This window comes from Cuculus canorus, chromosome 36 (genome assembly GCF_017976375.1).
Source record: "Cuculus canorus isolate bCucCan1 chromosome 36, bCucCan1.pri, whole genome shotgun sequence".
In the NCBI taxonomy this organism is placed as follows: domain Eukaryota; kingdom Metazoa; phylum Chordata; class Aves; order Cuculiformes; family Cuculidae; genus Cuculus; species Cuculus canorus.
Window position 1 is genome coordinate 929,934 of NC_071436.1, and position 134,985 is coordinate 1,064,918.

Sequence of the window (134,985 nt, forward strand, 5' to 3'; positions counted from 1 at the left end):
AAACCCCCTCAGGATCCTCAAAACCCCCCTCAGATGCCCTCAGGACCCTCAAAACCCCCTCAGGACCCTCAAAACCCTTCTCAGATGCCCTCAGGACCCTCAAACACCCCCTGAGATGCCCTCAGGATCCTCAAAACCCCTCTCAGACGCCCTCAAAACCCCCCTCAGATGCCCTCAGGACCCTCAAAACCCCTCTCAGATGCCCTCAGGACCCTCAAAACCCCCCTCAGATGCCCTCAAAACCCCTCTGAGATGCCCTCAGGACCCTCAAAACCCCCCTCAGATGCCCTCAAAACCCCCCTCAGATGCCCTCAGGACCCTCAAAACCCCCTCAGGACCCTCAAAACCCCCCCCCAGATACCCTCAGGACCCTCAAAACCCCCCTCAGAACCCTCAAACCCCCGTCAGATGCCCTCAGGACCCTCAAAACCCCCTCAGGATCCTCAAAACCCCTCTCAGATGCCCTCAGGACCCTCAAAACCCCCCTCAGATGCCCTCAAAACCCCTGTCAGATGCCCTCAGAACCCTCAAAACCCCTCAGATACCCTCAAAACCCCCCTCAGATGCCCTCAAAACCCCTCTCAGATGCCCTCAGGACCCTCAAAACCCCCTCAGGACCCTCAAACTCCCCCTGAGATGCCCTCAAACCCCCCTGAGATGCCCTCAAACCCCTCTGAGACGCCCTGAGGACCCCCAAAGCCCCCCGAGATGCCCTCAAAACCCCCCTCAGAAGCCCTCAGGACCCCCAAAGCCCCCGAGACGCCCTCACCGGCGTTGATCTTCTCGGCGATCTGCTCCATGGTGAGCTTGCGGTCGGTCATGTGCTTGCGGTCGAGCTCGACGCGCAGCAGCCACGGGGAGATGCGGCTGACGTCGAAGTCGGGCATTTCGTAGTAGACGTTGACCCACTCCTGGTCCTCGGCCACCACCGTGCTCTGCGGGTTGGGGTCGTAGTAGATGGCGGTGTTGGCCGTCACCTTCCGCAGGGTCGTGTGCTCCAGGCGGCACAGGATGTCCTGCGGGGAGAGGACAACCGCCGGGCCGTGAGCACACCGGGCCGTGGGGACACCACCAGGGGATGGAGACACCGCGAGGGGAAGGAGACACCACGAAGAGATGGAGACACCATGAGAAGATGAAGCTGTGGGGCCACCATGAAGCCATAGGGCCACCACGAGGAGATGGAGACACCATGGGGAGATGAAGACGTGAGGCCACCATGAGAACATGGAGCCACCATGAGAAGATGGAGACACCACGAGGAGACAAAGCCACAGGGCCACCACGAGGAGAAGGAGACACCATGAGAAGATGAAGCTGTGGGGCCACCATGAAGCCATAGAGCCACCATGAGGAGATGGAGACACCAAGAGAAGATGAAGCCATGGGGCCACCACGAGGAGATGGAGACACCATGAGAAGGCGAAGCTGTGGAGCCACCATGAAGCCATAGAGCCACCACAAGGAGATGGAGACACCATGAGGAGATGAAGACACCACAAGAAGACAAAGCCATGGGGCCACCATGAGGACATGGAGACACCACGAAGAGATGGAGACACCATGGGGAGATGGAGCCATGGGGACACCACGAGGACATGGAGACACCATGGGGAGATGGAGCCACAGGACCACCACGAGGACACGGAGACACCACGAGGAGATGGAGACACCATGAGAAGATGAAGCTGTGGGGCCACCATGAGAAGATGAAGCCATAGGGCCACCACGAGGACAAGGAGACACCACGAAAAGATGGAGACACCACAAAGAGATGAGGACATGGGGCCACCCTGAGGAGATGGAGATACCATGAGAAGGTGAAGCTATGGGGTCACCACAAGGACATGGAGACACTGCGAGGAGATGGGGCCACCACGAAGAGACAAAGACACCATGAGAAGACAAAGCCGTGGGGCCACCATGAGGACATGGAGACACCACGAGGAGATGAAGCCATGCGGCCACTGTAAGGACACAAAGCCACCACGAGGACCCAAAGCCACCATGAGGACATGGAGATACCATGAGAAGACAAAGCCATGGGGCCACCATGAAGACATGGAGACACCACAAGCAGATGAAACTGTGGGGCCACCATGAGGACATGGGGCCACCATGAGGACACAAAGACACCACGAGGACACAGAGCCACCATGAGGAGATGAAGCCATGGGGCCACCATGAGGAGATGAAGGTATGGAGCCACTATGAGGAGACAAAGCCATGGGGCCACCATGAGAACATGGAGACACCACGAGGAGATGAAGCCATGGGCCCACTATGAGGACATGGAGCCACCATGAGGAGATGACAACACCACAGGAAGACAAAGCCACGGGGCCACCACGAGGACATGGAGACACTGTGAGGACACAAAGACACCACGAGGACATGGAGCCACCATGAGAAGATGAAGCCATGGGGCCACCACGAGGACACAGAGACACCATGAGGACATGGAGCCCCCATGAGGAGATGGAGCTCTGGGGCCACCGTAAGGACACAAAGCCACCACGAGAACATGGAGACAGCATGGGGAAACGAAGCTGTGGGGCCACCACGAGAACATGGAGCCACCATGAGGACACAAAGACACCACGAGGACACAGAGCCACCACGAGAAGATGAAGCTGTGGGGCCACCATGAGAACATGGAGACACGAGGACACAAAGACACCACGAGGACACAGAGCCACCACGAGAAGATGGAGCTGTGGGGCCACCATGAGAACATGGAGACACCATGAGGAGCTGAAGCTGTGGGGTCACCATGAGGACACAAAGCCACCATGAGGAGCTGAAGCCATGGGGCCACCACGAGGACACGGAGCCACCATGAGGAGCTGAAGCCATGGGGCCACCACGAGGACACAAAGACACCATGAGGAGCTGAAGCCATGGGGCCACCGTGAGGACACGGAGCCACCATGAGAAGATGAAGCTGTGGGGCAACCATGAGAACATGGAGACACCACAAGGAGATGAAGCTATGGAGCCACCATGGGGAGAAGAAGCCATGGAGCCACTATGAGGACATGGAGCCACCATGAGGAGATGATGACACCACAGGAAGACAAAGCCACGGGGCCACCTCGAGGAGATGGAGACACTGCGAGGACACAAAGCCACCATGAGGACATGGAGACACCATGGGGAAACGAAGCTGTGGGGCCACCACGAGGACATGGGGCCACCATGAGGACACAAAGACACCATGAGGACACAGAGCCACCACGAGAAGATGAAGCCATGGGGCCACCACGAGACCACGGCTCCCCCCGAGCGTGGCCGCCGGCGCCCACCTTGGCCCTCTCGGCGTCGCGGGCGCTTTGGCCGAGGAGGAAGACGGTGAGCGACGGCGTTTTGGGCTTCTTGGAGATGTTGATGAGCTCCTTGAGGCGGGGGACGCCCAGCGTGACGTTCTTGGCCGAGACGCCCGCGTAGTGGAAGGTGTTGAGGGTCATCTGCGTGGCCGGCTCGCCCAGCGACTGCGCCGCCAGCGCCCCCACCATCTCGCCCGGGTGCGCCTGCGGGGACACCGACACAGCTCCACCGCGGCCCAACGCCACCACACGGGGGGGACACAAAGCCACCACACGGGTGGACACCAAACCCACAGCTCCACCAGGGACCAACGCCACCACCGGGGACACAAAGCCACCACCGGGGACACCAACCCCACAGCTCCACCGGGGACCCCAAAGCCACCACCGGGGACACCAAACCCACAGCTCCACCGGGGACCAACGCCACCACACGGGGGGGACACCAAAGCCACCACCGGGGACCCCAACCCCACAGCTCCAGTGGGGACCCCAAAGCCACCACCGGGGACCCCAAAGCCACCACCGGGGCCCAACGCCACCACCGGGGACCCCAACCCCACAGCTCCACCGCGGCCCAACGCCACCACCGGGGACACCAAAGCCACCACCGGGGACCCCAACGCCACCACCGGGGACCCCAAACCCACAGCTCCACCGGGGACCCCAAAGCCACCACACGGGGGGGACACCAAACCCACAGCTCCACCGGGGGGACCAACGCCACCACCGGGGACCCCAAAGCCACCACACGGGGGGGACCCCAACCCCACAGCTCCACCGGGGACCCCAAAGCCACCACCGGGGACCCCAAAGCCACCACACAGGGGGGCACCGAACCCCTCTGAGATGTGGCTCCAGGAATAATGTGATTCTGATCCCAAGAAGGGCCCAAAGGTGGTCCTAAACCTCTCGAGGTGACTCCAAACCCACCCCGGGGTGGGACCTGAACCCCTCGGAGATGTGGCTCCAGGAATGGTGGGAATCCAACACTAAGAAGGGCCCAAATGTGCTCCTAAACCTTCTGAGGTGACTCCAAACCCACCCCTGGACGGGATCTGCACCCCTCTGAGATGTGGCTCCAGGATTGGCCCCAGTTTGGCCTCAACGCCACCTCCAGACCCGCCCAGATTTGGCCCCAACCCTTGGGATGATGGTCCTCAACCCCCGGGATGGTTCCTCAACCCCCTGGGATGGTCCCTCAACCCCCTGAGATGGTCCTTCAAACCCCTGAGATGGTCCCTCAACCCCCTGAGATGGTCCCTCAGCCCCCTGAGATGGTCCCTCAGCCCCCTGGGATGGTCCCTCAACCCCCTGGGATGGTCCCTCAACCCCCTGAGATGGTCCCTCAGCCCCCCGAGATGGTCCCTCAACCCCCTGAGATGGTCCCTCAACCCCCTGAGATGGTCCCTCAACCCCCTGAGATGGTCCCTCAACCCCTGGGATGGTCCCTCAACCCCCTGAGATGGTCCCTCAACCCCCCGGGTGGTCCTCACGATGGCCTGGTTGAACTTGGACTCGATCTCGCCCAGGAGCCAATCGAAGGCCTCTCCGCTGAGGCGGAACTCCTCCACCATGCGGCGGCTGCAGAGGGTGGACCTCAGGTGGATGTTGAAGAGCAGTGTTGCGTTCTCCTGCGCCTGACGGCTCAGAGGGTCCTCCCCGTTGACGATCACCAACTTCCGGCTCAGCTCCTTCACCCCTGAGGGACGCGAGAAGGCTCAGAGGCGCCCAGAAGGTCCTCGGGGGCCTCCAGAACCTTCTCGGTGGTCAATGAGGTTCTCAGGGTCCCTCAGAACCTTCCTGGTGGCCATCAGGGCTCTCATGTCCCTCAGGACCTCCTTGGTGGTCAATGAGGTTCTCAGGGTCCCTCAGAACCTTCCTGGTGGCCATCAGGGTTCTTGGGTTCCTCCAGAACCTTCCTGGTGGCCATCAGGGCTCTCATGTTCCTCAGGACCTTCCTGGAGGTCAATGAGGTTCTCCTGTCCCTCAGAACCTTCTTGGTGGTTATTGAGGTCTTCAGGGCCTCCAGAACCTTCTTGGTGGCCACCAGAGTTCTCAGGTTCCCCCAGAACCATCTTGGTGGCCATCAGGGCTCTCATGTCCCCTCAGAACCTTCTCGGTGGCCATCAGGGCTCTCGTGTTCCTCAGGACCTCCTTGGTGGTCAATGAGGTTCTCATGTCCCTCAGGACCTTCTCAGTGGCCATCAGGGCTCTCCGGTTCCTCCAGAACCTTCCTGATGGTCAATGAGGTTCTCCTGTCCCTCAGAACCTTCTTGGAGGTCCTGCCCATCCTTCAGTGGTCACTGAGGTCCTCAAGGCCTCCAGAACCTTCTTGGGAGTCAAGAAGGTCCTCAGGTTCCCCCCCAGAACCTACTTGGAGGTCCTGCAGGACCCTCAGTGCTTTCAGTGGTCACTGAGGTCTTCAGGGCCTCCAGAACCTTCTTGGTGGCCACCAGAGTCCTCAGGTTCCCTCAGAACCTTCTTAGAGACCCTACAATGACCCTCAAGTCCTCCCAGAACCTTCCAGAGGTCCTCCAAGTCCCCTGTGACCCCCCTGGAGGATCCCGGTGTCCTCCATGACCCCCTGGAACCTTCTTGGAGACCAAGTGGGTCCCTCACAACCCCTCCAGGAACCTTCCTGGAGACTACGGAGGTCCTCAAAGCCCCAAAAGACCTTCTGATGGAGCCCTCAAACCCCAAAAGACCTTCTGATGGAGCCCTCAAAGCCCCAAAGACCTTCTGATGGAGTCCTCAAAGCCCCAAAAGACCTTCTGATGGAGCCCTCAAACCCCAAAAGACCTTCTGATGGAGCCCTCAAACCCCAAAGACCTTCTGATGGAGCCCTCAAAGCCCCAAAGACCTTCTGATGGAGCCCTCAAAGCCCAAAGACCTTCTGATGGAGCCCTCAAACCCCAAAGACCTTCTGATGGAGTCCTCAAACCCCAAAGACCTTCTGATGGAGCCCTCAAAGCCCAAAGACCTTCTGATGGAGCCCTCAAAGCCCCAAAGACCTTCTGATGGAGTCCTCAAACCCCAAAGACCTTCTGATGGAGCCCTCAAACCCCAAAAGACCTTCTGATGGAGTCCTCAAAGCCCCAAAGACCTTCTGATGGAGCCCTCAAACCCCAAAGACCTTCTGATGGAGCCCTCAAAGCCCCAAAGACCTTCTGATGGAGTCCTCAAAGCCCAAAAGACCTTCTGATGGAGCCCTCAAAGCTCTGGAGAAGGTTCCATGAGTTCCTCAGCGGTTTCCCGGAGACGCCGATGTCCCTCAGGTCCCCCCGAGACCTTTGGGGCGACGCTGAGGTTCCTCAGAGCCCCCCGAGGTCCTCCCCCACTCACCCTCGACCACCTTCACCGGGTGGAGGTCCGACGGGAGGCGGGAGTTGATGTGGAAGATCTTCTGAGCGTTCCAGATCATCCGCAGGAGGTTACAGGGGAGCACCACCTGCCGGGACCCCAAAACCGGCGCTCAGGAACCCCGAAACGGGGACCCCAAAACGGCGCTCAGGAACCCCGGAAACGGGGACCCCAAAACCGGCGCTCAGGAACCCTGGAAACGGGGACGGGGACCCCAAAATGGGGGTCAGGAACCCCGGAAACGGGGACGGGGACCCCAAAACGGCGCTCAGGAACCCCGGAAACGGGGACGGGGACCCCAAAAATGGGGGTCAGAACCCCAAAAACGGGGACGGAGACCCCAAAACCGGCGCTCAGGAACCCCGGGGATGGGGACCCCAAAACGGCGCTCAGGAACCCCAGAAACGGGGATGGGGACCCAAAAATGGGGGTCAGGACCCCAAAAATGGGGACAGGGACCCCTAAAATGGGGACGGGGACCCAAAAATGGGGGTCAGGACCCCAAAAACGGGGATGGGGACCCCAAAAATGGGGATGAGGACCCAGAAATAGGGACAGGGACCCCTAAAATGGGGATCAGGACCCCAAAAACGGGGGATGGGAACCCGAAAAATGGGGACAGGGACCCAAAAATGGGGGTCAGGACCCCAAAAATGGGGACAGGGACCCCAAAAATGGGAGTCAGGACCCAAAAAATGGGGGTCAGGACCCCAAAAATGGGGGTCAGGACGCCAAAAACGGGGATGGGGACCCCAAAAATGGGGACAGGGACCCCAAAAACAAGGACGGGGACCCCAAAAATGGGGGTCAGGACGCCTAAAATGGGGACGGGGACCCCTAAAATGGGGATGGGGACCCCTAAAATGGGGGTCAGGATGCAAAAAGAGGGGGTGAGAACCCCAAAAATGGGGCTCAGGATGCAAAAAATAGTGGTCAGAAACCAAAAAATTGGGTCAAAACACAAAAATGGGGGTCAGAACCTCAAAAATGGGGGTCAGGACCCCAAAAAAAGGGGGTGAAACCCCTAAAAATGGAGGTTTAAACCCCCAAAATGAAGATCAGGACCTCAACATTGATGGTCACCACCTAAAAAATGGGGGGCAACACCCTAAAACGGGCCTCGAAAGCCCCGAAAGGAGGGATCAACCCCCAAAAATGAGGGTCAACTCCATAAAATGGAGCTCAAGAGCCCCAAAATGGAGCAAAACCCCCCAAAAATGAGGGTCAACGCCCCTAAACTGGTGGTGAACCCCCAAAACTGGTGGTGAACCCCCAAAACCGGTGGTAGCTCCACCAAGGATGTCCCCATGGGCGTTGAGAGCCCGGATGGAGATGTTCCTCAAGGCCCGGAGACGCTCCTCAAGGCCCCGGAGACGCTCCTCAAGGCCCGGAGACGCTCCTCAAGGCCCCGGAGACGCTCCTCAAGGCCCGGAGACGCCCCCCAAGGCCCGGAGACGCTCCTCAAGGCCCGGAGACGCTCCCCAAGGCCCGGAGACGCTCCCCAAGGCCCCGGAGACGCTCCTCAAGGCCCGGAGACGCTCCTCAAGGCCCGGAGACGCTCCTCAAGGCCCGGAGACGCTCCCCAAGGCCCCGGAGACGCTCCTCAAGGCCCGGAGACGCTCCTCAAGGCCCGGAGACGCTCCTCAAGGCCCGGAGACGCTCCCCAAGGCCCGGAGACGCTCCCCAAGGCCCCGGAGACGCTCCCCAAGGCCCCGGAGACGCTCCTCAAGGCCCGGAGACGCTCCTCAAGGCCCGGAGACGCTCCTCAAGGCCCGGAGACGCTCCTCAAGGCCCCGGAGACGCTCCTCAAGGCCCCGGAGACGCTCCTCAAGGCCCCGGAGACGCTCCTCAAGGCCCCGAGACGCTCCTCAAGGCCCCGAGACGCTCCTCAAGGCCCCGAGACGCTCCTCAAGGCCCCGAGACGCTCCCCAAGGCCCCGAGACGCTCCTCAAGGCCCCGAGACGCTCCTCAAGGCCCGGAGAAGCTCCTCAAGGCCCGGAGACGCTCCTCAAGGCCCGGAGACGTTCCTCAAGGCCCCGGAGACGCTCCTCAAGGCCCGGAGACGCTCCTCAAGGCCCGGAGACGCTCCTCAAGGCCCGGAGACGCTCCTCAAGGCCCGGAGACGCTCCTCAAGGCCCGGAGACGCTCCTCAAGGCCCGGAGACGCTCCTCAAGGCCTGGAGAAGCTCCTCAAGGCCTGGAGATGTTCCTCAAGGCCTGGAGACGCTCCTCAAGGCCCGAAGACGCTCGGCGAGGTCTCACCTTGCTGTCCCCGGTGGGGAAGATGACCCTGAGGACCTCGCGGTCCTCTCGCATCTTCTCAAACTCGCGTTCGAGCTCGTTCTGGATGTGGGCGTTGGAGAGGATGTCCTTAACGAGTTCCTCCTGCAGCGTCCGCCGCAGCGCCCGCTCGTTGGTGTAATCGAACTTGAACCTGCGCGGAGGAGACGGAGATGGTGACGGTGGGTGGAGAAGACAACGGGGGGGGGAAAGCGCTTGGGGAGGGTCCAACCCGGAGGAGAAGCAGTTGATGGACACCAAGAGGGGTCCAACCCGGAGGAGAAGCAGCTGATGGACACCAAGAGGGGTCCAACCCAGAGGAGAAGCAGCTGATGGACACCAAGAGGGGTCCAACCCGGAGGAGAAGCAGCTGATGGACACCAAGAGGGGTCCAAACCAGAAGAGAAGCAGCTGATGGACACCAAGAGGGGTCCAACCCAGAGGAGAAGCAGCTGATGGGCACCAAGAGGGGTCCAACCCGGAGGAGAAGCAGCTGATGGACACCAAGAGGGGTCCAACCCAGAGGAGAAGCAGCAGCTGATGGACACCAAGAGGGGTCCAACCCGGAGGAGAAGCAGCTGATGGACACCAAGAGGGGTCCAACTCGGAGGAGAAGCAGCTGATGGACACCAAGAGGGGTCCAACCCAGAGGAGAAGCAGCTGATGGACACCAAGAGGGGTCCAACCCAGAGGAGAAGCAGCTGATGGGCACCAAGAGGGGTCCAACCCAGAGGAGAAGCAGCTGATGGACACCAAGAGGGGTCCAACCCAGAGGAGAAGCAGCAGCTGATGGGCCCAAAGATGGTCTCAGCTCCGTAGGCCGAAGCTCTGGAGGTCCTCCAAGGCCCACAGCTGGCTATGGGCCACCCCACCGCCCCCCTGGAGATGGAGAGGGCTCCTCACTTCTTCTCGAAGGCCTTGTTGGAGGGCTTGAGGGTGGCGAGGTTCTGGAACTCGACGCTCTCGCCCGCCAGCCCGTCCTCGCCGTAGCGCAGCTGCACCACTTGGTTGATGGAATTGCGGACGGTGGCGTCGTATTTCACCATCACCGACTCCATGGATTTGATCAAACGCCGCTGGATGTACCCTACGAGGAGGACAACGCCGTCACACCCCGAGGCGGGGAGGGGGCGCGGGGGGCATCGCGGGAGGGTCGGAGGGGCATTGGGGGCCACCGGGAGGCATCTAAGGAGGGTTTGAGGGGTCTGAGGGGCATTGGGGGTCACCAGGAGGCATCTCAGGAGGGTTTGAGGGGTCTGAGGGGCATTGGGGGTCACCAGGAGGCATCTCAGGAGGGTTTGAGGGGTCTGAGGGGCATTGGGGGTCACCAGGAGGCATCTCAGGAGGGTTTGAGGAGCCTCAAGGGCATTAGGGGTTACCAGGAGGCATCTAAGGGGGGTTTGGAGGAATCTGGGGAGGGTTTGAGGGGCCTGAAGAGCACTGGGGGTCACCAGGAGGCATCTAAGGGGGGTTTGAGGAGCCTCAAGGGCATTGGGGGCCACCGGGAGACATCTAAGGGGGGTTTGGAGGCATCTCGGGAGGGTTTGAGGGGCCTGAAGGGCATTGGGGGCCACCGGGAGGCATCTAAGGGGGGTTTGAGGGGCATTGGGGGCCACCGGGAGGCATCTAAGGGGGGTTTGAGGGGCATTGGGGGCCACCAGGAGGCATCTAAAGGGGGTTTGGAGGCATCTCGGGAGGGTTTGAGGGGCCTGAAGAGCACTGGGGGTCACCAGGAGGCATCTACGGGGGGGTTTCAGGCATCTGGGGAGGGTTTGAGTGGCCTGAAGGGCATTGGGGGCCACCAGAAGGCATCTAAGGGGGGTTTGAGGAGCCCCAAGGGCATTGGGGGCCACCGGGAGACATCTAAGGGGGGGTTTGGAGGCATCTCGGGAGGGTTTGAGGGGCCTGAAGGGCATTGGGGGTCACCAGAAGGCATCTAAGGAGGGTTTGAGGGGTCTGAGGGGCATTGGGGGTCACCAGGAGGCATCTCGGGAGGGTTTGGAGGCATGTGGGGAGGGTTTGAGGGGCCTGAAGAGCACTGGGGGTCACCAGGAGGCATCTAAGGGGGGTTTGGAGGCATCTTGGGAGGGTTTGAGGGGCCTGAAGGGCATTGGGGGTCATCTAAGGAGGGTTCCTGGTGGCATCTAAGGAGGGTTCCTGGAGGCATCTAAGGAGGGTTCCTGGAGGCATCTAAGGAGGGTTCCTGGAGGCATCTAAGGAGGGTTCCTGGAGGCATCTAAGGAGGGTTCCTGGAGGCATCTAAGGAGGGTTCGTGGAGGCATCTAAGGAGGGTTCGTGGAGGCATCTAAGGAGGGTTCGTGGAGGCATCTAAGGAGGGTTCGTGGAGGCATCTAAGGAGGGTTCGTGGTGGCATCTAAGGGGGGTTCCTGGAGGCATCTAAGGGGGGTTCGTGGAGGCATCTAATGGGGGTTCGTGGTGGCATCTAAGGGGGGTTCGTGGAGGCATCTCCGGGGGGTTGGTGGTGGCATCTCCGGGGGGTTGGTGGTGGCATCTACGGGGGGTTGGTGGTGGCATCTACAGGGGGTTGGTGGAGGCATCTCCGGGGGGTTGGTGGAGGCATCTACGGGGGGTTGGTGGTGGCATCTCCGGGGGGTTCCTGGAGGCATCTCCGGGGGGTTGGTGGTGGCATCTACGGGGGGTTGGTGGTGGCATCTCCGGGGGGTTCCTGGAGGCATCTACGGGGGGTTGGTGGTGGCATCTAAGGAGGGTTGGTGGTGGCATCTCCGGGGGGTTGGTGGTGGCATCTAAGGAGGGTTGGTGGTGGCATCTAAGGAGGGTTGGTGGTGGCCCGTGGCCGGGCCGGGAGCCCACCGGTCTCGGCGGTTTTGACGGCGGTGTCGATGAGGCCCTCGCGGCCGCCCATGGCGTGGAAGAAGAACTCGGTGGGGGTGAGCCCGGCCAGGTAGGAGTTCTCCACGAAGCCGCGGCTCTCGGGGCCGTAATCGTCTTTGATGAAATGGGGCAGCGTACGGTGTTTGAAGCCAAAGGGGATGCGTTTGCCCTCCACGTTCTGCTGTCCCACCACCGCGATCACCTGCGGCGCCCACCGGCAGCACCCTCAGCTGGAGACCACCTCCACCGCCGCCCAAGGAGACCCCACCCCGCCCGGAGCCGCCCGGGAGCCCTCGGGGACCTTCAGGAACCCATCGGGACCTTCTCAAACCCCCGAGATCCTCCCAGGAGCCCTCAGAGCCCTCAGGAGACCTTCAGGAACCCATCAGGACCTTCTCAACCCCCCGAGATCCTCCCAGGAGCCCTCGGAGACCTTCAGGAACCCATCGGGACCTTCTCAAACCCCCCCGAGATCCTCCCAGGAGCCCTCAGAGACCTTCAGGAACCCATCGGGACCTTCTCAAACCCCCCCGAGATCCTCCCAGGAGCCCTCAGAGACCTTCAGGAACCCATCGGGACCTTCTAAACCCCCCCGAGATCCTCCCAGGAGCCCTCAGAGCCCACAGGAGACCTTCAGGAACCCATCGGGACCTTCTCAAACCCCCCGAGATCCTCCCAGGAGCCCTCAGAGCCCACAGGAGACCTTCAGGAACCCATCGGGACCTTCTCAAACCCCCCCGAGGTCCTCCCGGGAGCCCTCAGGGACCTTCAGGAACCCATCGGGACCCTCTCAAACCCCCCCGAGGTCCTCCTGGTGGCACTCAGGCCCCACAGGAGACCTTCAGGAACCCATCGGGACCTTCTCAAAACCCCCCGAGATCCTCCTGGAAGCCCTCAGACCCCACAGGAGCTCCCGGAGACCCCACAGGAGACCTTCAGGAACCCATCGGGACCTTCTCAAACCCCCCTGAGATCCTCCTGGGAGCCCTCAGACCCCACAGGAGACCTTCAGGAACACATCGGGACCTTTGCAAACCCCCCTGAGATCCTCCTGGTGCCACTCAGACCCCACAGGAGCTCCTGGAGACCCGATAAGGACCTCCTCAAACCCCCCTGAGATCCTCCAGCGCCCCCAAGAGCCCATGGGGACCTCCTCAAACCCCCCTGAGATCCTCCAGTGCCCCCAAGAGCCCATGGGGACCTCCTCAAACCCCCCCGAGACCCTCCTGGTGCCACTCAGGCCCCACAGGAGCTCCTGGAGACCCCATAAGGACCTCCTCAAACCCTCCCGAGATCCTCCAGTGCCCCCAAGAGCCCACGGGGACCTCCTGGAGGTCCTCCGGCACCTGCGAGATGTTGATCTTGGAGCCTTTGGCGCCCGACACCACCATGGACTTAAAGTTGTTGTACTCGGAGAGGGACTTCTGAGCGGAGGACCCCGTTTTGTCCCGGGCGTCGTTGAGGATGCGGTTGACCTGGTTCTCGAAGGTCTGGCGCAGCGTGTTCCCCGGCGTGGGCTCCAGCTCGTTGTTGTGGGCCTTCTCGATCACCTGAGGGGTCCACCACCCTCGAGGTCACCCCAACGGCGTCACCGGAGCGCCCCAAAACCTCAGCAGATCCCATAAAGACCTCGAGATCTTCTGAGGTCGCTGAGGGTGACCCAAAAGCTTGAGGAGCACCAAAGAAACCATCTCAAGAACCTCTGGGAGAGTCTCGAGGTGGTCCCTGAGGTGACCCAAAGGCCTCAGAGCGCCCCAAAATGGCCCCTGAGGTGACCCAAAGGCCTCAGAGCGCCCCAAGATGGCCCCTGAGGTGACCCAAAATGGCCCCAGAGGTGACCCAAAGGCCTCACAGCACCCCAAGATGGCCCTGAGGTGACCCAAAGGCCTCAGAGCACCCCAAGATGGCCCCTGAGGTGACCCAAAGGCCTCAGAGCACCCCAAGATGGCCCCTGAGGTGACCCAAAGGCCTCAGAGCGCCCCAAGATGGCCCCTGAGGTGACCCAAAGGCCTCAGAGCACCCCAAGATGGCCCCTGAGGTGACCCAAGATGGCCCCAGAGGTGACCCAAAGGCCTCAGAGCACCCCAAGATGGCCCCTGAGGTGACCCAAGATGGCCCCAGAGGTGACCCAAAGGCCTCAGAGCGCCCCAAGATGGCCCCTGAGGTGACCCAAAGGCCTCAGAGCACCCCAAAATGGCCCCTGAGGTGACCCAAAGGCCTCAGAACACCCCAAGATGGCTCCTGAGGTGACCCAAAGGCCTCAGAGCACCCCAAGATGGCCCCAGAGGTGACCCAAAGGCCTCAGAGCGCCCCAAGATGGCCCCTGAGGTGACCCAAAGGCCTCAGAGCACCCCAAGATGTTGTGGGGTCTCCGGGGATGACCCAACCCATCTCCAGATCTCCGGCGGTGACCCCAAAGGTCCCTCCATCCAACCCAAACCCTTCCGGTTGACCAAAAGGACCCCATCGAGGTCTCGGCTCTTCCCACCGAGGCCCCAAAGAGGCCTCCAAACACCCCAAAACCTTCTCGCGGAGCCCCGAAGGGCCCCAGAACGGCGGTTGGAGCCCCCCAACGTCGGACACCTGAGGCAGACGTTGCGTTGAGCCAACGTGGAACCCCCCCGAGATGCCGACCCACCTCGATGACGTCCTGCTTGGCCTTCTTGATGGTGTTCTGGATGTCCTGGTAGGTCTTGGCGTCGGCGATGGAGTCTCCGATGCCGATGGTGTGACCTGGAGGGGAGAACCTCGAGGGTCAGGAGACCACCGCCCACCTCGGTCACCCCAAAGCCTCACGTTCTCCTCCAGAAGGAGCTCCAGGAGCCCCTCAACCCCACGTTCTCCTCCAGGAGCTCCTCAGCCCCACGTTCTCCTCCAGGAGCTCCTCAGCCCCACGTTCTCCTCCAGAAGGAGCTCCAGGAGCCCCTCAGCCCCACGTTCTCCTCCAGGAGCTCCTCAGCCCCACGTTCTCCTCCAGGAGCCCCTCAGCCCCTCGTTCTCCTCCAGGAGCCCCTCAGCCCCTCGTTCTCCTCCAGGAGCCCCTCAGCCCCACGTTCTCCTCCAGGAGCTCCTCAGCCCCACGTTCTCCTCCAGACGGAGCTCCAGGAACCCCTCAGCCCCACGTTCTCCTCCAGATGGAGCTCCAGGAGCTCCTCAGCCCCACGTTCTCCTCCAGACGGAGCTCCAGGAGCTCCTCAGCCCCACGTTCTCCTCCAGAAGGAGCTCCAGGAGCCCCTCAGCCCCACGTTCTCCTCCAGAAGGAGCTCCAGGAGCTCCTCAGCCCCACGTTCTCCTCCAGGAGCTCCTCAGCCCCACGTTCTCCTCCAGAAGGAGCTCCAGGAGCTCCTCAGCCCCACGTTCTCCTCCAGGAGCTCCTCAGCCCCACGTTCTCCCCCAGGAGGTCCCCAGCCCCGCGTTGTCCCCACTGACCCTCGATGAGCAGCCAGTTGTTGATGACGGTTTGGATGTTGCTGTAGAAGAGGCGGGTGGTGTCGTGGCCCATCTCCAGGTAGGAGATGTGCACCAGGGACCCGGCCGAGGTCCCCAGGGACTTCTTGCAGAGGATGCCCATGATCAGCTCACCGTTCTCCACCACCACCTGTCAGGAGAAGACCTCAGCGCCCACACGGACAACCCCCAAACCCGGCCCGAAGGACCGCGGGGGCGTTCCGCCCACCCCCAAGGTTCCTCTGCTCCATCTTCAACCACCACCGAGGTCCCACCGAGGCCACCACAAACCTCCGGGTCCCTTCGGGTCCCACCAAACCCCACCAGAGCCCCTCCAGGTCCCCCCAGAGCCCCCCAAAGGTCCCTCAGGTCCCCCCAGAGCTCCCTGAGGTCCCCTCAGAGCCCTCTCAGGTCCCCCCAGAGCCCTCCAGAGCCCCTCCAGGTCCCACCAGAGCCCTCCAAAGCCCTCTGAGGTCCCACCAACCCCTCCAAAGCCCTCTCAAGTCCCACCAGAGCCCCCCAAAGGCCCCTCAGGTTCCACCAGAGGCCCCAAAAGCCCCCTCAGGTCCCACCAACCCCTCCAAAGCCCCCTGAGGTCCCACCAAAGCCCCCCGAGGTCCCCCCAGATCCCCCAAAAGCCCCCTGAGGTCCCCCCAGAACCCTCCAAAGCCCCCTGAGGTCCCCCCAAAGCCCCCCTAGAGCCCTCCAAAGCCCCCTGAGGTGCCCCCAAAGCCCCCTGAGAGCCCTCCAAGGCCCCTGAGGTCCCCCCAAAGCCCCCCTAGAACCCTCCAAAGCCCCCCGAGGTGCCCCCAACGCCCCCCCAGGTCCCACCTTGGTGTCGCCGGGCGAGATGTGTTTGTAGGGGCCGCTGTCCTCGTCGTCGGGGTGAGTGCTGTGGGTGCGGATGCAGTTGATGTGGCCCGGGATGATGAGCGAGAAGATCTGTTTGCCCGTCCAGAGCGGCCGAGGCTTCAGGATGGCGGGTTGAGGGACCTTCCCATCCCACGTCGAGAGGAACATCAGCAGGTTCATCACCTCCCCCTGCAGAGGAACCCAAACGCATCGGCTACGACCTCCTGGAGGACAGGAGCAGCCCAGAACCTCCCACCATGGCCCAAAGAGGCCTCCAAACCACCCAAACCCCTTCCAGTTGACCAAAGAGACCCCACCGAGATCTCAGATCTTCCCACCGAGGCCCCAAAGAGGCCTCCAAACCACCCAAACCCCTTCCAGTTGACCAAAGAGATCCCATCGAGATCTCAGATCTTCCCACCGAGGCCCCAAAGAAGCCTCCAAACCACCCAAACCCCTTCCAGTTGACCAAAGAGACCCCATCGAGATCTCAGATCTTCCCACCATGGCCCCAAAGTGCCTCCAAACCACCCAAACCCCTTCCAGTTGACCAAAGAGACCCCATCGAGATCTCAGATCTTCCCACCATGACCCCAAAGTGCCTCCAAACCACCCAAACCCCTTCCAGTTGACCAAAGAGACCCCATCGAGATCTCAGATCTTCTCACCATGACCCCAAAGTGCCTCCAAACCACCCAAACCCCTTCCAGTTGACCAAAGAGACCCCATCGAGATCTCAGATCTTCCCACCGAGGCCCCAAAGAGGCCTCCAAACCACCCAAACCCTTCTGGTGGACCACAGAGACCCCCGAACAGCCCCAGAATCGCGGTTGGGGCCCCTCAAACTCCGACCCTCGAGGAAGACATTGCGCTGAGTCAATGTGGAACCCACAAAATGCCTCTTTTGACCCCCAAATTTCCATCGGGTTGAAGACGATATGCTCGGAACCCTCAAAACACCCATTTTGGTGACTTTGAACCCCCAAACTTTCCCTTCTTATGACCCTGGACCCCCAAACCACCTGTTTTGTTGACCTTGGCGCCCCCAAACCTCCCATTCCCACGACCCCGGACCCCCAAACCATCATTTTATCCATCTTGGGACCTCCAAACTTGACCTTTTGTTGACCTCGGACCCCCAAACTTCCCATTTCGATGACCCTGAACCCCCAAAATACCCATTTTATGGACATAGAACCCCCTCAAAACAACTGTTTTATTGACTCGGACCCCCCCAAACACCCATTTTGATGGCTTTGAACCCCCAAACTTCCCATTTTGTTGCTCCTGAACCCCCAAACTTCCCCTTTTTATGCCCCTGAACCCCCCAAAGGCCCATTTTGTTGACCTTTGACCCTCCCAACACCCATTTTGTTGACCTTGGCGCCCCCAAACCTCCCATTCCCACGACCCCGGACCCCCAAACCACCATTTTATCCATCTTGGAACCTCCAAACTTGACCTTTTGTCAACCTTAGGCCTCCAAACTTCCCGTTTTGAGGACCTCGGAACCCCCAAACGGCCGTTTTGGCCCCAAAGGCCGGACTCACGCGCTCCAGGAAGACGTCGCGCTTGGTGAACTTGCGGACGGCGGTGAGCGTGTCCTGCACGATGCCCATGACGGGGCGGTTGGACTGAGGGGTGACGATCATGCGCGGCACCATGGCCAACTCTTGGATCTCGGCCCGCGTCTCCAGCGACTGCGGCAGGTGCAGGTTCATCTCGTCCCCGTCAAAGTCCGCGTTGTAGGGGGTGGTGACGCTGGGGGGCGACAACAGGGGGGACTGAGGTGCGAAAGAGGGGGTTTGGGGGCGAAAGGAGGCGGTTGGGGGGCGAAAGGAGGCGGTTTGGGGTGAAAGGAGGCGGTTTGGGGGCGAAAGGAGGCGGTTTGGGGGCGAAAGGAGGCGGTTGGGGGGCGAAAGGAGGCGGTTGGGGGGCGAAAGGAGGCGGTTGGGGGCGAAAGGAGGCGGTGTGGGGCGAAAGGAGGCGGTGTGGGGCGAAAGGAGGCGGTGTGGGGCGAAAGGAGGCGGTGTGGGGCGAAAGGAGGCGGTGTGGGGCGAAAGGAGGCGGTGTGGGGGCGAAAGGAGGCGGTTGGGGGGCGAAAGGAGGCGGTTTGGGGCGAAAGGAGGCGGTGTGGGGCGAAAGGAGGCGGTGTGGGGCGAAAGGAGGCGGTTTGGGGCGAAAGGAGGCGGTTTGGGGCGAAAGGAGGCGGTTGGGGGGCGAAAGGAGGCGGTTGGGGGTGCAAGGGCTCAGTTTTGGGGCACAAAGGGCCAGTTCTGGGGTGCAGGGGCTCAGTTTGGGGGTGCAAAGGGCCAATTTTGGGGTACCTGAGATTGAGGCAGAAGGTGGACCAGGGCAGGGGTTGGTTTTCGGGCACAGAGGCTCAGTTTTGGGGTGCCAGGGCTCAGTTTGGGGGCACAAAGGGCCAGTTTTGGGGTGCAGCTCAGTTTTGAGGGCACAAAGAGCCACTTTTGGGGTGCAGGGGCTCAGTTTCGGGGTACCTGAGGTTGAGGCGGAAGGTGGACCAGGGCAGGGGTTGGTTTTGAGGCACAAGGGCTCAGTTTTGGGGTGCAAAGGACCAGTTTTGGGGTACCGGGGCTCAGTTTGGAGGCACAAAGGGCCAGTTTTGGGGTGCAGCTCAGTTTTGGGGGTGCAAAGGGCCACTTTTGGGGTGCAGGGGCTCGGTTTCGGGGTACCTGAGGTTGAGGCGGAAGGTGGACCAGGGCAGGGGTTGGTTTTGAGGCACAAGGGCTCAGTTTTGGGGTGCAAAGGACCAGTTTTGGGGTACCGGGGCTCAGTTTGGAGGCACAAAGGGCCAGTTTTGGGGTGCAGCTCAGTTTTGGGGGTGCAAAGGGCCACTTTTGGGGTGCAGGGGCTCGGTTTCGGGGTACCTGAGGTTGAGGCGGAAGGTGGACCAGGGCAGGGGTTGGTTTTGAGGCACAAGGGCTCAGTTTTGGGGTGCAAAGGACCATTTTTGGGGCGCAGGAGCTCGGTTTCGGGGCGCAGGGCTCAGTTTTGGGGTGCAGGGGCTCAGTTTTGGGGTACCTGAGGTTGAGGCGGAAGGTGGACCAGGGCAGGATGCGCACGCGGTGGCCCATCATGGACATCTTGTGCAGCGTGGGCTGACGGTTGAAGATGACGATGTCCCCGTCGCACATGTGGCGCTCGACCTGCGACACACGGGGGTCACCCTGCACCCCAAAACCCGGGGGGGACCCCAAAACCCAGGAAAGGACCCCCAAAACCCAGGGGGAACCGCAAAAAACCATCATTTCCGAGCCCCCGAAACTCAACGTTTGGCCCCAAACGCCTCCAACTCCTTGTGAACCCCCAAAATCATGAACCAGCCCCCCAATATTTGAAGCTCAGGGACCCCAATACCAAGCACTGAACCCCAAAATCAAGGGCTGAACCCCAAAAGCAGAGCAGGGACCCCAAACCAAGGGTTTCACCCCCAAAAAAAGCATCATTTCAGAGACCCTAAATCTCAGCGTTTGCCCTCAAACACCCCCAAACTCCTCGTGAACCCCCAAACTGGGGACTGAACCCCAATATTTGAAGCTTAGGGACCCCAAAACCAAACCCTGAACCCCAAAACCAAACCCTGACGCCCCTCTCAGTTCCTCAGAGACCCCGAAATCAGGAATTGAGCCCCAAAACACCACCACTTCCCCCCGCGATGTCGTTTGTGGCCCCGGAGGAGCCGTTTTGGGGCGCATCTGCCCCGGTTTTGGGGCGCATCTGCCCCGGTTTTGGGGTGCCCTCACCTTGTAGCCGATCTGGAGGTGGAGGTCGCTGGGTTTGGGGTGGAAGCGGAGGTCGATGCGGTCCCCGTTGTCGCGGATGATGTATTTGGCCCCGGGGTATTGGCTGTTGCCCCGGCGGACCAGCTCCTGCAGCCTGGGGGAAAGCGGGGTTCAGGGGCGAGATTTGGGGTTCGGGGGGGAGATTTGGGGTTGCATTCGGGGTTTGGGGGGAGATTTGAGGTTTAGGGAGGACATTTTGGGTCATATTTGGGGTTTAGAAGGAGAGATTCAGCGTTCGGGTGGGACGTTTGGGGTTCGGAGGAGAAATTCGGGGTTCAGGTGGGAAATTTGGGGTCACATTTGGGGTTTGGGGGAGATTCGGAGTTTGGAGGGACGTTTTGGGTCACATTTGGGGTGTGGGGAAAGAAATGTGGGGTTCAGGGGGAGATTTGGGGTTTGGAGAGGACGTTTGGGGTCACGTTTGGGGTTTGGGGAAAGAGATTCGGGGTTTGGAGAAACATTTGGGGTTTGGGGGAGATTTGGGGTCACATTTGGGGTTTGGGGGGATCCCAAAACCCCCCCCCAACACCCACACAATAACTGTGACCTCCAAAATGTCCCCCAAACCTCCCCAAAACGCCCCCCAAAATAACTGTGACCCCCAAAACTCCCCCAAAATGCCCCCAAACACCCCCCAGAATAACTCTGTGACCCCCAAAACGCCCCTCAAAACCCCCCAGAATAACTCTGTGACCCCCAAAGCACCCCCGAAACCCCCCGGAATAACTCTGTGACCTCCAAAACGCCCCCGAAACCCCCCAGAATAACTCCGTGACCTCCAAAACGCCCCTCAAAACCCCGCAGAACAACTCCGTGACCTCCAAAACACCCCCAAAACCCCACAGAATAACTCCGTGACCTCCAAAACACCCTCAAAACCCCCCAGAATAACTCTGTGACCTCCAAAGCGCCCCCCAAAACCCCCCAGAACAACTCTGTGACCTCCAAAGCGCCCCCCAAAACCCCCCAGAACAACTCTGTGACCTCCAAAACACCCCCCAAACCCCCCCCGAACAACTCCGTGACCCCCAAACGCCCCCCCCAGTCCCGACCTGTCGATGTTGAAGGGGGTGACAATCTCGGCGAAGGTCATGTTGGCGGCGATGGAGCGCGGGACGCCCACCTGGTCGATGGCCAGGTTGGGGTCGGGGGTGATGACGGTTCGGGCCGAGAAGTCGACGCGTTTGCCCATCAGGTTCCCGCGCACGCGGCCCTCTTTGCCCTTCAGCCGCTGCTTCAGCGACTTCAGCGGCCGCCCCGACTTCTGCATCGCCTGCCGGCGGAAACGGGGTCACCGCGGAGCCGCGCACCCCCACCCCATCCCGTCCTGACCCCCCCATCCTCACCTCATCCTGCCCGTTTCATCCCATCTCAGCCCACTCCACCTCGCCCCGTCCGTCCCACCCCGTCCTATCCCATCTCACTCCGTCCATCCCGTTGTGTCCCACCTCATCCGGTCCCGTCTGTTCCATCCCACTTCATCCCATCCCATCTGTTCCATCCCATCCCATCCATTCCATCCCACTTCATCCCATCCTGTCCCATCCCACTCCGTCCATCCCATCCCTTCCATCCTGTCCCATCCCACTCTGTCCATCCCGTCCCTTCCATCCTGTCCCATCTCAACTCACTCCACCCCATCCCACCTCACTCCATCCCATCCCACTCCCTTCATCCCATCCCACTCCCTTCATCCCATCCCACTCCCTTCATCCCATCCCACTCCCTTCATCCCATCCCACCTCGCTCCATCCACCCCATCCCATCCCACCTCGCTCCATCCACCCCATCCCATCCCACCTCGCTCCATCCATCCCACTCCACCTCGCTCCATCCATCCCACTCCACCTCGCTCCATCCATCCCATCCCACCTCGCTCCATCCATCCCATCCCACCTCGCTCCATCCATCCCATCCCACCTCGCTCCATCCATCCCATCCCACCTCGCTCCATCCATCCCATCCCACCTCGCTCCATCCATCCCATCCCACCTCGCTCCATCCATCCCATCCCATCCCACCTCGCTCCATCCATCCCATCCCATCCCACCTCGCTCCATCCATCCCATCCCACCTCGCTCCATCCATCCCATCCCACCTCGCTCCATCCATCCCATCCCACCTCGCTCCATCCATCCCATCCCACCTCGCTCCATCCATCCCATCCCACCTCGCTCCATCCATCCCATCCCACCTCGCTCCATCCATCCCATCCCACCTCACTCCATCCATCCCATCCCACCTCACTCCATCCAATCCCATCCCATCCCACTCCCCCCATCCCACCTCACTCCATCCATCCCATTCCACCTCGCTCCATCCATCTCATCCCATCCCACTCCGTTCCCGCACCCTGGGCAGCCCGGGCAGCTCGTTGTCCACCATGGTGGCCACGTGGAACTGGAGCAGTTTGACGTCCTCGCTCCATCCCGCCCCATCCCATCCCGTTCCCGCTCCGTTCCCGCCCCGTTCCCGTTCCCGCTCCGTTCCCGCCCCATTCCCGTTCCCGTTCCCGCACCCTGGGCAGCCCGGGCAGCTCGTTGTCCACCATGGTGGCCACGTGGAACTGGAGCAGTTTGACGTCCTCGGCGATGACGTGCGCGGCGGCGCCGTTCTGCTCGTTGCGCCGCAGCTGATTGTTGATCTTGACGATGTCGGCCAGCTTGTGCGTCAGGTCGTCCTGGGGGACCCCACACTCAGCGCGGGGCACCCCGAAACCCACGGGGGCACCCCGAAACCAACCCACAGCGGCCTCACAGCACAGCCCAGAGCCCACCCGGAAACACCGCCGGAGGATCCTCCGAGACACCGGATTGGAGACCCCCAAAACCATCGACCATGGGCCCCAACAACTGAGGGACGGACACCCCAAAAGCCAACGGGGGAACCCCAAAATCCAAAGGGACCCCCAAAACCTCCTGCAGTCACCCCAATATCACACCAGGAACCCCAAAACTACCCCAGGAAAGCCCCAATATCCACACCGGGACCCCCAAAAACCTCCTCCAGGAACCCCAATACCAACATAGGGACCCCAAAACTGCCTCTGGGACCCCAATACCAACACAGGCACCCCAATATCCACACCAGGACCCCCAAAACCTCCTCCAGGAACCCCAACATCAACATACAGACCCCAAAACTGCCCCAGAAACCCCAATATCCACATTGGGACCCCCAAAACCTCCTCCAGGGTCCCCAGTATCGCTCCAGGGACCCCCAATATCCACACAGACACCCCAATACTGTCCCAACATCCCCTATAGCCACATTGGGACCCCCAAAACCTCCTCCAGGCACCCCAGTATCAATGCAGGTACCCCAAAACCTCCTCCAGAGTCCCCAATATCAACACAGGGACCCCAAAACCTCCTCCAGGGTCCCCAATATCAACACAGGGACCCCAAAACTGCCCCAGAAACCCCAATATCCACATTGGGATCCCCAAAGCCTCCTCCAGGGTCCCCAATATCAACACAGGGACCCCAAAACCTCCTCCAGGGTCCCCAATATCCACATAGGGACCCCAAACTCACCCCAGGGTCCCCAAGAGCCACACGGGGACCTCCAAAACCTCCTCCAGTGACCCCAATACCCACAAAGCGACCCCCAAACCTAACCCAGAGAACCCCGATATCCTCATCAGGACCCCCAAAACCTCCAAGGGAAGCCTGCCAAGACCCCAGACCCCCCCCCGGGAGCCAGACAGGCACCCCAAAACCTCCAAGGGAAGCCTGCCAAGACTCCAGACTCCCCCTGGGAGCCACACAGACACCCCAAAACCTCCAAGGGAAGCCTGCCAAGGCCCCAGGCCCCCCCTGGGAGCCACACAGACACCCCAAAACCTCCAAGGGAAGCCTGCCAAGGCCCCAGACCCCCCCTGGGAGCCACACAGACACCCCAAAACCTCCAAGGGAAGCCTGCCAAGACCCCAGCCCCCCCCCGGGAGCCACACAGACACCCCAAAACCTCCAAGGGAAGCCTGCCAAGGCCCCAGGCCCCCCCCGGGAGCCACACAGACACCCCAAAACCTCCAAGGGAAGCCTGCCAAGGCCCCAGGCCCCCCCTGGGAGCCACACAGACACCCCAAAACCTCAAAGGGAAGCCTGCCAAGACCCCAGACCCCCCCTGGGAGCCACACAGACACCCCAAAACCTCCAAGGGAAGCCTGCCAAGACTCCAGACCCCCCGGGAGCCACACAGACACCCCAAAATCGCGGCGCGGTCCCCACCTGGTTGCGCGCTGAGCCCTGCATGACGACGGCGGGGCGGACGGAGAGGGGCGGAACGGGCAGGACGGTGCAGACCATCCACTCGGGACGGGCGAATTTGGGGTCCATGCCCAGAACGAAGCATTCCTCGTCCGAGATGCGCTTAAAGATCTCGTGGACGCGTTCGGGGCTGAGAAGGATCTTTTTCTCCTGCGAATCCTCGTTCACGTGTTTCCACTCGGCGTAAAGCTCCAGGCCGGAGCGACGGATGCGAGGCTGGTATCGCCCACAGCCACCGTGGCCCTGGGGGGCGTTAACGAGGGAAAGGGGGGCATTAACGAGGGAAAGGGGGGCATTAACGAGGGAAAGGGGGGGCATTAACGAGGGAAAGGGGGGGCATTAACGAGGGAAAGGGGGGGCATTAACGAGGGAAAGGGGGGGCATTAACGAGGGAAAGGGGGGGCATTAACGAGAAGCAGAGCTGTTTTAGGGGACTTAGAGGCACCAACCTGGAGTTAACGAGGCCCCGGGGTGTTAACGAGGCCCCGGGCTCCCCGAAGGGGGGCAGTTTTGGGGCAGGGGGTCCCCACCTTCTCCTTGGTGAGGTCCTCGTCGCCCTCGGGCTGCTCCACGCCGAACTTGTGGTCCATCTCCTCGCCGCCCTCGCAGATGTTCTTGCCTTTGCACAGGTCGTAGACGTGCGTCAGGCGCTTCTTGGGCTGCCCCTTCGACTTGCCCAGGATGTCCTTGATCTTGGGGTTGTTCTGCGCCACAACCACACCGGTCAGGGTCAGGAGATGCCATTCGGGGGCCGCGAGGGGCAATTCGGGGGACACGAGGGGGTTATTTTGCACCAAAACCACGCGCTTCGGGGTCAGAAGCTGCCATTCAGGCCACCAGGGGCAATTTGGGGGTCGCAATGGGGTTGTTCTGCACCACAACCACACGCTTCGGGGTCAGAAGATGCCATTCGGGGGCCGCGAGGGGCAATTTGGGGGCCACGAGGGGGTTGTTCTGCACCACAACCACACGCTTCGGGGTCGGAAGATGCCATTCGGGCCACAAGGGGCAATTTGGGGGTCGCAATGGGGCTGTTCTGCACCACAACCACACAGTCCGGGGTCGGAAGATGCCATTTGGGGGCCGCAAGGGGCAATTTGGGGGACACGAGGGGGTTATTTTGCACCAAAACCATATGCTTCGGGGTCAGAAGATGCACTTCGGGGTCAGAAGATGCCATTCGGGGGCCGTGAGGGGCAATTTGGGGGACGCGAGGGGGTTGTTCTGCACCACAAACACACGCTCCGGGGTCAGAAGATGCGATTTGGGGGACACGAGGGGCAATTCGGGGGACACGAGGGGGTTGTTCTGCGCCACAACCACACGTTTTGGGGTCAGAAGATGCCATTCGGGGGCCGCGAAGGGCAATTTGGGGGCCACAAGGGAGTTTTTCTGCACCAAAACCACACGGTTTGGGGTCAGAAACTGCTCTTTTGGGCCACAAGGGGCAATTTGGGGGTCACAAGGAGCAATTTGGGGGTCACAAGGGGGTTGTTCTGCACCAAAACTACACACTTTGGGGTCAGAAGTTGCTATTTTGGGCCGCGAGGGGCAATTTGGGGGCCATGAGGGGCAATTTGGGGGCCACGAGGAGGTTGTTCTGTGCCAAACCCACATGATTTGGGGTCAGAAGCTGCAATTTGGGGGCCGCGAGGGGCTTCGCACCGACCCAACATGGTTGCCCACCACCTCCATGGCTACAACGGCCAAGGGAGACGTGCCAACACCGCGTCCCTCTCGCCGTGTCCCCTCCTCTCAGTGTCACCCCCCCTTGTCCCCTTCTCCCACTGCCACCCCCACCTCGTCGCCCCAAGAACCCCAGTTCCCCTCCTGGTGAACACCCAGTGCCCCCCAAAGCCCCTCCAGAGGCACCCAGTGACCCCCAATTCCATACCAGAGCAACCACTGCCCCCCAAGTCCCTTTCAGTGCTCCCCAAGACCCACCCAGTGACCCCCCCGTTTCCCACCAGGGCACCCAGTGCCCCCCAGAGCCCCTCAGTGCCCCCCGGGAACCCCAAGACCCACCCAGAGGCACCCAGTGCCCCCCAGGAACCCCAATTCCCCTCCAGAAGCTCCCAGTGCACCCCCTGAACACCCAGTACCCCCCCAAGACCCACCCAGAGGCACCCAGTGCCCCCCAGGAACCCCAATTCCCCTCCAGAGGCTCCCAGCGCACCCCCTGAACACCCAGCGCCCCCCCAAGACCCACCTAGAGGCACCCAGTGCCCCCCAGGAACCCCAATTCCCCTCCAGAGGCTCCCAGTGCACCCCCTGAACACCCAGCGCCCCCCAATCCCCCACGAGTGGTCCCAGTTCCCCACTGGGAACCCAGAGCTCCTGCTCCACATCCACCCCTGAGCAGGACTGGGCCGCATCCCTGTGGTTCGAAGGGTGGGGCCAAAACTACCCCCCAAAAGTCCCATTTTTGGGGTTCCCCCCCCTAGTTTTGGGGTCTCACCGAGTCCACCAGGAGTTTGGAGCAGAAGAAGCAGACGCAGCGCAGGATCTTCATCGTCTTCCCCAGGAAACCCACGTGGAAGACGGGTTTTGCCAACTCGATGTGGCCAAAGTGGCCCGGGCACTCCGTCATGTTACCTGCAGGGGGACACCCCGATATTTAGGGGGGCACCTGGCATTCGGGGGGACCCCTGTGGGGTTCAGGGGGGCCCAGAAGGAGCAGAGGTTGGGGTTGAGGTGAAGCTTCTGTGAGGGTGGGGGGTAAATAAGGGGTGAGCACCTCAAAAAGCAGAGCTCCTCCCCCTCCAAAGACCCCCCCCCAAAAATGAAAGCGGGAGACCCCAAAAGATGACAGTCTCCCCCCCCAAGAGAAGGGATCCCCCCATGAGGGAACAGCACCCCCAAAAAAAGAGGAAAGAGAAGCCCCCCCAAACCCCTTCCAGGGCCCCTCCAAAAGAGAAGAGCCCCCAGAAAGAGACCCCCAAAGAGGGAACTGGGCCCCCCCCAAGAGCCGCCCCCCCACCAAAAAGAGCCCCCCCAAAAGAGTCCATGTCCTCCCCCCCAAAAAAAGAGCCCTTGCTCTGCTGTCTTCAGGAGTTTTGGGGGTGTGGGGGGGAGTTTGGGGGTGTCAGAGGCCCCCCCCTCACCGGCACAGGTCTGGCAGCGCCCCGTCCTCTCGATGACACCCTGGCGGGGGTCCATGAGCCCCCCCAGTTTGGGGCGCCCCCCCTCCGTTGTTTCGGGGTACTTGATGCCCCCCTCAGTCACCGACATGCGTTTCTGGGAGGGGGGAGAAAAGGGGAAACTGAGGCACGGGGGAACAACCCCTCAGCCCCCTCCAAATCACCTCTTCAGCACCCACTGACCCCCAGGACACCCCAAAAGCTCCAAACATGGGGGGCACCCCAAAACACCCCCAGTGGATCCACATGGATCCCAGGGTACCCCAAGACACCCCCCGAGGACCCTGCAGAGGCACCCAGGGCCTCTCATTGCCCCCCCAGGGCTCCCCAAGAACCCCAATTCCCCTCCAGAGGCTGCCAGGCCCCCCAAGACTCCTCCAGAGGCACCCAGGGCCCCCTGGTTCCCCTCTAGAGCACCCACTGACCCCCAAAACCCTGCCAGTGCCCCCCAAGACCCGCCCAGCAGCACCTAGTGCCCCCGAGGAACCCCAATTCCCCTCCAGAGGCTCCCAGGGACGCCCAGAGCCCCTCCGAGGCTCCTCAAATCCCTTCCAGAGGGCCCCAGTGCCCCCCAAGTTCCCTCAGGACCCTCAACTCCCATCCAGAGGCACCCGGTGCTCCCCAATTCCCGTCTAGAGGCTCCCACGGACCCCCAAGAGCTGCTCCAAGACATGTCAAATCCCTTCCAGAGGACCCCAGTGCCCCCCAAGACCCTCAATTCCCCTCCAGAGGCACCTGGTGCCCCCCAATTCCCCTCTAAAGGATCCTAAGGACCCCCAGAGCCCCTCCGAGGCACCTCAAATCCCTTCCAGAGCACCCCAGTGGCCCCAAGTTTCCTCAGCACCCTCAAATCCCTTCCAGAGGCCCCCAGTGCCCCCCAATTCCCCTCTAGAGGCTCCCAGGGACCTCCAGAACCCCTCCAAGGCACCTCAAATCCCTTCCAGAGGCCCCCAGTGCCCCCCAATTCCCCTCTAGAGGCTCCCAGGGACCCCCAGAGCCCCTCCGAGGCACCTCAAATCCCTTCCAGAGGCCCCCAGTGCCCCCCAATTCCCCTCTAGAGGCTCCCAGGGACCCCCAGAGCCCCTCCGAGGCACCTCAAATCCCTTCCAGAGGCCCTCAGTCCCCCCTCCAGGGCCCCCCAACCCTCCCCCCCCGCCCTCTGGGGGGCGCTGTTCGCCTCACCCGCCCCTGAGGGCCCCTCTACCCCCTCTCTCGCTGTCTCCGCCGCCATTTCCTACCTCTCCCCCCCCCATCCTAATGCCGCCTCATCCTCCTCCTCCCCACCAAACCCCCCCAACTACCCCCCCTCACCCCCGCCATGTACCATCTCATCGGGGCTGAGGATGCCGAACTGCACTCGCTTGATGGTGCGCAAGGGGCAGGCGCTGTCGCCCGACGGCGGCCCCCCGTGCATGGCGGCGGTGGTGAGGCGGCCCCGCGCCGCTCGCTGCCAAACGCAAAACCCCCGTTAACGGGTAAAATGCCCCCAACACACACCGCCGGGAGCCTTTTGAGGGGGGGGGGGGGGAAAGCCCCAGTTCACGAGCTCCCCGCGAACACAGCTCCCCCCCTTTTTGCCTCCGGCCGCTTCGCGCTCCTCAGCGCGACTGAGCGGCGGCGCCGCCTGCGCCGCCTTTTATAGACTCCAGGAGGTGCGTGAGGAGGGGGGGGGGAAGGCTTGAGGGCGCGACTCCGCCTTTTATAACCTCGGCAGGGGGCGTGGTTTACGCGCGGCGCCATCTCCTTTTATGGGTTTGGGGGCGTGGTTTCGGCGCGGCAGCGCGAAATGGGGGGAGAGGAGAGGTTTGAGGCAGCGCAAAATGGCGGGAGAGGAGAGAGCGGGCGGGAAGGAACCGCCATGGGCTGAGGCGAAGGGGACCTCAAAGCCCATCCAGTTCCACCCCTGCGGTGTCCACGTCCCTCTTGGCCCCCGTTGAGCCTCATTAGGTTCGCTGGGACACACTTGTCCAGTTCCTCCACGGCCCTTTTCCTTCTCTCAGCATCTTTTCCTCCTTTAGAGCCTCTTTTCTTCTTAGAACATCTTTTCTTCTTCTGAGAACATCTTTCTCTCTGTTAGAGCACCTTTCCTTCCTCTTAGAGCACTTTCCTTCCTCTTAGAGCACTTTCCTTCCTCTTAGAGCACGTTTTCCTCTTCTAGAGCATCTTCTTTTCCTCTTACAGCATCTTTCTTTTTCTTACGCCTTTTTCCTTCCTCTTGGAGCATTTTTCCTTCCTCCTAAAACATCTTTCGTCCTTCTAGACCACCTTCTCTTCCTCTTAGAGCATCTTTCTTTCCCCTCATGCCTCTTTTCTTCCTCTTAAAGCTTCTTTCTTTCTTTCTAGACCAACTTTCTTTCCCTTAAGCGTTTTTTCTTCCTCTTAAAACACCTTTTTTCTCTTCTAGAACATCTTTTTTTTCCTCTTAGAGCATCTTTCTTTCCCTTAAGCATCTTTCCTTTCTCTTGGAGCATTTCTCCTTCCTCTTGGAACTCCTTTTCTTCTTCTAGAGCATTTTTTTTCCTTTTAGAGCATCTTTCTTTCCACTGATGCCTCTTTTCTTCCTCTTAGAGCATCTTTCTTTCTCTTAAGCATCTTTCCTTCCTCTTGGAGCATTTCCCCTTCCTCTTAAAAGATCCTTTTTTCTCTTAGAACACCTTTCCTTCCTCTTGGAACGCCTTTCTTTCTTCTAGAGCATCTTTTTTACCTTTTAGAGCATCTTTCTTTCTTCCTATGTTTCTTTACTCCCTCTTAAAGCCTCTTTCTTTCTTCTTAGAGCATCTTTCTTTCTTTTAAGCATCTTTTCTTCCTCTTAGAGCATTTTTCCTTCCTCTTAGAACATCTTTTTTTCTTCTAGAGCATCTTTCCTTCCTCTGATGCCTCTTTTTTTTCCACTTAGAGCCTCTTTTCTTCCTCTGAGAGCACGTTTTTTTCCCTCTTAGAGCACCTTTTCTTCAGAGCACATTTTCCTCCTCTTAGAGAATCTTTTTTTTCCTCTTACAGCCTCTTTCTTTCCTCTTAGGGCATTTTTTCTTCTTCCAGAGCCTCTTTCCTTCCTCTTAGAGCCTCTTTCCTTCCTCTTGAAGCATTTTTTCTTCTTCAAGAGCATCTTTTCTTTCTCTTACAGCATTTTTCCTTCCTCTTAGATCATCTTTTCTTCTTTGAGAGCATCTTTTCTTCCTCTAGAGCATCTTTTCTACCAATGAGCCTCTTCCCTTCCTCTTAGAACATCTTTCCTTCCTCTTAGAGGGTCTTTCCTTCCTCTTGGAGTGTCTTTTCTTTCTCTTAATGCATCTTTTCTTCCTCTTGAAGCATCTTTTTTACTTCTTGGAGTGTCTTTATTTCTCTTAAGGTGTCTTTTCTTCTTCTTGGAGCATCTTTTTTACCTCTTGGAGCACCTTTTCTACCTCTCAGAACACCTTTTCTCGCTATAGAGCATCTTTCCTCGCTCTTACTACATCCTTTTCACCTCCTGGAGCGCCTTTCCCTCCTCTCGGAGCATCTTTTCCTGCCGCCGGCCTTTCCCAGGGATAAATCGATCCATAGGGATGGAAATGGGAAACATCTTCCCCCCCCCTCAGCTCCTGCCTCGCCGCACAGGGGCGATGGAGATCCGATTAAAGGCTTTTTTGCCTCCTAAAAACGCCGAAAAGAGGCTGAAAGACTCGGATTTGGCGTCGCTGTGGCGGTGGGAGCGGTCGGAGGTGCCCGAGGACGGACGGAGAGCGCCGAGCGGCTCCGGAAAGAGCCGAGGAGTGACGGAAATTGCCGAAGCGGAACAGGGAAGGAGCGGGAGGAGCCGAGGAGTGGCGGAAGTTACCGAAGAGGAGCCGAGGAATGGCGTAAGTTGCCGAGTGGCTCCGGAAAGAGCCGAGGGGTGACGGAAGTTGCCGAATCGCGGGCGGAGATCGCCGAGCGCGGCAAAACGAGGCCGAAGCGCCTCCCCCGGCCCCGCCCGCGGGGAGAGGCCCACCGGGGGCTGTGGGGGGACCAGTTCGGCCCCAGCCCGTCCCAGTTCGGCCCCAGCCCGTCCCAGTTCGGCCCCACTCCGTCCCAGTTCAGCACCAGTCCGGCCCCAGTCCGTCCCAGTTCGGCACCAGCCCGTCCCAGTTCGGCACCAGTCTGTCCCAGCTCCATCTGAGTTCTGTCCCAGTCTGTCCCAGTTCCGTCCCAGTCTGTCCCAGTTCCGTCCCAGTCTGTCCCAGTTCTGTTCCAGTTCAGTCCCAGTCTGCCCCAGTTTAGTCCCAGTTTCATCCCAGTTCTGTCCCAGTTCCACCCAACTCTGTCACCAGTTCTGCCCCAGTCCAGTCCCAGTCTGTCCCAGTCTGTCTCAATTCAGGACCAGTCTGTCCCAGTTCAGTCCATGGTTCTGTCCCAGTTCAGGACCAGTTTTGGCCCCAGTCTGTCCCAGTTCAGTCCCAGTCTGTTCCAGTCCCATTCCAGTTCTGTCCCAGTCTAGTCCCAGTCTGCCCCAGTTCTGTTCCAGTTCAGTCCCAGTCTGCCCCAGTTTAGTCTCAGTTTCATCCCAGTTCTGTCCCAGTTCCACCCCACTCTGTCACCAGTTCTGCCCCAGTCCAGTCTCAGTCTGTCCCAGTTCAGTCTATGGTTCTGTCCCAGTTCTGTCCCAGTTCCATCCCAGTCTGTCTCAATTCAGCACCAGTTTGGCCTCAGTTTATTAGAAGTTTCCTCCCAGTTCTGCCCCAGTTCCATCCCAGTTCTGGCCCAGTTCCGGCCCCAGTTCTCCCAGTTCTGGCCCAGTTCTGGCCCCAGTTCTGGCCCAGTTCTGGCCCAGTTCCGGCCCCAGTTCTCCCAGTTCCGGCCCAGTTCCGGCCCCAGTTCTCCCAGTTCTCTTCCCAGTTGTGGCCCCGTTCTAGCCCCCAGTCCCCCCATCATGTCCCAGTCCCCCCATCTTCCCCCCCAGTTCCCATCACATCCCAGTGCCCCCCCAGTTCCCCCCCCATGTCCCAGTGCCCCCCTCATTCCCCCCATTTATCCCCCCCATATCCCGCAGTTTCCCCCTCATTTATTCCCGTGTTTTCCCTCCATTTTCCCCCCCATATCCTGCGGTTCCCCCCATTTCTTCCCGCTGTTTTTCCCCCATTTCCCCCCACGGTTCCCCCCCATTTATTCCCGCGGTTTTCCCCCCATATATTCCCCGTTTCCCCCCATATATTCCCGGTTTTCCCCATTATTTCTCCCGGGGGTGTTTCTCTCGGGGGGGTCGATTCCCCCCCCCCTCCCCCCCATATATTCCCGGTTTCCCCCCATATATTCCCATGTTTTCCCCCCATATATTCCCGGTTTCCCCCCATATATTCCCATGTTTTCCCCCCATATATTCCCGGTTTCCCCCCATATATTCCCATGTTTTCCCCCCATATATTCCCGGTTTCCCCCCATATATTCCCGGTTTCCCCCATATATTCCCGGTTTTCCCCCATTATTTCTCCCGGGGGTGTTTCTCTCAGAGGGGTCGATTCCCCCCCCCCTCCCCCCCATATATTCCCGGTTTTCCCCCCATATATTCCCGGTTTCCCCCCATATATTCCCGGTTTTCCCCATTATTTCTCCCGGGGGTGTTTCTCTCAGGGGGGGTCGATTCCCCCCCCCCCTCCCCCCCATATATTCCTGTTTTCCCCCCATATATTCCCGGTTTTCCCCCCATATATTCCCGGTTTCCCCCATTATTTCTCCCGGGGGTGTTTCTCTCGGGGGGGTCGATCCCCCCCCCCCCCTCCCCCCCCCGTTTCGGTCCCGGCGGCGCCGCCTCCATTTTGCGCCTCCGTCACCGTCACCGCCGCCGCCACATCCGCGGCCCCGGGACAGCCCGGTAACCCCCCCCCCCCCCGGGACCCCCCCCGAAACCCCCGCCGGGACCCCCCGAGGCCTCTCCGTCCCCCTCTGCCCCCCCCCCGAGGCCGCTGTGGGACCCCCTGACACCGACCGCCCCCCCCCTTTCCACCCGCCCCCCCATTCCTGACCCCCCCCCTCGTTCTCAGACCCCTCTTTGGGGTCACCAGGACACCCGCAAACACCCTCTCATGGGGTTCAGGACCCCCCCCCCCCGACCCCCTCTATGGGGCTCAGGACCCCCCCATCACCCCCCAATTCCGGGATCCCCATCCTGACCCCCCTTCTATCCCCCCCATTTTTGCCCCCCCCGGTTCTGAGACCCCTCTTTGGGGTCACCAGGACCCCCCCCAAATCCCCCCCCCCCCCCCCCATGGGGTTCAGGACCCCCCCATCACCCCCCAATTCCAGGATCCCCATCCTGACCCCCCTTCTATCCCCCCCATTTTTGCCCCCCCCCGGTTCTGAGACCCCCCCTTGGGGTCACCAGGATCCCCCCAACCCCCCCCCCATTCTCCCCATGGGGTTCAGGACCCCCCCAATTCCGGGATCCCCATCCTGACCCCCCCCTTCTATCCCCCCCCCCATCTCCCCCCCCCCCCCAGGTCTAAGACCCCTCTTGGGGTCACCAGGACCCCCCCCATTGGGCTCAGGACCCCCCATCGCCCCCCCAATTCCGGGACCCCCTCCCCATCTTGACACCCCCCCCAGTTCTACCCCCCCACATGTTTCTGCCCCCCCTTTTCTCCCCCAGGACCCCCCCCCATCGCCCCCCCAATTCCGGGACCCCCTCCCCATCCTGACCCTCCCCTCGCCCCCCCCATTTTTGCCTCCCCCGCTTCTGAGACCCCCCCCGGGGTACCAGGACCCCCCCCGACACCCCCAAATTATCCCGGAAGCCCCCCGACACCCCTCCTTGGCCCCCCAATACCCCCCCAGCACCCCCTAAGTGCTTCTTGCCCCCCCCAAATACCCCCCTGACCCCCCGCCAAAGTGCCCTTTGCCCCCTTTTGACCCCCAAATACTCCCCTGGACACCCCCAAAGTGTCCCAGGACCCCCCTAAAGTGCCCCAAATACCCCCCAACACCCCAAATACCCCCCAAATTGCCCCAACACCCCCTCTCGACCCCCAAATACACCCCTGACCCCCCCCAAAGTGCCCTTTTCCCCCTTTTGACCCCCAAATACCCCTCTGGACACCCCCAAAGTGTTCCAGGACCCCCCAAAAGTGCCCCAAATCCCCTCCCAACACCCCAAATACCCCCCAAAGTGCACTTTGCCCCCTCTCGACCCCCAAATACCCCCCTGACCCCCCCAAATTGCCCCAACACCCCCTCTCGACCCCCAAATACCCCCCCGACCCCCCCCGAATTGCTCTGGGTTGGGAGGGGGTGCCCTGAATGTGGGGATTTAGGGGTTCAGCGGGGTGTGTCGGTGTGTCCGTGTGCGATTGTGCGTCCGTGTGCGATTGTGCATCACCTCCGGGGGCGGCTGAGGGGGGGGATTTGTCCCTGAGCGGTTGTTTGTCCGGGTGTGATTGTGTGTCCGGGTGTTGTTACGTGTTTGGGTGGTGTTGGGTGTTGTTGCGTGTCCGTGTGTTGTTGCGTGTCCGTGTGTTGTTGCGTGTCCGGGTGTTGTTGTTTGTCCGGGTGTTGTCAGGTGTCCGTGTGCGACTGTACATCCATGGGCGACCGTGTGTGTGTGTGCGTCACCTCCGGGGGCGGTTGTGCCGTGTCCGTCTGTCCGGGTGTTGCCGTGCGTCATGGCCGGCTGTTGGGGGGGGGTTGGTTGGTGTTTCTCCGGGTGTTGGTGCGTGTCCGGCTGTGATTGCGCAGCCGTGGGGTGGGGGGGGGGGGGGGTGCGTCTGTCTGTCCGTCCCCCCCTCCCCCGGGGGCGGTTGTGCCGTGTCCGTCTGTCCGGGTGTTGCCGGGTGTTGTGGCCGGGGGCGGCTGTTTGTCCGGGTGTCACCTCTGGGGGTGTCTGTGGGGCTTTCAGGGTCTCGTGGCCACGCCCTGTCCGTCTGTCCGTGTCCGTCTGTCCGTGTCTGTGTCTGCCTGGGCCCTGTCCGTCTGTCCGTGTCCGTCTGTCCGTGGCTGTATCTCCCTGGGCCCTGTCCGTCTGTCCGTGTCCGTCTGTCCGTGTCTGTGTCTGCCTGGGCCCTGTCCGTCTGTCCGTGTCCGTCTGTCCGTGTCTGTGTCTGCCTGGGCCCTGTCCGTCTGTCTGTCCGTGGCCGTGTGGCCGTGTCTGTGTCCACTTGGACTGTGTCCGTGTGTCCGGCTGTGCCACATCCGTTTGTCCATGTGTCTATGTGTCCACATCCGTGTGTCCGTGTGGGCCATGTCCGTATGTCCGTGTGTCCAACTGGGCAATGTCCGTGTGTCCGTGTGTCCGACTGGGCAATGTCTGTGTGTCCGTGTGTCCGACTGGGCAATGTCCGTGTGTCTGTGTGTCCGGCTGGGCCGTGTCCGTGAGTCTTTGCGTCCTTGTGTTCATGTGTGCACTTGGGCCGTGTCCGTGTGTCCATGTCCGTATGTCCATGTCTGTGTCTGTGTGTCCGTGTGTCCACGTCCGTGTGTCGGTGTGTCCATGTCTGTGTCTGCTCGGGCCGTGTCCATCTGTCCGTGTGTCTGTGTGTCCCCTCTCTCTCTGTCCCTCTGTCCCCCCTCTCTCTCTCTCTCTCTCTGTCCGTCTGCCCCTCTGTCTCTCTCTGTCCGTCTGTCCCCGCTCTCTCTCTGTCTGTGTGGGGCCCCCCGTCACGTGACCCCTGCCCTAACACCCCGCCCTTTTTTCCCAATCACGTGATCTCCACCGGGGTCCCGCCCTTGTCACGTGACCCCCGCCCCTCATTTCCCCCCCTTTTCCCCCGTCACGTGGAAATGTCCCTTGAGGCTACGTCACGTGGTCCCTCCCCTCAGCCCCGCCCTTTTTGCGTCACTTAATGCCTCCTCTCAGCCCCTCCTTTTTATATCACGTGGTGCCGCCATCAGCCCCGCCCTCCTCCGAGTCACGTGGTGCCGCGCGTTCCCCCCCCTTTAACGTGACGCACTTTCAGTTCCCGCCCTCCGCTCCGGTCACATGGTTCTCCCATCACGTGATTCCCGCCCTCCCTAATCACGTGGCTCCTCTCCCCCGCAGCTCCCCCGCCCGCGAGGACCGGGGCCACGTGACTCCATCCCCTCCCTCCCTCCCCGTCGCACCCAATGAGCTTCCAGGTGAGCGGCCACGCCCCTCCCGCGGGGGGGTGGGGTGGGGGTTGTCATGGCAACAGCGCGGGAACAGTTCCCCCCCCTCGCGGCCTCCCGGTGGCGGTGACGTCGCTGCGGACACCGGATGGAGGTGGAGGGGGGGGAGGGGGTCTGGGGACCCCCGTGACGTTTGGGGGCGGGGGAGGAGGGGGGGGGACCCCCTGTCCTCCTGGGTGTCCCCCAGTCCCTTTGTGTCCCCCATTTTCCCTCTGTCCCCTCACGTCTCCCCACATCCCGGGGTCCCCCCCTTGTCCGTCCATGTCCCCCCTTTTCCCTCTGTTCCCTCCGTGAACCCCCACATCCCGGGGTCCCCCCCTTTACCTTCTGTCCCCCCTTTTCCCTCTGATCCCCTCGTGTCCCCCCACATCCCGGGGTCCCCCCCTTTACCCTCTGTCCCCCCTTTTCCCCTCTGACCCCCCCGTGTCCCCCCACATCCCGGGGTCCCCCCCTTTACTCTCTGTCCCCCCTTTTCCCCTCTGTCCCCCCCCGTGACCCCCCACATCCCGGGGTCCCCCCCAGTCCCTTTGTGTCCCCCCTTTTCCCCTCTGTCCCCCCACATCCCGGTGTCCCTCTGCCCGCCCCCGTGTCCCCACGTCCCGATCCGTGTCCCCCCCATCCCCTGAACCCCCCGTTCCCCCCCGTTCCCTCCATCCCTCCGTGTCCCCCCCCAATCCAGGTGTCCCCCCCATGTCCCCCCATGTCGCGATCCACATCCCCCCCATCCCCTGAACCCCCTGTGTTCCCCCCGTGTCCTCTAAGACCCGCGTGTCCCCCCCGGTCCCCCCCAGTTCCCTCTGTCCCCCCTGTGTCCCCCTGTGTCCCCCTCAGTCCCCTGTGTGTCCCCATCCACGTGCCCCCCCCCCCGTCCCCCCATGTCCCCCCAAGTCCCGCCCCCACCCCTGTCCCCCCCACCCAATCCCGGTGTCCCCCTCCCATCCAGGTGTCCCCCACACATCCCCTGTGTCCCCCCCAATCTCGGTGTACCCCGCCCATCCCCTGTGTCCCCCCCCATGCAGCTGTCCCCCCCCCGTGTCTCCCCCATTCCCCGTGTTCCCCCAAATCCAGGTGTCGCCCCCCTAGTCCCCTGTGTCCCCCCCATCCAGGTGTGTCCCCCCCATCCCCCTGTCCCCCCCAATCCCGGTGTCCCCCCCATCCCGGTGTCCCCCCCCTTGTCCCCCCCATCCCTGTGTACCCCCCCATCCAGATGTCCCCCCCACCATCCCCCCTGTCCCCCCCAATCCCGGTGCGTCCCCCCCGGTCCCCGGTGACCCCTGTCCGTCCCGCAGGCGGCTGTGCCGGTTGTCGCCCCCCCCCCCGGCCCCCCCGCAGCCCCCCGCGCTCCATGAGGGCCCCGCTGACAGGTAGGGGCGCTGTCGCCATGGCAACAACCCCCCTCCCCTCCCCTCCCCGGGCTCCATGGCAACGGGCGGCGCCATAGCAACGGCCTGCGGCCTGCCCCACCGATGCTGTGGGGTCACTGTGGGTCCCGCTATGGGGCAGCCCCATGGCTGCGGGTCACTGTGGGTGGCGCTACGGGGCAGCCCCATGGCTGCGGGTCACTGTGGGTCCCGCTGTGGGGCAGCCCCACGGCTGTGGGTCGCTGTCAGGGCCTCGCGGCCATTTTGGCGCCTGCGGCCCATGAGGCCTCAACACAAAATGGCTCCGCGGGGCGGGGGGGGGGGCGGGGCCAGAGCGCTGTGGGGCTGTGACACCTGCCCCATAGCGGGGGGACACCTGCCCCATAGCGGGGGGGGACACCTGCCCCATAGCGGGGGGGGACACTGCCCCATAGCGGGGGGGGACACTGCCCCATAGCAAGGGGACACCTGCCCCATAGCGGGGAGACACTGCCCCATAGCGGGGGGAGACACCTGCCCCGTAGCGAGGGGACACCTGCCCCATAGCGGGGAGACACCTGCCCCATAGTGGGGGGGGACACCTGCCCCATAGCGGGGAGACACCTGCCCCATAGCGGGGGGGGACACCTGCCCCATAGCGGGGAGACACCTGCCCCATAGCGGGGGGGGACACCTGCCCCATAGCGGGGGGACACCTGCCCCATAGCGGGGGAGAGACACCTGCCCCATAGCGGGGGGACACTTGTCCCATAGCGGGGGGGGGACACCTGCCCCATAGCGGGGGGAGACCTGCCCCATAGCGAGGGGACACCTGCCCCATAGCGAGGGGACACCTGCCCCATAGCGGGGGGGGGGACGCCTGCCCCATAGCGGGGGGGACGCTTGCCCCATAGGCCCCTGCCCCATAGCATGAGGGGACCGTAGTGCCGCCTGTCCCATGGAGGGGTCCCCGCCCCATAGAAGGCCCTCAGCCCCACGGAAGGGATTCAGCCCCATAGAGAGGATTGTCCACAAAGAGATGCTGTGGCCCCACAGAGCCCCCCAGGCGTGGGGCCCCACAGCCCCATAGATCCCCCCCAGCCCCACAGATGTCCCCCCGCCCCATAGCTGCCCCCGAGCCCCATAGGTACCCCCCCGCCCCATAGCTGCCCCCGAGCCCCATAGCGGCCCCCCCCGCCCCATAGCTGCCCCATAGATACCCCGCAGCCCCATAGATACCCCGCAGCCCCATAGCGGGCCCCCCCACCCCATAGCTGCCCCATAGCTGCCCCATAGCTGCCCCGCAGCCCCATAGATACCCCGCAGCCCCATAGATACCCCGCAGCCCCATAGCGGCCCCCCCCACCCCATAGCTGCCCCATAGCTGCCCCGCAGCCCCATAGATACCCTGCAGCCCCATAGATACCCCCCAGCCCCGTAGATCCCCGCAACCCCATAGATCCACCCCCTGCCCCATAGATACCCCACCAGCCCCCTAGGTGCCCCATAGGTGCCCCCCGGATCCCCCTAGCCCCATAACTGCCCCATAGCTGCCCCATAGCTGCCCCCTGGGTGCCCCCCGATCCCCCCAGCCCCATAGCTACCCCATAGCTTCCCCATAGCTGCCCCCTGGGTGCCCCCAGATCCCCCCAGCCCCATAGCTGCCCCATAGTTGCCCCCCAGGTGCCCCCCAGCCCCCTAGCTGCCCCCTAGCTGCCCCCCAGCTGCCCCCCGGGTGCCCCCCAGCCCCATAGCTGCCCCCTAGCTGCCCCCCGGGTGCCCCCCAGCCCCATAGCTGCCCCCTGGGTGCCCCCTGATCCCCCCAGCCCCATAGCTGCCCCATAGCTGCCCCATAGCTTCCCCATAGCTGCCCCCCGGGTGCCCCCGGATTCCCCCAGCCCCATAGCTGCCCCATAGCTGCCCCATAGCTGCCCCCCGGGTGCCCCCCGGGTGCCCCCCAGCCCCATAGCTGCCCCATAGCTGCCCCCCGGATCCCCCCAGCGCGGTGTTTCTGGCAGGAGCGCCGCTGGGCGATGGCTGCGGCCGCGGCGCTGTGGGCGGCACCGCTGGGGCCGTCGGTGCTGCCGGAGCTCCACGAGCGGCGGTTGCGCCGTCCCTGCTGTGACATCGCCGTCAGCGCCGAAGCCCCCCGGGTGGTGGCGGCCGCCTCGGGCCCCCTCCCGCGCCGCCCCTCGGCCTCCGGAGCCGCCGTCTGCTCCGACGCCCTCGGCTCCATCTACAGCTCCCGCTCAGCGTTGGCCGCGCGCGGTTGCGGCGCCGTCGGCCGCCGTTTGGGCCTCTCTTCCCTGCCTGGTTTGGCGATGGAGCCCCTGACGGCGCTGAGCGGCGCCGAAGCGCCCGACGCGCCCGTGGATTTAACGTGCTCGGCCTCGCGCTCGGCCCAACCGCAGCCGCCCCAGGCGGCGCCTTCGCCCTCCTCGGCTTTGCCGTGCGGGCTGTGCGGCCGCCACTTCGGCACGGCGGCGGCGCTGGGGCTGCACAGCAAACTGCACCGCGGGCGCCGCGCTCTGGCCTGCCGCCACTGCGGCAAAACCTTCATCCACGTCAAGAGGCTCCAAACCCACGAGGTTCTCTGCCAAGATGGCGGCGGCAACGCCACCACCGCCACCGCGGCGCACGGTAAAAAGGCTTTACTGCTCCGGCACCGCGCGCTGGAGCTGCTGCCGGAGCCGGAGCCGCTGGTGAAGGTGGTGGACGGGCACGCGGTGTACCTGTGCGGCGTTTGCCAGCGCTCCTACATGACGCTCTCCAGCCTGAAGCGCCACGCCAACGTCCACTCGTGGCGCCGCAAGTACCCGTGCCGCTACTGCGACAAAGTCTTCGCCCTGGCCGAGTACCGCACCAAACACGAGGTTTGGCACACGGGCGAGCGCCGCTATCAGTGCATCTTCTGCTGCGACACCTTCGTCACTTACTACAACCTCAAAACGCACCAGAAGGCCCTGCACGGCATCGATCCGGCGCTCACCGCCTCCGAGAAGACACCCAACGGCGGCTACAAACCCAAAGTCAACGCCCTGAAGCTGTACCGACTGCTGCCCATGCGCGCGCACAAGCGCCCCTACAAAACCTACAGCCAAACCCCGGCGCCGCCGGAGCCGCCGACGCCGACGCCGACCACCTCCGGGGAGCCCTTCGCGCCGCCGCGCCCCGAACCGCCGTCGGTCATCGCCTACGGGCGCCCGGCGGCGTCGGTGATCGTCCACAGCGGCGCGGCGGCCGCCTCGGTCATCGCTTCCAACGGGCGGGCGGCGGCGGAGGCGCCGGCGCGGCCCATGAAGAAGCAGGTGCTGCGCGATTACATCGAGGCGCAGCGAGCGGCCGACGCGGCGGCGGCGGTGAGTGCGGCCGCGGTGCCTCCCGCCGCGCCCGACGCCGCCCGCACCATGACTTACGTGGCCAAACCGGCGTACGTCGGCGCTGCCGGCGAGAACCGCGCCGCTCCCCTTTGCCAAATCACCGTCCGCATCGGCGAAGAGGCCATCGTCAAGCGGCGCATCTCCGAGACCGAACTCCGGCTGGAGACGGGCGCCGCCGCCGCCAACCGCCGCGACGCCGACGCCGCCGAGCGCCTCTGGCGCCCCTACACCGCCTGTAAAGCCAAACGGAAGGCGCCGAGCGGCGCCGCGGCCGCGCCCGGCACAAGCGGCGGCGCCAAAGGCTCGCGGTGGCGCCGGCAGCTGCGGGTGCTGCGCTGGGACGGCGACGGCGAAGAGGCCGAGCGGCGCCAGCGCGGTTGGCAACACTCGTGCCGGGTGTGCGGGAAGAGCTTCACGGCGCTGCGGAAGCTGCGGAAGCACCAACGCGGCCACGAAGGGGACGCGGCAGCGGCATCGGCGTCGGCATCGGCGTCGGCATCGGCGTCGCCGCGCGTGGGGCGGCGCCCGTCGCTGCGTTTCGCCTGTAGCCGCTGCGCCAAAGTCTGTAAGACGGCGGCAGCGCTGAGCCGGCACGGCAGGAGACACCGCGACGAAGCGGCTGACGGCACCGCCGCCACCGCGGGACACCGCCACGCAACACCGGGACGCGGCGCTGCCTCCTCGGCACCGGCGGACGCCGATCGCGGGGACACCGAGGGCACCGCCAAGCGCCTCAGCGGCACCGGGACGGCGGTGCACTCCGGTTCGGGTGACGCCTCGGGGGGGGACGGAGCCGCTCGCGGTGACGCCGTTTGGGGGCACAAAACCACCGCCGGCGGCAAAAGCGCCGCAGGTGACGGCGTTTCGGGTGACGAATCGCCTCCGGGGGACACCGCTGCGGGTGACAAAAGTGCTGCGGGTGACAAAGCGCCCCCTGGTGACGCCGTTGCGGGGGACAAACCCCCCTCGAGTGCCCCCGGTTGCGGTGACAGAGGTCTCCCGGGGGACAACGTCACCGCTGGGGACCCCCTGAGGGGGGACAGAGTCCCTCCGGGTGACAAACGCCCCGTTTGGGGGGACAGAGGCGCCATCGCGGGTGACAACAGCGACTTTGGGGACAAACCCCCTCGGGGTGACAGATCCCCCCTCGGTGACACCTTTCGGGGGGACAAACCCCCTCGGGGTGACAGATCCCCCCTCGGTGACACCTTTCGGGGGGACAAACTCCCCCCGGGTGACAACCGCCCCTTCGGGGTCCCCATTCCGGGTGACAAACCCCCCCCAGGTGTCCCTTTTAGGGGTGACAAAGCCCCTCGGGGTGACAAATCCCCCCTGGGTGACACCTTTCGGGGTGACAAAGCCCCTCAGGGTGACAAATCGCCCCTCGGTGACACCTTTCGGGGTGACAAACCCCCTCTTCCAGGTGACAAACAGCCTCTCAGTGACACCTCTCGGGGTGACAAACCCTCTCGGGGTGACAAATCCCCTCTGGGTGACACCTTTGGGGGTGACAGAACCTCTCGGGGTGACAAATCCCCCCTGGGTGACACCTTTTGGGGTGACAAAACCCCTCTGAGTGACACTTTCCGGGGTGACAAACCCTCTCGGGGTGACAAATCCCCTCCGGGTGACGCCTTTGGGGGTGACACCTTTGGGGGTGACGCCTTTGGGGGTGACCGAGGGCCCCCGTGGGGTGGCCCCGCGCCCCACGCCGCAGCCCAGGAGCGGCCGTTGGCGCTGCTCCGCCGTGGGGCGGCCCCCGAAGTTGGGGTTCGCCGTGGGGCAGCGCCGTCGCTGCCGCCCCCCATCTTGGCGCTGCCCCCCCTGCTCGCCTTCCCCTTCCCCTTCGGCCTCGCTGTGGGGCAGGCCGGGAGCGAGGGGCCCCCCTCTGCGCCCCACAACTTGGGGGTCCCGGCCAGGGGCGGGGAGAGGCCCCCCCGGAAAGCGGGGGGGGGGACCTGAGGGGAGGGGGGGGCGGGAAGGGAGGGAGGGGGGGGTCCTGCCCCATAGGAAAGGGGGGGGGCCCATAAGTGGGGGGCCCAGAGGAGGAGATGGGGGGGGGTCCTGCCCCATAGAGAGGGGTTGGGGGGCCCTAAAGGAAAAGAGGGACCCCTAAGTGGGGGGTTCTGCCCCATAGAGGGGGGTTTGGGGTCCCTATAGGAGATGGAGGAGCCCCATAAGTGGGGGTTCTGCCCCATAAGTGGGGGTTCTGCCCCATAGAGAGGGGTTGGGGTCCCTATAGGAGATGGGGAGACCCATAAGTGGGGGTTCTGCCCCATAGAGAGGGTTTGGGGGCCCAGAGGAGATGGGGAACCCCATAAGTGGGGGGTTCTGCCCCATAGAGAGGGTTTGGGGGCCCAGAGGAGATGGGGAGACCCATAAGTGGGGGTTCTGCCCCATAAGTGGGGGGTTCTGCCCCATAGAGAGGGGTTGGGGTCCCTATAGGAGATAAGGGGACCCATAAGTGGGGGTTCTGCCCCATAAGTGGGGTTTCTGCCCAATAGAGGGGGGTTTGGGGTCCCTATAGAAGATGAAGGAGCCCCATAAGTGGGGGGTTCTGCCCCATAGAGAGGAGTTGGGGGGCCCAGAGGAGATGAGAAGACCCCTAAGTGGGGGTTCTGCCCCATAAGTGGGGGGTTTGGGGGCCCTATAGGAGATGAAGGATCCCTATAAGTGGGGGTTCTGCCCCATAGAGAGGGGTTGGGGGGCCCTAAAGGAAAAGAGGGACCCATAAGTGGAGGTTCTGCCCCACAAGTGGGGGTCCGGGGGGGTTCTGCCCCATAGAGAGGAGTTGGGGGGCCCATAGATAGAGATGGGGAGACCCCTAAGTGGGGGTTCTGCCCCCTAAGTGGGGGCTCAGAGGGTGGTGAGGGGGTTCTGCCCCATAGAGAGGGGTTTGGGGTCCCTATAGGGCATCGGGAAGACCCCTAAGTGGGGGCTCTGCCCCATAAGTGGGGGTCCAGGGGGGGTTCTGCCCCATAGCGAGGGTTGGGCCCCCCCCCCCCCAGTAGAGGACCCCCCCCCCAGTAGGGCCCCTCCCCCCTCCCAGTTTGCCCCTCCCCCTCCCAGTTTAGAGCCCCTCCTCCCATTAGGGCCCCTCCCCCTCTCCCAGTCCCCCCCCCCCCCCCAGTTCCCCCCCACTATGGGGGTTCCCCCCCCCCAGTTTTGGCACCTTAAGCTCCTGCGGCGCCGTCGTGCGACACCCGAGTGTGCAAAGAGCCCTCGTGCGAGCGTGCAAAGAGCCCTCGTGCAACACCCGAGTGTGCAAAGAGCCCTCGTGCGACACCGAGTGTGCAAAGAGCCCTCGTGTGAGCGTGCAGAGAGCCCTCGTGCGAGAGCCGAGTGTGCAAAGAGCCCTCGTGCGAGTGTGCAAAGAGCCCTCGTGCGAGAGCCGAGTGTGCAAAGAGCCCTCGTGCGAGTGTGCAGAGAGCCCTCGTGCGACACCGAGTGTGCAAAGAGCCCTCGTGTGAGTGTGCAAAGAGCCCTCGTGCAACACCCGAGTGTGCAAAGAGCCCTCGTGCGAGTGTGCAGAGAGCCCTCGTGCGAGTGTGCAGAGAGCCCCCGTGCGACACCCGAGTGTGCAAAGAGCCCTCGTGTGAGTGTGCAAAGAGCCCTCGTGCAACACCCGAGTGTGCAAAGAGCCCTCGTGCGAGAGCCGAGTGTGCAAAGAGCCCTCGTGTGAGCGTGCAGAGAGCCCTCGTGCGACACCGAGTGTGCAAAGAGCCCTCGTGCGAGTGTGCAAAGAGCCCTCGTGCGACACCCGTGTGTGCAAAGAGCCCTCGTGCGAGTGTGCAAAGAGCCCTCGTGCGACACCCGTGTGTGCAAAGAGCCCTCGTGCGAGGCCCGGTTGTGCCCAGGCCCCTCGCACGCGCGTGTGCCCCCCCCCGTGCCGCCCCCCCCGCAGCGCCCGCCACGCTCCCCCCCCCCTCGTGCGAGGGACACACGCGCGCGTGCACAGCTCAGCCGAGGGCGCGCTCGCACGAGGGCTCCTGAGGGGCCCATCCGTCACCGCTCCATGGGGACCTCCATCATGGGGGGGACCTCCCCGGGAGGGCCATCGCGAGGCACTCCAGGGTGGGGGTGATCTCCATGGTGGACCTTCTATGAGATGTTCTCCATGATGGACACCCCATGAGATGTTCTCCATGATGGACACCCCATGAGATGCTCCCCATGATGGACACCCCATGAGATGTTCTCCATGATGGACACCCCATGAGACGCTCTCCATGATGGACATCCCATGAGATGCTCTCCATGATGGACACCCCATGAGAGGCTCTCCATGATGGACCTTCACCCCATGAGATGTTCTCCATGATGGACCTCTATGAGATGTTCTCCATGATGGACATCCCATGAGAGGCTCTCCATGATGGACACCCCATGAGATGCTCTCCATGATGGACCTTCTATGAGATGTTCTCCGTGATGGACATCCCATGAGAGGATCTCCATGATGGACACCCCATGAGAGGTTCTCCATGATGGACACCCCATGAGAGGTTCTCCATGATGGACCTTCTATGAGATGATCTCCATGATGGACACCCCATGAGATGTTCTCCATGATGGACACCCCATGAGAGGTTCTCCATGATGGACACCCCATGAGAGGTTCTCCATGATGGACACCCCATGAGAGGCTCTCCATGATGGACACCCCATGAGATGTTCTCCATGATGGACATCCCGTGAGATGTTCTCCATGATGGACATCCCGTGAGATGATCTCCATGATGGACACCCCATGAGAGGCTCTCCATGATGGACACCCCATGAGACGCTCTCCATGATGGATGTCCCCATGAGACGTTCTCAGTGATGACCCCCAGTGGGCGCCCCCCCCCCCCCCGCTCTGGGGATGGGGTTCGGGGGTCCCCCCCGGTGGGGTTGGGGTTCGGGGGTCCCCCCGTGGGGCGCTGGTGGTGACGGGGCCTCAACTCCACTGTCCATCGGCATCAGTGCCACTGTAGAGACGCCAATAAACACCCCCCGAGCTGAGCCCCACGGAAATGGGGGGATGGGGGGAGATGTGGGGGAGATATGGGGGGATATGGGGGATATGGGGGGATATGGGGGGGATATGGGGGATATGGGGGGGATATGGGGAGATATGGGGGGGATATGGGGGGATATGGGGGGGATATGGGGAGATATGGGGGGGATATGGGGGGATATGGGGGATATGGGGGGGATATGGGGGAGATATGGGGATATGGGGGGATATGGGGGGATATGGGGGGGATATGGGGATATGGGGGAGATATGGGGATATGGGGGAGATATGGGGGGATATGGGGGATATGGGGGATATGGGGAGAGATATGGGGATATGGGGGGTATGGGGGGGATATGGGGGGATATGGGGATATGGGGGAGATATGGGGGATATGGGGGGATATGGGGAGATATGGGGAGAGATATGGGGATATGGGGGGGATATGGGGAGATATGGGGGGATATGGGGGATATGGGGGGATATGGGGAGAGATATGGGGATATGGGGGGATATGGGGGGGATATGGGGGATATGGGGGGATATGGGGGAGATATGGGGGGGATATGGGGGGGATATGGGGGGATATGGGGGACACAGAGAACATGGTGGGGGGACAGCCATGGGGGGGGGAGGGGGACACACGACCCGCGGGGGGGACCCCAAAACCGATCTCCTGGAGAAGCGATGGCCGCGGTTTATTGGTCACAGGGGGGACCCAAAGGGCCCCAACTCTTGAGCCCCCCAAGTGGAGGAACCCCCATTTTTGAGCCCCCAAAGTGGAGGAACCCCCATTTTTGAGCCCCCAAAGTTGAGGAACCCCCATTTCGAGCCCCCCAAGTTGAGGAGTGACCATTTTTGAGCCCCCCAAGTGGAGGAACCCCCCTTTCTCACCCCTCAAGTTGAGGAACCCCCATTTTTGAGCCCCCCAACTTGAGGAACCCCAACTTTTGAGCCCCTCCAGTTGAGAAACCCCCATTTCTCCCCTCTCCCAACTTGAGGAACCCCAACTTTTGAGCCCCCCCAAGTGGAGGAACCTCCATTTCTCACCCCTCAAGTTGAGGAACCCCCATTTTCGAGCCCCCCAACTTGAGGAACCCCAACTTCGGAGCCCCTCCGGTTGAAGAACCCCCATTTCTCCCCCTCCCAAGTTGAGGACCCCCAACTTTGGAGCCCCTCCGGTTGAAGAACCCCCATTTCTCCCCCTCTCAACTTGAGGAGCCCCAACTTTGGAGCCCCTCCAGTTGAAGAACCCCCATTTCTTCCCTCTCCCAACTTGAGGACCCCCAACTCTGGAGCCCCTCCGGTTGAAGAACCCCCATTTCTCCCCCTCCCAACTTGAGGACCCCCAACTCTGGAGCCCCTCCGGTTGAAGAACCCCCATTTCTCGCCCCTCAACTTGAGGACCCCCAACTTTGGAGCCCCTCCGGTTGAAGAACCCCCATTTCTCGCCCCTCAACTTGAGGAACCCCAACTTTGGAGCCCCTCCGGTTGAAGAACCCCCATTTCTCCCCCTCCCAACTTGAGGAACCCTAACTTTGGAGCTCCTCGACTTGAAGAACCCCCATTTCTCCCCCCTCAGCTTGAGGAACCCCAACTTTTGAGTCCCCCAAGTGGAGGAACCCCCATTTCTCACCCCTCAAGTGGAGGAACCCCCATTTTTGAGCCCCCCAACTTGAGGAACCCCAACTTTGGAGCTCCCCCGAGTGGAGGAACCTCCATTTCTCACCCCTCAAGTTGAGGAACCCCCATTTTCGAGCCCCCCAACTTGAGGAACCCCAACTTTGGAGCCCCTCCGGTTGAAGAACCCCCATTTCTCCCCCCCCAACTTGAGGAACCCCAACTTTGGAGCTCCCCCAAGTGGAGGAACCCCCATTTCCCGCCCCTCAACTTGAAGAATGCCCATTTTCGAGCCCCCCAACTTGAGGACCCCCAACTTTGGAGCCCCTCCGGTTGAAGAACCCCCATTTCTCCCCTCTCCCAACTTGAGGAACCCCAACTTTTGAGTCCCCCCAAGTTGAGGAACCCCCATTTCTCCCCCCTCAGCTTGAGGAACCCCAACTTTTGAGCTCCCCAAGTGGAGGAACCCCCATTTCGAGCCTCCCAAGTGGAGGAATGACCATTTTCTCACTCCCCAAGTGGAGGAACCCCCATTTTTGAGCCCCCCAACTTGAGGAACCCCAACTTTTGAGCCCCCGAGTGGAGGAACCCCAACTTTGGAGCCCCTCCAGTTGAAGAACCCCCATTTCTCCCCCTCTCAACTTGAGGAGCCCCAACTTTGGAGCCCCTCCGGTTGAAGAACCCCCATTTCTCCCCCCTCCCAACTTGAGGAACCCCAACTTTGGAGCCCCTCCGGTTGAAGAACCCCCATTTCTCCCCCCTCCCAACTTGAGGACCCCCAACTTTGGAGCCCCTCCGGTTGAAGAACCCCCATTTCTCCCCCCTCCCAACTTGAGGAACCCCAACTTTGGAGCTCCTCGACTTGAAGAACCCCCATTTCTCCCCCCTCAGCTTGAGGAACCCCAACTTTTGAGTCCCCCAAGTGGAGGAACCCCCATTTCTCACCCCTCAAGTGGAGGAACCCCCATTTTTGAGCCCCCCAACTTGAGGAACCCCAACTTTGGAGCTCCCCCGAGTGGAGGAACCTCCATTTCTCACCCCTCAAGTTGAGGAACCCCCATTTTCGAGCCCCCCAACTTGAGGAACCCCAACTTTGGAGCCCCTCCGGTTGAGAAACCCCCATTTCTCCCCCCTCAGCTTGAGGAACCCCAACTTTTGAGTCCCCCAAGTGGAGGAACCCCCATTTTCGAGTCCCTCAACTTGAGGAATGCCCATTTTTGAGCCCCCAAACTTGAGGAACCCCAAGTTTTGAGCCCCCCAAGTGGAGGAACCCCCATTTTCGAGCCTCCCAACTTGAGGAATGCCCATTTTTGAGCTCCTCAACTTGAGGAACCCCAATTTTGAGCCCCTCCGGTTGAAGAACCCCCATTTCTCCCCCCCCAAGTTGAGGACCCCCCTCTTGGGAGCTCGCGGGGGCTCAGAGGGGGCTCAGAGGGGGCTCAGAGGGGGCTCAGAGGGGGCTCAGAGGAGGCCGCAGGTGGCCGAGCGCGGCCCCCCGGGCGCGGGCGCGGCGCTGGGGTCGAGGTCGGGGGGGACGGTGCCGGGCGCCCCCCAAACGTTGAGCTCCTGGAAGACGCCGGTTTCGATGAGCTCCTCCTGCCAGGGGATGGCGACGGTCCCCGAGGCGAAGGCGTCGCCCACCGCCGCGTCCGTGGCGTCCAACTCCACCCCTCGGACCGTGGAGAAGGCCCCGACGTCCGCCAGGTCTTTGGCGTAAACGCGGCGCGGGTCCGGCACGAAGGGCGGCGGCACCAGGCCTGGAGGACACCGACGAGCGGTGAAGAACGGCGGCGCCAAAGCCACCACCAACCCGGGAGGGCACAGACCCAGGGCCGAAGGACACAAAGGGCTCTGCAGAACCCAACGGTGGACACCCAACATCTCCAGGAACCTCCAAAGGCCTTTGGAGAACCCAAAGGTGGACACTCAACACCTCCAGGAACCTCTAAAGGCCTTTGGAGACCCCAAAGGTGGACACCCAACATCTCCAGGAACCTCTAAAGGCCTTTGGAGACCCCAAAGGTGGACACTCAACACCTCCATGAACCTCCAAAGGCCTTTGGAGAACCCAAAGGTGGACACCCAACATCTCCATGAGCCTCTAAAGGTCATTGGAGAACCCAACGGTGGACACCCAACATCTCCAGGAACCTCCAAAGGCCTTTGGAGAACCCAAAGGTGGACACTCAACACCTCTATGAGCCTCTAAAGGTCATTGGAGACCCCAAAGGTGGACACTCCACACCTCCATGAGCCTCTAAAGGTCATTGGAGACCCCAAAGGTGGACACTCCACACCTCCATGAGCCTCTAAAGGCCTTTGGAGACCCCAAAGGTGGACACTCAACACCTCCATGAACTTCTAAAGGCCTTTGGAGACCCCAAAGGTGGACACCCAACACCTCCATGAACCTCTAAAGGTCTTTGGAGACCCCAAAGATGGACACTCAACACCTCCATGAACCTCTAAAGGCCTTTGGAGAACCCAACGGTGGACACCCAACATCTCCAGGAACCTCTAAAGGTCATTGGAGACCCCAAAGGTGGACACCCAACATCTCCAGGAACCTCCAAAGGCCTTTGGAGAACCCAACGGTGGACACCCAACACCTCCATGAACCTCTAAAGGTCATTGGAGACCCCAAAGGTGGACACCCAACATCTCCATGAACCTCTAAAGGTCATTGGAGAACCCAAAGGTGGACACCCAACATCTCCAGGAACCTCCAAAGGCCTCTGGAGAACCCAAAGGTGGACACCCAACATCTCCATGAACCTCTAAAGGTCATTGGAGAACCCAAAGGTGGACACCCAACATCTCCATGAACCTCTAAAGGCCATTGGAGAACCCAAAGGTGGACACCCAACATCTCCATGAACCTCTAAAGGTCTTTGGAGACCCCAAAGGTGGACACCCAACATCTCCATGAACCACTAAAGGCCATTGGAGAACCCAAAGGTGGACACCCAACACCTCCATGAACCTCTAAAGGCCTTTGGAGAACCCAACGGTGGACACCCAACATCTCCAGGAACCTCTAAAGGTCTTTGGAGAACCCAACGGTGGACACTCAACACCTCCATGAACCTCTAAAGGCCATTGGAGAACCCAAAGGTGGACACCCAACATCTCCAGGAACCTCTAAAGGCCTTTGGAGAACCCAAAAGTGGACACCCAACATCTCCATGAGCCTCTAAAGGCCTTTGGAGAACCCAAAGGTGGACACTCAACACCTCCATGAACCTCCAAAGGTCTTTGGAGAACCCAAAGTTGGACACTCAACACCTCCAGGAACCTCCAAAGGCCTTTGGAGACCCCAAAGGTGGACACTCAACACCTCCATGAACTTCTAAAGGCCTTTGGAGACCCCAAAGGTGGACACTCAACACCTCCATGACCCTCTAAAGGCCTTTGGAGACCCCAAAGGTGGACACTCAACACCTCCATGAACTTCTAAAGGTCTTTGGAGACCCCAAAGGTGGACACTCAACACCTCCATGAACCTCTAAAGGCCTTTGGAGACCCCAAAGGTGGACACTCAACACCTCCATGAACCTCTAAAGGCCTTTGGAGACCCCAAAGGTGGACACTCAACACCTCCATGAACCTCTAAAGGCCTTTGGAGACCCCAAAGGTGGACACCCAACACCTCCATGAACCTCTAAAGGCCTTTGGAGACCCCAAAGGTGGACACTCAACACCTCCATGAACCTCTAAAGGCCTTTGGAGACCCCAAAGGTGGACACCCAACACCTCCATGAACCTCTAAAGGTCATTGGAGAACCCAAAGGTGGACACCCAACATCTCCAGGAACCTCCAAAGGCCTTTGGAGACCCCAAAGATGGACACTCAACACCTCCATGAACCTCTAAAGGTCATTGGAGAACCCAAAGATGGACCCTCAACACCTCCATGAACCTCTAAAGGTCATTGGAGACCCCAAAGTTGGACACTCAACACCTCCATGAACCTCTAAAGGCCTTTGGAGACCCCAAAGGTGGACACTCAACACCTCCATGAACCTCTAAAGGCCTTTGGAGACCCCAAAGGTGGACACCCAACATCTCCATGAACCTCTAAAGGTCATTGGAGAACCCAAAGGTGGACACCCAACACCTCCATGAACCTCTAAAGGTCTTTGGAGACCCCAAAGATGGACACCCAACACCTCCATGACCCTCTGAAGGTCTCTGGGGACCTTTGGAGTCTTTTGGCCCCGTCTCCTGCCCCCCGCGTGCCACCGGCCGTGGTCCCGGGGGGTTACCTGCCTCGAGGCGCCCCCAGTTGATCTCCGCGAAGAGCGGTTGCGCCTTCACCTGAGCGCAGTCGCTGCCGCGGAAGCTGAGGCGGACGTTGGCGTCCTTGGCCAGGAGACCCTCGCAGGTGGCCTTCGCCGCTGCGCTGAACCGCTCCGAGTAGCTGACGGGGTCGTGGAGGATGCGCCGCGTCACCTCCTTGTTCTCCACCTGGCCAAGAGGAGAGTTCCGGAAGGGTCTGGAAGGGGCTTGGAGCTTCCTGGAAGCTCTGAGATGGGAATTATGGAGGTTTGAGGGGTTCCTGATGGGTTCCTGAGGGGTTTTGGAGCTTTCTGGAAGCCCTGAGATGAGAATTATGGAGGTTTGAGGGGTTCTTGATGGGTTCCTGAGGGGTTTTGGAGCTTTCTGGAAGCCCTGAGATGAGAATTATGGAGGTTTGAGGGGTTCTTGATGGGTTCCTGAGGGGTTTTGGAGCTTCCTGGAAGGCCTGAGATGAGAATTATGGAGGTTTGAGGGGTTCCTGATGGGTTCCTGAGGGTTTTGGAGCTTCCTGGAAGCCCTGAGATGGGAATTATGGAGGTTTGAGGGGTTCTTGATGGGTTCCTGAGGGTCTTGGAGCTTCCTGGAAGCCCTGAGATGAGAATTATGGAGGTTTGAGGGGTTCTTGATGGGTTCCTGAGGGTCTTGGGGCTTCCTGGAAGCTCTCAGATGGGAATTATGGAGGTTTGAGGGGTTCTTGATGGGTTCCTGAGGGGTTTTGGAGCTTCCTGGAAGGCCTGAGATGGGAATTATGGAGGTTTGAGGGGTTCTTGATGGGTTCCTGAGGGGTCTTGGGGCTTCCTGGAAGCTCTGAGATGGGAATTATGGAGGTTTGAGGGGTTCTTGATGGGTTCCTGAAGGTTTTGGAGCTTCCTGGAAGCTCTGAGATGAGAATTATGGAGGTTTGAGGGGTTCTTGATGGGTTCCTGGGGGTTTTGGAGCTTCCTGGAAGCCCTGAGATGGGAATTACGGAGGTTTGAGGGGTTCTTGATGGGTTCCTGAGGGTTTTGGAGCTTTCTGGAAGCCCTGAGATGGGAATTATGGAGGTTTGAGGGGTTCTTGATGGGTTCCTGAGGGTTTTGGAGCTTCCTGGAAGCTCTGAGATGGGAATTATGGAGGTTTGAGGGGTTCTTGATGGGTTCCTGAGGGTTTTGGAGCTTCCTGGAAGCCCTGAGATGGGAATCATGGAGTTTCGTGGGGTTCCTGAAGGTTCCTGGGTGGTTCTGGTGGTCCCTGAGAGGTTCTGGTGGTCCTCGAGGGGTTTCCGGGCTCTACTGGGAGGTCTCTCGGAGGTTCCTATCAGCTCTGGGATGTCACGCGTGGGGTTTCTGGTGGACACGGAGGGGTTCGGGGTGGTGGTCACCTTCTCCCCCCGTTGGCGGAAGGGCCCTTTGGCCTCCAGCATCTCGTAGAGCGTCACCCCCAGCGTGAAGTAGTCCACGGCCCAATCGTACTCTTCGTCGCGCAGCACCTCGGGCGCCATAAACCCTGAGTGGTGGCCCAGGGGGACCCCGGTGACCAACGGGGGGACCATGGGGGGACCCTGGGGACCAACGGGGGGACCATGGGGGGACCCCGGGGACCAACGGGGGACCATGGGGGGACCAACGGGGGGACAGGAGACCATGGGGGGACCCCGGTGACCAACGGGGGACCGTGGGGGGACCCCGGGGACCAACGGGGGACCATGGGGGGACACAGGGGACCAACGGGGACACAGGAGACCATGGGGGGACCCTGGGGACCAACGGGGGACCGTGGGGGGACCATGGGGACCAACGGGGGACCGTGGGGGGACCCCGGGGACCAACGGGGGGACCATGGGGGGACAGAGGGGACCAACGGGGGGACCATGGGGGGACCAATGGGGGGACAGGAGACCATGGGGGGACCCTGGGGACCAACGGGGGACACAGGAGACCATGGGGGGACACAGAAGATCAGGGGGACCATGGGGACCACGAGGTGACCCAGGGGACCATGAGGTGACTCAGGTGACCATGAGGGACCAATGGGACCATGAGGTGACCCAGGAGATCAGGGGGACCATGGGGACCATGGGGTGACTCAGGTGACCAATGGGGGACCGAGGAGAGAAGGAGGGACCATGGGGTGACCATGGGGTGACGGTGGGTGACAGTGGGTGACGGTGGGTGACGGTGGGTGACACCGGGCAGGAGGTCCCCGCTGTCCCCTACCCGGGGTTCCGGCGTAGCCGCGGGTTTTGCTCTCTCCGTCCTTCAGCTCCACCGCCAAACCCATATCGGACAGACGGACGTGACCTGCGACCACCAGAGCCACCGCTGACCACCAGGGACCACCGGGGACCACCAGAGCCACCGCTGACCACCGGGGACCACCAGGGACCACCAGAGCCACCGCTGACCACCAGGGACCACCAGGGACCACCAGAGCCACCGCTGACCTCCAGGGACCACCAGGGACCACCGGGGACCACCAGAGCCACCAGGGACCCAACCAGAGCCACCAGGGACCACCAGGGACCTCCAGAGCCACCGCTGACCCAACCAGTGCCACCAGAGCCACCGCGGACCACCAGGGACCACCAGAGCCACCGCTGACCAACAGAGCCACCGGAGACCACCAGGGACCACCGGTGACCACCAGAGACCCACCAGAGCCACCAGGGACCACCAGAGCCACCGCTGACCAACAGAGCCACCGGGGACCTCCAGAGCCACCAGGAACTGCCCTCCGGGTGTCCTTCGCGTCCCCCAATGTCCCTGAGGTCCCCAATGTCCCTTTGCCCTCAACATCCTTAATGTCACCCAACGTTCTCGACGTCCCCAACCTCCTCCACACCTCCCAATGTCCCACAATGTCCCCCAATGTCCCCAACGTCTATTGATGTCCCCAACGTTCTCGACGTCCCCAACGCCCTCCACACCTCCCCAATGTCCCCCAATGTCCCCGTGTCCTTGGTGTCCTCAACGTCTTTGATGTCCCCAATGTCTTTGATGTCCCCAACGCCCTTCACACCTCCCCAATGTCCCCATGTCCTTGGTGTCCCCCCTGTCCATGGTGTCCCCAACGTCCTCCACACCTCCCCAATGTCCCCAATGTCTTTGATGTCCCCAACGTCCTCCACACCTCCCGATGTCCCCAACGTCTTTGATGTCCCCAATGTCTTCGATGTCCCCAATGTCCTCCACACCTCCCGATGTCCCCAATGTCTTCGATGTCCCCAACGTCTTTGATGTCCCCAATGTCTTTGATGTCCCCAACGTCCTCCACACCTCCCAATGTCCCCAATGTCTTTGATGTCCCCAATGTCCTCCACACCTCCCGATGTCCCCAACGTCTTTGATGTCCCCAATGTCTTCGATGTCCCCAATGTCTTTGAGGTCCCCAACGTCTTTGATGTCCCCAACATCCTCCACACCTCCTGATGTCCCCAACGTCTTTGAGGTCCCCAATGTCTTTGAGGTCCCCAACGCCCTCCACACCTCCCCAATGTCCCCATGTCCTTGGTGTCCCCAACATCTTTGAGGTCCTCAATGTCTTCGATGTCCCCAATGTCTTTGATGTCCCCAACGTCTTTGAGGTCTCCAAAGTCTTTGAGGTCCCCAATGTCCTCCACACCTCCCGATGTCCCCAATGTCTTTGCTGTCCCCAATGTCCTCCACCCTCCCCGCTGTCCCCCCCGGTGCCGCCGTCACCGTGGTCGTCGAGGAGGACGTTCTCGGGTTTGAGGTCGCGGTAGACGATGCGGTGGCGGTGGAGGTGCTCGAGGCCCAGCAGGATCTGCGCTGCGTAGAAGACCGCGCGGGGCTCGGCGAAGCCCGGGTGCTCCTCGTCCACGTTGTAGATGTGGAACCTGCACGGCGCGGGCACGCCAAGGACACGCTAAGGACACGCTAAGGACACGCCAAGGACACGCCAAGAACACGCCACCACCTGCGGACACCTCCCCAAGGCCCCAACGGTGACCTCGGCCATGAGGGACATCTCCACACATCAAAGCCACGTGAGATACCCTCAAGAGATGCTTTGAGGACCTCAAGGTTGACCTCATCCACACATGAAAGCCATGTGAGATACCCTCAAGAGGTGGTTTGAGGGCCTCAAGGTTGGCCTCATCCATGAGGAACATCTCCACACATCAAAGCCATGTGAGATGCCCTCAAGAGAAGGTTTGAGGACCTCCAGGTTGATCTCATCCATGAAGGACATCTCCACATGTCAAAGCCGTGTGAGATGCCCTCAAGAGGTGGTTTGAGGACCTCCAGGTTGACCTCATCCACACGTCAAAGCCACGTGAGATACCCTCAAGAGAAGGTTTGAGGGCCTCAAGGTTGACCTCGTCCACGAGGGGCACCTCCACACATCAAAGCCGCATGAGATACCCTCAAGAGGTGGTTGGAGGACCTCCAGGTTGATCTCGTCCATGAGGGACATCTCCACACATCAAAGCCGTGTGAGATACCCTCAAGAGAAGGTTTGAGGACCTCCAGGTTGATCTCATCCATGAGGGACATCTCCACACGTCAAAGCCATGTGAGATGCCCTCAAGAGGTGGTTTGAGGACCTCAAGGTTGACCTCATCCACACATGAAAGCCATGTGAGATACCCTCAAGAGAAGGTTTGAGGGCCTCAAGGTTGACTTCATCCATGAGGGACATCTCCACACGTCAAAGCCGTGTGAGATGCCCTCAAGAGGTGGTTTGAGGACCTCCAGGTTGACCTCATCCACACATCAAAGCCACGTGAGATACCCACAGAGGTGGCCTCAAGGTTGACCTCATCCATGAGGGACATCTCCACACGTCAAAGCCACATGAGATACCCACAGACATGATTTGAGGACCTCAAGGTTGACCTCATCCATGAGGGGCACCTCCACACATCAAAGAGATGGTTTGAGGACCTCCAGGTTGGCCTCATCCACACATCAAAGCCACATGAGATGCCCCCAGAGGTGGTCTGAGGGCCTCCAGGTCCACGAGGGTCACCTCGAGGCCCCCTCACCTGAGGTCTCCGCCGTTCATGAGGGTCATGACGAGGCAGAGGTCGGTTTTGGTCTGGAAGGCGCACGCCAAGGAGACGACGAAGCGGCTGTGGACCCGCGCCAGGATCCGCTTCTCCACCAGCGCCGCCTGCGCACGGCAACGGCACCGCGTGGGACACGGCGTGGGACAACCCCAGGGAGCCCCGGGACGAGGACCTTGAGGAGGCGGAGGCGGTGAAGGTCAAGGAAACCATGGGAGGAGGACGTTGAGGAGATGGAGGTGGGACCCACCGAGGAGATGGAGATGGAGGTGGAGGTGGGACCCACTGAGGAAACCATGGGAGGAGGACGTTGAGGAGATGGAGGTGGGACACACTGAGGAGATGGAGATGGAGATGGGACACACCATGGAGATGGAGATGGAGGTGGAGATGGAGATGGAGATGGAGGTGGGACCCACTGAGGAAACCATGGGAGGAGGACGTTGAGGAGATGGAGATGGGACACACTGAGGAGATGGAGATGGTGGAGGTGGAGATGGAGGTGGAGATGGAGATGGAGGTGGAGGTGGAGATGGAGGTGGAGGCGGAGATGGAGGTGGGACACACTGAGGAGGTGGAGATGAAGATGGAGGTGGAGACGGAGGTGGAGGTGGAGATGGAGGTGGAGGTGGAGATGGAGATGGAGGTGGAGGTGGAGATGGAGATGGAGATGGAGGTGGAGGTGGAGATGGAGGTGGAGATGGAGAAGGTGGAGATGCAGGTGGGACACACTGAGGAGGTGGAGATGGAGGCGGAGGTGGAGATGGAGGTGGGACACACTGAGGAGGTGGACATGGAGGTGGACATAGAGGTGGAGATGGAGATGGAGACGGAGGTGGAGATGGGACACACTGAGGAGGTGGAGATGGAGATGGAGGCGGAGGCGGAGATGGAGATGGAGGTGGAGATGGAGGTGGAGATGGTGGAGGTGGAGATGGAGATAGATAGATGGAGGTGGAGATGGAGATGGAGGTGGAGATGGAGGTGGAGATGGAGGTGGAGATGGTGGAGGTGGAGATGGGACACACTGAGGAGGTGGAGATGGAGGCAGAGGTGGAGATGGAGGTGGGACACACTGAGGAGGTGGAGATGGAGGTGGACATGGAGGTGGAGATGGAGATGGAGATGGAGGCGGAGGTGGAGATGGAGATGGAGGTGGAGATGGAGGTGGAGATGGAGGTGGAGATGGAGGTGGAGATGGAGGTGGAGGTGGAGATGGTGGAGGTGGAGATGGTGGAGGTGGAGGTGGAGATGGGACACACTGAGGAGGTGGAGATGGAGACGGAGATGGAGACGGAGATGGAGGCGGAGATGGAGGTGGAGATGGAGATGGAGATGGAGGTGGAGATGGAGGTGGAGGTGGAGATGGAGATGGAGGTGGAGATGGAGGTGGAGATGGAGGTGGAGGTGGAGGTGGAGATGGAGAAGGAGGTGGAGGTGGAGATGGAGATGGAGGTGGGGCGGAGGGATGGAGATGGAGATGGAGGTGTGGCGGAGCGCCCACCTCGTAGCCGTTCCTCTTCTTGAGGCGCTTCTTGCTGAGGCGCTTGTTGGCGTACATCTTGCCGGTGGCGCGGCGCTGGCAGGCGCACACCTCGCCGAAGCCGCCTTTGCCCAACACGCGGAAGTCCACGAAGGCGTCGGCGCCCACCGGCTGCGCCTCCAACCACTTGAACTGCAGGAACCGCCCGAACTCCAGCGACCGCCGGAACGGCGCCCACGCCACCGCCTCCAGGTGCGCCAGGACCTCCCGCCCCGCCGCCGCAAAGTCGTCCTCCGCCGCCGCTGCGGGGCCAGAAGGGGCCGTGGGGGCACCGCCAGCAGCCAGGGGGGCACCGGCGCCGCCGCGGGGAACACACGGCTCTTAGAGCCATCGGGGGCACCACCGGAGGTGTCGGGGACATCATTGGAGGTGTCATGGCCACCACTGGAGGTGTCATGGCCACCACTGGAGGTGTCATGGTCACCATTGAAGGTGTCATGGCCACCATTGAAGGTCTCATGGCCACCATTGGAGGTGTCATGGCCACCATTGGAGGTGTCATGGCCACCGTTGAGGTGTCACGGCCACCATTGGAGGTGTCATGGCCACCGTTGAAGGTCTCATGGTCACCATTGAGGGTCTCATGGCCACCACTGGAGGTGTCATGGCCACCATTGGAGGTGTCACGGCCACCATTGAGGGTGTCATGGCCACCATTGAGGGTGTCAGAGCCACCATTGGAGGTGTCATGGTCACCATTGAGGGTGTCATGGCCACCAATGGAGGTCTCATGGTCACCATTGAGGGTCTCATGGCCACCATTGAGGGTCTCATGGTCACCATTGAGGGTCTCATGGTCACCATTGGAGGTGTCATGGTCACCATTGGAGGTCTCATGGCCACCATTGAAGGTCTCATGGCCACCAATGGAGGTCTCATGGCCACCATTGATGGTCTCACGGCCACCATTGAAGGTCTCATGGTCACCATTGAAGGTCTCATGGCCACCATTGAGGGCCTCATGGCCACCAATGGAGGTCTCATGGCCACCATCGGAGGTGTCACAGCTGTCACGGGGAGCGTTAAGGCCCCCACGGGGGTCTCACGGCCATTGGAACTCTCATGGCCACCAACAAGGCCCCCACGGCCTCGCGCCCCATCATGGCCGCCCCATTGGCACTGTCATGGCTGCCCCATTGGCAGTGTCATGGCGGCCCCCACGCCCATGAACCCCATCATGGCGGCCCCCATTGGCTACTGGAGCCCCTACAGCCTCGAGCCCCATCATGGCGGCCCCCTTCGGCACTGTCATGGCTGCCCCCACGCCCTCGAGCCCCATCATGGCTGCCCCCACATCTACTGGAGCCCCCACGGCCTCAAACCCCATCATGGCGGCCCCCTTCGGCACTGTCATGGCGGCCCCCACACCCTCGAGCCCCATCATGGCTGCCCCCACATCTACTGGAGCCCCCATGGCCTCAAACCCCATCATGGCGGCCCCCTCGGGCACTGTCATGGCGGCCCCCTCCGGCAGCGCCGCGGCAGCCCCCCCGCGGGCTCACCTGCGCGGGCGCGGGGGCTGAGGAAGGCGCAGGGGAGGCTCCCGCGGGGCTCCAGGTGCTTCTCCCGCAGCTGCTGCGCCAGACGGCCCCGTTGGTCCCTCTCGCAGCTCTCGAGCTCCTCCAGCCCCGCCCAGAGCGCCGCCGGCGCCGCCAGCGCCTCCTCGTGGCTCAGGAACTGACGGAACAGCAGTTTCCCGATCGGCTGCTCCACGCACTGCCCGCGGAACGACGCCTCCCAGGCCGCAAGGCCCTCCGCGGCCGCCATTTCGCCGCCATTTTGAGCCTCGACGCCGCCATTTTGTGCCCCTTTGCCTCCGCTCAAAGCCGTTTTCCCGCCGTTTTGAGCCTCGACGCCGCCATTTTGTGCCCCTTTCCCTCCGCTCAAAGCCGTTTTCCCGCCGGTTGGAGCGCCGTTTTGGGGCGCTCTCGGGGCGTTGGGGGGCCGTTCCCCCGCCAGGCGCGCCCGCAGCTCGTGGCACTGCGAGATGTGGGGCAGGCGCAGGCGGTTGCGCTGACGGCGGTCGCGGGAGGAGGCGCCGCCGGGGCCGCCGCGGGCAGAGACATAGGCGGAGTTGGCCACCACCGTCTCCAGGCCACCGATGTCCATGGCTGCGGGAGAGAGCACCGCCATCAGGGGACGGAGGACATGGGGTAAAGAGGAGGCTGAGCCCTCGTGCGATGCACGGGGACGGAGGGGATGGGTTTGAGCCCTCGTGCGATGCACAGGGACAGAGGGGATGGGGTTGAGGCCTCGTGCGACACACGGGGACAGAGAGGATGGGGTTGAGCCCTCGTGTGACGCACGGGGACAGAAGAGATAGGGCTGAGCCCTCGTGCGATGTACGGGGATAGAGGAGATGGGTTTGAGTCCTCGTGCGATGCACAGGGACAAAGGAGATGGCATAAAGCCCACGTGCGACGCACAGGGAAGAGGAGGCTGAGCCCTCGTGCAGTGCACGGGGATGGAGGGGATGGGTTTGAGCCCTTGTGCGATGCACAGGGACAGAGGAGATGGCGTAAAGCCCACGTGCGATGCACAGGGACAAAGGAGATGGCATAAAGCCCTCGTGCGACGCACAGGGAAGAGGAGGCTGAGCCCTCGTGCAGTGCACGGGGATGGAGGGGATGGGTTTGAGCCCTTGTGCGACGCACGGGGAAGAAGAGGCTGAGCCCTCATGTGATGCACAGGGACAGAGGAGATGGGTTTGAGCCCTCGTGCGATGCACGGGGAAGAGGAGGCTGAGCCCTCGTGCGACGGATGGGGACGGAGGGGATGGGTTTGAGCCCTCGTGCAACGGACGGGGATGGAGGGGATGGGTTTGTGCCCTCGTGCAACACACGGGGATGGAGGGGATGGGTTTGAGCCCTCGTGCGCTGCACGAGGCCGCCGGGGGATTAACCCCGCGCTCATCAAGGTCAGGGTTCTTAACGAGCCGCTATAATTAGGGGGTAAGCGGCTCAGCTTAAGCCGCTTTCGGGGCTCCCCCCTTCGCACGAGAGGTGTGTGACCCCCCCCCCAATATCTCCTTGGCATCCCATAATACTCCAGGGCCACAGTGCAGGATGGGAAGGGGGTGTCCCACCACACCCCCCCCCAAAATAAATGGAGCCGCAAAGGATTGTGGGAGACACCCCCCCAAAGTCCCCCCTCTTTGGGGATTCCCCCCCCACTTTAGGACCCCCTCACCCCATAATTCCCCCCTTTGGGACACCTCTCTGCCCCCCTCACCCCCCCATGACCCCCTCACCCCAGCCCCCCCCCCTTTGGGACCCCCCAATCCAACCCCTCCCCCTCAACCCCCCCCTTTTTGGGAAACCCCCCTCAAACAACCCCCCATTTCTACACCCCCCATGCCCAACCCCGCCCCACACACACACTTTGGGACCCCCCCTGCGCCCCCAAACGCCTCCTTTGAGACCCCCCCAATCCAAACCCCACCCCCAGAACCCCCACTTTGGGACACCCCCCCCCAAACCTCACCCCCCCCAACCCCAGGACACCCCCCTTTGCGACCCCCCCCCCCCTTTGTGATCCCCCAACCCCAAACAACCCCCTTTTAGGACCCCCTTCACCCCCAAATCCTCCTCCTTTTGGACCCCCCCCCAAAAAGAACCCCCCTTCGGACCCCCCTCAGCCCCAGACCCCCCCTTTCGGACCCCCAACCCCCCATTTGGGCCTCCCCACCCCAAAATAACGCCTTTAGGACCCCCCCACCCCCACAGCCCCCCCATTGGGACACACTCCCCCCAAATCCTCCCTCCTTTGGGACCCCCCCCCCCAAAAAAAACCCTTTTAGGACCCCCCCCCAAAACCCCCTCCTTACCCTCCCCCTCCCCAATCTCCCCCCCCCCAAAACCCCCTCCTTACCCTCCCCCTCCCCAATCTCCCCCCCCTTTGGGACCCCCCCCATCCCCAGACCCCCCCTCTTTGGGCCCCCGCCCTCTTTGGGACCCCCCCACTTTGGGACCCCCACTTTGGGACAACCCCATCCCCAGACCCCCCCCCCTTTGGGCCTCCCCCCTCTTTGGGCCCCCCCCTTTCGGTCCCCCTCACTTTGGGACCCCCCCTCTTTGGGACCCCCACTTTGGGACAACCCCATCCCCAGACCCCCCCTCTTTGGGCCTCCTCCCTCTTTGGGCCCCCCCCTTCGGTCCCCCTCACTTTGGGACCCCCCCTCTTTGGGACCCCCACTTTGGGACACACCCCATCCCCAGACCCCCCCCCCCCCTTTGGGCCCCCCCTCTTCGGGCCCCCCTCTTTGGGACACTCCCCCCCTTTGGGACCCCTCCTCTTTGGGCCCCCCCTTCTTTGGGTCCCCCCCTCTTTGGGACCCCCACTTTGGGACCCCCCCACCTGCGCAGCTCCGGTCGCCCGCGGCTCCCGGTGGCCCCGGATTGGGGATTAACCCTCCCGGGATTAACGAAATCCCGCGGGGGGGGGGACCGACCCCCCCTCACTGACACCCCCACACCCCCCCACCCCCCGATCCCGGGGGCTGCCGGGACAGGAGCCCCCCCACATTGACTCCAGGGGGTCCCCAAGACCTTCTCCCCCACCATTGATTCCAGGGGGGTCCCCAAGACCCTCTCCCCCCCCCATTGACTCCAGGGGGTCCCCAAGACCCTCTCCCCCCCCATTGACTCCAGGGGATCCCCAAGATCCTCTCCCCTCCCATTGATTCCAGGGGGGTCCCCAAGACCCTCTCCCCCCCATTGATTCCAGGGGATCCCCAAGACCCTCTCCCCCCGCCATTGACTCCAGGGGGGTCCCCAAGACCCTCTCCCCCCCATTGATTCCAGGGGATCCCCAAGACCCTCTCCCCCCGCCATTGACTCCAGGGGGGTCCCCAAGACCCTCTCCCCCCCCATTGATTCCTGGGGGTCCCCAAGACCTTCTCCCCCCCCTCATTGATTCCAGGGGGGTCCCAGGTCCTCTGCTCCCCCCCCCCCATTGATTCCAGGGGGTCCCCAAGACCCTCCCCCCCCCCCCCATGGATTCCAGGAGGGTCCCCAAAACCCTCTCCCCCCGCTTTGTCCCCTCGGGGGGGCTCTGGGGGGGTTTTTGGCCGCAGCCACCGCCGGACGAGCCGTTACCGGGGAGCTCAGAGCGTCCGGCCGGGAACGCGGGGCCTCCGGATGGGGCCCCCCCCCGCCACCCAACGGCCCCCCCGAACGCCCGGGACCCCCCCTGAAACCATGATGACCCCCCCAAACTCTCCCCCCCCTCGAAAAACCCCTAAATACCGCCCCCCCCCAATCTCTGAGCCCATTACTGCTCACCTCCTCCCCCCAAATTTCTGCCACCCCCCAAAAGGCCCGGGTGTCCCCCCCCAAAAAAAAAACCTGCCCCCCCAAATGCCTGAGACCCCCCTGAAGCACCTATGACCCCCCCCAAATGCTGACACCCCCCCAAAAGCCTGTGTCACCCCCCAAAATGCCTCCCGCTCCCCAATCTTTGAGCCCATCACTGGTCACATCCCCCCTCAAATTTCTGCCCCCCCATAAAAAGCGTGGGGTCCCCCCTCCCCAAAATTTAGCCCCCACAAATGCCCCGGACCCCCCCCCATCCCTGAGCCCCTCACTGGTTGTGTCCCCCCCAAAAAAAGCCTGTGTCACCCCCAAAATGCTGCCCCCCCACCAATGACCGGGTCTGCCCTTCCCCCCCCTTCGCCTGGACCCCCCCCTTTTGAGGGGCTTTGGGGGGGGTGGGGGGTGTCCAGCATCCATTTCTCCCTCCCCCCCCAGTCTGGCTGGACCAGTCTGACCAGTTTGGAACTGGGGGGAACTGGGAGGGGGGCTGCTGTGTTCCTTGGGGGCCGGGGGGGGGGGGGGGGGTAATGGGGGGCAATGGGAGAGGGGGGGCTTCTTCTCATGGCCGTGACCACGAGTGACCCCACAGGCCACGCCCCCACGTTAAGCCCCGCCTTCTCGTTAGGCCACGCCCCCTTCATTAATAACCAGCCCAGGCTGCAGCTGCGTGGGTGGTCCCAGTGCTCCCAGTAACCGTTCCCAGTGCTCCCAGTAACAGACCCCGGGTGACTCCCCAGTATTCCCAGTTCTCATCCCCAGTGCTTCCCAGTAACCGACCCCGGGTGACTCCCCAGTATTCCCAGTTCTCATCCCCAGTGCTCCCAGTAAATGACCCCGGGTGACTCCCCAGTATTCCCAGTTCTCATCCCCAGTGCTTCCCAGTAACCGACGCCGGGTGATTCCCCAGTATTCCCAGTTCTCATCCCCAGTGCTCCCAGTAACCGACGCCGGGTGACTCCCCAGTATTCCCAGTTCTCATCCCCAGTGCTCCCAGTAACCGACCCCGGGTGACTCCCCAGTATTCCCAGTTCTCATCCCCAGTGCTCCCAGTAACTGGCTCCAGGTGACTCCCCAGTATTCCCAGTTCCCACTCCCCAGTCATCTCCCAGTAACCCCCACCAGTGCTCCTTGTAGCCTCCCAGTAACCCTCAAGTTGCTCCCAGTTACCCTTCAGAACTCCCAGTCACCTCCCAGTAACCTCTTAGTGCTTCCAGCAACCACTCCCAGTAGCCTCCCAGTAGCCTCCCAGTTGCTACCAGTTACCCTTCAGGGCTCCCAGTTGTGTCTCCCAGTAACCCTCTGGTGTTCCCAGTACAGCCCCTCGAGGGCTTCCAGTTATCCCCAAGGCTCCCAGTAACCTCCCATCAAGGGCTCCCAGTTATCTCCCAGTAACCCCCTCAGTGCTCCCAGTAACGCATCCACAGTAATATCCCAGTGCTCCCAGTTACTCCACAAATTCCCAGTTACCCCCAAGGCTCCCAATCCCTCTCCAGTGTTCCCAGTATCCCCCAGTGCCCCCAGCAACCTCCCCCCCCCCAGTGCTTCTCCCTAGTGCTCCCAGTACCCCCTCCAGTTACATCCCACTGCTCCCAGTTACCCCCAAGGCTCCCAGTATCCCCCAGTAACCCTCCCCAGTTCCCCCAGTAACCCCTCCAGTGCCATCCCAGTGCTCCCAGTTACCCCCAGTGCTCTCAGTAACCCTTCCCAGTAACATCCCACAAGCTCCCAGTTACCCTCAAGGCTCCCAATCCCCCTCCAGTGCTCCCAGTATCCCCCAGTGCCTCTGTGACCCTCCCCAGTGCCATCCCAGTATCCCCCAGTGCCCCTGTCATCCTCTCCAGTGCTCCCAGTTACCCCACAAGCTCTCGGTTACCCACAGTGACTCCTGCAACCCTTCCCAGTGCCCCCAGTAACACTCCCCAATGCCATCCCAGTACTCCCAGTTACCCCCAAGGCTCCCAAATCCCTCCCCCAGTGCTCCCAGTGCCCCTTTAAGCCCCGCCCCCCTCCCGCTCCCTCAGCCTCTCAATGGGGTCCGGTGGGAACCGCCGCGGGTGGCCCCGCCCCTTTATGCAAATAAAGACGCAATCTACGCGTTTTATTGGTGCGGGGGCGTGGCCTGGAGGCTTAGTGGGCGTGGTCATCTCGGAGGGGGCGGGGCCTCAGAGGCTTTAAAAGGCGACGCGGCGGGGGCAGCGGGAGTCGCGGGTTCGAGTCCCGGCGCGGGCGGAGCGTAAAGCGAAGCATTAAAGCGAACCGTTAAAGCGAAGCGACTCCGGGAGTGACACCGGGTTCGAACAGCAGCGGAGTGAGGGGGATCGCGGCGGAACCCCCTCCTGACATGGCTCGAGACAAGGAGAAGCGGAGCTGCGGGCAGGTGTTGGCTGAATGGCGGGCGTTTCTGTGGGACCCGCGGAGCCGCCAGTTCTTGGGCAGGACTGGGACCAGTTGGGGTAAGACTGGGAGCACCCCCTCCCCTGGGGGTGGGGGTAAGAGAACGGGGGAGCACCCCTGGGGCGCGGCGAGGGGGGACATCAACCCCCGCCCCCCCTAAACTGGGATGCTGGGGGAGCTGTCAGAGCACCCATCTATGGGGGGGGGGGGGGGGGAGAGCCAAAAGGGTGAAACTGGGGGTCCCCCCTATGTGGGTGCAATGGTGGGGGGGGATTGGGACCCCCCCTTAGGGGCAAAGGGGAGAAGTTGCATAGGGACCCCCTCTATGGGGTTGGGGGGGGGGGGGGGCTGCGTAGGGACCCCTCCCTATGGGTGCAATGAGGGGGGGTGGGGGTGAATGAGGACCCCCCCATGGGGGCGATTTGAGGGGTGGGGGCTCCTATAGGGACCCCTGTATGGATGCCAAAGGGTGAAGTGGGGGGTCCCCCTATAGATGGAATTGAGGGGGGTTGCATAGGGCCCCCCCCTTTAGGGGTGTGTGTGGGGTTATAGGGACCCCCCAGGGTGGGTGCAGCAAGAGGGCGGTTTATAGGGACCCCCCCATAGAGGTGCAACAGGTGCCCCCCCCCCCCCCCCAACATGGATGCAATGCAGGGGGGTGCATTGCCCCCCCCCAATATGGGTGCAGTGTTGGGGGGTGCATCAGGGACCCCCCTAGATGGGTGTAATTGGGGGGGGGTGTCTCAGACTCCCCCTCAAAGGGAAATCACTGAGACCTCCCCCATGCGCAACTTGGGGGGGCCCTTGCCAAGGGGGACCCCCCAATTGAGTTGAAGTTAGGGACCCCCCCCACTTTTAAGACTGCTTTGAAGGGGGGGGACACATTCCTATAGGGCCCCTTGTACGGTGCGTAGAGCCCCCCCCTTTTTGGGGTGCAAGTGACAATGGGTCTACAGCCCCCCCCAAACGAAACTGCAATGGGGGGGGTAGTTTTGGGGGTCCCATAGCTGAGTTTTGGGGGGGCAAGAGGTGGGTTTTATCCCCCCCCCACCCCCCCATCTGTCGCGCTGTGGCTGGAAAAGTAGGTCATGGTCGGGATTGGGGGATGGGAGCGACGGGACCCCCCCCGAAGAGGGGGGGGTGACCAGATGGACACCCCCCCTGTGCCCAGAGACCCCCCCAAACTGCAGATGGGGATCCTGGGGGGGTCGAGAGGGGGATTCGGGGGGGGCTGGAGGTGGGTTTGGTGGAGCCTAAGGGAGATTCGAGGGGGTTCGGGGGAGAATTTGGGGGGGTCTGGAGGTGGTTTGGGGGGAGCTGGGGGGAATTTGGGGGATCAGAGGGAGAATTTGGGGCGTCTGAGGGGTTTGGGGGGGTTGAGAGGTGGGTTTCAGGGGGTCTGGGGGGGGGCAGGGGGAGAATTTGGGGGTCCGGGGGGTCTGGTAGTGGGTTTGGGGGGGGTCTAGAGAGGGTTTTGGGGCTCAGTGGGAGACTTTAGGGGTTCTGGGGGCTTTGGGGCGGTTGGGAGGAGGATTTGGGGGGTCTGGAGGGAGATTTGGGGGTCTGGGAGGTGGATTTTGGGGGGTCTGGAGGGAGATTTGGGGGGCAGGGGGAGAATTTGGGGGGTCAGGAGGGGGGTTTGGAGGGTAGGGGGAGAATTTGGGGGGTCTGGGGGGGGTTGGTGGATCTGGGAAGGGGTATTTGGTGTCACCGAGGCACTTTTGGGGGGTCTTGGAGGCTCTGGGGCAGTTTTGGGGGACATTTGCTGTCATTTGGGTGGGTTTGGGGGCATTTAGGGATTTGGGGCATTTTGGGGGGCGTTTATGGGGTTTGGGGCAGTTTTGGGGGGCATTTGATATCATTGGGGTGAGTTTGGGGGACATTTAGGGGGTTTGGGGCACTTTTGAGGGGTATTTACGGGGTTTGGGGCACTTTTGGGGGTATTTATGGGGTTTGGGGCAGTTTTGAGGGGTATTTGATACCATTGGAGTGGGTTTGGGGGCATTTAGGGGATTTGGGGCTGTTTTGGGGGGCATTTAGGGGGTTTGGAGCAGTTTTGGGGGGCATTTAGGAGATTTGGGGCATTTTGGGGGGCATTTAGGGGGTTTGGGGCAGTTTTTACCCCCTATTTTACCCCCAAGGCCTCATTCTGCCCTTCTAAACTGATTTATTTGGGGATTTATGTGCACTTTGGGGGTGTTTCACCCCACAATGGAGGATTTGGGGGCAGATCTTTACCCCCAGGGTTGTTTTTACCCCCCGGGGGGGCAATTTTTGTGCTATTTACCCCCTCTTTTGCCCCCCTGGGCCCGATTCTGCCCTTCTATATGTATCTCTATGGGGATTTATGTGCACTTTGGGGGTGTTTCACGGCACAGCAGAGGCTTTGGGGGCAGTTCTTTGTCCTCAGGGGTATTTCCCCCCCCCGAGGGGCAGTTTTGGGGTTATTTGCCCCCCGTTTTTGCCCCCCCAGGCCTGATCCTGCTCTTCTACCTGGTGTTCTACGGGTTCCTGGCGGGGCTCTTCGCTCTCACCATGTGGGTGATGCTGCAAAGCGTCGACCCCCACGTCCCCAAGTACCAGGACCGCCTCGCCACGCCCGGTGCGCACCAGCCTTTGCACGAGGGTTTGCACGAGGGCCTCCGTTGCACCACGGGGGGGAGGGGGGGCCTCGCAGGAGGGATTCGGGGTGGGGGATAGGACACACTGGGGGGGGTTGGGGGGGTGGGAGAGGCCTCAGCACACCCCCTGGAGAGCACGAGGGGGCTCTCGCACGAGGGTTTGCACGAGGGTTTGAGCCACAGGTCCTTTGCACGAGGATTTGAACTGGGGGTCGTTTGCACAAGTGTTTGCACGAGTATTTGAATCGGGGGTCATTTGCACAAAGATTTGCACGAGGGTTCAAACCAGGGTCCATTGCACGAGGATTTGAACCAGGTGGGTTTGCACAAGGGTTTGCACAAGGATTTGAACCAGGTGAGTTTGCACAAGGGTTTGCACGAGGATTTGAACCAGTAATCCCTTGCACGCGGGTTTGCACAAGGATTTGAACCAGGAATCCCTTGCACAAGGATTTGAACCAGGGCTTCCTTGCACGAGGGGCCTCAGGTGGGGGGCTGAGGGTTGTGGGGGGGTGTATCAAGTACCCCTCGTGCAAGCGGCGTTCATGGCTCGTGCGACGTGCGTCCTTGTGCAAGAGGTGGGTTGTGTGAGGCGGGTCCTCGTGCGAGGACCATTCTCGTGCAAGGCTGTTGTGTGAGGCGTTGCTGTCCTTGTGCGAGAGGGACATCTTTGTGCGAGAGGCAGATCCTCGTGCAAAGCCCTCGTACAAGATGTAGATCCTCTTGCGAGAGGCAGATCCTCGTGCAAAGCCTTTGTGTGAGAGGCGGATACTCGTGCAAAGCCCTCGTGCGAGAGGCGGGTCCTGGTGCGAGGCCCTCGTGCGAGCCGTGCCCTCGTGCGCAGGGATGATGATCCGCCCGCGCACGGAGGGACTCGACGTCACCTTCAACGTCAGCCAGAGCCAAACGTGGCGCCACTACGTGCACGCCCTGCACCAGTTCCTCGAGCGTGAGTGCACTGGGAGGCACTGGGATGGACTGGGAGGCACTGGGAGGGCCCTAACCCATACTGGAAGGGCTCTAATCTATACTGGGAGGGCCCAAATCCATACTGGGAGTGCCTAAATCCATACTAGAAGGCAATGGGAGGGCCCTAATCCATGCTGGGAGGCACTGGGAAGGTGCTAATGCATACTGGGAGGACCCTAATGTATACTGGGAATGCCCTAATCCATACTGGGAGGACCCTAATGTATACTGGGAATGCCCTAATCCATACTGGGAGGACCCTAATGTATAGTGGAAGTGCCTAAATCCATACTGGGAGGCACTGGGAGGGCCCAAATCCATACTGAGAGGGCCTTAATGTATACTGGGAGTGCCTAAATCCATACTAAAAGATACTGGGAGAGCCCAAATCCATACTGGGAGGCACTGGGAGGGGCCAAATCCATACTGGGAGGCACTGGGAGGGCCCAAATCCATACTGGGAGGCCTCAAATCCCTGCTGGGAGGCCTCAAATCCCTACTGGGAGGGCCCTAATCCCTACTGGGAGGGCCCAAATCCCTACTGGGTGGGCCCAAATCCCTACTGGGAGGCCTCAAATCCCTACTGGGAGGGCCCAGATCCCTACTGGGAGGGCCCTAATCCCTACTGGGAGGCCTCAAATCCCTACTGGGAGGGCCCAAATCCCTACGGAGTGGCCCCGGGAGGGCGTTAATCCCTGCTGGGCGGCACTGGTGGGCACTGGGAGCACTGGTGCGGAGCCGGTGCGAGCGGGTGCTGGGCGCAGCGTACAACGACAGCGTCCAGTCCGCCCGCAACGCCGCCTGCGTCCCCGGGCGCTACAACGAGCAGCCCGACGACAGCGTCCCCAACTACCCGAAACGCGCCTGTCGCTTCAACCGCTCCGTCCTCGGGCCCTGCGCCGGAACGGCGCCCGACGACGACTACGGCTACGGCGCCGGGCAGCCCTGCGTCCTCATCAAGGTCAACCGGGTGAGCTGGGAGCACTGGGAGCCACTGGGAGCCGCTGGGGTGGGGCTCTGTGCGGCTTGGCAGTGCGTTGAATGGCACTGGGAGGCACTGGGAGCACTGGGATGGGGCTCTGGGGGGGTCGGCAATGCGTTGAATGGCACTGGGAGGCACTGGGAGGCACTGGGATGGGGCTCTGGGGGGGTTGGCAGTGCTTTGAATGGCACTGGGAGGCACTGGGAGGCACTGGGATGGGGCTCTGTGGGGGTCGGCAGTGCGTTGAATGGCGCTGGGAGGCACTGGGAGCACTGGGATGGGGCTCTGTGGGGGTTGGCAGTGCGTTGAATGGCACTGGGAGGCACTGGGATGGGGCTCTGGGGGGGTTGGCAGTGCGTTGAATGGCACTGGGAAGGACTGGGAGGCACTGGGATGGGGCTCTGTGGGGGTTGGCAATGCATTGAATGGCACTGGGAGCCATTGGGAGGCACTGGGATGGGGCTCTGTGGGATTGGCAATGTGTTGAATGGCACTGGGAGCCACTGGGAGCCACTGGGAGCCACTGGGATGGGGCTCTGGGGGGGTCGGCAATGCGTTGAATGGCACTGGGAGGCACTGGGAGGCACTGGGATGGGGCTCTGTGGGGGTTGGCAGTGCGTTGAATGGCACTGGGAGCACTGGGAGGCACTGGGATGGGGCTCTGTGGGGGTTGGCGGTGCGTTGAATGGCACTGGGAGGCACTGGGAAGGACTGGGATGGGGCTCTGTGGGGGTTGGCAGTGCTTTGAATGGCACTGGGAAGGACTGGGAGGCACTGGGATGGGGCTCTGTGGGGGTTGGCAGTGCATTGAATGGCACTGGGAGGCACTGGGAGGCACTGGGATGGGGCTCTGTGGGGGTTGGCAGTGCTTTGAATGGCACTGGGAAGGACTGGGAGGCACTGGGATGGGGCTCTGTGGGGGTTGGCAGTGCATTGAATGGCACTGAGAAGAACTGGGTGGCACTGGGAGGCACTGGGAAGGACTGGGAGGCACTGGGATGGTGGTCTGTGGGGGTCGGCAATGCATTGAATGGCACTGGGAAGGACTGGGTGGCACTGGGAGGCACTGGGAAGGACTGGGAGCCATTGGGAGGCACTGGGATGGGGCTCTGTGGGGTTTGCAATGCATTGAATGGCACTGGGAAGGACTGGGAGGCACTGGGAAGGACTGGGAGCCATTGGGAGGCACTGGGATGGGGCTCTGTGGGGTTTGCAATGCGTTGAATGGCACTGGGAGAGACTGGGAGACACTGGGAGGCACTGGGAGGCACTGGGATGGTGCTCTGTGGGATTGGCAATGCGTTGAATGGCACTGGGAGGCACTGGGAGGCACTGGGATGGTGCTTTGCCATGTGCTGAGCTGCACTGTGTCATACTGGGAGGCACTGTGTCATACTGGGAGGCACTGGGAGCCCCCAGGGCATCGCTTAGTGCTGTGCCGTGCATTGCACTGGGCCATACTGGGCCATACTGGGCCGTACTGGGCCATACTGGGCGGCCGCGTTAACCCTTTGCCTCCCGCAGGTCATCAACTTCTTCCCGGGTAGGAACAAGAGCATCAACATTATCTGTGCCGCCAAGGTGACACTCGTGTCCCCAACCCCAGGGTCCCCCCCAGTGTCCCCCTCTGTCCCCTCAGGGTCCCACCGTGTCACCCCCTGTCCCCCAATGTCCCCAAGTGTCCCTGTCCTCCCCTGTCCCCCCCAGTGTCCCCCCCCAGTGTCCCCCTCTGTCCCCTCAGGGTCCCACCGTGTCACCCCCTGTCCCCCCCAGTGTCCCCCCCCCAGTGTCCCCTCAGGGTCCCACCATGTCACCCCCTGTCCCCCAGTGTCCCCAAGTGTCCCTGTCCTCCCCTGTCCCCCCCAGTATCCCCCTGTCCCCATGTTTCCCTGTCCCACCCCGTGTCACCCCCAGTGTCCCCCAGTATCCCCCATCACCTTCAGTGTCCCCCAGTGTCACCCCCAGTGTCCCCCGATGTCCCCATCTGCCCCCCCGTCACCTCCAGTGTCCCAAGTGCCCCCCAATGTCCCCCCAGTGTCCCCCGATGTCCCCTTTCACCCCCAGTGTCCCCCCTGTCCTCCCCAGTGTCCCCCCCGTCCTCCCCAGTGTCCCCCGATGTCCCCCTGTCACCCCCAGTGTCCCAAGTGCCCCCCAATATCCCCCAGTGTCCTCCTGTTACCCCCAGTGTCACCCCCAATGTCCTCCACGGTCCCCATCCCATCAGTGTCCCCCCAGTGTCCCCTGATGTCCCCCCCTGTCCCCCCAATGTCCCCCCCGTCCCCCCCAGTGTCCCCCGATGTCCCCCTGTCTCCCCCAGTGTCCCCCCCAGTGTCTCCCGATGTCCCCCTGTCCCCCCCAGTGTCCCCGTTGTCACCCCCCGATGTCCCCCCGTCCCCCCAGTGTCCCCCCTGTCACCCCCCAGTGTCCCCCCGTCCCCCCAGTGTCCCCCCTGTCACCCCCCAGTGTCCCCCCGTCCCCCCAGTGTCCCCCCTGTCACCCCCCAGTGTCCCCCCGTCCCCCCAGTGTCCCCCAATGTCCCCAATGTCCCCTCTCTCTCTCTCGTCTCTCCCCAGCGGCCCCGGGTGAAGGGTGACCTGGTAAGGGGGAGCCCTCCCGTAGCGCCCCAAAACCTGCGGAATTCACCCCAAAATCCCACCGGGCACCAAAACCACCTGCTAGTTTCACCCCAAAACTCTGCTCGGTTCACCCCAACTCCTGCTCGAGTCACCCCAAAATAGGTTAGATTCACCCCAAAATCCCGCTGGGCGCCCCAAAATCTGCTTATTTCACCCCAAAATCCCGCTGGGCGCCCCCGAATGTGCTTATTTCACCCCAAAATCCCGCTGGGCGCCCCCAAATCTGCTTATTTCACCCCAAAATCCCGCTGGGCGCCCCCAAAATGTGCTTATTTCACCCCAAAATCATGCAGGGTGCCCCCAGATGTCCTCATTTCACCCCAAAATCCTTTGCAGTGCCTGAAAAAGGGCTCATTTCACCCCAAAATCCTGCTTACTTACCCCAAAATAGGTCAGATTCACCCCAAAATCTGCTCTTTTCACCCCAAATCCTGCTTAGTTACCCCAAAATAGGTCAGATTCACCCCAAAATCCTGCAGAATGTCCCCCAAATCTGCTCTTTTCACCCCCAAATCTGCTCGTTTCACCCTAAAATCCCGCTGGACTCCCCCCAAAAGTGCCGATTTCACCCCAACTCCTGCTCGATTCACCCCAAAATCGGTCCCATTCACCCCGAAATCCTGCTGAGTGCCCCCAATTCTGCTCGGTTCACCCCAAAACACAACTGTGTCTCCCAATGTCCCTGTCCTGTATCTCTGCTGTCCCCAATGTCCCCAATGTCCCTGTCCTGTGTCCCCAATGTCCCTGTGCCACATCTCTGCTGTCTCAAATGTCCTCGATGTCCCCATCCTGTATCTCTGCTGTCCCCATCCTGTGTCCCTTCTGTCCCCAATGTCCCCATCCCACGTCCCCAATGTCCCCAATGTCCGTCCTGTGTCCCCAATGTCCCCATCCCACATCTCTGCTGTCCCCAATGTCCCCATCCTGTGTCCCTCCTGTCCCCAATGTCCCCATCGTGTATCTCTGCTGTCCCAAATGATGTCCCCAATGTCCCTGTGCCACATCTCTGCTGTCCCCAATGTCCCCAATGTCCCCATCCCACATCTCTGCTGTCCCCAATGTCCCCAATGTCCCCATCCCACATCTCTGCTGTCCCCAATGTCCCCATCCTGTGTCCCTTCTGTCCCAAATGTCCCCATCCCACATCTCTGCTGTCCCCAATGATGTCCCCAATGTCCCTGTGCCACATCTCTGCTGTCCCCAATGTCCTCGATGTCCCCATCCTGTATCTCTGCTGTCCCCAATGTCCCCATCCTGTGTCCCTCCTGTCCCCAATGTCCCCATCGTGTATCTCTGCTGTCCCCAATGATGTCCCCAATGTCCCCATCCTGTATCTCTGCTGTCCCCAATGTCTCCCATGTCCCTGTCCCTTCTGTCCCTAATGTCCCCATCCTGTGTCCCTTCTGTCCCCAATGTCCCCATCCCACATCTCTGCTGTCCCCAATGTCCTTGATGTCCCCATCCTGTATCTCTGCTGTCCCCAATGTCCCCATCCCGTGTCCCTTCTGTCCCCAATGTCCCCATCCCACATCTCTGCTGTCCCCAATGTCCCCATCCCACACCCCCACTGTCCCCACCGTCCCGTTGACGTTCTCTCTCTCTCCGGCCGCGGGCGCAGGGACAAACAGCCGCCACTGTAAGGGGACTGGGCCGGACTGGGCCAAACTGGGCCAAACTGGGGTGGATGGGGGGGGGGGGTTGGGTCCCTGGGGCAGATTGGGGGGTGTCTGTGACGGGGGAGGGGGGCATTAAAGAAGAGAGGGGGGTCCTGGGGGGGTATTTAAAGGGGTTGGGGGGCAGGAGGGGGGATTTGGGGGGTATTGAGTGTTGGAGGGGGCATTTGAGGGGGTATTAAGTGTTGGAGGGGGCATTTGAGGGGGTATTAAGGGTTGGGGGGGCATTTTGGGGGGTATTAAGGGTTGGGGGGGCATTTTGGGGGGGTCTCAGGGTGTTTTTTTGAGGGAAGGCATTTAGGGGGGGTCCCAGGGTTGTTTTTAAGGGGGGGGCATTTTGGGGGGTCCCCCAGGTGGTCTTTTGGGGGGGTTATTTAAGGGGGGGTCCCCCAGGTGGTCTTTTGGGGGGGGTTATTTATGGGGGTCCCCCCCAGGTGGTCTTTTGGGGGGGTTATTTAAGGGGGGTCCCCCAGGTGGTCTTTTGGGGGGGGTATTTAAGGGGGGTCCCCCAGGTGGTCTTTTGGGGGGGTTATTTAAGGGGGGGTCCCCCAGGTGGTCTTTTGGGGGGGGTATTTAAGGGGGGTCCCCCAGGTGGTCTTTTGGGGGGGGTTATTTAAGGGGGTCCCCCAGGTGGTCTTTTGGGGGGGGGTATTTAAGGGGGGTCCCATGGAGGTTTCTTTGAAGGGGGGGGGTGTATCTTTGAGGGGGTATTTCAGGGGGTTCCTCGGGGAAAAGGGGGATTGGGGGGGGTATATGGGGGTCACTCCCCCCCAGGGCACTTAGGGGACACCCCCCCCCCTTTTTTGTGCCCCCCCAGAGGGAGGAGGACGCCGCTCTCCTGGGGCCCCTCCAGCTCTTCCCCCCCAACGGCACCATCGACCTCATGTATTTCCCCTATTACGGCAAAAGAGTCCATGTGAGCCCCCCCCGCGGCTTTGGGGGGGTCCCCCCCTTTTGGGGGGGGTTCTGCATTCCTTGGGAGGGGTTTGAGGGGGGTGGGGTCCCCCAAGATGGGGTCTCTGCGGGCCTGGGTTCATTTGGAGGGGGGGAAGTTGGGGGGAGGGTCATGGGGTCCCCCATGGAGGGTGGGGGGGGTCTCTATGGGGGTCGTTAAGTCACCCTCTTTTGGGGGGGAGGGGGTCCCCAGATTCCTGGGTCTCATTGGAAGGGATGGGGGGTGTCCTGGAGGTTGGGGGGGTCCCCCCAAATCCCTGGTTCCCCTCGGCAAGGGGGGGGTCCCCAGATTCCTGGGTCCCATTGGAAGGGGTGGGGGGGTCCCTGGGTCCTCTTGGAGGTTGAGGGTCCCCCAAAATCCCTGGGTCCCCTCGGCAAGGGTGGGTCCCCCCAAATTCCTGTGTCTCTATGAAAGGGGGGGGTCCCCAAATCCCTGGTACCTCCTTGGAAGGGGTGGGGGGGGGGGTCCCTGGGTCCCCTTGGAGGTTGGGGGTCCCCCAAAATCCCTGGGTCCCCTCGGCAAGGGTGGGTCCCCCCAAATTCCTGTGTCTCTATGAAAGGGGGGGGTCCCCAAATCCCTGGTACTCCCTTGGAAGGGGTGTGGGGGGGGGTCCCTGGGTCCCCTTGGAAGTTGGGGGGTCCCCCCAAATCCCTGGATCCCCTATGGAAGAGGGGGACTCCCCAGATTCCGGGGTCCCCTTGGAAGAGGTAGGGGGGTCCCTGGGTCCCCTTGGCAAAGGGGGGGGGGGGTCCCCATCTTCCTGGGTGCCCTGGGAGGGGAGGTGCCATGGGGGTCCCCCATTGTTGGGGTGAGGTTGGTGTCGATATGTGTGTGTCCCCCCCGTTTCCAGGTGAACTACACGCAGCCGGTGGTGGCCGTGCAGTTCGCCAACGCAACGGCCAACGTGGAGCACCACGTCGAGTGTCGCCTCAACGCCGACGGCCTCCGCACCGACGACGAGCGCGACAAGTTCGCCGGACGCGTCGCCTTCCGCCTCCGCATCAACCGCGACTGAGTCTGTCCCCCCTCGCGCCCCTCCCGTAGCCCCCACGTCCCCCCCCGACCCCCCCTTTTGCCACCTTCACCCCTCCGGCCGGGTCTAATCCCCCCCCCCCCGAGATGCTCCTAATATAAGAATAATAAATGTACATAGATATTTTTTATATGATCTATAAATTAAACGCTGCCATAGGGCCCCGGCCCCGCTCCGCCCCTCCCTCTCCTCTTCCCCCGAATTTGCCCGTTTTGTTGTGGTTTTTGCCAATCTGGGGCTCGGTTTGGTGCTGGGGGGGGAGGTTTAGGTGTTTTGGGGGTGTTTTGAGTGATAGAGGAGGCGGCCAAGATGGCTGCCAGTGGTTGTGTGGCTAAGGAGCAAGATGGCTGCCAAGATGGCTGCCATTGGCTGTGTGGTTAAGGAGCAAGATGGCTGCCAAGATGGCTGCCATTGGTTCTGTGGCTAAGGAGCAAGATGGCTGCCAAGATGGCTACCAGTAGTTGTGTGGTTAAAGAGCAAGATGGCTGCCAAGATGGCGGCCAGCAGTTGTGTGGTTAAGGAGCAAGATGGCTGCCAAGATGGCTGTTGTTGAGTGCTGGTTGGCATCAAGATGGCCGCCATTGGCTATAGAGATCCAATACAAGATGGCCGCCATTGGCTATAGAGATCCAATACAAGATGGCCGCCATTGGCTGTAGAGATCCAATACAAGATGGCCGCCATTGGCTCTAGAGGTCCAATACAAGATGGCCGCCATTGGCTGTAGAGATCCAATACAAGATGGCCGCCATTGGCTATAGAGATCCAATACAAGATGGCCGCCATTGGCTATAGAGATCCAATACAAGATGGCCGCCATTGGCTCTAGAGATCCAATACAAGATGGCCGCCATTGGCTATAGAGATCCAATACAAGATGGCCGCCATTGGCTCTAGAGATCCAATACAAGATGGCCGCCATTGGCTATAGAGATCCAATACAAGATGGCCGCCATTGGCTCTAGAGATCCAATACAAGATGGCCGCCATTGGCTCTAGAGATCCAATACAAGATGGCCGCCATTGGCTATAGAGGTCCAATACAAGATGGCCGCCATTGGCTATAGAGATCCAATACAAGATGGCCACCATTGGCTATAGAGATCCAATACAAGATGGCCGCCATTGGCTGTAGAGATCCAATACAAGATGGCCGCCATTGGCTCTAGAGGTCCAATACAAGATGGCCGCCATTGGCTCTAGAGGTCCAATACAAGATGGCCGCCATTGGCTCTAGAGGTCCAATACAAGATGGCCGCCATTGGCTCTAGAGATCCAATACAAGATGGCCGCCATTGGCTCTAGAGATCCAATACAAGATGGCCGCCATTGGCTCTAGAGATCCAATACAAGATGGCCGCCATTGGCTCTAGAGATCCAATACAAGATGGCCGCCGTTGGCTCTAGAGATCCAATACAAGATGGCCGCCGTTGGCTATAGAGATCCAATACAAGATGGCCGCCGTTGGCTCTAGAGGTCCAATACAAGATGGCCGCCATTGGCTATAGAGGTCCAATACAAGATGGCCACCATTGGCTCTAGAGATCCAATACAAGATGGCCGCCATTGGCTCTAGAGATCCAATACAAGATGGCCGCCATTGGCTATAGAGGTCCAATACAAGATGGCCACCATTGGCTATAGAGGTCCAATACAAGATGGCCACCATTGGCTATAGAGATGCAATACAAGATGGCCGCCATTGGCTCTAGAGATCCAATACAAGATGGCCGCCATTGGCTATAGAGGTCCAATACAAGATGGCCGCCATTGGCTATAGAGGTCCAATACAAGATGGCCGCCATTGGCTATAGAGATCCAATACAAGATGGCCGCCATTGGCTATAGAGATCCAATACAAGATGGCCACCATTGGCTATAGAGATCCAATACAAGATGGCCGCCATTGGCTCTAGAGATCCAATACAAGATGGCCGCCATTGGCTCTAGAGGTCCAATACAAGATGGCCGCCATTGGCTGTAGGGATCCAATACAAGATGGCCACCATTGGCTGTAGGGATCCAATACAAGATGGCCGCCATTGGCTATAGAGATCCAATACAAGATGGCCGCCATTGGCTATATTGATCCAATACAAGATGGCCGCCATTGGCTATAGAGGTCCAATACAAGATGGCCGCCATTGGCTATAGAGGTCCAATACAAGATGGCCACCATTGGCTATAGAGATGCAATACAAGATGGCCGCCATTGGCTATAGAGGTCCAATACAAGATGGCCGCCATTGGCTATAGAGGTCCAATACAAGATGGCCGCCATTGGCTATAGAGATCCAATACAAGATGGCCGACATTGGCTCTAGAGATCCAATACAAGATGGCCGCCATTGGCTATAGAGATCCAATACAAGATGGCCACCATTGGCTCTAGAGATCCAATACAAGATGGCCGCCATTGGCTCTAGAGATCCAATACAAGATGGCCGCCATTGGCTCTAGAGGTCCAATACAAGATGGCCGCCATTGGCTGTAGGGATCCAATACAAGATGGCCGCCATTGGCTGTAGGGATCCAATACAAGATGGCCGCCATTGGCTATAGAGATCCAATACAAGATGGCCGCCATTGGCTGTAGAGATCCAATACAAGATGGCCGCCATTGGCTGTAGGGATCCAATACAAGATGGCCGCCATTGGCTATAGAGATCCAATACAAGATGGCCGCCATTGGCTATAGAGATCCAATACAAGATGGCCGCCATTGGCTATAGAGATCCAATACAAGATGGCCGCCATTGGCTATAGAGATCCAATACAAGATGGCCGCCATTGGCTATAGAGATCCAATACAAGATGGCCGCCATTGGCTATAGAGATCCAATACAAGATGGCCGCCATTGGCTGTAGGGATCCAATACAAGATGGCCGCCATTGGCTATAGAGATCCAATACAAGATGGCCGCCATTGGCTATATTGATCCAATACAAGATGGCCGCCAGAGACAGAGACCGATTAAGGCCTCCCCAATTAATAGCCTCTAATTAAAGACCCCCCAATTAACATCCCCCAATCCCCTTCCCTAATCACCCCCAATTAAGTGCCCCTAATTAACATACCCTTATTAAAATGGCTGCCAATTAAGAGCCCCCCAATTATCAGCCCCCTAATTAACAGCCCCCCCATTAATGACCCCCTAATGAACACCTACTAATTAACCCCCATTACGCTCCTCCACAGACCTCCCCCCTTAAATGCCCCCTAATTAACAATCCGCCAATTAACAGCCCCTAAAGGTGAGCCCCTAATTACTCATTAAGTCTCAATTAACAGCCTTAATAGACCGCACTACTTAACAGCTCCCAATTAACAGCTCCTAATAGAGCCCTTTAATTAGCAGTCCCAAATTAGTGCCGGATAGACCCTCATTAATTAATAACCCAAATTTATAGCCCCCTAATGGACCCCTCCCTTAATTAACAGCTCCTAATTAATAGCCCCTATTAACGATTCCCCCCAAACCTTAATTAACAGCCTACGAACCCCAATTAACTGCCCTGAACGGACCCCCCCCGCTAATTAATGTCCTCAATTAACACTCCCCCCGTTTATAGCCCCCCGATAAACACCAATTAATCAGCAAAGGGTCCCCCTAATTAACAGCCCCTAATTAGCAAATCCTGGTGAACACCCGGGAATCCCAATTAGCTCCCTAATAACCCTCCTAATTAGCACCCCCAATTAACACCTTCCGATTAACTCACCTTTAATTAATCAACCTTCAATTAATTAACCACTAATTAACCATGGATTAACCCTCTATAGACAGCCCCCCATTAACACCCCCACAGCCCCCCCCAATTAACACCTCCCCTTAATGAAGCCCCCAGGCACTCCCCCAAATTAACACTCCCGTTAATGAAGTCCCTTAATTACCCCCCGCCGAGGCCCCGCCCCCCCGTGACCCACATTGCGGGGGGGGAGGGGCAAATCCCCCCTGAGCTCCCCTTTAATCTCAGACAGATGGTGCCCCTCCCCCCCCCCCCCGGTGCCTTTTAGGGGGAGGGGGAGTCTTTGGGGGGGGACACCCCTCAACCTCTGGGTCCCCCCCAAACCCCTGTGTTCCCCCTAAACCTCTGGGTCCCCCCCAAACCCCTGTGTCCCCCCCTAAACCTCTGAGTCCCCCCCCAAATCCTCTGGGTCCCCCCCAAACCCCTGAGTACCCCCCAAACCTCTGGGTCCCCTCAAACCCCGGTGTGTCCCCCTAAACCTCTGGGTCCCCCCAAACCCCTGTGTCCCCCCCAAACTCCTGTGTCCCCCCCTAAACCTCTGTGTCCCCCACAAACCTGGGTCCCCCCCAAACCCCTGGGTGTCTCCCAAACCCCCGTCCCCCCCCTAAACCTCTGTCCCCCCCTAATCCTCTGGGTCCCCCAAATCCCCTGTGTCCCCCCAAAAATCTCTGGGTGCCACTTGAACCCTTGGGTTCCCCCAAACCTCTTGCTGCCCCCCCCCCCCCGCCCCCCCGGGTCCCCCCAAACCCCCCCCAAGGTCACATCAAGGGGACGAAGGAATTTTCTGCCTCGGCCGGAGCTGAGGAGAGGCCCCGCCCCCTCCCAGTAAACCACCCAGACTGGGAACGCCCCCTCCCAGTTACCACAGACTGGTGGGTTTCTTCCCCAAACTGGGACCCCAGTGTCCCCCTCGCTGCCTCCCAGTTACCCCATATCCCTCCCAGTTACGCTCTACTGGGGGATCTCAGCCAAAACTGGGACACCAGTACCCCCCCCCCCCATTACCGCCCTCTCCCTCCCAGTTACCCCATATCCCTCCCAGTTACCCCTTACCGGGGGGTGTCTCAGCCAAAACTGGGACACCAGTACCCCCCCACTCTCTCCCAGTTCCCCAAACTGGGACTCCCACTGCCCCCATTCCCGGGGGGGGGGGGGGGGGGGGGGGGGGGGGGGCAGTACAAAAAAGACGTTTATTGTATAAAAAGAGCCTTAAAAACACGCCGGGGGCGTGGCCAAAGCGACGGGGCGGGGCTTTGGGGAAGGGGCGTGGCCAAGGGACAAGTCATGACCGTATTGGGCTGGGAGGGCGTGGCTTAGCGAAGGGGCGGGGCTGTGACGGAGGGGGCGCGGCCTGGGATAGACGCATGGTTATCGCGCGCTCGCATGACCATATTTAGGTTGAGGGGGTGTGGCTTAGCAAAAGGGGCGGGGGGCTCCGCCGCCTGGGCATGGGGAGGGGGCGTGGCTTGCAAGCAAAGGGGGCGTGGTCAGTCGGAGTCCGCCACTTCCGCCTTGAGCAGCAGCTTCTTCCCGCTCCTCGGCACCAGCCCCTCCCCCCGCGGGCGGCGACCCTTCGGTCTGGGGGGGGGGAGGGAGGAGGAGGGGGGGTCAGGGACCCCCATAGCCCCCCCCTGCACCCCTCAAACCCCCCCCGGGCCCCACAGCCCCCCCTAAGGGACCCCAGGCAGCAGCATCAGCCCCCTCCCAGTTATCCCATACTGGCCAAACTGGGACCCCACTTCCCACCCTTTGCTCCCAGTTAACCCGTACTGGGGTGTCATTCTCCAAACTGGGACCCCAGTGCCCCCCCCTTTCCTCCCAGTTAGCCCATACTGGGGTCTCCCTCTCCAAACTGGGACCCCAATGCCCCCTCTTTCCTCCCAGTTCCCCCATACTGGGGTCTCCCTCTCCAAACTGGGGTTCCAGTTCCCCCATACTGAGGTCTGCCTCTCCAAACTGGGAACCCAGTGCCCCCCCGTTTCCTCCCAGTTAGCCCATACTGGGGTCTCCCTCTCCAAACTGGGACCCCAATGCCCCCCCTTTCCTCCCAGTTCCCCCATACTGGGGTCTCCCTCTCCAACTCTCCAAATTGGGGTCCCAGTGCCCCCCCTTTCCTCCCAGTTCCCCCATACTGGGGTCTCCCTCTCCAAACTGGGGTCCCAGTGCCCCCCCCCCCCAAAGGTGACCCATGACCCCCCCCAGCCCCTCGAAAAGGGACCCAGGTGTCCTGGACCCCCCCCCCCAACCCCCCTAAATGGGACCCAGGCACCCACGCCCCCCCCTCAAGGTGTGTGTGTCCCCCCCCAGGGGCCGCAGCCCCCCCCAAACTCACGGCAGTGGCGCTGCCGCCCCCCCCTCGGCCGCCTCCAGCGCATCGTTGATCTCCTTCAGCATCTCATAACGGCGCCGCCCGCGGACCTGACCCCCCCAAAGAAATCGGGGTGTCAAACATAGCCCTGACCCCCCCCCCCAAAGAAATCGGGGTGTCAAACATAGCCCTGACCCCCCCCCCAAAGAAATCGGGGTGTCAAACATAGCCCTGACCCCCCCCAAAATGAAATCTGGGGGTCAAACATAGCCCTGACCCCCCCCCAAAGAAATCGGGGTGTCAAAACACAGCTCTGACCCCCCCCAAAGAAATCGGGGTGTCAAATATAGCCCTGACTCCCCAAAAAATGAAATCTGGGGGTCAAACACAGCCCTGACCCCCCTCCTGGAACCTTAAATGCCCCCCAAGACTCTCAACTGCCCCAAAGGACCCCCAAAATTACCCCCCGGGGACCCCTAAACACCCTCTAAGACCATCAACTGCCCCAAGGGACCCCCAAAATGCTCCCCATGGGACCCCTAAACACCCCCTAACACCATCAACTGCCCCAAAGGACCCCAAATTGCCCCTCAGGACTGCAAATTGTCTTCCTTGGGACCCTAAAATCCCCCAAGGCCCTCAACTGCCCCAAAGGACCCCCAAAATACCCCCCTGGACCCCAAATTGCGACCCCCAGGGTCCTAAAACACCCCCCCAAGACTCTCAACTGCCCCAAGGGACCCCCAAAATACCCCCAAAATACTCCCTGGAATCCCAAATTGCGCCCACCAGGGTCCTAAAACAACCCCCCCCAAGACTCTCAACTGCCCCAAGGGACCCCCAAAATACCCCCAAAATACCCCCCAGGACCCCAAATTGCACCCCCCGGGCTCCTAAAATACCCCCCCGAAGGCCCTCAACTGCCCCAAGGGACCCCCAAAATACCCCCTGAGACCCCAAATTGCCCCCCTTGGGGTCCTAAAACACCCCCCAAGACTCTCAACTGCCCCGAAGGACTCTCAAATTGCCCCCCCGGACTTTTAAAGACCCCCTAAAACCATGAACTGCCCCAAGGGACCCCAAGTTGCCCCCCTGGGACCCCAAATTGCCCCCCCCGGGGCTGACCTGCAGGCAGAAAACTTCGGGGTCCGGGTTCAGCATCCGCTTCTTGGAGCTCTCGGGGGCTTCAGCCGGGGGGGGCAACGCTGGGGGGGGTGAGAGAAGGATTTTGGGGGTCTAAGCACACCCAAGGACTCCCCCAAAAAGGAACCCAGGGGCTCCCCTGCCCCCCAACAAGGGCTCCAGGTGTCTTGGGGGGGGCATAGACACCCCCAACCCCCCCAAAAAGGAACCCAGGCATCCAGGGGGCACCCAAGAACCCCCTCCCCAAGGATTTAGGGGTCTCGGGGGGGGCCCATAGACACCCCCCACCCCCAAAAAAGGGATCCAGGTGTCTGGGGGGGCAATGACAACCTTATTCCCGCCCCCCAAAAACTAGACCCAGGCATCCAGCAGGTCCCAGGGGACCCCCTCCCCAAGGATCCAGCGGTTTGGGGGAGCCCAATGGATACCCCCAACCCCCCCCAAAAGGGCCCCAAGTGTCTGGGGGTGGGGTGGGGGTCCCCCCAACCTCGTTTGGCTCCGCTTTGGCCCCCTCCCCTCTTGCGGAAATTCTCCTCCTCGATTTTGCGGTCCCGACCCGGGCAGGCGCAGACGCGCACCTCAAAGCAGCGGCGCCCCAAAATCTGACCCCTATATAGGGTAGGTATCAGCGAGGGGGGGGGGCAGACACCCCCAGGGAACCCCAAAACCTTCACCCCCCTCCCCCAAGACCCATACTGGGGGGGGATCCTGATCGAGGGGGGACCCAGGGATCCCAGACTGGGGGGGATCTGGATCGGGGGGACCCAGGGATCCAGATTGGGGGGGGGGATTTGGATTGGGGGGGACCTACGGATCTAGATTGGGGGTAATTCGGATCGGGGGGGGGGGATCCAGATCATGGGGGTACCTAAATTAGGGTGGGGCCAGGGATTTGGGATTAGGGGGACCCAGGGATCCAGGATGGGGGAGGACACAGGGATTCAGGATTGGGGGTACCCAGGGATTTGGGATTGGGGGGATCCAGGATGGGGGGGTACACAGGGATTCAGGATTGGGGGTACCCAGAGATCCAGGATGGGGGGGTGGATCCAGATCAGGGGGGTACCCAGATTAGGGTGGGGACAGGGATTCGGGATTGGGGGTACCCAGGGATCCAGGATTGGGGGGGGACACAGGGATTCGGGATTGGGGGTACCCAGGGATCCAGGATGGGGGAACCCAGGGATCCAGGATGGGGGGGACACAGGGATTTGGGATTGGGGGTACCCAGGGATCCAGGATGGGGGGGTGGATCCAGATCAGGGGGGTACCCAGATTAGGGTGGGGACAGGGATTCGGGATTGGGGGGGACCCAGGGATGCAGATTAGGGGGAGATCCAGGATTGTGGGGGACAGCTCAGAATTGGGGGGCCCCCCCAGCTCACCCCGGCCCCTCCAGCGTGAGGATGGCGAGGATGGGGCGCCTGTTCATGCCCCCCATGCAGGAGCTGTTGCACATGAAGTTGTACAGAACCGTGGTACAATCGGAACCCACCTGAAACGCGGTCAGGGTGTAGGGGTACCCCAAAACCCCCCAGCACCTCAAAATCCCCTCCCCAAACCTTCCCCCAGGGTCTGTTTGTAGCCCCGGCGAAAGCGCGTGACGTCCTGGGGGAGACATTGGGGGGTCTAGGGAGGTATTTGGGGGTCCCAGCGGAGGGATTGGGGTCCAGGGAGGGTCCTTGGAGGGTCCCAAGAGGGTTTTTTGGGGTGCTAAAGGCACATTTGGGGGTCTCAGAGGGGTGTTTGGGTGGCTGAGGGGTATTTTGGGGTGCCATACATACATTTGGGGGTCCCAGGAGGATATTTTGGGGTGCCAAAAAGATATTTGGGGGTCTCAGGGGGGTGCTTGGGGGTGCCAAAGGTACATGTGGGGGGCTCAGGAAGATGTTTGGGTGGCTGGGGGGTATTTTGGGGTGTCACATGTATATTTGGGGGTCTCAGGGGAGTGTTTGGGGGCCAAAGAGCATTTTTGGGGGTCCCAGGAAAGCCCTGGGGGGGTATTTAGGGGTCTCAGAAAAAGAACAGGGGGTTGGGGGGGATATTGGGGGCCCGAGGGGGGTATTTGGGGTTGGGAAGGAGGGGGCAGGGGGGATATTTGGGGCCCCAGGGCGGTTTTGGGGTGCAGAGGGGGTATTTGGGGGTACCTCGGGAGGCTCGTAGGGCACAGCCACGCTGTGGCGTTTGGTGGTCTCGTCGTCATGGTAACGGGCTTGGGGGTTCCCCTCCACCCGGATCAGATGCTGAGCGGGGGCCAGGCCTGGCGGGGGGGGGGACACCCCCAAATCAGGACACCCCCCCCAAAAAAATCCACCCTCTTGCACTCCCCCAGAACCCCAAAACTGCCCCTTGCAACCCTCCTGCACCCCCCAAACACCCCACTGAACCCCAAAACTGCCCCTTGCAACCCTCCTGCACCCCCCAAACACCCCCCTGAACCCCAAAACTGCCCCTTTCAAGCCCCCCTGCACCCCAAAAACACTCCCGGTAACCCCTGAACACCCCTTTGATTGCCCCAAATTACCCTCTTGGAACCCCTAAATACCCCCCCAGACCCACAAACACCCCGAGACTCCCAAATACCCCCGACCATCTTTCTAAGCCCCCCCAACACACCCCCAGCCCCCCAAAATCCCTCCCCACTCCCCAATAACCCCTTCTAAGCCCCCCCAATGACCCCCAGCCCCCTAATGCCCCCCAATTCCCCCCTTCCCAGCCCCCCGACAGCCCCCAAACCTCCAGTAGCCCCCTAACTTACCCCAATACCCCCCTCCCACCCCCCATATTCCCCTCTGAGACCCCCAATTCCCCCTTCCCGGCCCCCCAATTGCCCTCTACACCCCCTCCCAGCCCCCTATCTCCCCCCAAGCCCCCCAATATCCCTCCACTCCCCAAAGCGCCCCTCTAAACCCCCATATCCTCCTTTGCAGCCCCCCAACTGCCCCTAAAACCCCCTCCCAGCCCCTTATCGCCCCCCAATATCCCTCCCCACTCCCCAATACCCCCTCTAAGCCCCCCATATCCCCCTTTGCAGCCCCCCAATTGCCCCTAAAACCCCCTCCCAGCCCCTTACTGCCCCCCAATATCCCTCCCCACTCCCCAATACCCCCCTAAGCCCCCCATATCCCCCTTTGCAGCCCCCCAATTGCCCCTAAAACCCCCTCCCAGCCCCTTACTGCCCCCCAATATCCCTCCCCACTCCCCAACACCCCCTCTAATCCCCCATATCCCCCTTTGCAGCCCCCCAATTGCCCTCAACACCCCCTCCCAGCCCCTTATTGCCCCCCAATATCCCTTCCCGCTCCCCAACACCCCCTCTAAGCCCCCCATATCCCCCTTTGCAGCCCCCCAATTGCCCTCAACACCCCCTCCCAGCCCCTTATCACCCCCCAATATCCCTCCCCACTCCCCAACACCGCCTCTAATCCCCCATATCCCCCTTTGCAGCCCCCCAATTGCCCCTAAAACCCCCTCCCAGCCCCTTATCGCCCCCCAATATCCCTCTCCACTCCCCAACACCCCCTCTAAGCCCCCCATATCCCCCTTTGCAGCCCCCCAATTGCCCTCAACACCCCCTCCCAGCCCCTTATCGCCCCCCAATATCCCTCTCCACTCCCCAATACCCCCCTAAGCCCCCCATATCCCCCTTTGCAACCCCCCAATTGCCCCTAAAACCCCCTCCCAGCCCCTTATCGCCCCCCAATATCCCTCCCCGCTCCCCAATACCCCCCTAAGCCCCCCATATCCCCCTTTGCAACCCCCCATTGCCCCTAAAACCCCCTCCCAGCCCCTTACTGCCCCCCAATATCCCTCCCCGCTCCCCAATACCCCTCTCTAAACCCCCCAATTGCTCCTCATACCCCCCTACCCCATAGCAGGGGGGGTCCCCCTCACCGTCTCCGGGCCCCCCACATCTCTCGTGGTGGGGGCAGCGCCGCACCACCTCGGCCACGTGCTCGGATTTCTTGTAGACGGCGATGGCGCGAAGCACGGCGCCGGGGGGCGGGGGGACCCCCACCCTCACCTGCACCGGGCAGGGCTTGGCCAGCCGGCAGTACAGCTTGTTCAGCTCCGGGGAGTACTGGGGGGGGGCACACAGCATGTGGGACCCCCCCATAGCACCCAGATATGGGGGACACCCCCCGTACCCCTCCCCCAGCACCCAGATACGTGGGACCCCCAGTTGAGACCCCCCCCAGCGCACCCCCACAGCACCCAGATATGTGGGACACCCCCCGTACCCCTCCCCCAGCACCCAGATACGTGGGACCCCCAGTTGAGACCCCGCCAGCGCACCCCCATAGCACCCAGATATGTGGGACCCCCAGTTGAGACCCCGCCAGCGCACCCCCATAGCACCCAGATACGTGGGACCCCCAGTTGAGACCCCGCCAGCGCACCCCCATAGCACCCAGATATGTGGGACACCCCCCGTACCCCTCCCCCAGCACCCAGATACGTGGGACCCCCAGTTGAGACCCCCCCCCCAGCGCACCCCCACAGCACCCAGATATGTGGGACCCCCAGCTGGGACCCCCCCATAGCACCCAGATACGTGGGACCCCCAGTTGGGACCCCCCCAGTGCATCCCCATAGCACCCAGATATGTGGGACCCCCCCCTACTACTCCCCCATAACACATAGATATGTGGGACCCCCAGTTAGAGCCCCCCGCTGCACCCCCATAGCGCCCAAATATGTGGAACCCCCAGATAGGGCCCCCCACTGCACCCCCATAGCACCCAGATATATGGGACCCCCAGTTAGAGCCCCCCCAGTACACCCCCATAGCACCCAAATATGTGGGACCCCCCAGTACCCCCCCAATACCCTCTCACAGCACCCAGATATATTATAGGACCCCCCAAAACCTTGCACACACTCCTCCCCAATATGTGCCCCCCAATCCCTGGACCCCCCCCCAGCCCCCTGTGTGCCCCCCCCAACCCCTTGAACCCCCCCAAATCTGCCCCCCTCAGACCCTTTACCCCCCCCAAATTTGCCCCCTGCCCTCCTGTGCCCCCCCAAACCCTCCAGCCCCCCCCAACTCTGCCTCTACTCCCCCCCCCCAATGCCCCCTGGCTCCTATCCACCCTGTGTGTCCCTCCCAAACTACTGAGCCCCCCTAAACCCCCCCGGGTGCCCCCCCCTTACGGTGCAGGTGACGGACTTGGCGGTCCCGGCTTCGAGGAACCCCAACCGGAAGTCATAGTGCCCCCCATAATCTTCGGTGGAGGGAACGACCGGGGAGGGGGGCAGCGAGGGGGGGGGCGGCACCAGCACCGCCGGGGGGGGCTCCGGGGGGGGCCCCAGGGGGCTCAGCTCCTGCTGGGGGGGGGAGGAAGGGGGAGTTAGGGCGTCTGGGACCCCTTTTTGGGGGTCTCAGGGTGCCATTTTGGGGGGCAGGACATCTTTTTTTGGGGGGGGGACCCCTTTTGGGGGGGGAGCAGCATCACCAGTGTTGGGGGGGACTCTGGGGGGGGCTCAGTTCCTGCTGGAGGGGGGGAGTTAGAGCATCTGGGACCCCTTTTTGGGGGGTCTCAGGATGCCAGGGTGCCATTTTGGGGGGGGCAGGACATCTTTTTTGGGAGGGGACCCCTTTTTGGGGGGGGAGGACAGCATTACCAACCCTGGGGGGGTACTCGGGGGGGGGGGTTTAGGGTTCTGGATTCTCTTTTTTGGGGGGGTTCTTGAGGTGCTTGGGTCCTATTTTGGGGGGGGGGTTGTCAGGACGCCCGAGTCCCATTTTGGGGGGGTCAGTCGGGACACTGGGGACCCTTTTTTTTGGGGGGGGGGGGGGTCAGGACACTTGGGTCCCGTTTTGGGGGGGGCTCTCAAGATGCTTAGGTGCGTTTTTAGGGGGGGTCTCAAGATGCTTAGGTGCCTTTTTTGGGGGGGCGTCAGGACATTGAGATGTCATTTTGGGGGGGGCGGGGGGGGGTGTCTTAGGACCTTCGCCCGCCCCCCCAAAACCAAACCCCTCACCCATTCAGGCGGATCATCCAGGAAAGAGTTGATGTTATCAGGGAGCCTGGAAAGAGGGGGGGCAAAGTCAGAAATCACTCAGGTGCCCCCCCAAAACCCCCCGGGTGCCCCCCCAAATCCCCCCTCACTCACATATTCCAGTGGTCCAAGAAGCCCTCACCCCCCAGCAATGGCTCCAACTCCTCAGCCATGGCGGGGGGGGCTGGGGGGGGGCAGTGTCAGACGCCTGCGATCCCCCCTTTTTTTTTGGGGGGGCGGGGGGGCTGTTCTACCACCTGACACCCCTATAATTGGGGGGGGGGGGAGAAAAAAAGAAAGAATTAAAGCACCCAAACCCCTGAATTCCCCTTTTTTTTTTTTTGGGGGGGGGGGCAGACTCCTGGGTTCACTGGGTTTGGGGGTGCCCCCCCCTTAAAGTGCCCTCCCCCACCCCAGACACCCCCACTTTCCAAAAAGGGGACTCTGGAGCACAGAGGCCCCTTTTTCCCCCCTCAGGAGATCTTTCCTTGTCATGGGGGGGGGCAGGTTTGGGGGTGCCCCCCCTAAAATGCTCTACACACACACACCCCCCAAAGTGGCCCCCCCCAAACATCCAGGAGTCCAACAGCCCCCCAAAAAAAGGGGACCCAGAGCCCTGGGGAGGGGGGGACCCACACCCCCCTCCCCTTTCCATGGGGGGGGGGCAGATTTTGGGGTGCCCCCCCTCAAAGTGCCCCCCCAAACATCCAGGAGTCCAACACCCCCCTCCAAAAAAAGGGGCCCCAGAGCCCTGGGAGCCCCCTCCCCACCCCATAGGAGACCCAGGGGCCCCTTCCCTTCCCTGGGGGGGCAGGTTGGTGGGGGACAGGTTTTGGGGCTCCCCCCCCCCCCCCATTTAAACCGCCTCCCTTTCCCACCCCCCCTCCCCTCTACCTCCCTCCGCTCCCGCCGCCGCCGCTGCACGCGCTGGGGAATCCCCGTTCCCGGCGTGCACCGCGCGCGGGGGGCGGGGGGTGGGGAAATGAGGCGGCGCCCGCCATCTTGGATGAGGGCACTAAGGGATGCCATTTTGCCCATTCGCCCCATGAGGCGGCGCCGCCATCTTGGATGAGGGCACCGGGGCTTTTTGCCCATAGAGCCCCCCCTCCGCCATGCCCTTTGCACGGGGGGGGGTGGATCATTAACAGGGGCTCCCAGAGAGCGCCCTGGAATCCATCAGCCCTGTGACCCCCCCACAAAGGGACTTCGCCCCCCCCTCCGCCCCCCCCCCTTTACCCCAGGCAGCCCCAGCGCCCAACCAGGTACAGACCAGGCGTGGAGACACCCCCCCCCCCGAAATCCTGTGACCCCCCCAAACCCCTGAGACCCCCCCCAAAATACTTGGGTCCATCCTGACCCCTGTGAGCCCCCCCAAACCCCGGGGTCCCCCCCCAAACTCCTGTGACACCCCCAAATACTTGGGTCCATCTTGACCCCTGTGACCCCCCCAAACCCCTGCGCCCCCCCCCAGATACTTGGGACCCCCCCAAACCCCTATGTCCCCCCCAAACCCCTGCACCCCCCTCCAAGATGCTTGAGACCCCCCCAAACCCCTGAGACCCTCCCCCAAAATACTTGGGTCCCCCCCAAGTCCCTGTGACCCCCCCCCAAACCGCGGGGTCCCCCCCCAAACCCCTGTGACACCCCTAAATACTTGGGTCCATCCTGACCCCTGTGCCCCCCCCAAAAATACTTGGGTCCCCCCCCAAGTCCCTGTGACCCCCCCCAAACCCCTGCTCCCCCCCCAAACCCCTGTGCCCCCCCCAAATGCTTGGGACCCCCCCAAACCCCTCGGTGCCCCCCCCGCTGTTTGGGTCCCCCCCAAATTACCCCCCGTGTCCCCTTTTTTACAGGCTCCCCCTCCTGGATGCTTTGCCCCCCCACCCCAAACACCCCCCCCAATCTCCTGTGACACCCCCAAACTCCTGGGGTCCCTGGGTGCCCCCCCTTCCCGCACCCCCTGACCCCCCTCTACCCCACCCTTGATCCCTGTGCCCATTTGCCCCCCCGTTTGCCCCCCACCCCCATTTGCCCCCTCCCCATTTGCCCTCTCCTCATCCTCATTTGACCCCCCCATCCCCAATAACCCCCTGTGCCCATTTGCCCCCCGCATTTGCCCCCCATCCCCGTTTGCCCCCATCCTCAATTACCCCCCAGTGCCCATTTAACCCCCATTTGCCCCATCCCCATTATTTGCCCCATCCCCATTATTTGCCCCCCAATTACCCCCAGTGCCCATTTACCCCATCCCCATTTACCCCCCTCCCCAATTACCCCCATCCCCACTCGCCCCCATTCCATTTAACCCCCATTTACCCCATCCTCATTAACCCCATCTCTAATTACCCCCATTCCATTAACCCCTTATTTACCCCATCCCCATTTACCCCATCCATCCCCATTATTTGCCCCCCACCCCAATTACCCCCCATTTCATTTAACCCCTTATTTACCCCATCCCCACTCCCCCCGTTCCATTTAATCCCTTATTTCCCCCATCCCCATTATTTACCCCATCCCCAATTACCCCCATTCCATTTAACCCCCATTTCCCCCATCCCCATTTGCCCCATCCCCAATTACCCCCATTCCATTTAACCCCTTATTTGCCCCATCCCCATTATTTACCCCATCCCCACTCCCCCCGTTCCATTTAACCCCTTATTTCCCCCATCCCCATTTACCCCATCCCCAATTACCCCCATTCCATTTAACCCCTTATTTACCCCATCCCCATTTACCCCATCCCCATTATTTGCCCCCCACCCAAATTACCCCATTGCATTTAACCCCTTATTTACCCCATCCCCATTTACCCCACTCCCCCCATTCCATTTAACCCCTTATTTCCCCCATCCCCATTATTTACCCCATCCCCACTCCCCCCGTTCCATTTAACCCCTTATTTCCCCCCTCCCCATTCATTCACCCCCAATTCCGCCCCCCCCGTCCCCCACTATAGCCGCCCCCGCCCCCCGCCGCCCCCCGCCCGGGTCCTCCGGCCGCGGGGCGGCGCTGTTGGTGGCGGCGTTCTCGCAGGCGGCGCTGGTGACGGGCGGTCCGCGCGCGCTCGCGCTGCTGCTGCGGCCGCTCGGGGGCGCGCTCGGGGCGGGGGGGGCGGCGGCGGCCGCGGCGGGAGCGGCGCCGCTCGCAGCGCTGCAGCTGGGGGGTGAGGGACTGGGAGCACTGGGAGCACTGGGAGAGCCCCGGGGGCCCGGGAACACCAGTACAGAGCGATAGGGGGAAACTGGGAGCGCTGGGAGAGCCCCGGGGTCCCAGTAACACCAGTACAGAGCGATAGGGGCGGAACTGGGAGCACTGGGAGAGCCCCGGGGGCCCGGGAACACCAGTACAGAGCGATAGGGGGGGAACTGGGAGCACTGGGAGAGCCCCGGGGGCCCGGGAACACCAGTACAGAGCGATAGGGGGGAACTGGGAGCACTGGGAGAGCCCCGGGGGCCCAGTAACACCAGTACAGAGCGATAGGGGGGGAACTGGGAGCACTGGGAGAGCCCCGGGGGCCCGGGAACACCAGTACAAAGAGATGGGGGGGGAACTGGGAGCACTGGGAGAGCCCCGGGGGCCCAGGAACACCAGTACAAAGAGATGGGGGGGGAACTGGGAGCACTGGGAGAGCCCCGGGGGCCCAGGAACACCAGTACAGAGCGACATGGGGGAACTGGGGGGACTGGGAGAGCACTGACCCCGCCCTGGGGTCCCAGTCACACCACTACAGAGCGATAGGGGGACACTGGGAGCACTGGGAGAGCCCCGGGGTCGCAGTAACACCAGTACAGAGTGATGGGGGGTCCCAGTAACACCAGTACAGAGCGATAGGGGGGGAACTGGGGGGACTGGGAGAGCACTGACCCTGCCCTGGGGTCCCAGTCACACCAGTAAAGAGCGATAGGTGGACACTGGGAGCACTGGGAGAGCTTTGACACACCCCTGGCATCCCAGTCACACCAGTACAGAGCGATGGGGGGTCCCAGTAACACCAGTACAGAGCGACATGGGGGAACTGGGAGCACTGGGAGCACTCTGACACTCCCCTGGGGTCCCAGCCACACCAGTAAAAAGTAATAGGGAGGCATTGGGAGCACTGGGAGCGCTCTGACCCACCCCAGGGATCCCAGTAACACCAGTACAGAGCAACAGGGGGGAATTGGGAGCACTGGGAGCACTCTGACCCACCGCTGGGGTCCCAGTCACACCAGTACAGAGCCATAGGGGGACACTGGGAGCACTGGGATTGCCCCTTTCAACCCTATGGTGTCCCAATCACACCAGTAAGGGACACTGGGAGCACTGGGAGGGATGCTGGGAGCACTGGGATCGCCCCTCTTTCCATCCCTATGGGTCCCAATCCCACCAGTAAGGGGGGTTGAGGGCTACTGGGAGCACTGGGATCGCCCCTCTTTCCATCCCTATGGGTCCAATCCCACCAGTAAGAGGGGTTGAGGGCTACTGGGAGCACTGGGATCGCCCCTCTTTCCATCCCTATGGGTCCAATCCCACCAGTAAGAGGGGTTGAGGGCTACTGGGAGCACTGGGATTGCCCCTCTCTCCATCCCTATGGGTCCCAATGCCCTCTCTCCCAGTTCTCCCAGTTCTCCCAGTTCTCCCAGTACGCCGTTGTTGCAGGGCCCCTGGGCAGTGCCCTGAGCTCCCGCTTTGGCGCCCGCCCGGTGGCCATGGCCGGGGGTCTCCTCTCGGGCCTGGGGCTCCTCCTGGGGGCCTTCGCTAGCCACATGGGCCACCTCTACCTCAGCGTGGGGCTGCTGGCCGGTACGGGGGCCGCGGGCCCACAACGGGGGGTCGGTGGCCCACAAGGGTGGGTGGGTGGCCCAGAACATGGGTTGGTGGCCCACAGCGTGGGGTTGGTGGCCCAGAATGGGGGGTTGGTGGCCCAGAATGGTGGGTTGGTGGTCCACAACGTGGAGTTGGTGGCCCAGAACATGGAGTTGGTGTCCAGAACATGGGGTGATGGCCCAGAACATGGGTTGGTGGCCCACAGCGTGGGGTTGGTGGCCCAGAATGGGGGGTTGGTGGCCCAGAATGGTGGGTTGGTGGTCCACAACGTGGAGTTGGTGGCCCAGAACATGGGGTTGGTGGCCCAGAACGTGGGGTTGGTGGCCCACAACGTGGAGTTGGTGGCCCAGAATGTGGGGTTGGTGGCCCAGAATGTGGAGTGATGGCCCAGAATGTGAGTTAGTGGCCCAGAACAGGGGGTTGGTGGCCCACAACATGGGGTTGGTGGTCCAGAACATGGGGTGGTGGCCCAGAATGTGGGGTTGGTGGCCCAGAACGTTGGGTTGGTGGTCCAGAACGTGGGGTTGGTGGCCAGTATGGAGGGATTGGGTGACCCGGAATATGGGGGGCATTGGGTGAGGGGTGACCCTGAACCCCCAAACCCGTTGGGCCACCTCAGACCCCCCGAAACCCATTGGGCTCCATCTCCACCCCAACCCTTTGGGTGCCCTTAACCCCTGGACCCCTTGGATGACCCTGAACCCCCAAACCCATTGGGCCACCTCAGACCCCCAAAACCCGTTGGGCCACCTCAGACCCCCAAAACCCATTGGGCTCCATCTCCACCCCAACCCGTTTGGCCCCCTGAGACCCCCCCAAACCCTTTGGGCCACCTCAGACCCCCCCCAAAACCCATTGGGCCCCCTGAGTCCCCCCCAAAACCCATTGAGCCACCTCAGACCCCCCCAAAACCCATTGGGCGCCATCTCCACCCCAACCCTTTGGGTGCCCTTAACCCGCGGAGCTCTTGGCTGACCCTGAACCCCCGAACCCATTGGGCCACCTCAGACCCCCAAAACCCATTGAGCCACCTCAGACCCCCCAAAACCCATTGGGCTCCATCTCCACCCCAACCCGTTTGGCCCCCTGAGACCCCTGAAAACCCATTGGGCCACCTCAGACCCCCCAAAACCCATTGGGCTCCATCTCCACCCCAACCCGTTTGGCCCCCTGAGACCCCCCCAAACCCTTTGGGCCACCTCAGACCCCCCCAAAACCCATTGGGCCCCCTCAGACCCCCCAAAACCCATTGGGCGCCATCTCCACCCCAACCCCTTGGGTGCCCTTAACCCCTGGACCCCTTGGATGACCCTGAACCCCCAAACCCTTTGGGCCACCTGAGACCCCCCCAAACCCATTGGGCCCCCTGAGTCCCCCCCAAAACCCATTGAGCCACCTCAGACCCCCCCAAAACCCATTGGGCGCCATCTCCACCCCAACCCTTTGGGTTTCCTTAACCCCCGGAGCTCTCGGCTGACCCTGAACCCCCGAACCCATTGGGCCACCTCAGACCCCCAAAACCCATTGGGCTCCATCTTCACCCCAACCCGTTTGGCCCCCTGAGACCCCCCCAAAACCCATTGGGCCACCTCAGACCCCCCCGAACCCTTTGGGCGCCATCTCCCCCCCAACCCCTTGGGTGCCCTTAACCCGCGGAGCTCTCGGCTGACCCTGAACCCCCGAACCCCGCAGGCCTGGGTTGGGCGTTGGTCTTTACGCCCTCGCTGGCGGCCGTCGGGCGCCATTTTGCCGCGCGCCGCGCGTGGGCCACGGGGCTGGCGGTGTCGGGCGCCAGCGTCTCGGGGTTGGCCACGGGGACGCTGGTGCCGCTCCTCCTCGACGCCTACGGCTGGCGGGGGGCCCTCCTCCTCTTGGCCGCCATCTCCTTCAACCTGGTGGCCGCCGGCGCTCTTCTCCCACCGCTGCCGAAGCCTCCGGAGAACGCGGAGCCCCCGCCGGAGCCCCCGGGGCTGCTGGGGCTCCTCCGCCGCGGCCCTTTCCTCCGCTACGCCGTGGCCTTCGTCTTGGTGGACGCCGGCTACTACGTCCCCTTCGTCCACGGCGAGGTCCGTGCCCACGAGGTGGGCTGTGACGACCACCGAGCCGGGCTGGTGATGGCGGCCATGGCGGCGGCGGACGGCAGCGGCCGCGTGGCCTCGGGCTGGTTGGCCGCCCGCTCCAAGGCGCCGTTGCTCCGCCATCTTTTCACCTGGGTGGCGTTGACGGCGTCGGTGTCGCTTCTTCTGCCTTTGGGGACCTCTTGTTGGGGGCTCTTCCCGTTGGCCGCGGCCTACGGGTTCTGCGCCGGCGCCGTGGTGCCTCTCCAGTTCGCCGGCGTGGCCGAAGTCAGCGGCGTCGGGCGTTTGGGCCACGCCATCGGCCTCATGCAGGCGTTCGAGAGCGTTGGGTCGCTGCTGGGGCCACCGGTGGCCGGTACGGAGGTGACCCACCATGGGGCCGGGAGGGTTGGGGGACCCAGAACCCATCATGGGGGCATCTAAGGGTCGGTTGGGGGGCACAGGTGGATCTTCGTGGCTCTTTGGGTGGAGAACGGCTCATGGTGGGGTTGGGGGACCTAGAACCCATCATGGGGGGCATCTCAGGGTCATTTGGGGGGCACAGGTGCCATCTTCGTGGCTCTTTGGGTGGAGGACGGCTCATGGTGGGGTTGGGGGACCTAGAACCCATCATGGGGGGCATCTCAGGGTCATTTGGGGGGCACAGGTGCCATCTTCGTGGCTCTTTGGGTGGAGGACGGCTCATGGTGGGGTTGGGGGACCTAGAACCCATCATGGGGGGCATCTCAGGGTCGGTTGGGGGGCACAGGTGCCATCTTCGTGGCTCTTTGGGTGGAGGACGGCTCATGGTGGGGTTGGGGGACCCAGAACCCATCATGGGGGGCATCTAAGGGTCAGTTGGGGGGCACAGGTGCCATCTTCGTGGCTCTTTGGGTGGAGGATGGCTCATGGTGGGGTTGGGGGACCTAGAACCCATCATGGGGGGCATCTCAGGGTCAGTTGGGGGGCACAGGTGCCATCTTCGTGGCTCTTTGGGTGGAGGACGGCTCATGGTGGGGTTGAGGGACCTAGAACCCATCATGGGGGGCATCTCAGGGTTGGTTGGGGGGCACTCATGGCTCTTTGGGTGGAGGACGGCTCATGGTGGGGTTGAGGAACCTGGAACCCATCATGGGGGCATCTAAGCGTCGGTTGGGGGGCACAGGTCCCCCCTGGTGGCTCATGAGGTGGGGAATGGGTCCTTCAGTCGCGGTCAGGTTGGTTCTGGGGGGGTTCTGGGGTTCCAACCCACACGTTCCTGCGCCTCCAAGCACAGCCGAGAAGGTTCTCGGGGGGGTTCCGGGTGACCCAACGCTCCCGTTCCAACCCTTTGGCTCCTCAGGTGGCCTCGGGGCTGATCTGGGGGAGGGTTTTTTGAGGTTCCGGGTGTTGCAAAGCTTCGGTGTTCCAGGTTGGCTCCATGACACAACCGGAGATTTCACTGTCTCCTTCCTCACCGCCGGAGCCTTCCTGGTGGCCGGGAGCCTCCTCATCCTCACCCTCCCCGGCTGCCTCTGCCCCGGCGGCAACGGGGGAGACCCCACCGCCCCCACCGATGGTCCTCAGCTCCCCCTGCGCCCCCCGGAGCCGCTCCAGAACCCACAGTAAACCTTCTCCGCCCCATGGAGCTCAGCTCCCGTCTGTCCTTCGGCATCTGGGGCGGTTCTGGGTGTCCCAACGGGGATCCATTGAGGGGGGGGCGGTTCTGGGTGCCCCAACGGGGATCCATTGAGGGGGGGGTCGGTTCTGGGTGTCCCAACGGGGATCCATTGAGGGGGGGGCGGTTCTGGGTGCCCCAACGGGGATCCATTGAGGGGGGGTCGGTTCCGGGTGCCCCAACGGGGATCCATTGAGGGGGGGGTCGGTTCCGGGTGCCCCAACGGGGATCCATTGAGGGGGGGGTCGGTTCCGGGTGCCCCAACGGGGATCCATTGAGGGGGGGTCGGTTCTGGGTGCCCCAACGGGGATCCATTGAGGGGGGGGGGCGGTTCCGGGTGCCCCAACGGGGATCCATTGAGGGGGGGGTCGGTTCCGGGTGCCCCAACGGGGATCCATTGAGGGGGGGTCGGTTCTGGGTGCCCCAACGGGGATCCATTGAGGGGGGGGTCGGTTCTGGGTGCCCCAACGGGGATCCATTGAGGGGGGGGTCGGTTCCGGGTGCCCCAACGGGGATCCATTGAGGGGGGGTCGGTTCTGGGTGCCCCAACGGGGATCCATTGAGGGGGGGGTCGGTTCCGGGTGCCCCAACGGGGATCCATTGAGGGGGGTCGGTTCTGGGTGCCCCAACGGGGATCCATTGAGGGGGGGTCGGTTCTGGGTGCCCCAACGGGGATCCATTGAGGGGGGGTCGGTTCTGGGTGTCCCAACGGGGATCCATTGAGGGGGGGGCGGTTCCGGGTGCCCCAACGGGGATCCATTGAGGGGGGGGCGGTTCTGGGTGCCCCAACGGGGATCCATTGAGGGGGGGGTGGGTTCTGGGTGCCCCAACGGGGATCCATTGAGGGGGGGTCGGTTCTGGGTGCCCCAAGGGGGATCCATTTTGGGGGGGGGTCGGTTCTGGGTGCCCCAACGGGGATCCATTGAGGGGAGTGTCGGTTCTGGGTGCCCCAACGGGGATCCATTGAGGGGGGGGTCGGTTCTGGGTGCCCCAAGGGGGATCCATTGAGGGGGGGTCGGTTCCGGGTGCCCCAACGGGGATCCATTGAGGGGGGGGCGGTTCCGGGTGCCCCAACGGGGATCCATTGAGGGGGGGTCGGTTCTGGGTGCCCCAACGGGGATCCATTGAGGGGGGGTCGGTTCTGGGTGCCCCAACGGGGATCCATTGAGGGGGGGGGGCGGTTCTGGGTGCCCCAATGGGGATCCATTGAGGGGGGGTGGGTTCTGGGTGCCCCAACGGGGATCCATTGAGGGGGGGGTCGGTTCTGGGTGCCCCAACGGGGATCCATTGAGGGGGGGTCTGTTCCGGGTGCCCCAAGGGGGATCCATTGAGGGGGGGTCGGTTCTGGGTGCCCCAACGGGGATCCATTGAGGGGGGGGGGCGGTTCTGGGTGCCCCAACGGGGATCCATTGAGGGGGGGTCGGTTCCGGGTGCCCCAAGGGGGATCCATTGAGGGGGGGTCGGTTCTGGGTGCCCCAACGGGGATCCATTGAGGGGGGGTCGGTTCTGGGTGCCCCAACGGGGATCCATTGAGGGGGGGGTCGGTTCTGGGTGCCCCAACGGGGATCCATTGAGGGGGGGTCGGTTCCGGGTGCCCCAACGGGGATCCATTGAGGGGGGGGCGGTTCCGGGTGCCCCAACGGGGATCCATTGAGGGGAGTGTCGGTTCTGGGTGCCCCAACGGGGATCCATTGAGGGGGGGTCGGTTCTGGGTGCCCCAACGGGGATCCATTGAGGGGGGGGCGGTTCCGGGTGCCCCAACGGGGATCCATTGAGGGGGGGGCGGTTCCGGGTGCCCCAATGGGGATCCATTGAGGGGGGGGTCGGTTCTGGGTGTCCCAACGGGGATCCATTGAGGGGGGGTCGGTTCTGGGTGCCCCAATGGGGATCCATTGAGGGGGGGGGCGGTTCTGGGTGCCCCAACGGGGATCCATTGAGGGGGGGTCGGTTCCGGGTGCCCCAACGGGGATCCATTGAGGGGGGGGTCAGTTCTGGGTGCCCCAACGGGGATCCATTGAGGGGGGGTCGGTTCTGGGTGCCCCAACGGGGATCCATTGAGGGGGGGTCGGTTCTGGGTGCCCCAACGGGGATCCATTGAGGGGGGGTCGGTTCTGGGTGCCCCAACGGGGATCCATTGAGGGGGGGGCGGTTCTGGGTGCCCCAACGGGGATCCATTGAGGGGGGGGGCGGTTCTGGGTGCCCCAACGGGGATCCATTGAGGGGGGGTCGGTTCTGGGTCACCCAACAGATGTTCTTGGGTGGACACAGAGGGCCAAGAACGAACCCATCCTTTAATCCATTGGATGTTGGGGAGGAGGGGGGCGTGGCCAGACCGAGGAGGGGGGCGTGGCCAGGCGCAAAAGGGGGCGGGGCTAAAGGGTGTTGAGCTTCTGGTGGGGCCGCGCGAGCTTCTCGGGGTGGTCGGAGGCCATGAGGGAGATGTCCCGGAAGATGTCGAGGTACGTGTCGTCGCCTGGGGGGACCCCAAAAGCCAAGGACTCACCCCAAAACCCAAAGATTTCCCCCTAAACCCAAGGATTCACCCCTAAATCCAAGGATTCAGCCCTAAATCCAAGGATTCGACCCCAAAACCTAAGGATTCACCCCTAAAACCAAGGATTCCACCCCAAAACCTAAGGATTCACCCCTAAATCCAAGGATTCCACCCCAAAACCTAAGGATTCACCCCTAAATCCAAGGATTCAGCCCAAAGTCAAGGATTCACCCCCAAAATCCAAGCATTCCACCCCAAAATCCAAGGATTCATCCCCACAACCAAGGATTCATCCTCAAATCCAAGGATCCCACCTCAAAATCTAAGGATTCACCCCCAAAGTCCAAGGATTCCACCCCAAAATCCAAGGATCCCACCTCAAAATCTAAGGATTCACCCCCAAAATCCAAGGATCCCACCCCAAAAATCCTCCCTGAGGACCCTTCAAACTTGGGGACCCCCTTCCATGGAGCCCTTTGGGGAACCCCGAAACCAAGAACCTCCTCGAGGTCCACCCAAACTCAACCTTCCCCCAACCCCCAAATCCAAAGAACCCCCCCAAACCCGAGGATACCCCAAAACCCCCAGAGACCCCCCAAAACCCCCAGAGACCCCCCAAAAACCCCACAGACCCCCCAAAGAACCCTCAGAGACCCCCCAAAACCCCCCAGAGACCCCCCAAAACCCCCAGAGACACCCCAAAAACCCCAGAGACCCCCCAAAAACCCACCCGTCTGCCCCTGGGCCACCTCCAGCTCCCGCATCTTCGCCAGCCGCAGTCTGGGGAGGGGAGGAAAAAGGGGGGTGAGGGGTGGGAAAAAGGGGGTGCCCCCACCCCAGGGGGTCCCCCAACATCCCCCATTGGGGGGGGGGTCCTCACAGGGTGACGATGTCGGCGTTGGCCGAATCGATGGCGATGGAGAGAGCGTCTTTGCCGTCGGCGTCGACGGCGTCGATGTCGGCCCCGCGCTTGAGGAAGAGGCAGGCGAGGCTGGGGGGCGAATATCGGGGTTCAGGGGGGAAATATGGGGGTTCGGGGGGAAATATGGGTGTTCAGGGGGGAAATATGGGGGTTTGGGGGAAATATGGGGGTTCAGGGGGGGAAATATGGGGGTTCGGGGGGGAAATATGGGGGTTCAGTGGGGGAAATATGGGGGTTCAGGGGGAAATATGGGGGTTTGGGGGGAAATATGGGGGTTCGGGGGGGAAATATGGGGGTTCAGGGGGAAATATGGGGGTTCAGGGGGCAAATATGGGGGTTCGGGGGGGAAATATGGGGGTTTGGGGGGAAATATGGGGGTTCGGGGGGGAAATAGTGACCCCCCAAAGGGAATAGGGACCCCCAAAGAGAATAGGGACCCCTCAAAGGGAATAGGGACCCCCCCAAAGGGAATAGTGACCCCCCCAAAGGGAATAGGGACCCCTCAAAGAGAATAGGGACCCCTCAAAGGGAATAATGACACTCCCAAAGGGAATAGGGACCCCCAAAGAGAATAGGGACCCCTCAAAGGGAATAATGACACCCCCAAAGAGAATAGGGACCCTTCAAAGGGAATAGGGATCCCCAAAGGGAACAGAGACCCCCCCAAAGGGAACAGGGACACCCTCAAAGGGAACGTGGACCCCCAAACTGTGGTGGGGATGTCGGGGTGCCGCGGGGGGTACCCGGTGTGCCCCAGGGCGGTGGCGAGGTGCAGCGGCGCCCGCCCGCGCCCGTCGCTCTGGTTGACGCTGGCGCCGTTCTGCAGCAGGAACTCGCACGCCAGCAGAGAGTTCTTTGGGGGGGACGGGGGAGACACCGTTAGGGTTGGGGGGGTCCCCATCCCCACACACGGCCCCCCCCCAAACCCCCTCGTTACCGAGGCGACGGCCTGCAGCAGCGGGGTGAGGTGCCCCTGGGCCGCGTTCACCCAGCCGGGGTCTGCGCCGTGCGCCAGGGCGTCCGCCATGGTGGGTAAGCGCTGGTGTTGGGCCGCCCAGTAGAGCAGAGCCCCGGGGTGCAGGCCGGGGGGCGCCCCGACACCCGCGGGGCCGGGGGGGGCGGCTGCGGGGAGTGGCGCTGAGGAGCAGGACACGCCCACACCCGCGCAGGACACGCCCACACCCGCGCAGGACACGCCCATCCTGCTCAGGCCACGCCTACTCGCGTTTAGACCACGCCCACCCCGCACAGACCACCCCATCCCGCTCAGGCCACTTCCACTGCACTCAGTAAAAAGCCTGTCTGCGCTTAAGCCACGCCCACCCTCTCAGACCACGCCCATCCGCGCTCAGGCCACACCCACCCACGTTTAGACCACGCCCTCCCCGCTCAGACCACGCCCATCCTGCTCAGACCACGCCCATCCACCTTTAGGCCACACCCACTGCACTCAGTCAAAAGCACGTCTGCGCTTAAGCCACGCCCACCCTGCTCAGGCCACACCCACCCACGTTTAGACCACGCCCACCCCTGCTCAGACCACGCCCATCCCCGTTTAGGCCACGCGCACTGCACTCAGTCGAAAACACGTCTGCGCTTAAGCCACGCCCACACACTCAGACCACGCCCAGATCACACCCACCCCTCTCAAGCCACGCCCATCATGGTTAGACCACGCCCATCATGCTCAAGCCACGCCCACCCCTCTCAGATCACGGCTCCACACCCCCCCCCCATAAAGCCCCATTCCCTACAGTTATGGGACCTGAAGCCACACCCCTGACCAAGAGGCCACGCCCCCTTCAGCCAACCACAGCCATTTGATTGACAGGTCCTGTCTCCCACAAGCCACGCCCCTTTTCAGGAGGCCACGCCCGACCATCCTCCTCCTTATGACCACGCCTCTTTATGGCCCCACCCCATATCCAACCAGAAGCCACGCCCCCTCACCAGGCCCCGCCCCACCAGCCTCACTGTGACCTGAGGCCCCGCCCCAACCCAAAGCCCCGCCCCCTCCCGTACCGGCGCTGCCGCGGGGGGGTCGGTGCCGCGGGGGGGGCGCCGGGAGCCCCGTCACGAATTTCTTCTGCACATATTTGGCCCGAATCCAATCCTCCCGCTGAGCCCTGGGGGGGGAAAAGGGGGGCAGGGGGTCCTGGGGGGTCCCAGGGGTCCCCCTGCTGCATCGTGGGGGGGATTGGGGGGTCCTGGGGGGGTCCCAGGGATCCCCCTGCTGCATCAGGGGGGGGTTTGGGGGTCCTGGGAGTCCCCCTGCTGCATCGTGGGGAGGTTTGGGGGGTCCTGGGGGGGGTCTGGGGGTCCCCCTGTTGCATCGTGGGGGGTTTGGGGGGTCCTGGGGGGGTCCCAGGGGTCCCCCTGCTGCATCATGGGGAGGTTTGGGGGGTCCTGGGGGGGGTCCGGGGGTCCCCCTGCTGCATCGTGGGGGTGTTGAGAGGTCCTGGGGAGCCCCAGGGTCCTCCTGCTGCATCGTGGAGGGGTTTGGGGGTTCTGGGGGGGTCCCGGGGGTCCTCCTGCTGCATTGTGGGGGGGTTTTGGGGTTCTGGGGGGTCTTGGGGGGTTCCCAAAGGTCCTCCCATTGCACCTGGGGGGGACTCGGGGGGGCTCAGGGGGGCCGGGACCCCAGGGAAGGGGTACCAAGGGTCCTGGGGGGGGGGCTCTGAGTGGACTTTGGGGGTCCCTCAGGGGGGGTCTGAGGGTCGTGGGGGGTCCCTGGGGAGCTCTGAGGGTCCTGGGAGGGGGGGCTTGGGGGTATTTGGGGGTCCCTGGGGGGGGTGTCCCTGGGCATCGAAGGAATCACCAGGTTGGCATTCTGGGGGGGCTGTGAGGGTCTGGGGCTGCCAAAGGGACCCCTCATCCTTCTGTTTTGGGGTGCAGGAGGGGCTCTGCCCTCCCTCAGTTTTGGGGTGCAGGGAAAGGGGGGGGGGGTCTCACCGGGAGCAGCCGGGGGGGGGTCTTTTCACCCCCATCTCCTCCACCCGCGCCTCGTAGATGCGGTTCAAGGTGCTGTTCCCCAGTTCGCACATCAACTGACGGGGGGGGGGACACCCCAAAACTGTCAATGGGGGGGGTGTACCCCCTTCCAGTACCCCCCCCCACACCTTCCCAGTGCTCCCAGTTACCTTCACCAGTTCAGGCTCCCAGGAGTCCAGCGTCAGCGAGCGCACCTTGGAGAAGTGGACACCCAGGCTCCTGCGGGGGGGGGGGGGGGGGAACAAATTTGGGGGTTCAAGTGGGGAAACTGAGGGTCTGGGGGGGGATTTTGGGGTGCTGGGGGGGGGTTGGGGGGGCTTTGAAGGGCCCTGGGGGATGTTTGGGGTCCCTGGAAGAGCTCAAGGGGGCATTTGGGGTCCTTAGGGGGGACTCGGGGGGAGTTTAGGGTCTGGGGGGAGGTGTCTTGGGGGTCACTGGGAGAGTTTGGGGGTCCCTGGCGGGTGTTTGAGGTCCCCAGGGGGGGGTCTTGGGGGGCCCTGGGTGATGCTGAAGCCCTCGGAGCAGAGCACAGTGCTGGATCTGGGGACCCCTGAGGACCCTTGCGGGGGCTCTGGGTGGGTTTTGGGGTCCCCTAAGGGGCTTTGGGGTTCCCTGAGGGGGTTTTGGGGCGCCCTCATCTGCTGTTGGGGGGCTCTGGTTGATGCTGAAGCCCTTGGAACAGAGAATGGTGCTGGATTTGGGGAGACCTTTGAGGGAGTTTGGGGACCCTTGAGAGGGCTCTGGGTGGGTGTTGGGGTCCCCTAAGGGGTTTTGGGGTCCCCTGAGGGTTTTTGGGGTGCCCTGAGGGGGTTTTGGGGCGCCCTCATCTGCTGTTGGGGTGCCCTGGGTAACGCTGAAGCCCTCGGAGCAGAGCACGGCGGTGGATTTGGGGACCCTTGCGGGGGCTCTGGGTGGGTGTTGGGGCGCTGGGTGGGTTTTGGGGTGCAGGGGGGGGTTTTGGGGTCCCCTGAGAGGTTTGGGGGTGCCCTGAGGGGGTTTTGGGGCACCCTCATCTGCTCTTGGGGTGCCCTGGATGACGCTGAAGCCCTCGGAGCAGAGCACGGCGGTGGATTTGGGGACCCTTGCGGGGGCTCTGGGTGGGTTTTGGGGCTCTGGGTGGGTTTTGGGGTGCAGGGGGGGGTTGGGGTCCCCTGAGGGGTTTTGGGGTTCCCTGAGGGGGTTTTGGGGTGCCCTCATCTGCTGTTGGGGTGCCCTGGGTAACGCTGAAGCCCTCGGAGCAGAGCACGGCGGTGGATTTGGGGACCCTTGCAGGGGCGCTGGGTGGGTGTTGGGGCGCTGGGTGGGTTTTGGGGTGCAGGGGGGGTTTTGGGGTGCCCCCACCTGTGGATGCCCGAGCACTCGATGCAGAGGGTGATGCCCAGGTTGACGCTGGCCCAGGCGGGTGCGGGGGCGCGGCAGTCGCAGCAGCTCCCGTTCCCCTCCACCCCCAGCACCGCCGTCAGCACCGACGGTTCGGGGGGACCCCCCCGGCACCCCGAAACCACGCAGGGGCGGTTGGGGGGCTGCGAAGGGAGGGGCGGGGGGGGTCAGGCAGAATTTGAGGACCCCCTCCCCCCCCCCAGGCGGGCAGAGAGAGAGTCTTTCACCCCTCAGGAGAGTTTTGGGGTCCCCACTTCCATCCAGGAGGGTTTGGGGGGCTCACAGTTACCCCCAGGAGGGTTTTGGGGTCCCCACTTCCATCCAGGAGCATTTGGGGGGGCTCCCAGTTCACCCCAGGAGGGTTTTGGGGTCCCCACTTCCCTCCAAGAAAGTTTTGGGGTCCCCAGTTCCCCCTATGAGGGTTTTGGGGTCCCCAGTTCCATCCAAGAGGGTTTTGGGGGGCTCCCAGTTCACCCCATGAGAGTTTTGGTGTCCTTGAGTCCCTGTGAGGATTTTGGGGTGCCCTGGGTGGGTTTCGGGGTGCTCACCTGCCCGGGGTGGGTTTTGGGGTGCCCTGGGTGGGTTTCGGGGTGCTCACCTGCCCGGGGTGGGTTTCGGGGTGCCCGGGGGGGGTTTCGGGGTGCTCACCTGCCCGGGGTGGGTTTCGGGGTGCCCGGGGGGGGTTTCGGGGTGCTCACCTGCCCGGGGTGGGTTTCGGGGTGCCCGGGGGGGGTTTCGGGGTGCTCACCTGCCCGGGGTGGGTTTCGGGGTGCCCGGGGGGGGTTTCGGGGTGCCCGGGGGGGGGTTTCGGGGTGCTCACCTGCCCGGGGTGGGTTTCGGGGTGCCCGGGGGGGGTTTCGGGGTGCCCCTGGCCGAAGGCGCAGGCGATGCTGCTCTGGACGGCGCTGAGCCACGCGCGCTGCTGCCCCCCCGAATCCGCCTGCAGCACCCAGGATCTGGGGGGGCCCGGGGGAAATTGGGGGGTCAGGGGGGAAATTGGGGGGTCAGGGGGGTCAAGGAGGGTTTTGGGGGGTCAGGGGTTGGGGGACAGGGAGTAATGGGGGAAATTGGGGGGTCAGGGGGGTCAAGGAGGGTTTTGGGGGGTCAGGGGTTGGGGGACAGGGGGTAATGGGGGAAATTGGGGGGTCAGGGGGGTCATGGAGGGTTTTGGGGGGGTCAGGGGGGAAATTGGGGGGTCAGGGGGGAGTCAAGGAGGGTTTTGGGGGGGTCAAGGGGGAAATTGGGGGGTCAGGGGGGTAAAGGAGGATTTTGGGGGGACAGGGGTTGGGGGACAGGGGGGTCAGGGGGGAAATTGGGGGGTCAGGGGGGGTAAAGGAGGGTTTTGGGGGGTCAGGGGTTGGGGGACAGGGGGGTCAGGGGGGAAATTGGGGGGTCAGGGGGGTAAAGGAGGATTTTGGGGGGTCAGGGGTTGGGGGACAGGGGGGTCAGGGGGGAAATTGGGGGGTCAGGGGGGTCATGGAGGGTTTTGGGGGGTCGGGGGGTTGGGGGACAGGGGGGTCAGGGGGGAAATTGGGGGGTCGGGGGGGGTGAGGGGGGGAATTGGAGCCCCCACCTCTGGGGCGTGGGAGGTTTTGGGGTCCCCTTTAGGTTTTGGGGCTCCCAAAGGGGTATTGGGGTCCCCTGAAAGATCTTAGGGTTCCCCCCCTGGGTTTTGGGTCTCCCAAAGGGATTTTGGGTCTCCCAAAGGGGTTTTGGGGTCCTCTGAAAAATCTTGGGGTCCTCCTTGAGTTTTGGGGCTCCCAAAGGGGTTTTGGGGTCCCCTGGAAGATCTTGGAGTCCCCCCCTTAGTTTTGGGGTCCCCGGGATTGACAGAAGAGATGGGGGTTCCAGGGATTAAAAGAGGGATTTTAGAGCCCCCACATTTCGGGGTTGGACATTTTTGGGGTCATCTGGGGGAGGTTTTGGGGTCCCTCCCAGGTTTTGGGGTCCCCCCGGGTTTTGGGGTCCCCCCCGGACACTCACTTGGAGGGAGAGACGACCTCGAAGCAGAAGCGGCGCTCGAGGTCGGGACAGGGTTTGACGGTGCAGAGGCGCAAATCCTCCACCACCACCGTGGGGGGGTCCTGGGGGCACCCCAAAACCTGAGCCCCCCCAAAAACAGCACCCCCTAAACCTGCCCCCCAAATCTGACCCCTAAAACTTGGACCCCAAAACCTGGGCCCCCCCAAAATATCACCCCCAAATCCGCCCCTCAAAACTTAAACCCCCAAAACGCGCCCCCCCAAAATGTGACCCCCAAATCCGCCCCTCAAAACTTAAACCCCCAAAATGCGCCCCCCCAAATGTGACCCCCAAATCTGCCCCCCCAAATCGCACCCCCAAACTTGGCCCCCCAAAACCTGCCCCCCCAAATGTGACCCCAAAACCTGCCCCCCCAAAATGTGACCCCCAAATCTGCCCCCCCAAACTTGGCCCCCCAAAACGTGACCCCCCACATCTACCCCTCCTAATGTAACCCCCAAAACCTCACCCCCCAAACCTGCCCCCCAAAACATGACCCCCCCCAAAATATGAACCCCCAAATCTGCCCCCCCCCAAATTCGATCTGTCAAACCCGGCCCCCCCCAAATCACCCCCAAGGCCCCCCCAAACCTCGCCCCCCCCAATTCCTACCCCCCAAATTACCCCCCCTCAACTCAGCCCCCCCCTCCCCCCCGGGGGTCCCCTCAAACTGCCCCCCCCCCCCCAGGGCCCCCCAAAACCCGCTCACCCGCGCCCGCTTGACATAAACCAATTGGTTGCTCTGGATGGAAAACCACCGCCTGGGGCGAAAAGGGGGGGTCAAGGGGCACCCCAAAACCCCCCAGGGGAAAGGGGGGGACCCCAACCCCTCCCAGAGCTGAAAAAACAGGGGGTGGGATATGGGGATTTGGGGGTGCAGAGGGGTTGGGTCCAGGGTGGAGGGTTTGGGGGTGCAGGGATTTGGGGGTGCAGAGGGTTGGGATCTGAGGGGTTTGGGGGTGCGCAGTGTTGGGGTCTGGGGGTGCAGGGGGTTGGGAGTCTGGCGGGTTTGGGGGTGCAGGGGGTTGGGATCTGCGGGGTTTGGGGGTGCGCAGTGTTGGGGTCTGGGGGTGCAGGGGGTTGGGAGTCTGGAGGGTTTGGGGGTGCAGAGGGTTTGAGGTCTGGGGGTGCGGGGGGTTGGGGTCTGGGGGGTTTGGGGGTGCAGAGGGTTTGGGGGTACAGGGGGTTGGGGTCTGGGGGGTTTGGGGGTGCAGAGGGTTTGGGGGTGCAGGGGATTGGGGTCTGGGGGCTTTGAGGGTGCAGGGGGTTGGGGTCTGTGGGGTTTGGGGGTGCAGAGGGTTTGGGGGTGCAGGGGGTTGGGGTCTGTGGGATTTGGGGGTGCAGAGGGTTTGGGGTCTGTGGGGTTTGGGGTCTGTGGGGTTTAGGGTCTGTGGGGGTTGGGGTGCAGAGGGTTTGGGGTCTGGGGTTTGGGCGTGCAGAGGGTTTTGGGGTGCAGAGGGTTTGGGGTCTGTGGGGTTTGGGGGTGCAGGGGTTTGGGGGTGCAGGGGTTTGGGGTCTGTGGGAGTTGGGGGTGCAGAGGGTTTGGGGTGTGTGGGGTTTGGGGGTGCAGAGGGTTTGGGGGTGCAGAGGGTTTGGGGTCTGCGGGGTTTGGGGGTGCAGAGGGTTTGGGGGTGCAGGGGTTTGGGGTCTGCGGGGTTTGGGGGTGCAGAGGGTTTGGGGGTGCAGGGGTTTGGGGTCTGCGGGGATTGGGGGTGCAGGGGGTTTTGGGGTTCGGGGGTACCGGCTCCAGGTGCGGAAGGCGTTGCTCGCTCTCTTGTAGAGATACCCCTCCATGGGGGGGGCCCCCGGCCCCGCCCCCCCCGCGCCCACTGCCTCCTGCGACAGGTCCTGGGGGGGGAAATGGCCACGCCCCTTAAATGGCCACGCCCCCTCCCCAGAGCCACGCCCCCAATTGCCCCCCCATCCCCATCTCTGGTCATTGCCACTCATTCACTCCATCATTGGCCACGCCCCCTCTTGTAACCAAACCACTCCCTCTCCAATTTAACCACGCCCATTCTCTCACATGGTGACGCCCCCTCAACCATAACCACGCCCTTTATAATCTAGTATCCCATCCCTGGCCACGCCCCTGCTTCCCCTGGCCACGCCTCCTCATCCTGTTGACCACGCCCCCACAGTCTGCTATACCATACATGGCCCCGCCCCTTCTGACCCAAACCACGCCCCCTCATAGACAGTGTTTGCATTTCGTGGCCCCGCCCCCACCTCAATGGCCCCGCCCCTTCGCTTGGCCCCACCCACCTGCTGCAGCAGCAGGGCGTGGCGCTGCTCCAGGTCCCGCTGCCTCCGCGCCCCCTCCAGCACCAACTGGTCCAGCTGGGAACCCCAACATGGCACCCACGGCCGGGGGCACCCCCAAACCCTTGGGAGCCCCCCCGACCCCTGGGAGCCCCCTCAAACCCTTGGGTGACCCCCTGGACCCCTGGGTCCCCCCCAAACCCCTGGGTCACCCCCTGGATCCCTGGGTGTCCCCCAAACCCCTGGGTCCCCCCAAAGTCTGGGTTCCCCCCCAAACCCTTTGGTCCTATCCTGGACCCCTGGGTCCCCCCCAAACCCCTGGGTCCCCCCCCGGATCTCTGGGTGTCCCCCAAACCCCTGCATCCCCCCTGGATCCCTGAGTCCCCCCCAAACCCCTGGGTCCCCCCAAACCCCTGCGCATGTCCCCCCCCAACCCCCCCAGGGATCCCCTAATTCCCCCCCCCCCCCTTCCCCCAGATATGGGGTCCCCCCACTTGTGGGTGACAGTGTAGGTGTGTTCCCCCCGGTCATAGAAGTCCCTGTGGGGTCTCGGGGTCCCCTGGGGGGGGGTTGCGGGGGTCCCCACCTGCGCCCCCAGTGCCCCCCGGTACTGCCGGGTGCCGGTGGCCCCGCGGTGGCCGTGGCCGAAGAAGGTGGCCTGGGCTTCCAGCAGGGCCAGCACCTGGGGGGGGGGGGAAAACGGGGGGTCAGGCTGTTAACCCCCGACCCCCCAACTCCTCTCACCCCCCCGAACCTCCAAAGCCCCCCCCAAAAGCTGCTATCCCCCCCATGATGTCACCCAGAGCCCCCCCAAACACCTCTCCCACTCCCACCTCTTGATACCCCCAGACCCCCCCCTTTGATACCCCCAGACCCCCTCTTGATACCCCCAGACCACCCCAAACCCTCCTGAGCCCCCCCTAAAACCTTCTATATCCCCCTAAGAACCCCCCCCAAGCCCCTCAAGTCCATCTGAGCCCCCCCAATCCACTCAGAGCCCCCGAGCCCCCTCAGAACCCCCCCCAGATACCCCCAAATCCCTCAGGGACCCCCCAAATCCCTTAGCCCCCCCCACAGCCCCCCCAAACTCACAAACTGCAGGATCTCGGTCTTCTTCTTGTCCTGCAGAACGTTCATCTGAGGGGGGGACAAAGGGGGGGGTCAGGGCCCCTTTTAACCCCCCCAATTCACTCTCTCCGGTTTCTCCCCTCCAAACGCACCACTTTAAGCTCCTCCCACCCCTTTAAGCCCCGCCCCTTCAACACACCCATTTAAGCCCCTCCCAGCCCATAAACCCACACCCATTTAAGCCCCACCCCTTTAACACCACTCCTTTAAGCCCCCCTTTAAGCCCCTCCCACCCCATAGGCTCCTCCCACTCCGCCACCTCATCCCTTTAAGCCCATTCCGCCACCACACCCCATTAAGTCCCTCCCCACCCCTTTAGCCCCTCCCACCCCTCTAGACCCTCCCACTCCCTTTAGGCCCCTCCCACCCCTTTAGGCCCCTCCCACCCCTTTAGCCCCCTCCCATCCCCTTTAGCGCCCTCCCATCCCCTTTAGGCCCCTCCCACCCCTTTAGGCCTCTCCCACCCCTTTAGGCCTCTCCCACCGCTTTAGCCCCTCCCACCCCTTTGGCCCCTCCCACCCCTTTGGCCCCTCCCACCTGCAGGACGTAGTGCAGCCCCGCGGCCCGCGCTGCCCCCCGGGCGCCCCCCAGCGCAGCCGCCGCCTCTCGGGCCTCTCCGGGGCGACGCCGCGGAACCTCTGCGTGGTGGTGCAGCGCCGCCGCCAGCGCCTCTGCCGCCCGCCCGCGCTCCCGCCGCGCCTCCCGCAGCCCCCGCGCCTCCCTGGGGGGCAGCACCCGGGGGGGGCTCAGGGACCCCCCAAAACCCAGCGTCCCCAGGGGCACCCGGGGGCGCTCAGGGACCCCCCAAAACCCAGCGTCCCCAGGGGCACCCGGGGGGGCTCAGGGACCCCCCAAAACCCAGCGTCCTCAGGGGCACCCGGGGGTGCTCAGGGACCCCACAGCCCCCCAGTGTCCTCAGGGGCACCCGGGGGTGCTCAGGGACCCCACAGCCCCCCAGTGTCCTCAGGGGCACCCGGGGGGGCTCAGGGACCCCACAGCCCCCCAGCGCCCCCAGGGGCACCCGGGGGTGCTCAGGGACCCCACAGCCCCCCAGCGTCCTCAGGGGCACCCGGGGGTGCTCAGGGACCCCCCAAAACCCAGCGTCCTCAGGGGCACCCGGGGGGGCTCAGGGACCCCCCAAAACTCAGCGTCCTCAGGGGCAACCGGGGGTGCTCAGGGACCCCCCACACCCAGTGACCCCAGAGCCATCGAGCAGAACCCATGGGTGCTTCTGTGGGACCCCCCCCAGCACCCCCAGGAACCCCCCCAGCACCCCCAGGACACCCCTCAGCACCCACAGTACCCCCCTCAGCACCCCCAGGACCCCCCTCAGCACCGCCAGGACCCCTCCAGCACCCATAGGACCCCCCCCCAGCACTCACAGGACCCCCCCCCAGCACTCACAGGACCCCCCTCAGCACCCCCAGGACCCCCTCCATCACCCACAGGACCCCCCCCAGCACTCCCAGGACCCCCTCCATCACCCACAGGACCCCCCTCAGCACCCCCAGGACCCTTCCAGCACTCACAGGACCCCTCCATCACCCATAGGACCCCCTCCATCACCCATAGGACCTCCCCAGCACCCATGGGTGCCCCCCACTCACTCCTTGAGCAGGGTGTGGAGGTGGCGGCGTAAGGCGACCTGGATGGTGTCCTGCAGCTCCTGGGGGGACAGGGGGGGGACACGAGGGGTGGACATGAGGGGACGTGGGGGACACGGGGGGGGGTCAAAGGGGGCGGGGGGGGTGGAGGGGACACAGAAAGGGACACGGGGGAGACTGGAGGGAATGGGGGGGACTTGGGGGGGGGAAAGGGGTGGGGGGGCACAGGGGGGGACGTGGGGGGGACACAGGGGGGGACATTTGGGGGGGCGGGGACACAGGGGGACCCGGGGAGGCCTTAGTGAGCCCTGGGGGTGTGGCCAGGGAGAAGAGGGGGCGTGTCTTTAATGGGAGGGGGCGTGGTTTGTAGGGAGGCGCGTGGCTTAAAAGCGCGTTATTTGTAAGGGCACGTGGTTTGCGGCAGGCGTGGCTTTGAGGAGAGGGCGTGGCTTTGACAGGAAGGGGCGTGGTGTGAAGGAGGGGGCGTGGCTTGCTGGGATGGGCGTGGTTTGAAGGGAGGGGGCGTGGCCTCCCGACCTCGTGGCTGTCCATCATCTGCTCTAAGGAGTCGCAGAGCTTCTCCAGCGCCTCCTGCGGGGATTTGGGGGGATTTGGGGGGCTGGGATTCCATCCTGCCCCCCACCCTACCCCTCTGCAGCCCCCCAATATCCACAGGGACTCCCCAATAGCCCTCTCAGGGATTTTCCCCCCCCCCATCTTCACTGAGCCCCCCCAAAGCCTCCCCCCCAATTTTGGGGGTGCCCTCCACCCCTCTGGTTTAGGGGTGCTCCCCCTCAGCGGGTCCCCAAGCCCCCCGGGGGGGTGTCTGTGCCCCCCCAGGCCCCCCCATTTTGGGGTGCTCCCCTCAACCCCAGCCTCCCCTCAGCCCCTAGGGACCCGCCAGGCTCCCCCCTTTTGGGGTGCTCTCCCCCCCCCCCCCGGGTTTTGGGGGGCTCACCCGCAGCAGGGGGTCCCCCCGGGGGGTCGCCGCCATCTCGCGCAGCCCCGCGGCGAAGGCTCGGCTGCTCCCCTCCAGCTGCCGCCCCGCGTCCAACATGGCCGAGCAGAGCTTCAGCACCTGGGGGGGGGGTCAGGTGTACCCCAAAACCCCCACGGACCCCCCCAGAACCCCCCCATGGCCCTCACACAGCCCCAAAACCCAGGGAACCCCCCCCCAATGCAGGGGATCCCCCCAAATCCAGGGACCAAACCCCACGACACCCCTAAACCCCAGGACCCCCCCAAACCCCAGGACCCCCCCTCTAAAATCCAGGACCCCTCCCAATTCCAAGGGATCCCCCCCACAAAACTCAGGGGATCCCCCCTTAATTCCATGGGTCCCCCCCTAATTCCTCTCAGGGATCCCCAAAATCCACGACCTCCCAATTCTGGTGATGACCCCCCAAAATCCAGGGCCCCACCCCCCAATTCCAGGGACACCCCCCCCCCGGGAACCCCCAAATCCAGGACACCCCCCAATTCCAAGGGGTCTCCCCCAAAACTCAGGGGCCCCCCTCTAATTCCATGGGTCCCCCCAAAATTCCTCTCAGGGATCCCCAAAATCCTGCACCCCCCAATTCCAGGGACCCCCAAAACCCCTCAGGGACCCCCCAAATTCTAAGGGTCCCCCTCAAATCCAAGACACCCCCTCCCCCAGCCCCCCAACACCTTCAGAGCCCCTGTGGACCCCCCCAAATCCTCATGTCCCCCCCAAACCCCACAGATTTCCCCCCCCCAAATGTTGGGGTCCCCCCCCAGATTTTGGGGACCCCCTCAACCTTCTCCAGGTGGGTCTCAAGTTCGGCCACGTCGGCGTCCGCCTCCTCCACAGCCGCTCTGGGGGGACGGGGGGGTTTGGGGGTTCAGGGGGGATTTGGGGGGGGTTTAGGGGGGGTCAGGATGGATTTGGGGGGGTCCTAACGGTCAAGAGGGGTGTTTAGGGGTTCATGGGGGGATTTGGGGGGGCCAGGATGGATTTGGGGGGGGTCCTAAGGGTCAAGAGAGGGGTTTAGGGGTTCATGGGGGGATTTGGGGGGGTCAGGATGGATTTCGGGGGGTCCTGGGGGTCAAGAAGGGGATTTAGGGGTTCACGGGGGCGATTTGGGGGGGTCAGGATGGATTTCGGGGGGTCCTGGGGGTCAAGAAGGGCGTTTAGGGGTTCACAAGGGGGATTTGGGGGGGGTCAGGATGGATTTGGGGGGTCCTGGGGGTCAAGGGGGGATTTGGGAGATGTCAGGATGAGTTTGGGGGGGTCCTAATGGTCAAGAGGGGGGTTTAGGGGTTCACAGGGGGGATTTGGGGGAGTCAGGATGGATTTCGGGGGGTCCTGGGGGTCAAGAAGGGGGTTTAGGGGTTCACGGGGGGGATTTGGGGGGGGTCAGGATGGATTTAGGGGGGTCCTAAGGGTCAAGAGGGGGGTTTAGGGGTTCACGGGGGGGGTTTGGGGTGCTGAGGGAGGTCAGGATGGATTTGGGGGGGTCCTGGGAGGATTCGGGGGGGTATCAAAAGGGGGTTTTGGGGTTCACAGAGAGATTTGGGGGAGTAAAGAGGGAGTTTGGGGTTTCACGGGGGGGGAATTGAGAGGGGTTTGGGGGGAGTTGGGGTTCATGGGGGGATTTAGGGGGGTCAAGTGGGGGGATTTAGGGTGCGTGGGGGGGTTTGGGGGTTCAGGAAGGATTTTGGGGGGCCGGGGGGGCCCCGCGGTTGCCGACAGCTTCCGGCAGCGCTTCCTGTGGTGCCGTAACCACAGCAACGGCGGATGTGGGGGGGACTTTGGGGTGCTCTGAGGGCCCCCCTCGTGCTTTTAGGGGGCTGTAGGGGGTCAAGAGGGGGTTTTGGGGTTCATAGGGGGGATTTGGGGGGCTTTAAGGGGTCAAGAGGGGGTTTTGGGGTTCACAGAGGGAATTCAGGTGGACTTTAGGGGGGTCAAGTCAGGGTTTTGGGGTTCACAGGGGGTATTTGGGGGGCTTTAGGGGGTCAAGAGGGGGTTTTGGGGTTCATAGGGCGGATCTGGGGGGGCTTTAGGGGTCAAGAGGGGGATTTGGGGTTCATAGGGGGGATTTGGGGGGGGCTTTAGAGGGTCAAGAGGGGGTTTTGGGGTTCATAGGGCGGATCTGGGGGGGCTTTAGGGGTCAAGAGGGGGATTTGGGGTTCATAGGGGGGATTTGGGGGGGCTTTAGAGGGTCAAGAGGGGCTTTTGGGGTTCATAGGGGGGATTTGGGGGGCTTTAAGGGGTCAAGAGGGGGTTTTGGGGTTCATAGGGCGGATCTGGGGGGGATTTAGGGGGTCAAGAGGGGGTTTTGGGGTTCATGGGGGGATCTGGGGGGGCTTTAGGGGTCAAGAGGGGCTTTTGGGGTTCACAGGGGGGATTTGGGGGGCTTTAGGGGGTCAAGAGGGGGTTTTGGGGTTCACGGGGGGGATTTGGGGGGTCCTGGGGGGATTTAGGGGGGCTTGGGGAGGGGGGTTGAGGGTTTGGGGGGGGTCCAGGGGGGCTTGAGGGGTTTTGGGGTGCCCTGGAGGGGCTGAAAGGGTTTGGGGGGGTCCGGGGGGGTCCCCAATACCTGAACCACGGCGAATCCCGCAGGCACTCCTCGAAATCGAGTTTCACCGTCATTTTGGGGGGTCCGGGAGGATTGGGGGGTCCTGAGGGTTTGGGGGGGTCCTGAGGGGGGGTCCGGGAGGATTGGGGGGTCCTGAGGGTTTGGGGGTGTCCTAAGGGGGGGGTCTGGGAGGATTGGGGGGTCCTGAGGGTTTGGGGGGGTCCTAAGGGGGGGGGGTCCGGGAGGATTGGGGGGTCCTGAGGGTTTGGGGGGGTCCTAAGGGGGGGGGTCCGGGAGGATTGGGGGGTCCTGAGGGTTTGGGGGGGTCCTAAGGGGGGGTCTGGGAGGATTTGGGGGTTCTGAGGGGGAGATATGGGGGGGTTTGAGGGGATGGGGGGGTCTTGGGGGGAGGTGGAGGGGGCTGTGAAGGGTCGGGGGGGGTTTTGGGGGGGTCCTGAGGGTTTGGGGGTGTCCTAAGGGGGGGGGTCTGGGAGAATTGGGGGGTCCTGAGGGTTTGGGGGTGTCCCGGAGCTCCGGAGGGCGGCGGTGCCGAGAGGAGACGGGAGGAGATGGGACCGCAGAGAGGAGACTCCGCCCCGGGGGGGGCAGAGAGGGGGGAGTTGGGGGGCAGAGGGGGGATTGGGGGGCAGAGGGGGAATTGGGGGGCAGAGGAGGGGATGGAGGGGTATTGGGGGGCAGAGGGGGAATTGGGGGACAGAGGGGGGGATGGAGGGGAGTTGGGGGGCAGAGGGGGGGATTGGGGGGCAGAGGGGGGGATGGAGGGGAGTTGGGGGGCAGAGGGGGGGGAGATGGGGGGCAGAGAGGGGGAGTTGGGGGGCAGAGGGGGGAGTTGGGGGGCAAAAGGGGGGGAATTGGGGGGCAGAGAGGGTGATTGGGGGTCAGAGAGGGGGAGTTGGGGGGCAGAGAGGAGAGTTGGGGGGCAGAGAGGGGGATGGAGGGGAGTTGGGGGGCAGAGGGGGGATAGAGGGGAGTTGGGGGGCAGAGGGGGAGTTGGGGGGCAGAGGGGGGGATGGAGGGGAGTTGGGGGGCAGAGGGGGGAGTTGGGGGGCAGAGGAGGGGATGGAGGGGAGTTGGGGGGCAGAGGAGTATTGAGGGGCAGAGAGGGAATTGGGGGCAGAGGGGGGGATGGAGGAGGGAGTTGGGGGGAATTGGGGGGAGAGAGGGGAGTTGGGGGGCAGAGGGGGGGAGAGAAGGGAGTTGGGGGGCGGGGGGGGGAGTTGGGGGGCAGAGGGGGGGATGGAGGGGTATTGGGGGCAGAGGGGGAGTTGGGGGCAGAGGAGGGGATGGAGGGGAGTTGGGGGGCAGAGGGGGGAGTTGGGGGGCAGAGGGGGGGATGGAGGGGAGTTGGGGGGCAGAGGGGTATTGGGGGGCAGAGGGGGGTATTGGGGGGCAGGGGGGGGATGGAGGGGAGTTGGGGGGCAGAGGGGAGGATGGAGGAGGGAGTTGGGGGGAATTGGGGGGAGAGAAGGGAGTTGGGGGGCAGAGAGGGGATGGAGGGGAGTTGGGGGGCAGAGGGGGAGTTGGGGGGCAGAGGGGGGTATTGGGGGGCAGAGGGGGGGAGGGAACAGGTAATTAGCAGTTATCCTAATTAACTCCAACCTGGACCCCCAATTGCCGCCCCCCCACTAATTAATTGATATCTCATTAATCATTAATTAAGAGTCAACGTGGTGGCGGTGAGTGATTAATTACTCGTCAAAGGCTTTATAAAGGCTTTAATAGGTTTCGGGGGGGGCCGCGGTAGCGCCGTCATTAACGGAAGGGTTAATTAAAGGCATTAATTAACTGCGGGATCCCGGCGGTGCCAGGCAGAGCCCGGTAACCATGGCAACCGCGGCTGCCCGGCGCCACCCCGCCGTGAAGCGACGATGGTTGGGATGGCAGGAGGGGGAGCGCCGCACCGCCGTGAAGGGCGATGTCGCAACGAACTGTCGTAAAAGGGCCATAGAATGGGTTATTTTTAGGCTATGAAGGATATCAAAGCGCATTCAGTTCCACCCCTGGGCGGGGACGTTTCCCACGGGATGAGGGTCTCCGAGCCACGTCCCACCCGGCCTTGAGCCCCTCCAGGGATGGGGCAGCCCGGGCCAGGGCCTCCCCAGCCTCAGCGTGAAGAATTTCTCCCTAACACCTCATCTAAATCTTCCCATTTCCACCTTAAAACCACTCCTCCTCGTCCCATCGCTCCAGGCTCTTGGGAAAAGCCCTTTTCCAGCTCCCCTGGAGCCTCTTCCAGTGCTGGAAGCTGCTCTAAGGTCTCCCTGGAGACTTTTCTTCTCCTGAAAGAGCTCAACTCTCAGCCCGGCCTGGGGCTTCAGCCTTTGGACCGTCTATACGCCCTCCTCCGGCCTCGCTCCAACACCTCCATCTCCTCCCGAGCTCGGAGGCTCCAGAACTGCGACTCAAGAGCTCCCACTCCCTCCTCTCCCTCCATTGCAGCCGCTGCCAGCGCCACCCTGCCGTAAAGCAACGGGGCTGGAGGGCCGAAAGAGGCGCCACGCTGCCGTAAAGCGCCGATAAAAGGCGTCATAGCGCGGCGGGGAGGGAGAGGAGGAGGGCGAGGAGCGGAGGAGGCGGTGAAGGTCGAGTTCGGGGGCAGGAGAGGAGGGGAAAGGTGGTGAAATCCCACCGAGGTGCGGCGGAAAGGCGGTGCAACGCCTACTTGTGCCACTCCGCCGCCAAGCGCGCTGTCGCAAAAGCGTCGTAAAAGCGTCATTGAAGCGCAGAATGGATGGAAAGGACCTCGCAGCCCGCTTTTTCCGGGGCGCTCCCGGGCTCGAACGCCTCCAAAGCGCGTTTGATCTTAAAGCGACGGCTTAAACGCTTCGTTTTCTGCGTGCGCTGAATGTGTGGATCGCCCCGATCCCGGCGCAGCCGCTGGGCGGCGCCACCCTGCCGCAAAGCAGCCAGTTTGCGGGCTAGAAGGCGCCACACTGCCGTAAAGCACCGCCAGAGGGCGTCGTAGCGCGACATAGGGCAAAAGGAGAGGGAGGAGAAGCCGCGGAGGGTCCTTCAGGAAAGAAGGAGAAAGAGGAAAGGCGGTGAAATCCCTCCGAGGTGTGGCAGAAAAGGAGCGAGGGGGGGGGGAAAGGCGTTTTGGCGCCACTCCGCCGTAAAGCGCGACGTTGTAAAAGTGTCGTAAAAAAGAGCGTCGTAAAGCGCGGCCGTGCGGGGCGGGGAGGCGGCGGAGCGCGATGGCGGCGCCGGGAGGGCCCGGGGAGCTGCACCCCCGCACCGGGAAGCTCGTGTCGCTGTCGCAGGGCGGGCGGAGCGCGGCTCGGGCTCAGCCGGGGCAGGAGTTCAACCACGGGCTCGTCCTGAGCCGCGACCCGCTCCGGCCCGGCCGCGTCTTCACCGTCCGCATCGACAGGAAGGTACTGGGAGGGGAAGGGGGTGAAGGAGGACTGGGAGGAGATGGGGGGCACTGGGAGGGGAAGAGAGGGCGCTGGGAGCGCTGGGACGGGGAGGTGGGGCCGTGGGAGGGACGGGGAGGGGAATATGGGGCGCTGGGAGGGGAGTGTGGGGCGCTGGGAAGCACTGGGAGGGGAATATGGGTCACTGGGAGGGGAATATGGGGCACTGGGAAGCACTGGGAGGGGAATATGGGGCGCTGGGAGGGGAGTGTGGGGCGCTGGGGGGGGAGTGTGGGGCGCTGGGAAGCACTGGGAGGGGAATATGGGTCACTGGGAGGGGAATATGGGGCACTGGGAAGCACTGGGAGGGGAATATGGGGCGCTGGGAGGGGAATATGGGGCACTGGGAAGCACTGGGAGGGGAGTGTGGGGCGCTGGGGGGGGAGTGTGGGGCACTGGGAGGGGAGTGTGGGGCTCTGGGAGGGGAATATGGGGCACTGGGAAGCACTGGGAGGGGAATATGGGGCACTGGGAGGGGAATATGGGGTACTGGGAAGCGCTGGGAGGGGAATATGGGGGACTGGGAGGGGAGTGTGGGGCTCTGGGAAGCACTGGGAGGGGAATATGGGGCGCTGGGAGGGGAATATGGGGCGCTGGGAGGGGAATATGGGGGACTGGGAAGCACTGGGAGGGGAATATGGGGCGCTGGGAGGGGAATATGGGGCGCTGGGAAGCAGTGGGAGGGGAGTGGGAGGGGGAGAGGTGTCACTGGGAGCACTGGGAGAGACTGGGAGGGAGTGGGAAGGAGTGGGAGGAGCTCCCCGTTATCCCCGTGAAATCCCGTTTCCCCCCATTCTCACCCCGTTTCCCCCCGTTATCCCCCCAGGGACCCCGTTTCTTCCATTCTCACCTCAGAGCACCCCATTATTACCCCCCCCAGAGACCCCATTTCCCCTCCGTTAACCACCGGAGGACCCTATTTCTCCCCCACTCCCTGCCCAGGGACCCCATATCCCCCCATTCTGATCCCGTGCACCCCCATTTCTCCCCTATTTCCCCCCATTCTCCCCTCAGAGCCCCCTATTTCCCCCATTATCCCCCGAGGAACCCCATTTCCTGCCGTTATCCCCCACCCAAGGACCCCATTTCCCCCCTGTTCTCATCTCAGAGCCCCCCTTTTCCCTCTGTTATCCCTCGAGGGATCCTCTTTCCCCCCATTTCCCCCCCATTTCCCCCCAATCTCCCCTCAGAGCCCCCCATTTCCCCCCATTCTCCCCTCAGAACCCCCCATTTCTCCCCCTTCTCCACCCAGAGCCCCCCATTTCCCCCCCTTCTCCACCCAGAGCCCCCCATTCCCCCCTCTTCTCCCCCCATTTCTCCTGATTCTCACTCTTTTTCCCCGTTATCCCACCCAAGACCCCCTTTACCCCCATTTTCACCTCAGAGCCCCCCCATTATCCCCCCAGGGACCCCATATCCCCTCCCTTTTTCCCTCAAGGGGTCCATTCTCGGCCTTTTTCCCGCCATTCTCTGCCATTTTCCCGCCATTCTCCTTCCTCACACCCCATTTCCTCCTATTCTCACCCCATTTCTCCCCCATTATCCCCCTCAGGGACCCCCTTTCCCTCCCCTTTCCCCTCAGAACCCCCCATTCCTTCCCCCCAAGACCCCCTTTACCCCCATTCTCACCTCAGAGCCCCCCCATTATCCCCCCCATTATTCCCCCAAGGACCCCATATTCCCACCCTTTTTCCCTCAGAGAACCCATTTCTCTCCCCATTTCTGCCCCCGGGGACCCCCTTTCCCCCCCCATTTCTGCCCCCAGGACCCCATTTCCCCTCATTCCTCCCCCCAAGACCCCATTTACCCCCATTCTCACCTCAGAGCCCCCCCTTATCCCCCCAGGCACCCACTTATCTCCACAGGGACCCCATATCCCCACCCTTTTCCCCTCAGAGAACTTATTCTGCCATTTTCCCCCCATTCTCCTTCCTGACACCCCATTTCTCCCCCCATTTCTCCCCCCGGGACCCCCTTTCTCTCCCATTTCCCTCCCTAGAGCCCCCCATTCCCCCCCAGGAACCCCATTTCCCCCACATTCCTTCTCCCCAAGACCCCATTTACCCCCCTTATCCCCCAGGGACCGTTCTTATCCCCCCCGGGACCCCATATCCCCATTTTTTCCCCTCAGGGAGTCCATTCTCCTGCCATTTTCCCCCCCATTCTCCTTCCTGACACCCCATTCCCCCCCCTTCTCCCCTCAGAGCCCCCCCATCTCCCCTTCTCTCCCCCCATTAACCCCTTCCCGCCCGCAGGTGAACTCCTGGAGCGGCTCCATCGAAGTTGGGGTGACGGCGCTGGATCCTGCCGAGCTGGATTTCCCGAGCAGCGCCACGGGGCTCCGCGGCGGTTCCTGGGTGGTATCCGGTTGCTCCGTTCTACGCGACGGTCGGTCCCTGCGGGAAGATTTTGGCCCGGATTTGGACGCTTTAGGCGAAGGCGATCGAGTCGGGGTACAGGCGACGCCGAGCGGCGAGCTGCGCCTCTGGGTGAACGGCCGCGATTGGGGGGTGGCGGCCGCTGGGCTCCCCCCTCGTGTCTGGGCTGTCGTCGATTTGTACGGAAAATGCACCCAAGTCACCGTCGTACCCCCAGAAGTGGCCGGACCCCCCCCGGCCCCCCCGCTGCCACCCTTGCCCGCTCCCCTGCCTGGTAATTGGGAAGCTGCGGGGGGGATTTGGGGGGCAGAGGGGGGATTTGGGGGTCAAGGGGGGATTTAGGGGGCAGAGGGGGGGCGGGGGGCACGGGGAGGGGGGATTTGGGGGGCAGAGAGGGGGATTTGGGGGGCAGAGGGGGGGCGGGGGGCACGGGGAGCGGGGATTTGGGGGGCAGAGGGGGGGATTTGGGGGTCAAGAGGGGATTTAGGGGGCAGAGGAGGGGCGGGGGGCGTGGGGAGCGGGGATTTGAGGGGCAGAGGGGGGATTTGGGGGACAGAGGGGGGGATTTAGGGGGCGGGGGGGGGGCACGGGGAGGGGGGATTTGGGGGGCAGAGGGAAGGTTGGGGGCACGGGGAGGGGGGTTTAGGAGGGGTGTCAGGGGCTCCTGATGGGATTTTGGGGTCCCTGGGGGGGTGTCAGGTGGTTTGGAGGGGGTCCCCTGGGGTTCTGGGGAGGGGGCTGTGGGGCAGGGAGGGGGTTGGAGGCGCGGTGGGGGGGGGCTTTGGGGGGGCTCAGAGTGATGAGAAGGGACATCGGGGTCTGTGGGCTGTTCCTGGGGGTCACCGGTCTGAGTGGTTCCCCCCTCCTCCAGCGCTGCCCCCCGCCCCGGCGCCCCCCCAGCCCCGCCCTGACAAGTTCCCAGAGAGCCTTGAACCCCCCGAGGGTGAGTGGGGGCGTGGCCAAGAGGCGGGGGGCGTGGCTTGGGAGGGGGCTTGAAGCACGGGGAGGGGGATTTGGGGGGCAGGGAGGGAGGATTTGGGGGGCAGGGAGGGGGCTGGGGCACGGGGAGGGGGATTTGGGGGACAGGAGGGGGCTGGGGCATGGGGAGGGGGATTTGGGGGGCAGGGAGGGGGCTCTGGGCACGGGGAGGGGGATTTGGGGGGCAGGAGGGGGCTTGGAGGGGGCGTGGCTTGGACTATAAAAGGGATGTGGTCTATGAAGTGGGCGTGGCTTAGACTGAGAGAGTGTGGTCATCCATACATGGAGTTTGGAGGGGCGTGGCCACACGGGGGCGTGGCCAATAATGTGGTAGGGGCATGTGCCCATTGGCTGTAATGGCTGGGAGTGGGCGTGGCTAAGCAAAGAGGGCGTGGCTTCCAGTGTCCTTCACTTTAATGAATGAAGGCGGGAAGGCCTCATAGGGATGTGGGTACCTGGGGGGGGGGGGGCGTGTGAGCTCTCCAGGGGGCGTGGCCTGAGCCGAGGGGGGCGTGGCTTCACCCTTGCCCCCGCCCTCTCCCCAGGCCCGTCGTGGGCGTCCGGTGGGACCCCTCTGTCCAACGAGGCGCTGCTCTTCCATGAGAAGTGTGGAGCGCTCATCAAGCTGAGCAACGGGCACAAAACGGCCGAGCGCCGCCGCCCCCTCGACGAGTTCAACAACGGCGTCGTCCTCACTAACCGTCCCCTGCGCGACGGCGAGATGTTCGAGGTGAGTCGGGAGAGGGGGTCTGGGGGCTTCGCAAGGAGCTGGGCGGGGTCTTGAGGGCATCACGGGGGGTCCTGGAGGGGCTCTGGGGCAGATTGTGGGGGTTTCAGGGTCATCGTGGGGGTCCTGGAAGGGCGTTGGTGGGTGTTGGGAGTGTCTTGTGGATCCTAAAGGCATCACTGGGGTCTTGGGGGCATCATGGGGGTCCTGAGAAGGTCTTACGGGAATTTAGAGGGGTCTTGGGGGCATCATGGGGGTCCTGACAAGGTCTTACGGGAATTTAGAGGGGTCTTGGGGGCATCACGAGGGTCCTGAGAAGGTTCTGTGGGAACTTAGAGGGGTCTTGGGGGCATCATGGGGGTCCTGAGAAGGTCCTACGGGAACTTAGAGGGGTCTTGGGGGCATCATGAGGGTCCTGAGAAGGTTCTAGGGGAACTTACAGGGGTCTTGGGGGCATCACGAAGGTCTTGACAAGGTTCTATAGGAACTTAGAGGGGTCTTGGGGGCATCACGAGGGTCCTGAGAAGGTCTTAGGGGAATTTAGAGGGGTCTTGGGGGCATCATGAGGGTCCTGAGAAGGTTCTAGGGGAACTTAGAGCGGTCTTGGGGGCATCACGAGGGTCCTGAGAAGGTCTTAGGGGAATTTAGAGGGGTCTTGGGGGCATCATGAGGGTCCTGAGAAGGTTCTAGGGGAACTTAGAGTGGTCTTGGGGGCATCACGAGGGTCCTGAGAAGGTCTTAGGGGAATTTAGAGGGGTCTTGGGGGCATCATGAGGGTCCTGAGAAGGTTCTAGGAGAACTTAGAGGGGTCTTGGGGGCATCACGAGGGTCCTGAGAAGGTTCTACGGGAACTTAGAGGGGTCTTAGGGGCATCACGAGGGTCCTGAGAAGGTTCTACGGGAACTTAGAGGGGTCTTAGGGGCATCATGGGGGTCTTGGGGGCATCATGAAGGGGTTATGGAGCTCTTGGGGCCATCATGGAGGTCCTGAGGGCATCACAGAAGTTTTTGGGGGGTCCTGGGGGGCATCGTGGGAATTGTGAAGGGGGATCATAGGCTTCTGAGAGGGTCCTGAGGGCATCGTGGGGGTCCTGAGGGCATCGTGGGGGTCTTGGAGGGGTTCTGGGGGGTGTCGGGGGTCCCTATGGAGGGAATTTGGGGTTCACTGGGGGCGGGAAGGGATGTTCCAAGCGTGTCAGGGGTCTTTGGGGGGTTTTGGGGGGCTCCCCTGGGGCTCGGAGGGAGCTGTGAGGTGCATAAGGGGTTGCTAAGAGGGTTTCGGGGTCCCTCAGGGGGGTTGTCAGGGGTTCCTGATGGGGTTTCAGGGCTCCTGGGGGGGCGTCAGGGGCTCCTGATGGGGTTTCGGGGTTCCTGGGGGGGTGTCAGGGGCTCCTGATGGGATTTTGGGGTCCCCTGGGGTTCGGGGGGAGGGCTGTGAGATACATAAGGGCTTCCTTGAGAGAGGCTTTAGGGTTCCTGATGACCTTTTGGGGTCCCTGGGGGGGATCAGGAGCTCCTGGAGGAGTGTTTTGAGGTCCCCAAGGTATTGGGGGGGGCTCCCGTGGGGTTTTGGGGTACCCCTGACCCCCCCCGACCACCCCAGATCCGCATCGACAAATTAGTGGACAAATGGTCGGGATCGATCGAGATCGGGGTGACGGCGCACAACCCCAACAGCCTCGAGTACCCCGCCACCATGACCAACCTGCGCTCCGGTGAGCCCCCAAACCACAGCGGGGGGCCCCCCAAAACCAAGGGGACCCCCCCAGAGCACCAGGGACCCCCCCAAAACCAGGGGGACTCCCCCAGAACACCACAGCCCCCGGGGTGCTCAGGAACCCCCTGAAAACATTGAAGATCTTCCCGAAAACATTGAGGATCCCCATAGATATTGGGGTACGCCCTAATGTCGGGGTTCTCTCCAGCTACCTGAGACCCCCCCACAATGTTTGGGACCCCCCCCCAGACACCCAGGACCCCCCCAAAATACTGGGGACACCCTGGACACACAGAACCACCCCCAAAACCGATGAAGACCTCAGGCTGCTGAGGAACCGCCTAAGAACATTGAGGATCCCCTTAGATATTGGGGTCCCCCCAAATGTTGGGGCCCCCCGCCCAGATGCTTGGGGCTCCCCCAGACACCCAGGACCCCCCCAAAATGTTGGGGTCCCCCCTTAGATGTCGGGGTCACTCCTAAGAAGTTGGGCCCCCCCCCCCCCCGCCAGATACCTGAGATCCTCCCAAAAACACCAGGGACCCCCCCAAAAATGTTGGGGCCCCACAGAGTGAAGAAGGGCCCCCCCAAAAACGTTGGGGCCCCCACAGACTGGGGAAGGGCCCCCCCCAAAATTCCATCCCCCCCTGAGATGCTGGGGACCCCCCAAAACGTACCAGGGCCCCCCAAAATGCCACCCCCACTCCGTTTCTAATTCTGGGTTCCACTTAAGGGGTTGTGAAGACTCCCCCAAATTCAGTTCCCCCCCCCCCCAAATTGTTGGGGGGTCCCCTGAGGGGTTGTAGCCTCCCCTTTGGATGTTGGGGTACCCCCTGAACCCCCAGTTTTCTGCTCTTTCCCCCCCCCAGGGACGATCATGATGAGCGGCTGTGGGATCCTCACCAACGGGAAGGGCACGCGGCGCGAGTACTGCGAGTTCAGCCTCGATGAGCTGCAGGTACCCCAAAAAACCCCCCCCGGGGCACCCCAAAATCCCCCACACCCCCCCCGGGATCCCCCCAAACCTTCCCGGGGGTCCCCAACTTCCTCCCTGAACCCCGAGACGCTCCCAAAAAACCTCTTTGGAATCCCCAGGATCCCCCCAAACCCTCCGACCCCCCTATCGTCCTCCCTGAACCCCCAAAACCCCCCTCAAACCCATCCAGGACCCCCCAAAATCCCCCACACCCCCCCGGGATCCCCCCAAACCTTCCCGGGGATCCCCAACTTCCTCCCTGAACCCTGAGACGCTCCCAAAAAACCTCTTTGGAATCCCCAGGTTCCCCCCAAACCCTCCGAACCCCCTATCGTCCTCCCTGAACCCCCAAGTCCCCCTCAAACTCCTACAGGACTCCCCAAAATCCCCCACACCCCCCCCGGGATCCTCCCAAACCTTCCCGGGGATCCCCAACTTCCTCCCTGAACCCCGAGACGCTCCCAAAAAACCTCTTTGGAATCCCCAGGATCCCCCCAAACCCTCCGACCCCCCTATTGTCCTCCCTGAACCCCCAAACTCCTCCAGGACCCCCCAAAAATCCCCCACACCCCCCTTGGGATCCCCCCAAACCTTCCCGGGGATCCCCAACTTCCTCCCTGAACCCCGAGACGCTCCCAAAAAACCCTTCTGGAATCCCTCAACCCTCCGAACCCCCTATCGTCCTCCCTGAACCCCCAAACTCCTCCAGGACCCCCCAAAAATCCCCCACACCCCCCCGGGATCCCCCCAAACCTTCCTGGGGATCCCCAACTTCCTCCCTGAATCCCAGAACCACCCCCTGGTTGGGTCTGGGGGGGCCCCGTTGGGTTTAGGGGGGGCTCATTGGATCTGGGGGAGCCCCCTTGGGTCTGAGGGGACCCGTTGGATCTGGGGGGGCTCTGTTGGGTTTGAGGGGGGCTCATTGGATCTGGGGGAGCCCCATTGGGTGTGGGGGGGCCCCGTTGTCACCCCGTCTCCCCCTCCCCCAGGAAGGTGACCACATTGGGCTGACGCGCAAACCCAACAACGCTCTCCACTTCTACATCAACGGCGTTGACCAAGGTGGGACTCGGGGGGCACTCGGGGAGACCCCCCCAAACCTGGAGGGGCCCCAAAGTGGAGCTCGGGGACGTCCCCCATCTGTGGGACAGCCCCATGGCCACATCCCGGGGCCTTGAGGGACCCCAAGGTGCATCTTGGAGGTGTTCATGTCCATGAGGTGTCCCCAACGTTGACGTCCCCTGGCTTGGAGGAACCCAAGGTGGCTCTTGGGGACCTTCCCATCCATGGGGCACCTCCATAGTGACCTCCCATGGCCTTGAAGGCCACCAAAGCGCCTCTTGGAGATGTTCCCCTCCATGAGGTGTCCCCAATGTTGATGTCTCCTGACCTTGAGAAACCCAAGATGGCTCTTGGGGACATCCCAGTCCATGGGGCACCTCCACAGTGACCTCCCATGGCCTTGGAGGCCACCAAAGCGCCTCTTGGAGATGTCCCCAACGTTGGCGTCCCCTGGCCTTGAGGAGCCCCGAGGTCCCGGGGCAGCGGTCGGTGGCCCTCGGTGACGCGTCCGTCCCCGTCCCCAGGGGTGGCGACCACGCTGACGCCGCTGGTGGTCTACGGGGTGGTGGACCTCTACGGGATGGCCGTCAAAGTCACCATCGTCCACAACCACAACCACAGCGACCGCCTGCGACGCAACAACGCCATCTTGCGGGCGCTGTCCCCCGAGGGCGGGCGCCGTCCCCCCGCGTCCCCGCAGCCCCCCGGGGTGGCCCCCGCGGCCACGTCCCCCCCCGGCCCTCGGCTCCTCTTCCACCCCAACTGCGGGCAGAAGGCCGCCATCGTCAACGAGGGCAGAACGGCGCTGCGGCCCCAGTGAGGCACCGGGGGGGCGCGGGGGGCATCGGGGGGGACGTGGGGGTCATCATGGGGGACGTGAGGACATCATTGAGGGCGTCAGGGGTCATGGAGACGTCATGGGGGACATGGGGACATCATTGGGGTCATCATGGGGGACACGAGGACATCATTAAGGGCATCATTGAGGGCATTGGGGGTCATGGGGATGTCACGGGGGCATGAGGGCATCATTGGGGTCATCATGGAGATCATGGGGGACGTGGGGACATCATTGAGGGCATCATGGGGGTCATGGGGGATGTGAGGACATCATTGGGGTCATTTTGGGGGTCATGGGGACGTCATTGGGGTCATTGTGGGGACATTGAGGATGTGGGGACATCATTGGGGTCATCATGGGGATCATGAGGACATCACGGGGGACGTGGGGACATCATTGAGGGCATCATGGGGGACTTGGGGACATGATTGGGGTCATCGTGGGGGACGTGGGGACGTCATTGGGGGTCATGGGGACGTCATGGGGGACGTGAGGGCATCATTGGGGTCATCGTGGGGGATGTGGGGACATCATTGAGAGCATCAGGAGGGTCATGGGGACGTCATAAGGGATGTGAGGACGTCATTGGGTCATTTTGGGGGTCATGGGGACATCATGGGGGACACAAGGACATCATTGGAGTCATCATGGGGATCATGGGGGACGTGGGGACATCATTGGGGTCATCACGGGGGACGTGGGGACATCATTGAGGGCGTCAGGGGTCATGGGGGACATGGGGACATCATTGGGGTCATTGTGGGGGTCATGAGGACGTCATTGAGGGCATCGTGGGGACATTGGGGGACACGGGGACATCATTGAGGGCATTGAGGGTCATGGGGATGTCATGGGGGGCATGGGGACATCATTGGGGTCATCGTGGGGGACGTGAGGACATCATTGAGGGCATTGGAGGTCATGGGGATGTCATGGGGGACATGGGGACATCGTTGGGGTCATCACGGGGGACGTGAGGATGTCATTGAGGGCGTCAGGGGTCATGGGGACGTCATGGGGGACGTGGGGACATCATTGGGGTCATCATGGGGAACATGGAGACATCATTGAGGGCATCGTGGGAATCATGGGGGACGTGGGGACATCATTGGGGTCATCGTGGGGATCATGAGGACGTGGGGACATCATTGGGGTCATCGGGGGGACGTGAGGACATCATTGAGGGCATCAGGGGTCATGGGGACGTCATGGGGGACGTGGGGACATCATTGGGGTCATCACGGGGGACGTGGGGACATCATTGAGGGCATCATGGGGACATTGGGGGGCGTGAGGACATCATTGAGGGCGTCGGGGGTCATGGGGATGTCATGGGGGACATGGGGACATCATTGAGGGCATCATGGGGGACATTGGGGACATCATTGGGGTCATCGTGGGGGACGTGGAGACATCATTGAGGGCATTGTGGGGGATGTGGGGACCGCGAACTTCTCATTGAAGGGATGGACCCAACCGTGGTGTCCCCATGTCCTCGTCCCTGGTGTCTCCATCCATGGTGTCCCTGTGGTGTCCCCGTGGTGTCCCCATGGTGTCCCCGTGGTGTCCCCGCGGTGTCCCCTGACGCGCTGTCCCCTCGTCCCCAGCGCGACGGACGACTTCAACCACGGCGTCGTGCTGAGCGCTCGGGCCCTGCGCGACAATGAGCTCTTCCAGGTGCGCATCGACAAGATGGTGGACAAGTGGGCGGGCTCCATCGAGATCGGCGTCACCACCCACAACCCCGCCTACCTCCAGCTGCCCTCCACCATGACCAACCTGCGCTCGGGTGCGTCCCCAACGTCTCCACCAGCTTCCCAGGGGGGTCCATGAGGCCCTCGGTGGGTTCCCAGCATCTCCAGGGGGTTCCTCACATCTCCATGGAGGTCCCCAACATCTCCATGAGGTTCTCGTTGGGTTCCTGGGATCTCCAGGGGGTTCCTGACATCTCTATGGAGGTCCCCAACATCTCCATGAGGTTCTCGTTGGGTTCCCGGCATCTCCAGGGGGTTCCTCACATCTCCATGGAGGTCCTCAACATCTCCATGAGGTTCTCGTTGGGTTCCCGGCATCTCCAGGGGGTTCCTGACATTTCCATGGAGGTCCTCAACATCTCCATGAGGTTCTCGTTGGGTTCCCGGGATCTCCAGGGGGTTCCGCACATCTCCGTGGAGGTCCCCAACATCTCCAGGAGGTTCTCAGGGGCTTCCCAATATCTCCATGCGGTCTCCAGGAGGTCCCCAACATCTCCGTGAGGTTCTCAGGGGGGTTCCCAGTATTTCCAGGGCGTCTCCAGATTGTCCCCATGGTGTCCCCAGCAAACCTATGACATCTCCAACACTCCGAGGTGTCCCCGAGGTGTCCCCGAGGTGTCCCCAGAGCATCTCCAACCGCCCCGAGGTGTCCCCGGGGTGTCCCCAAGGTGTCCCCAGAGCATCTCCAACCACTCTGAGGTGACCCCAACCACCCCTGGAGCCTCTCCAAGCGCCCCAGGGTGTCCCCGAGGTGTCCCCTGGAGCCTCTCCAAGCGCCCGGGGTGTCCCCGGGTGTCCCCAAGGTGTCCCCCAGAGCCTCTCCAAGCGCCCGGGGTGTCCCAGGGTGTCCCCGAGGTGTCCCCTGGAGCCTCTCCAGGCGCCCGGGGTGTCCCCGGGTGTCCCCGAGGTGTCCCCTGGAGCCTCTCCAAGCGCCCCGGGGTGTCCCAGGGTGTCCCCGAGGTGTCCCCTGGAGCCTCTCCAAGCGCCCCGGGGTGTCCCAGGGTGTCCCCGAGGTGTCCCCTGGAGCCTCTCCAAGCGCCCCGGGGTGTCCCCGGGTGTCCCCAGGGTGTCCCCTGGAGCCTCTCCAGGCGCCCGGGGTGTCCCCGGGTGTCCCCAGGGTGTCCCCTGGAGCCTCTCCAAGCACCCGGGGTGTCCCCGGGTGTCCCCAACGCTGGGTCCCCGCAGGCACGTGGATGATGACGGGCAATGGAGTGATGCACAACGGCACCACCGTCCTGGACGAGTACGGCCACAACCTCGACCGCCTCAAGGTGGGACCCCCGGGACCGCCTTCGGGGACGTTGGGATGGGTCGGGGACAACCTTGGTGGTGTCCCCACCCCTCCCCGGGTGACTCGCGTCCCCGCAGGCGGGGGACACGGTGGGGGTGGTCCGTAGGGACGATGGCACCCTCCACTTCTTCGTCAACGGAGCCGCCCAAGGGCCGGCGGCCTGGAACGTCCCTCCCAACGTCTACGCCGTGGTGGACCTCTACGGGCAGGCGGCCCAGGCCACCATCGTGGAGGAGGGGGGTGAGGCGGGGACAGCGGGGACAGCGGGTTGGGAAGGGTTGGGGACAGCGGGGACACGAGGACACGAGTTGGGTTGGGAAGGATTGGGGACAGCGGGGACATCAGAATGTTGGGTTTGGAAGGGTTGGGGTCATTGGGGGACATCAGGGACATCAGAACGTTGGGTTTGAAGGCACCTGTGGACATTGGGGTTGGGTTTGGGGACATTGGGGACATCAGGACGTTGGGTTTGGAAGGGTTGGGGACATTTGGGACACGAGGACGTTGGGTTTGGAAGGGTTGGGGACATCGGGGGACATTGGGGACATCAGAACGTTGGGTTTGAAGGCACCTGTGGACATTGGGGTTGGGTTTGGGGACATTGGGGACATCAGGACGTTGGGTTTGGAAGGGTTGGGGACATCGGGGGACATTGGGGACACGAGGACGTTGGGTTTGAAGGCACCTGTGGACATTGGGGTTGGGTTTGGGGACATCGGGGACATTGGGGACACGAGGACGTTGGGTTTGGAAGGGTTGGGGACATCGGGGGACATCGGGGACATCATAACGTTGGGTTTGAAGGCACCTGTGGACATTGGGGTTGGGTTTGGGGACATTGGGGACGCGAGGACGTTGGGTTTGGAAGGGTTGGGGTCATCGGGGACATCAGAACGTTGAGTTTGGAAGGGTTGGGGTCATGGGGGGCCATGGGGGACACTGGGGTCCCCATGGTGGTGCCATTGTCCCCCCCAGAGGTGTCGACGCTGGTGGGTGAGAGCTCGGACGGAGGGGACAGCCCGGGGTCCCCCGAGAGCCCCAGCGGTGGTGGCAGCGACCTCCGGTTCCACCGGCGTCACGGCGCCAACGCCGTCCTCACCAACGGCGGAAGGACCGCCCTCCGCCAGAACTGCCGCTCCGAGTTCAACGACGCCATCGTCATCTCCAACCGGTCAGAGGCCACCAAAGCCCTCCTTGAGCCTCAGAACCCCCCTGAGATCCTCAGACCCCCCCTGAGATCCCTCAGAACCCCACTGAGATCCCTCAGAACCCCCCTGAGATCCCTCAGAACCCACCTGAGATCCCTCAGAACCCAAACGAGATCCTCAGAACCCAACTGAGATCCTCAGAACCCACCTGAGATCCTCAGAACCCCCCTGAGATCCCTCAGACCCCCCCTGAGATCCCTCAGAACCCAACTGAGATCCCTCAGAACCCACCTGAGATCCTCAGAACCCCACTGAGATCCCTCAGAACCCCCCTGAGATCCCTCAGAACCCACCTGAGATCCCTCAGAACCCCACTGAGATCCCTCAGAACCCAACTGAGATCCTCAGAACCCCCCCTTGAAGCCGCGCGTGGTGTCCCCGTTGCCACCTCCACCCGCACTGTCCCCCGGTGTCCCCCAGGGCCCTGCGGGACGGGGAACTCTTTGAGATCGTCATCCAGAAGATGGTGGATCGCTGGTCGGGCTCCATCGAGGCTGGTGAGGGGACACGGGGGGGACACGAGGGACAGGGGGGGGACACGGGGGGTCCCTCAGGCGCTGCCCAGGTCCTCCCGTGTCCCCCCTGTGTCCCCCGCAGGTGTCACCGCCATCCGCCCCGAGGACCTCGAGTTCCCCAACACCATGACGGACATCGACTACGACACCTGGATGCTCAGGTGAGGGGACACCGCTGTCCCCGCGCTGTCCCCATAGTGTCCCTGTGGTGTCCCCAATGGGTTGGTGTCCCCTCGGTGTCCCCCTGGTGTCCCCATGCTGTCCTCGCGCTGTCCCCACGCTGTCCGGCTGGTGTCCCCCTGGTGTCCCCCCGGTGTCCCCGCGCTGTCTCCCCAGTGTCTCCATGGTGTCCCCACGGTGTGCCCCCGGTGTCCCCACGGTGTCCCCATGGTGTCCCCACAGTATCCCCATGCTGTCCCCAATGGGTCGGTGTCCCCCTGGTGTCCCCGCGCTGTCCCCCCGGTGTCCCCCCTGGTGTCCCCACGGTGTCCCCATGCTGTCCCCAATGGGTTGATGTTCCCCCGGTGTCCCCCTGGTGTCCCCCTGGTGTCCCCATGCTGTCCCCCTGCTGTCCCCATGGTGTCCCCACTGGGTCGGTGTCCCCCTGGTGTCCCCCCGGTGTCCCCATGCTGTGTCCCTGCGCTGTCCCCATGGTCCCCCCGTGCTGTCCCCACTGGGTTGGTCCCCCCCCCGGTGTCCCCGCTGGGTTGGTGTCCCCCTGGTGTCCCCATGCTGTCCCCCTGCTGTCCCCACGGTGTCCCCACTGGGTTGGTGTCCCCCCGGTGTCCCTGTGTTGTCCCCCCAGTGTCCCTGCGCTGTCCCCACTGGGTCGCTGTCCCCA

At 62.6% G+C, this 134,985-nt stretch overlaps 8 protein-coding genes across 17 annotated transcripts in view; 4 read left to right on the forward strand and 4 right to left on the reverse strand.

The window, feature by feature from the left end:
• The window catches only part of POLR2A (RNA polymerase II subunit A), a 40,489-nt gene extending 11,475 nt beyond the window's left edge, over positions 1-29,014 (reverse strand). Inside the window, exons 1-21 of one of the 2 annotated variants that reach the window (XM_054052733.1) lie at positions 28,662-29,014; positions 27,302-27,434; positions 26,656-26,792; positions 24,728-24,901; positions 24,159-24,440; positions 22,445-22,606; positions 20,979-21,199; positions 19,888-20,020; positions 19,166-19,290; positions 17,671-17,881; positions 16,100-16,309; positions 15,251-15,419; positions 14,460-14,554; positions 13,168-13,371; positions 11,801-12,023; positions 9,872-10,055; positions 8,951-9,122; positions 6,672-6,777; positions 4,823-5,028; positions 3,306-3,530; positions 770-1,016 (exon numbers count right to left, since the gene is read on the reverse strand). In XM_054052733.1, the coding sequence (XP_053908708.1) occupies positions 770-1,016; positions 3,306-3,530; positions 4,823-5,028; positions 6,672-6,777; positions 8,951-9,122; positions 9,872-10,055; positions 11,801-12,023; positions 13,168-13,371; positions 14,460-14,554; positions 15,251-15,419; positions 16,100-16,309; positions 17,671-17,881; positions 19,166-19,290; positions 19,888-20,020; positions 20,979-21,199; positions 22,445-22,606; positions 24,159-24,440; positions 24,728-24,901; positions 26,656-26,792; positions 27,302-27,434; positions 28,662-28,751 (3,709 nt within the window). In that variant the 5' untranslated portion in view covers positions 28,752-29,014. Of the gene's footprint in view, positions 1-769; positions 1,017-3,305; positions 3,531-4,822; positions 5,029-6,671; positions 6,778-8,950; positions 9,123-9,871; positions 10,056-11,800; positions 12,024-13,167; positions 13,372-14,459; positions 14,555-15,250; positions 15,420-16,099; positions 16,310-17,670; positions 17,882-19,165; positions 19,291-19,887; positions 20,021-20,978; positions 21,200-22,278; positions 22,347-22,444; positions 22,607-24,158; positions 24,441-24,727; positions 24,902-26,655; positions 26,793-27,301; positions 27,435-28,661 lie in introns of those variants that run through there. The other variant, XM_054052734.1, reaches the window with a different exon arrangement.
• Positions 29,015-36,379: 7,365 nt separating this feature from the next.
• ZBTB4 (zinc finger and BTB domain containing 4) lies at positions 36,380-43,109 on the forward strand. The gene is made up of 3 exons (XM_054052708.1): positions 36,380-36,397; positions 37,717-37,791; positions 39,786-43,109. Exon 3 carries the CDS (start codon positions 39,801-39,803, stop codon positions 43,107-43,109), a length of 3,309 nt encoding a protein of 1,102 aa, XP_053908683.1. The 5' UTR covers positions 36,380-36,397; positions 37,717-37,791; positions 39,786-39,800.
• Positions 43,110-48,705: 5,596 nt separating this feature from the next.
• Positions 48,706-63,035, reverse strand: GRK1 (G protein-coupled receptor kinase 1). Of its 5 annotated transcripts, none has more exons than XM_054052802.1 (9): positions 62,973-63,035; positions 60,119-60,727; positions 58,578-58,748; positions 57,053-57,248; positions 55,743-55,900; positions 54,261-54,344; positions 53,426-53,550; positions 52,036-52,233; positions 48,706-49,523 (listed from the first exon to the last, which is right to left on the reverse strand). In XM_054052802.1, the coding sequence occupies exons 2-9, from the start codon at positions 60,723-60,725 to the stop codon at positions 49,206-49,208; spliced, it is 1,857 nt and encodes a 618-aa protein (XP_053908777.1). In that variant the 5' UTR covers positions 60,726-60,727; positions 62,973-63,035; the 3' UTR covers positions 48,706-49,205. The 5 variants fall into 5 exon arrangements, with proteins under 5 accessions (XP_053908777.1, XP_053908775.1, XP_053908779.1 ...); XM_054052800.1 differs by having other exon boundaries at positions 48,711-49,523; positions 57,053-57,180; positions 58,578-58,858; XM_054052804.1 differs by having other exon boundaries at positions 49,195-49,523; positions 57,053-57,180.
• Positions 63,036-66,131: 3,096 nt separating this feature from the next.
• ATP1B2 (ATPase Na+/K+ transporting subunit beta 2) lies at positions 66,132-77,240 on the forward strand. 4 transcript variants are annotated; one of them, XM_054052805.1, is made up of 9 exons: positions 66,132-66,381; positions 68,796-68,924; positions 69,788-69,892; positions 70,677-70,882; positions 72,419-72,475; positions 73,468-73,491; positions 75,149-75,166; positions 76,021-76,119; positions 77,009-77,240. In XM_054052805.1, exons 1-9 carry the CDS (start codon positions 66,270-66,272, stop codon positions 77,171-77,173), a joined length of 915 nt encoding a protein of 304 aa, XP_053908780.1. In that variant the 5' UTR covers positions 66,132-66,269; the 3' UTR covers positions 77,174-77,240. The 4 variants fall into 4 exon arrangements, with proteins under 4 accessions (XP_053908780.1, XP_053908781.1, XP_053908782.1 ...); XM_054052806.1 differs by lacking the exon at positions 73,468-73,491; XM_054052807.1 differs by lacking the exons at positions 73,468-73,491; positions 75,149-75,166 and having other exon boundaries at positions 77,009-77,237.
• A 4,873-nt stretch (positions 77,241-82,113) lies between these two features.
• Positions 82,114-90,584, reverse strand: TP53 (tumor protein p53). Its single transcript, XM_054052772.1, has 10 exons — positions 90,511-90,584; positions 90,379-90,424; positions 89,548-89,721; positions 88,288-88,474; positions 86,541-86,653; positions 85,779-85,888; positions 84,881-85,002; positions 84,376-84,455; positions 83,275-83,360; positions 82,114-82,520 (listed from the first exon to the last, which is right to left on the reverse strand). Exons 1-10 carry the CDS (start codon positions 90,567-90,569, stop codon positions 82,430-82,432), a joined length of 1,068 nt encoding a protein of 355 aa, XP_053908747.1. The 5' UTR covers positions 90,570-90,584; the 3' UTR covers positions 82,114-82,429.
• SLC16A13 (solute carrier family 16 member 13) lies at positions 90,568-98,892 on the forward strand. Its single transcript, XM_054052709.1, has 5 exons — positions 90,568-90,595; positions 93,359-93,565; positions 95,041-95,184; positions 96,901-97,641; positions 98,677-98,892. Exons 1-5 carry the CDS (start codon positions 90,568-90,570, stop codon positions 98,871-98,873), a joined length of 1,317 nt encoding a protein of 438 aa, XP_053908684.1. The 3' UTR covers positions 98,874-98,892.
• Positions 98,893-101,201: 2,309 nt separating this feature from the next.
• ACAP1 (ArfGAP with coiled-coil, ankyrin repeat and PH domains 1) lies at positions 101,202-117,386 on the reverse strand. Of its 2 annotated transcripts, none has more exons than XM_054052729.1 (22): positions 117,286-117,386; positions 115,504-115,561; positions 114,684-114,803; positions 114,263-114,316; positions 113,729-113,787; positions 112,659-112,842; positions 112,086-112,130; positions 111,580-111,675; positions 110,997-111,071; positions 110,473-110,579; positions 109,441-109,492; positions 108,693-108,793; positions 107,530-107,665; positions 106,671-106,852; positions 105,479-105,548; positions 105,291-105,385; positions 104,361-104,464; positions 103,276-103,460; positions 103,082-103,191; positions 102,297-102,407; positions 102,147-102,196; positions 101,202-101,395 (listed from the first exon to the last, which is right to left on the reverse strand). In XM_054052729.1, exons 1-22 carry the CDS (start codon positions 117,336-117,338, stop codon positions 101,295-101,297), a joined length of 2,148 nt encoding a protein of 715 aa, XP_053908704.1. In that variant the 5' UTR covers positions 117,339-117,386; the 3' UTR covers positions 101,202-101,294. The 2 variants fall into 2 exon arrangements, with proteins under 2 accessions (XP_053908704.1, XP_053908705.1); XM_054052730.1 differs by having other exon boundaries at positions 114,684-114,761; positions 117,286-117,384.
• A 3,037-nt stretch (positions 117,387-120,423) lies between these two features.
• NEURL4 (neuralized E3 ubiquitin protein ligase 4) overlaps positions 120,424-134,985 on the forward strand; it is a 27,511-nt gene continuing 12,949 nt past the window's right edge. The window contains 14 exon segments of the mRNA XM_054052710.1: positions 120,424-120,659; positions 122,954-123,350; positions 123,948-124,019; positions 124,600-124,784; positions 126,384-126,495; positions 127,367-127,455; positions 128,463-128,535; positions 129,060-129,351; positions 130,984-131,165; positions 132,316-132,401; positions 132,499-132,661; positions 133,397-133,592; positions 134,050-134,126; positions 134,227-134,305. Coding sequence (XP_053908685.1) covers positions 120,480-120,659; positions 122,954-123,350; positions 123,948-124,019; positions 124,600-124,784; positions 126,384-126,495; positions 127,367-127,455; positions 128,463-128,535; positions 129,060-129,351; positions 130,984-131,165; positions 132,316-132,401; positions 132,499-132,661; positions 133,397-133,592; positions 134,050-134,126; positions 134,227-134,305 — 2,183 coding nt within the window. The 5' untranslated portion in view covers positions 120,424-120,479.

Excerpts from the sequence above, each read along its gene's own strand:
- ZBTB4 (XM_054052708.1), top strand. The coding sequence starts at position 39,801 with ATGGCTGCGGCCGCGGCGCTGTGGGCGGCACCGCTGGGGCCGTCGGTG.
- GRK1 (XM_054052800.1), bottom strand. The coding sequence starts at position 60,725 with ATGGACATCGGTGGCCTGGAGACGGTGGTGGCCAACTCCGCCTATGTC. Across the intron at positions 58,859-60,118 it reads CAGCCCCCGCGCCCGCGCAG|CGGCGGCGGAGGACGACTTT; the intron begins GTGAGCCCGCGG and ends CTGGCCCCGCAG. Across the intron at positions 52,234-53,425 it reads TCCGCCAACGGGGGGAGAAG|GTGGAGAACAAGGAGGTGAC; the intron begins GTGACCACCACC and ends CCTCTTGGCCAG.
- ATP1B2 (XM_054052805.1), top strand. The coding sequence starts at position 66,270 with ATGGCTCGAGACAAGGAGAAGCGGAGCTGCGGGCAGGTGTTGGCTGAA. Across the intron at positions 68,925-69,787 it reads GGACCGCCTCGCCACGCCCG|GGATGATGATCCGCCCGCGC; the intron begins GTGCGCACCAGC and ends CCTCGTGCGCAG. Across the intron at positions 72,476-73,467 it reads ACATTATCTGTGCCGCCAAG|CGGCCCCGGGTGAAGGGTGA; the intron begins GTGACACTCGTG and ends GTCTCTCCCCAG.
- SLC16A13 (XM_054052709.1), top strand. The coding sequence starts at position 90,568 with ATGGCGGGGGGGGCTGGGGGGGGGCAGT. Across the intron at positions 90,596-93,358 it reads GGGGGCTGGGGGGGGGCAGT|CCGCCCCCGCCCCCCGCCGC; the intron begins GTCAGACGCCTG and ends CCCCCACTATAG. Across the intron at positions 97,642-98,676 it reads GCTGGGGCCACCGGTGGCCG|GTTGGCTCCATGACACAACC; the intron begins GTACGGAGGTGA and ends TCGGTGTTCCAG.
- TP53 (XM_054052772.1), bottom strand. The coding sequence starts at position 90,569 with ATGGCTGAGGAGTTGGAGCCATTGCTGGGGGGTGAGGGCTTCTTGGAC. Across the intron at positions 84,456-84,880 it reads CCAAAGCGGAGCCAAACGAG|CGTTGCCCCCCCCGGCTGAA; the intron begins GTTGGGGGGACC and ends CACCCCCCCCAG. Across the intron at positions 82,521-83,274 it reads GGGGCGGCAGCGCCACTGCC|ACCGAAGGGTCGCCGCCCGC; the intron begins GTGAGTTTGGGG and ends CCCCCCCCCCAG.
- ACAP1 (XM_054052729.1), bottom strand. The coding sequence starts at position 117,338 with ATGACGGTGAAACTCGATTTCGAGGAGTGCCTGCGGGATTCGCCGTGG. Across the intron at positions 114,804-115,503 it reads TTGAGACCCACCTGGAGAAG|GTGCTGAAGCTCTGCTCGGC; the intron begins GTTGAGGGGGTC and ends CCCCCCCCCCAG. Across the intron at positions 108,794-109,440 it reads TTTATGTCAAGCGGGCGCGG|GACCCCCCCACGGTGGTGGT; the intron begins GTGAGCGGGTTT and ends GGGTGCCCCCAG.